Source organism: Balaenoptera musculus, chromosome 3 (genome assembly GCF_009873245.2).
Source record: "Balaenoptera musculus isolate JJ_BM4_2016_0621 chromosome 3, mBalMus1.pri.v3, whole genome shotgun sequence".
Taxonomy (NCBI): domain Eukaryota; kingdom Metazoa; phylum Chordata; class Mammalia; order Artiodactyla; family Balaenopteridae; genus Balaenoptera; species Balaenoptera musculus.
Genome location: NC_045787.1, coordinates 79,344,159 through 79,488,337, shown reverse-complemented (window position 1 = coordinate 79,488,337; position 144,179 = coordinate 79,344,159). Strand labels below are relative to the sequence as shown.

General features: G+C 35.8%; 1 pseudogene; it reads right to left on the bottom strand.

The window, feature by feature from the left end:
• Window positions 1-41,406: 41,406 nt before the first annotated feature.
• LOC118892503 lies at window positions 41,407-107,572 on the bottom strand (annotated as a pseudogene).
• Between the last annotated feature and the right edge of the window lie 36,607 nt (window positions 107,573-144,179).

Here is a 144,179-nt window from a genome sequence, read left to right as displayed (position 1 = left end):
AAGCTGTGGTTCAAAGTATATGAAGGTTTTTACAGATTTTTTAGGAAAGCAAAATTGTCTTCCATTAAGATTGTACAAACTTCTATTTCCCCAAAAGTTCAAGAGCAGATTCTTTTCACAATGCTATATTTTAACCTTCAAACACTTGCTAGATAAAATATCTTGTTGCTTTAGTTTGCATTTCTTATTTCAAGCAATATTGAACATTTGTCTATCATTAGTCACTTGGGTTTCCTTGTTAAACAGCTATTCTTTGTCAGGCCTTGGGCAAAAAGTGGTAAGTGAAGCAGACCAAAGCCCTGGCATCCGGGGGATCTTCATCTTTTCTTTATTGATTTCTGTCAGCTCCTCACACTGTCTTTTAGCATCTAACACAGTGTTTGACTCAGAGTTGTGTTTAATAAATAGTTGCTGAGTGATCACATAAAACATTTTCTATCATGTTTGCTATAAATTTTTAAATTTAAAATTTTAAATTTTTAAAAATTATTTTTTGATCACTATTTAAATCCCCTTGCTTAAAAAATCACTATTTTATAATATTTGATTCTTATCTTAAGGTAATACTTTATAGAATCCTTGAAATTTAGGGAGGAAAGCACAAAAAGACTATTAAAGGCATCCATAAATACATTATCCAGTAGTAATTGAAACTAGGAAATCTGCATATGAATACATATTTTTATATACATATGTGTATCTGTGTATACATAACAGTAAAAAAAAGTAAAGATAGTATAATTCAATGGTTCATGTAAATTAAAACATTAAAAGGAATACTTTTAAAAGTAACAAACTGCTAAAAAGGCAGTTGGTCATATAGAATTTACCCCTACAATTCTAGGGTTTTTGTGTCACAAGATGGTTAGTTTTTCTCAGATTTCACCCAGGTACTTAAAATCTTGCATCTTGTATCTATTAGTATTTAACAACAATAATTGATGAGCATGTTAACGTGGGAAAAACTACTGAGTTGTCACAGATACTCCATAACAGTTGTTACCTAATATAGCACTTGTTTGTATGTGCTTAAATGATTGAAATTTAGTGGCTTTTTCCATTTCTTTAATTCACTCTACATTTGAGAAGCTGACTTTTTTCCCTTTAAATTGGGAAACAAATTTTGTAATCATTAGAAAAAGTATTAAACTTTCTTAACTGTTTTGTACATATTTATGATATTCCAATAAAAATGGAAGAAATTTAAAATGATCTGCCAGGTTAATATACTCATCAGCAAAGTAAAATTGGAGTATTCTTTGAAATAACAAGATGATTTTGCTAAAGACAAGGTTTTCTTTTTCCTTCCTTCCTTGTCCCTCCCATTTTTTTTTTTTTTTTTTTTTTGGTGCAGGTTTATTTTAAATATGTTTTTATGTTGCCCTGACATACATATTTGAGCAAACACCTCCACTGGAAAAAAAATAGTATATATATCCCTTTTAATCAAAATTCAATTCAATTCAATTTTACTTCAACAAAAATCAGGTTTTCTACACACACTGCTTCTTCTTACTTGGCTCACTCATTTTCAAAAGACGAGAATGGTAAGAAGATAAGAAGACTCAGGGAATTAAATTGGATATAATTTGTACAAGTAGGCTTTAATCAGGGAGAATTTTATGAGCACTAGAATTAGGTTTCTATAAATAGTCATGCATATACATTTATTATGAATATTTAATATGATAAAACTTTTTAAATTATCTAAGAATCATAGATATAACCAGCACATAAATTACAGGAAAACCTATCATCACTATCATCATTGTTACTATTCAATTGAGCATCTGATTTTTTTACTACCACATGAAATGATTAATCTGTGAACATTTTCACAAATCCTGTATCTTTTTTTTTTTTTTTTTAGGAAGATGAGTAGTTCTATCATCTGTTATCACAAATGGACAAATGTCAGATAAATAAATTTATGTTTATGATACAATCAACTTAGTTTCATATGCTGGATGTTTCAGACATCACTGTTTAGAAATTGTATTGATTTTTTTAGAAGTATTTTCAGGAAATGTATGAAGGTTCTATATGTCAATGAAAATTTCAAAAAGTATATAAAATGTAATTTTATCTTTTACTGCCTTTTTATATCCTACGGTAAAAGTTCATTAAAACCTATCCAAGTTTCAGAAAGTAGTAAATTTGATATTGGTATTCTAAGCCACACATGTTCTTCTTTTTCTCAAATCTTCTCAAAATACAGCTGAAATTTGCTAAATGAATTCTGACATATCCTCCTTTATACATGTATTATAAATTGACAGAAAGATTTGGCTGGAGAATAAATTCTAACAGTGGAAGGAAAAAAACGTGCACTTGAGAAATGCAGTGAGCTTGTGTTGGAGGAGGTCATCAAGAGGACTTGACTGCTGGTTGACCCATGAGCTAGACCTAGGTAGTTGAGGCTCCTCACCCCACCCAGTTCTCGGAATGTGTATTCTGCTCACTCTCTCCATACTAGAAGTTGCCCCATGTGTTGTGGAGACCAGCTGGATGACATATGTGACTGAACCCAGTTAAGACCTCTACATAAACATTTTTTAAGATTCTAGGAGGGGGGGACAGGTGCAAAGATCTACTCATCTCGCATAAGTTCCTTTGCTTATTAAACCTACCACCTACCAATCTGGAGGGATTTGCCTCTTTCTTCCATCTCTCTTTGCCCTCCAGTGTGTGGCAGTTGGTTTCTAATTTCACCCAGGAAGCTCCTGAGGTTGCAAACCAACAGCTTGGTACCAGATCTGAATGAGAACTGTAACAAATGTTTTATTTTTGATTGGAAAAGAAAATAGGCTGCATAATATAACCTTATCATAGTTCCCATAAAGGGTAAGTTATTCCCTGAATATGTATGGATGTTAATTCATAGAAGATATCTCTAAACATAGAAATAAAAACCTAATAATGTGGTATAGATGAGAAGAAGAGTCTTTTTAAAATCCACTGCTAATATCTTTATTAATTGTATTTTAAAAGTTAAAAGATGTTTAGTTCAAAAGGGCACACTTAATTCCCCTACTTTCCCAAATCTCATCTGGCAGTGATCCCCAGAATGAGGGCCAACTTTATACCATTGCATCTAAAAGTCAAAACTAACATCAAAACAACAAACAACCTGATTGAAAAAATGGGCAGAAGACCCGAATAGACATCTTTCTAAAGAGGAAATGCAGATGGCTAACAGGCACATGAAAAGATGCTCAACATGGTTAATCATCAGGGAAATGCAAACCACAATGAGCCTCACATCTGTCAGAATGGCTATCATCAAAAAACACAAATAACAAATGCAGAGCAAAGGGAACTCTTGTACACTATTGGTGGGAATTTCAGTTGGTGCATCCACTGTGGAATACAGTACGGAGGCTTCTCAAAAAACTAAAAATAGAACTACTATATTACCCAGCAATTCCACTCCTGGGTATATATCTGAAAGAAACAAAAATACTAATTTGAAAATATATCTGCATCCCAATGTTCATAGCAGCAATTTACAATTGTAAATTTACAAATTTACAGTTGCCAAAATATGGAAGCAACATAAGTATCCATCAACACATGAATGGATAAAGAAGATGTGGTATATATATATACAATGGGATACTATTCAGTCATAAAAAGAATGAAATTTTGCCATTTACAACAATGTGGATGGGTTTGGAGGGTATTATACTAAGTGAAATAAGTCAGACAGAGAAACACAAATACCACATGGTATCACGAATATGTGGAATCTAAAAAATACAACAAACTAGTGAATACAACAAAAAAGAAAGAGACTCACAGATAAAGAAAACAAAACAAATTAGTGGTTACCAGAGGGGAGAGGAAAGGGGGGAGGGGCAATATAGCAGTAGAGGATTAAGAGGTACAAACTATTACATAAAAAATACAAGGATACATTGTACAACACAGGGAAATTAGCCATTATTTTATAGTAACTGTAAATGGAGTATATCCTTCAAAAATTGTGAATCACTATATTGTACACCTGTAACTTATATAATATTGTACACCTGTAACTTATATAATTTGAGTATATCCTTCAAAAATTGTGAATCACTATACTGTACACCTGTAACTTATATAATATTGTACCTCAACTATACTTCAATAAAAATAAATAAATAAAAGTCAAAGCTACCTTGACACACACTTTCCATTGACCCAGAGTCCACAATCAGGTCTTCCATTCAAAAGAGAGACTAATTGTGGAAACTGACAAACTGCAAAGAAAACACCAATAACCCACACTCATCACCACTCTAGACCTTATATAAAAATATAAACAAATAATCAAGAATTATCAAATATTTGGAGTAAAGATCTAACAACATAAAAGAAAAGGGACTAAGATACAGTTAAAAGAAACAGATAATGCAAATTAAAAAAAAAAGAATTTAAAAATGCAAACCTGGGGCTTCCCTGGTGGCGCAGTGGTTGAGAATCTGCCTGCTAATGCAGGGGACATGGGTTCGAGCCCTGGTCTGGGAAGATCCCACGTGCCGCGGAGCGGCTGGGCCTGTGAGCCACAGTTGCTGAGCTTGCGCGTCTGGAGCCTGTGGTCCACAACAAGAGAGGCCGCGATGGTGAGAGGCCTGCGCATCGCGATGAAGAGTGGTCCCCACTTGCCGCAACTAGAGAAGGCCCTCGCACAGAAACGAAGACCCAACACAGCCATAAAATAAAATAAATAAATAAAAATTTAAAAAAAAAAAAAAAAAAAATGCAAATCTGTATTCTCAGCAAGGCAATCTCCAAAAAGAAATAATTATATAACTAAATTAGAGATATTGGATATTTTAAATTTGACTGGATATTTTAAATTTGACTGGAAAAAAATACAATAAAATGGGCACAAGTGAAGAGTAAATTAGTAATGTGTAAGTTAAAGCAAAAACAAAGTGTTGGACAAATGCAGGATAATAATTACATGTTTTATTTGACTTTTTTATCACAATAATTTATGAAATGGATAATTTATTAATACACTTTCCTAAATAAGAAACTTAGGCACAGATAGTTTTTCTTAAACCTGCCTAAAGTCACCCAGTTAACTATATGTTAAAATGAGAATTTGAAACTTAATAATGTTGCTACGCCAAAGATTACCTTCTTAACTACTTCACTATTCTGCCTTTTCTGAAAGAAACAAAAAAATAGATTCAGAGAAATTGAAAATCTATTTTATTAGAAGCTCTAGAAAGAAAAGAAGGAATGAAATACTCAAACATAACAGAATAAAATTTGTCATTGTTAAAGAGAAATCCCCAAATATCTCTTGTAATGAGCCCTTCAAGAACCAATCAGGACTTTTTTTTTTTTTCTTAAAAAGACATATCTAAATCTTCCTGATGAATTTCAAAACTCCAAGAAAATGAGAGAATTTTAAATCACAAAGAGAAGTGAAAAAAGTTTACAGTATTTTAAGTAAAAATAGTTGAAAACACCAGGGACTGATATCACTTGAATAAATTTAGCAAGGTTTACTAATCTAGAGTTGACTGGGAGGTTGAGAAGCTGAGCAGAACTTCTGAAAATCTCATAGGGCTGGGAGACCAAAATCACAGTCTGGCATCCACCAGGGAGGTGGGGACCATGGCAGATGTCCATTTGTTTGTTTTCTTTTTTGAGGTAGTAGGGATCCTGAAGGGCTAAACTTTAAGGATATTGGTGAACCAGGAAGAGTTCAGCTCTTACAAAGACTGAAGCTTATCTTCCATCGACTCAATCCCTCATTGAATTAAAGGTGATCTATTTACCTCCAACCTAACTACCTCACAAAAGCAAAAGTAAATTATCTCCAATGAATAACATCATCCTGAGCCTCAAAATTAACTATGGTTTTTTTTAATCTATAATATCTATTATTCAATAAAAGAATCAGTTATGAAAAAAGGACAAGGATTACTCAAAATGCAAGAGAAAGATGATAATAAAAACATTCACAGGAGAGCTGGAGATTAGATTTGTAAGACATATAATTAAACTTATAATTTATTCAGGAATGCAAATAAGGTGTAGAATTCAGACAGACAACTAAAGACTACATTTAAAAAAATCAAGTGGAAGTGGAGATGTACTTAAAAACTCAGTAGATGTGTTTAAGACACAGTTAAAAAGTGAACTATTAATCCTGAAAATAATAATATTAAATGGTTTAAATAAAATAGTAATATTTAAAGGGATAAGGGCAAGGACTTTTCCAAAACTGACCAAAGAAATTGAGCCATGGATCCAAGAAATACCAGCCTACTGTTCCTCCCCAGCAAGATAATATCTGAATGTATGTCATGTGAGACAGCTGAGAGCATAACTATGCCCCCCCAGCATTAATGGAGCAGCTCTAGATGTAGCCTTAGTTGGATGGATCTATGCTGCTTGCTGACCTCTCACCTGAACCAGGACACCACAGTAATTTCAGAGGTAGATACATAATGCATTCTGTGATGCTGGGAAATAGTAACCTCTACACTAAGCATAAGGAAAAAACCTCCCCCCAAAAATAAAAGATTTAAAATATCTTATTTTTCACATTCGACCTCTCCAGGCCATCACAGCCTGGTTCAAGAACTTCCTTGAACTTAAAGCTACATAATAGGAACAGAGGTCTGTTTCCCTGACACCTCTAGGATTCATGCTAACCAGACTTTAGACCTTATCCTATAGTTGCCTACAAATGAATGAGAATCAGGCTGAATCAGACAACCCATTTGCCCCAGAGATCTCTTTGTATTTGGATTTACATATCTCCTTGCTAAGTTAAGGCAAGTTAAAGGCTTGTAAATATTTTCAGAAAATCTCAACTTTGGTCATGCACTCTATTTTCTATTAATACTTTTTAGTTTAAATTCTATTATTTAAAAATTTCTATTCCTTTTTTATATTTCTTACATAGTTTTTTCTATTCGATTCTTTTATTTTCTTTTTTTTTTCTCTGTTACATTGCTTTTGCTGTATCACTTGCAAATAGTCTATAGGCAGAGGCTTTTGCTATACTTTTAAACCTCGTATTTGCAGTGAGAATTTACCACATTTGCACTTATAGTTTGGACTATCACAAAAACCTGATTTTGTTTACTGTTACTATGATTATTTTCATTTGGTTGTTTACTTTTCTGTTGAGATAATTTTTCAAGGTCACCAAGCATTTTTGTTTATCTTAACATATTTTTGGCAGAGGAAACCCTATCCTGACCTTAATTTGAACACGTATGTTGTGGGTAGAATTTCACTAGTTCTCCTTCTAATTTATTTGGAGCCTATTTGGAAATTTTCTTCAGAGCTACAGTCGTAAGGCTTAATTTTGTAGGTTTAGAGAGTATTTTTCCTGCTGAGCCTAGGGGTTTAAACAATCATGATTATGGATTTGGTCTGAAACTTGTTTGTATTTCTCTTATTTTGTTGAGGGAAATGGCCAGAGTGCACTTTTTATGTGCATGCCCTCAGGTTCTGCTTTGTTTCTCAATCAAGCATGAGCTGTTGAGACTTCATTTCAGAGAGAAATGATCAATCCAAGGAACTCAGAGAAATTTTTTCTCTTCCCTACCAGCCCGAGGAGGGAAAATAAACAGGCAAAACTTATAGGTTTTGACCAATATTGTTATAAATCAACAGAAAAGGAGGAGAGTATCATATCAGATTACCTATTACCACCATAGTTTTTATACCTATCCTTGTTCCTTTTTATTTTTATATTTTGTTTTGAATGATCATTATCTAGATCATCTCATATGTTCTTACTAGTCAGGTAAAAACAAAACGGCAACTTCTACTAGTTTTTTCCCCCAATATTTGGTGAGCAATGACTTACCTACAGTGTCAATAAAGAGCTTTTAATCTAGAGTGATAGTCTACACATTTTCACTCTTGTCAGTTAACTCCAAATTCTCTCCTTAAGTTCTCCTTCAGTCCCTGTAGTTACAACCTGCATCTTTCAATGTTATTAACTGACTTGGTCTTTAATCTCACCTGAGGTAACTTGTTCTCCTTCAGTTCATGTTGTCTCTATAGTATGTACCATGGTTAAGTGCTTTACCCTAGAAACATGCCTATAGTTTTTCATCTACCCTTGGTTTTCTTCCCTAATTTGATGGGCTGGAGGTGGACTGCACAGAACTTTAAAAATGTGATCAGAATCCCTATGGTTAAGTCCAGGCACATTTATAAGAGAAACGAGGAGCTGACTTAGCTACATGAAGTGTCATCAAGAGGATGCTGGTGATGATAAATAGTAAAGGAAGTGGTGGTACTATTGGGAGGATAGCTGAGATAGTAATATTGAGGCAGAGGCAAAAGTGGTGGTGATTTTGGTGATGGCTGTGATGATAGCCATGTTGACATTATGATCAATAGTAAGTGACTTTAACTGCAATGATGAGGGCAATTATAATGGTAGCTTGAAATGTGTTGGTGATGGCAGAGGTGGTGGTTGTGGGGTGATAATGATGGATCTGAACTCCTGAAAATTCTTTCCCTCCACCTATCAATTTACACCTATCCTGCCTGAACCCTTTTCCCTAGTTCTGCCATCACAAGTTATTAGGAATAAGGAGACTCACCAACCTCTCTCTTTAAAAAATAAACATTTTGGAGAAAAGGGAACCCTCTTGCACTGTTGGTGGGAATGTAAATTGGTACAGCCACTATGGAGAACAGTATGGAGGTTCCTTAAAAAACTAAAAATAGAATTACCATATGATCCAGCAATCCCACTACTGGGCATATACCCAGAGAAAACCATAATTCAAAAAGACACATGCACCCCAATGTTCATTGCAGCACTATTTACAATAGCCAGGTCATGGAAGCAACCTAAATGCCCATCGACAGACAAATGGATAAAGAAGATGTGGTACACATATACAATGGAATATTACTCAGCCATAAAAAGGAACGAAATTGAGTCATTTGTTGAGACGTGGATGGATCTAGAGACTGTCATACAGAATGAAGTAAGTCAGAAAGAGAAAAACAAATATCGTATATTAACGCACGTATGTGGAATCTAGAAAAATGGTACAGATGAACTGGTTTGCAGGGCAGAATTTGAGACACAGATGTAGAGAACAAATGTATGGACACCAAGGGGGGAAAGTGGCGGGGGGGGTGGTGGTGGTGGTGTGATGAACTGTGTGATTGGGATTGACATGTATACACTGATCTGTATAAAATTGATGACAAATAAGAACCTGCTGTATAAAAAAATAAATTAAATTCAAAAATTAAAATAAATAAATAAATAAACAAACATTTACTACCTAACCTCATTGTTATAGCAAAAGAAGGAAAGATGCACTCCTAGATTTTCATGCGGAACCTGGAAAGTATTAGTCTATAAAAACAATGATATATGTAAAATAAACATATAAAATAATAAATCCATTTTCTCAGCTACAGTGTAAGAATTCTAATAATACCTCTCATCTGATTGTGAGGGTTACATGAGAAAATATCTGTCAAACACACAGTAGCACTGCCATACAACATTTGAGAACATTTTTTTCCTCCTTTTCTCTCTTTTTCCTTTAACTTTGTGAGCCAATCTGGTATGCAAACTGTTATTTCAGTTTGAAAATCTTACTTCTACAGAAAAATCAGTTCCAGGTTTTAAGGTTTACAAATTAACTTTCAAAACACAACATGATTATAGAAAGGAAACTGTTAGGATCTGGCTTGAACAACTGGGTAGGAGATTTGTCCAGATGTCAGGGGAGTGATTCCAGGACAACTTCCCTCCCAACCCTTATTTTACAGTTTATTTTATAATTGCTCAAAAAACAGCAGAAGAAAGGTCTGTTTTATTTTGTTTTGACCATGGTAGGGAGCACAATGCTTACTTACTACAACAGTCAACAAGATGTGGGTAAGAATGCTCAGGTTAGAAGCCATATCATCACAAAAACAGAGAGCATTTTCCTGTAATGAGTAGTTAGGATCATACATTTTGTAGAGAGTACTGAGGGAGAGACATCTTCAAAACAATCCACAATAATAAAAAAAAAATATACTACAGGGGAACTTGCAACAGTTGCAAATCCAAAAACTAAGGTATTTCTTCAAATAGAAAAAGGCAAGTGTGGTCTCCACTTCCAATCAGTTCTCCACACTGAAGCTAGAGAAATCTTCTCAAAAGAAACATCTGATCATTTCATCTTTCTGCTTTTGAATTCTTCTGATGGAACCCAGGATTCTTAGAATGAAGGCAATGTCCTGTAAGGTCCAGAATCATTTTTGTCCCAACTCATCATCATCATCCCACCCTCACATCACACCATGTTTCCCCTTGCTGACTCCACTTCATCCACCTCAGCTTTTTTCCTTCTTTCTCAGATCATTTTTCCCACTGCTTAGAATATTCTTCTCTTCTAAGGATCCTCTTTCACACCTGAGTGAACCGGATCATTTCCTCAGGGAGGCCTGCCCTTAACTTCCTTACCTTGGCCAAAGCATGCTTTTTCAAGCTCTTGTGACTATTTTTCACATTTATTCACAATGGCAATTTTACATTTGTTTAAAACATGATTTGAATGATGCCTTATCTTCCAAATTAAATTTTAAATTCTAAGAGGTCAGGGACTGTGGCCATTTTTTGCTTCCAGTACTTTCCCCAGTGCTAATACCTACTAGACAGATAAACTCTATCATCTGTTGAAACTGGTCAGCTTCCCTATCAAATCAGGTGAGATGAAACACAAGTCACATCAAAAGTCATTAAAAACCAGAGGAAAGAGGAAATCAAATCCCTTAGTCATAAGGGCTAATGTTTCTCACTATTATTGATCCTCATCTTTATTGATGAAAGAATAAAATGCATAAGTTCATGATATAAACTTTAGAGTTGATAACTGAATATATTTATAATTAGATTAATAAAAATATGTATGTCTATATATTTATATTTAAATTCTCTTTCTGGGACAAAGTTTCCATTAGTTTAAAATTTGGCGAGAGGATTGCTAGATCCAATCTATCCAAGTATTTCCATAAAAATACCTGGAATTGGTAGATCCTGAATCCTTAACTAAATACTACTGTTGAGTTTCTTTCCCCAAAAGAGAAAAATGAGGTAAAATTATACCCCTCAGAAAAATGTTGCTGCCTCAAGCAATAGTTCTTAACAGATGGACCGTATCCGTGTTTGACTGACAGTATAGCTATTCTTTATGCAATACCATGACAGAACTAGTGTTGTATATCCCCACTCACAGTGTTTTTTTTTTTTTAAGAGAAATTATGGTTCCTGTTCTCATGACCTGCTTTCCCTCCCCATCTCACCCAACGCTATGACCAATATTCTAAAAAACAGACATAGACCACACAGAATGACTTCACAGACTACTTGCCAGGAAGAATCAAGATCCATATACATATCGAGTCCAGGCAGAGAATGTATGAATGAGAGACACTGTATAACTCCCCTTCTAATATACATGCATCACTCATTCACTCTAGAAGCTACAGGTTAAGTATATAAAGTGGTGGAAATCATCAGTCTGATGAATTTGTGTTTCTAATTGTCACTATTCACGTGACTCCACACAGGTGTTCATATTTTATTCCTCTCCACTATGCTCAGGCTGCTTAGAACTTATCTTCTGCTCTGTTTCTGAGAGACCTGCCCTAATGCTCTGCATTGGAAGTGGGTTATGTTGCAAGGAAGGTTCAGAACACATAGTAGCACTGCCATATAATAACACGCCAGAATCATATACAGTATCTGTTCCACTAAGAAGGGTTTGCTTGGAGGAATCAATGGTAATGGGAATCTAACTGCTAACTCTAGAATGATCCTATATATATTATTATCTAATAGTTAAAATGATGAAGCCCTTAACTTACAGGAGAAGAGTGTGAAAACTGGTCCTTATCAGCTCCATCCCCAACCAAAGACACATGCACAGCTCCCTGTGAAAATCGCCTCTACCTAGGCTCCTATGCTTCAGGGCATCTGCCCATTCTCTGCCTCCACTATCCTACCAACTTGTGCTGTTAGTGTGTCTCCAGATTTCATTACCTCATCTTGGGATATACATAACAGTGTCTGTGACATATAGAAAGATACATCAGTTGCACTATTCACTGGGCTTTCAATCTGAGTTTAGCTTCCGATACTGTCTTCTGAATTACCCTAGGCTCCCTTCCAACTTATTCCTGACACCCACAGGGGCAACATCTAAAAAAGATGTTTACCTTGTAATTTACCAAGACAAGAAAACATCTAAAAGCTATAATAAATTGTGCTAGTAAAAGTGAAAAAGGAGAGTGGTTAAGTCACAGTCTTGTGTGTGTGGTTTTTTTCTTTTTTTATTTGAACTCAAAATAAATGTTTGATCTTAGAAAGTAATTTCTGGCCATTTCGATTCTTGTGCAAGTGTTTTAACAAAAGCTCTGAAAAAGCCTTAAGAGGTAGGGATGAATATTGAGATGATACAGCATTACTCATAAGTGATTCCTGCCTTTTGCAGTCAAAAGCTGTTGGTAAAAGTCACAGAAACAGTTTATACTTAACTGATCTTTATACGAGAAGAAACAGATGTCCATGATAGAGGTGAACCATGATAGAGTTAGGAGACATTACACCAGTTTTTCTTCTTTTAGGTGTTTGATTTCTAAATTCCCACTTACAATATATTGGAGGCAAAGCCAGCAAGGATTTGGATGGTATCTGGCAAACTGTAAACTTTTTATCTTGGAGTAGTTTTCTTTATTCAAATATTTACATAAAACTCATGACAGCTAATTATAGATATTTGGGTAAAAATGTCCCCTCAGCGTGGCAACTCACCTGCTTTAATATACCAAAAGAAAGTCTAATTCTTTGTAAAGGAAAAAAAAAAATGTATTCTTGTGTACCCTTCTCAGAAGCACGTGAGCCAAGGCATCATGATGGCTGCATATATGAAGCACCAGCAGCCCAGACAGCAAGTCCCAAGGTAGCTCGGAAGAGCCTTCAGCAAAGTTACATGTAAGCTTCTGTGTCCTAGACAACTGCTCCTCCTCCTTTCCCAAGCCCAGGCCTCCCCCTCCCCCAGCAGCAGCCTCCTTAGGGTATCCAGCCCCTCGGTAATTTTCCAGGGTAGGAACATTTAAAAACCAGAGGAACTGAAGGAATATTTGTTTAGGAACACAGACTAATTCATGGAATCACAAAAGAGCTGAAATATCAGGCCATAGGAAACAGGAACCAAAGCAAATACAGTGGCAGAAATTCAGACTGTCCCTTTAGATTGCTGCCTTGGGATGGCTTAGCTGGGGCTACAGGCCACCCTTTCATCCTTGGAGGGTGAGAGAACCGTGTTTGATAGACTAAAAAACCACACTGGAGTAGGAAAGAAAGAGGGTCTCCCAGTGGAAGAGATGCTGGCGTGGCAAACACGGTCTAGTACACTGCTCTGTGATGTAAGTAAAGATTTTAAAAGATAAAAACTGGCCAACATTTACCCCATACATGCTCAATTTGATACCTGTAACTCCATCCTGTAAAAGCAAATTTCTTCCTCCAAAACTGATTTCCAAGAATCTTAAGGTAATTGTAAATATTACCCTACTATCTGTAGCACTCTGTTGTTTAAAAATGTTAATTCTAGTATTCTGAGGACAATATAGGAAAACTTATAAATAAGAATAGTAAATCCCTTAATAAGTAGTCAAATAAAATGATATTTACAAGATGAAGTGCATCCATTTTATCATCTATCAGGGACATTAAATTTGAGGGGAAAACCACACTTAGCCACATGGCTAAGTGTGGTTTTCCCCTCAAATTTAATATACCCTCAAATTTAATTTTATTCTATTTCTCTATTCTTCTTATATTGTGTTACCTTTACTCTTTTTAATTTGTATTCATTTTTATAAAGTGAATTGAACACCTAAATCATCGATCTTAATAAGAAACGGGATATATTTGTGACCTAATCTTCTTTTCATTGTTGTTAGTCATTCTCGCAATCTAAAAATTATGTAAATAAAATTATTTTTAGCAAATTATAAATACCTGTGCTTCTCTGGTTATTGAATTGCCAAGAGTTGAGCTTGAAGGAAGTGGTATACTACTTTACCCTACTTTTTGCACTGAGTCTCAGCTTTCAGTATCCCAATTCAAAAACAATTTTTTAAAAGAAAGCTGACAAATTCTTTTTCTCTTAAGAAAAAAAGTAAAATCTATTAATTGTAGCTAGAAAAAAGAGTAAACCTGTTTTAATTTCAGTTACACCTAAAAAAAATGTAAGTGTTTCTTCTTAGCTGGCTTAGCCCATGGTACCTGACAGAAAGCCTGAAAACCAGCTCAGGAAAACTAGAAAGATACATGGAAGAAAGAAATAATGTGGTTCACATTTGATTGAGTGAAAGACAGATCTCCCGAGAAATTCCACTTTAATGGTCCTAGACGCCATTACTTTCACACATTTTTACAAAACTACGGGATTTTCTCCACCAGAAATATGGCTTAAGTATGATTAGGCAAGGCAATCTTATCAGCAATACCATCAGCTATCACACTGAAAACATACCTTGCCTGTGTCCTATGACAATTTGAAACATAAGAATTTCTCTTGTTTTATAAAGATTTTTCTTGTTTTCTTTGCTTTTATGCACACCTGCTGGCAGTCTTTTTCTGACATATTTAAGTAACACATAGTCATAATTTAGCAGATATTTGGAAGTATATTTTTATTCTTTTAATTCTATCAAACATCAAAAAATACAAATGAAATATACACTAAACATTTTTAAAGCAGCTACTTCATAAGACATAAAAAACTTTTCATTAATAATCATAACTTCTACCCTATAACTTACATGTGTTAATTAAAATATTTTAAAAAGGTGTACCTTCATGATAATGCCTTTTTCTAGTATGTCTAGTGTATTAAGCAACTTTTTTGCTTAGTACTACTAAACAGTTCCAAATAGTTTGTTATTCATATTGTTTTTGTCCTTGACCAAACTTTTTACTTCCTTTCTATGAAGCTGATACATTCCAACAAAATACATATTTTTTTAACACCAGAGTTTTGGGGATAACTCTGGTTTAAAGAAATGAGCAAAGACAGAAAGATAAAAGACATTTTGTGGCAATGGCTTATATTTACATACCATTACAGTATATTCCAAGGAAATGTCAAAAATGCTATTGTTCTAGACAGCAGGAAGCAACCAAGCTCCTATCAACAGCAAACTTAAAGTTGGATATCTATTGTCTCTGGGCCAAACTTTCATCTTTAGCAATCCCTGTTAACTGACTTAACAAGGTTAATTTAGTCACCCATTTATTCACTCATTCATTCAGCAAAGAAATATTTATTGAAGGCACATTATGTGTCAACACTAAAATTCCCCCAAGATTACCATCTTATAGGGGAAGAAGACAAAGTATGACAGTATGCATGATAAATAAAATAAATGAAAAATAAATGAGACACCAAAGTGGAGCAGAGAACAGGCAAGTTAACTCTGCAGACAACAAAGCATTTAACAGCAGACCATTATCCGCACCTACAATGGTCTGGGTGAAACCATAGGCGATCACACTGAAAAAGGAAGTAAAGACCACATCAAGAAGTTCTTTGCAACACAAAGGAATAAAAACTGCTTGAGATATGAGGACTTATTAAAGGAATCAAGGTGGTTGATGGTATATCATAGCTGCATTTCAGAAAGGAAAAACGCTCTGGGGTATGATGGACAGATTGGAGCAGGAGAAAGATTTAAGGCTGGGGGAATCATTAAAGTTAACAGGAGAATAATGCTGAAGGTATAAATTAAGGCAGTGTACCAATAGTCTTAGATATGATCACCGACCCCCATTCATACAGAATTTAGGCACTGACTTACTGTCGTCCACTCCATCACTGCTTTTTGGGAAACTCGGCATCAGGAAAATGACTCATACAACACTCTGAGCCCTTGGACTTTTGAATTCTTCATCTCCATAATTTTGCATCTTTGCAACTACGCAAGTCCAAGGTCTGCATTTACCTGTATAACTGGGCTGCCTCTGATTTCTTATTTTCTCACTCTCTGAACACCATTGCTGGGCTCCTTGATTTCCTTCTCTAGTAGTATTTCTACAGTCAGTGCTTTGACCCCCTGAAAACCATGAATCCATTGATTTTATATAGAGAGTTCTGTTCCTATAAACCTCTTTAAAACATCCTTCATTCATTCTTCCATACACAAATTCCAAACTTGCATGAGATCAATTTTCTTACACTTCCAAGTCTGGTTCTGAGCACTTCAATGTTTCTGAGTAAAACATGCCTATACACTGATTATTTGCCATTTAAATACACCTGCCTACTTAGCAAATATTTATTGAGTGTCTACTATATGTTGGATACTGCTCTAGGCTTGGGGGATTCAGAAATGAACAAGACAAAAGCCATTTCCTGCTGGTTTTTTCATTCTAGTGAATGAAATCCATAAACAAAAGAGGCAGGGAAAAAAGTCAACATTTACATAAAACAACTTCAGTTGGCAATAAACATTAAAAATTCAGATCAAGGTAAATGGATAGAGATTAGGATGGAAAGGCAATTGTATGGGGTGGTCAGGGGAAGTCTTTCTGAAGAGACGAAATCAGGGCTAACAATTGAACAATGTAAGGAGCAAAGAGCAAACCCCGTGTAGATCTAAGAAAAGAGTCAGCCTGGAAATGGCTCCTGCTTCACTCAGAGTTGAAATCCACAGCTTTCAAGGCCTTACAATGGCCTTCACGGTCCTAAAGCGAGGAAGGTCCCTGTCACCTCTCTGACCTGATCTTCTTTTACTCTCCTATTGGCTCTCTCTGTTCTAGCCACACAAGCCTGCTGGGCTGGCATAGGGCAGGCACGCTGCCATGGTGGAGGTTGTACACTGGCTTTGAAGTTGCTCTTCCCTCTACCTAGAACACTCTTCCCCAGACATCTGCATGACTAACGCCCTCAGTGAGGCCTACTTAGAACCATGCCTAGCACGTATTAAGCGTGGACTATTGCTTTTTTTTAAAAAATAAATACCTTATTTTGATTTTGGTTTCCATCCAACTTCTTTAGTGGGGAAGTTTAACCTTTGCCTTTTAAGGAGTCCCCAGCCCTACTCTTATGGCAATGGAGGCATGCATAGGGGACTTCCTTTGCCCACATACTTTCTAATTAAAAACTAAAATGAACAGACACTTTACTAGCAAATAAAACACACCTGCGGTGTGCTTTTAGTCTGCAGATCAAAATTTTGAGCTTTCTGATTTAAGGGCTTAGCGCTTGGAAAACCATGAGCATATCACATTGCTCTCTTAAGGCAGTGAACATAGTATCTACGTACTGTTGGAAGGGGAGTGATGGAAAAGGAGGAAATACAGGAAGAAAACAGTGAAAAAAAAAGAAATGGTTTAATATCTCAATACGATTGTAGATTTTACAAACTGTTTCAAGTACCAAAGGATTTCTCTAAAAGTTCTTTGAAATGTTTGTGTATCAGTAAAAGACTGGTAAAAAGGACTTTGCATTTCATGAGGAAAATTTCAACTACCTGCTTCCTATTATTTTTCATTAATAGTAGTACAGTTAGAGCAGTGCTTCTCCAACTTTAATGTACAGTGAATCACCTGGGGATCTTGTTAAAAAGCAGAATTTAAGCAGTTAAGGTGTGGTGCCTGCGGTTTCACATTTCTAACACGCTCTCAGGAGATGCTGATGTTTCTGGTGTTAGGATGATTAATTAGAGTTTGGTTTAGACTATGTCTTTCTTAAAAGAGTCCGTACAATTGTTCTCTATAAGGTGTCTTGATGTGTGCAGGTTAAAACTTATTTCAAAGGGTAATTAGACAATTAAGAAGTTGAATTGTTTGCACTTGCTTTACTCAGGGAATCAGTAGCAGCATAACACATCTACAATCTTAATTAGTGGTCCTTGGTATTGCACACCAGATTATTCACTTCCAAATTCTTAATGACACATAGATTTGGAATTTTTGCTGTATACTTTAAAGAAAAACATTTACTGTATATTTTTAAGAGAAAATGTTTTAATCTTGTATGATATAAAAATTGATTAGTGAGAGAAAATATTTCCTCTCACATATACAGGGACACACACACACACACTTTTTAATGAAACAAGCAAGGTAAATTGTCTTTAAATACCTTGAAAACATCTGGAATAATTTAATTTTATACATTCAAATGTTAGTGAAATAGGATATGAAAATTGAAATGAAACAGAAATAGGTCTTTTTAAATGAGGTTTTTTTAAAAAAAACATTGGTTTCAACATATTGATAAAGTTATCAAAGAAATACTGAAATAAAATTTACCTCAAAGAAATTTCATGAAAATATGTGATTACATTATATAACCTCATAAGTACAGAAACTTCAGAACACACATACCTGGTTTTAAAGAAAAGTGTTCTTATCAGTTTTTTATCCTAAGTTTTATTTAATCAATTTCATGAAAGAGACCATTTTGACCATCTTACTTTCTCCCTCTTATATGACCCCTGGAGATACAGAATTACTCCCTCAAAGACTGACCACCAAGGATACTTGGGGAAAAAACCCCACCTCCACTCTGCAAGGAAAATATTTTATAATAAAATTAAATGTAACTTGAACAAATTTTTACCATCAAAATGCTGTTTATCATTAGTAAGCTGCTAGAATAAAGTAGAAAATATGATTTTTTCCAACGTCCCAAACCATAGTGCTCTCTTTTCAGAAACTCCCCTGGGAATTTCAAGTCACTTATCTTAAATATCACATAAAGAAGCTAGAGAAAGTCCACCAAGTAAAAAGGGAATATAAGATGAAGGTATAAAATCCTCAGAGCCCATAGATTCACAGCAATAACAATACAATTAACATATTCCTGCTTTTTGTTTATTTAATCACAGCCATAGTAAAATTATAAATAGGAGGTACCCCCCTGGCATTTGAAAGAGACAAACATAGGAAAGTACTTCCCACTTTACAGAGCAATTAGTAGATTTACTGGACCTATCAACTTAGTGTGGAATATAGGGTAAATTTTTTTTAATTAAAAATAAGATTTATATAAATTCCTCTGTGAAAACTCTATAATAAGAATTTTTTTATTTTGTAAAGATTATGATCAGAGATAGAAACCATGCCTTACACCAACACATCTTTTATTGCCATGGCCAAAGACAGAGTGCATTCACTAAATATGTGCTCACTGAAACATACTGTCCACCCAGGGTGACAAGTATTACACATTTTTATTTACATAAAACAAGATAAAATAATTGTAGCAGTTTGTATTATCTTAATGCACCTCTTCATAGGCAGAAGGAATAAACATCTACATACCAGCTAAGAGTTGGCCCAGGTTATAAATTTGAGAGAAGTTGATTTCTTTGCTCTTTACTTGAATCTTATTAAATAATGGAAATAATACTAATTGGCCATTTTTAAAGCTATACCTGTCCAACAGAGACTTCTTTTGGCCATGACGAAAGTGCTCAGCATTCCCCAAGCTCAATGAAATTTTAGGTATCAGTGGCATTTGACATTTTGTTATTTGCCAGGAAAGACCAAGATACCGCAACCCCTTGTTCACCTGATTTATTTCTTATCAACATTCTAGACTCAAGAACCATATTTCCAAGAAGGTTTTCTGTATTGTTCGTTTATCCTTCAGCTGACATCTTCTTCCTGTGGCCACACTGGCATTTCATATGAATCTCATTGCACCTGTACCATTGTTTATAATAGGTTGCTTACACATCAGTCTCCCCTATTAACCACCAAGCTTCACCAGGGCGGTGAGCAGGGCCCAGCCCAGATTTCTAACTTTCATACCTAGTATACTACCTGACTACAATATAGACTCTACCAAGATGGCTGATTGATTGGGTAAGGGCCTGGATGAATGAAGAATATTTCTCTTCAATGTATGGACTTATTGAACACCTAAAATATGGCAACATCCAAGTTTCAGACATCACCTGTTTTATACCATATAATCTCCACTACATTTCCAAGAGGAAGGAACAATTATTAATTCCATGAAAATAATGTGGAAACTGAGGCTCAAAAAGGTTAATACATACGCAGTCATAAAACTAGCAACTGATGAGGCTAAAATATGAATTCAGGCCTCTTGAATTACATACTTTATGATAATAAAGGATGAAAACTTGAAATAGACATTAGCAGAGGAGAAAGACTGGGACATTTCAGACAAATCTGAGCCTGTGAGATACCAAAAAGCTACTATCCACAAGAATGCTCCATTCTTACCCTTATATTTTAACCATGAACTGACCTTGAAACATTGCTCCCATATGGATTAGGGCATTTCTAACCTTGGCCACACTGTATACTTGGCCATTACTTCATATGTCAAAAACAAGGTTTAAGCATTTTCTCTGGGTCTTCAAAATTCACAAACAACCAATTTACATTCACTTCTAAATCCATAACACACAATGAGCCAGGGCAGTCCAGATAAGAGAGTAGAGGGGCCAAGGGAAAACAACAATGGAGGAAACATACAATAACTATGTAACTGTACATATGTAACTATGTAACTGTTTCATGCTTTCTTGTTAAACTTTTATGTTAGAAATTTATTTGTAACCTGGTATACTACAAGTAGCAGTTGATAAACACACTCCATTTAATAAAAAGAGTAAATAAAAATTACTATTAAAACAAGTATCATATATAAACCATATGTTACTCTTCCTACTATTTCATTATATACCATGCTGACAAGGAATATTGAACAAAAGGAGAAAACATATTATGAACTTGCTATTTTTGTTTATTGGCTTTTATGGGTCATAGCCTATTAGAAGTTTTGAATAACTAACAATAATCTTATTTTTACACACTGGGTTTTCAGTCAATGAAAAATGGTAGAACAGAATTCAGCTTAACATGAATTGAAGTAAGACTAGAGTGTATGAATAGAGTCCAGAAGTCATTTACGTATAACTTCAAGTTCCACACTATTAACAAAAGGGGTTACCGACCATCCAGAATAAAGGACACAATAGACAATCAGTAGCACTTTAAGTTCTTTTCCAGAAGTGGTGATGGGTTTTACTAAGCCTTTCAAACTCATTCATGTAGTGCTTTATTAAAAATACAAGCAAGAATGCTGATGCCATGTGTTTTTCCCAGGTACTACTGCCATTGACTCTTCCTTTCTTTCTCACTCTGACCTACTGGATTTATCTTATACTAAAATTTACAGAATGAAAAACAAATTATAAATGAAGTAAAAAAATATGGTTCCCCTTCTCCTTAGCCATGATAAATAAAATCGATCAAGCTTCCTATGGTCAACAACATGCATTAAGTATCTATATGTATCATGGACCCTGAGACAACCCAGAAGAGGCAAAATGTATGGTGTCTGACTTTGAGAAACCTATGACCACACTAAAGCTGAGTGAATGGCCATGAACTCCATGAGTGGACAAGACCAGCAGAAAGAGTTCAGTGGCCAGAATGTGTACACTGTCTACGTGTGCCTCCTTGAAGCCACTCATTGACCCTATTGTTACTTGTGCCTCTGCTTTTTGTTTGCAAAAGTGCTGTTAGCAATGCTTACACTTCAGTCGAAAGATCAAAGGTCAAGCATGGAGGTCTCAGGATGGAGCTTTTCTGTGAACTTGGTCATGATCTTAGTTTTATTAGTCAAATGTTCTATGCAACTGGAAAGGAATGCTTAGAATCATTCAGATAATCAGAAAAACGTTTTCCTTCCAAAGACAAGTATGGGAAAGAAGAGTAGCCATCAAATTCCTTATACTTTCTGGAAGTTCCACAATTCCAAATAGAATTTTATACAGAAAATAAAACAACACAATAACCTGACATTTAAAATTCAATATTTAGTAACGTTTAATGGTAGTGGGCATTGGTAGAGACTCCCATTTAGGCTTTATTACTTTAATAAAACAATTTTAGTACATTTACTATTCTACAGTAGTACTTTATTATGAATTACTGAAAGTAAACTACCCTTGTCAAAATAAATAAAGCAAGCACATCTCAGGATTCCACATTCCTAATTTTATAATGTTGCCTTTTAATTTTCATTGCTACTCATTTGCACAATTTAGTTATCTCTTGGGAATTCTCAAGTCATTAGTATGAATTAGTATAGTATTAAGTATGAAATGACAGATACTTTAAGGAATTTTAAAAGAAATGCACTCTTAGGCACAGATTAATGGGAAGTAATGTATCTCCTTCTAGATTTACAGCTCCCACAACAAAAACAGATGGGCCAAAAATATGCTTTTCCTAAGTGGTCATTTTTAGTGGCAAAAATGCTAACACAGCAATATTCTAAGCCCATTTCTCCAATATAGACCCACAGAGAAACTCAGCATGCTGTAGCAGAAAAAATCCTGAAAAGATGTCAGATAGGATTCTCGTCCTGCCCTTGAATGACTACAGGCATCCTATAGTTCCTTCATCTGTGTTGGAAGGGTGCCTTTCACACTGTGCATTCTTCTGAGTCAAGAATATCTGGTGATGTTTAGGGGGTTGATAAAGTACTTTGTAGTTTACATAGCTCTTTCCTCTGTACATTATTTCATTTTCACAACTCTACAGGACAGAATCTAACACGTAGGGAAACTGCTATACCTACAAGAAGTTAAGTAAATTATCCAGGACCACTTTGCTACACAGTGCCAAAATCAGTACCAGAACCTATATATTCTAAGTCCTCGTGGGTTTATTATTAGATAAGGAAGCTCTCTTAGCCCGTGATCCCACAGAGGTTTCATATACCAGAAAGACTGAGGTCAGAGAAAACAAGGCACCTGAAGAGTTTGCTAATGTGCACTCCATTCTAAAGTAATACATTCCCCCCACCCCAATCAAATAATCTACTTGCCCAGTCTTTGAGGATATAGTTTTCTTTTAGTAGTAACAAATTTTAGAATCACCTTGAGCTAGTGTTTTTTAAGCTGTTGCTAACCCTTGGAAAGATCATTGATAAGATCTCTTCAGAGAGACCATTATCCCCATTGTAACTATAAAAACACTAAGTCCTTAACTCATTTCTTACTTTAGCTTAAATTACAGCATTTGGAATTATGTAACAATTAAGAAAAATACCAAAGCTGTACATATGTGTCATCAAGCACATGACAAACTATTACTGTAAGTCTAGTATAAGAGAGGAAATACAAAATGGAATTTTAAATTAACCTAGTTATAAATATTAAATACAAAAATGATGACTAACATATTCTTGTTATTATTCCTATCCCAGAAAAAAATACCTACACTGTTCCTTCCTTTGGGATTCTTTATTCTCAACCCATCCTCCAACTCACTTTTCTGCCTGAAGAACTCCTGTTCATACTGCTTGGGTCCCAGCTTTCAGCCTTTAAGTATGGCTTTCCTAGACAATTTAAACACATACTGTCAACTCATCTTTTATGATACATGATTTAATCGTATTTCTTTTTCAACACTTCCAGTTTGTATTACAGTTATTACTTTACACGTTTGTCTCACCCTTGATTTTTGGATTCCCTGATGTCAAAGACCATATTTAATTTTTTTTTCTTTGGTGGGTAGGGTATATCGAGCACCTTAAAACAGAGACTCAATAGAGGTCTGGAATTAGTGCATAAATGAGGGGAGAAGACATAAAGTATTTGAAATCTGATGACTAAAATTCAGTATGTCCACATCATAAAATTAAGTGTAGTATTTCCTTAGAGTCCATATATAACTTGCTGCAGTAGCAGGTATAAAACAGACTTCAATAGAGGTCAAGAGGCAAAAGCATTTTTATCTTTCCATAGCACTAGAAAGAGAATAGAGACAAGTTAAAGATGATGATAGTCCACCAAAAGGTATTACTTTTGCATTTCAGAATATCTCATATCTCTTTGGACATAAGTCAAATGAGTTCACTAATTTTCACTAATGAACAGAAATCCTTAGGTAAATCATTGACATCCTTTTGAAAGGGAGCTAAATTAATATTTGGATGGGTCAAAGTTAGACGCAGAAACTTCAAGTGACTGTTTGAGTGAATTTAACTTATCTTCCCATGATAATTGATAGCAAAAGCATTCATTTAATTGGAAATCTTCATGAAATAGAGACATACTGAAATCCTGTTCCACAGTTTTGCATGAATCACTTATGTTTAAAGACAAATGAAGTTACTGATGTACTTAGCAATTAGTTTTTACTTAGTTTTAACTGTCACACAACTTCAATCTTTGACAAGAAAAACTGGATAACTTTGATGGTTTACTTCTAAAATTAACAAACTATGCCAGATTTATATGATAGTTAAAATGTTCACTGTAAATGCACAAACTCTTTTTTTTTTAACATCTTTATTGGAGTATAATTGCTTTAAAATGTTGTCTTAGTTTCTGCTGTATAAAAAAGTGAATCAGCTGTTCATACAAATATATCCCCATATCCCCTCCCTCTTACATCTCCCTCCCACCCTCCCTATCCCACCCCTCTAGGTGGTCACAAAGCACCCAGCTGATCTCCCTGTGCTATGCGGCTGCTTCTGCTAGCTATCTACTTTACATTTGGTGTGTATATATGTCCATGCCACTCTCTCACTTCATCCCAGCTTACCCTTCCCCCTCCCCATGTCCTCAAGTCCATTTGCTACATCTGCATCTTTATTCCTGTCCTGTCCCTAGGTTCTTCAGAACCTGTTTTTTTTGTTGTTTTAGATTCCATATATATGTGTTAGCATATATGGTATTTGTTTTTCTCTTTCTGACTTACTTCACTCTGTATGACAGACTCTAGATCCATCCACCTCACTACAAATGACTCAATTTCGCTTCCTTTTATGGCTGAATAACATTCCATTGTATATTATGGAATAACATGTGCCACAGCTTCTCTATCCATTCATCTGTCAATGGACACTTATGTTTCTTCCATGTCCTGGCTATTGTAAATAGAGCTGCAATGAACATTGTAGTACATGACTCTTTTTGAATTATGGTTTTCTCCAGGTATATGTCCAGTAGTGGGACTGCTGAGTGGTATGGTAATTCTATTTTTAGTTTTTTAAGGAAGCTTCATACTGTTCTCCATAGTGACTGTATCAATTTTCATTCCCACCAACAGTGCAAGACGGTTCCCTTTCCTCCACACCCTCTCCAGAATTTATTTCTTGTAGATTTTTTGATGATGGCCATTCTGACTGGTGTGAGGTGATACCTCGTTGTAGTTTTGATTTGCATTTCTCTAATGATTAGCGATGTTGAGCATTCTTTCAGGTGTTTGTTGGCAATCTGTATATCTCCTTTGGAGAAATGTATATTTAGGTCTTCTGCCCATTATTGGATTGGGTTGTTTGTTTTTTTGATATTGAGCTGCTTGAGCTGTTTGTAAATTTTGTCAGTTACTCCATTTGCAAATATTTTTTACCATTCTGAGGGTTGTCTTTTCAGCTTCTTTACGGTTCCCTTTGCTGTGCAAAAGCTTTTAAGTTTCATTAGGTCCCATCTCTTCATTTTTGTTCTTATTTCCATTTCTTGAACAGGTGGGTCAAAAAGGATCTTACTGTGATTCATTTCATAGAGTGTTCTGCCTATGTTTTCCTCTGAGAGTTTTATAGTGTCTGGCCTTACATTTAGGACTTTTGTCCATTTTGAGTATATTTTTGTGTATGGTGTTAGGGAGTATTCTATATTCATTCTTTTACATGTAGCTGCCGAGTTTTTCCTGCACCACTATTGAAGAGACTGTCTTTCCTCCATTGTATATTCTTGCCTCCTTTATCAAAAATAAGGTGACCATATGTGCGTGGCTTTATCTCTGGGCTTTCTATCCTGTTCCATTGATCTATATTTCTGTTTTTGTGCCAGTATCAGACTGTCTTGATTTCTATAGCTTTGTAGTATGGTCTGAAGTCAGGGAGCGTGATTCCTCCAGCTCCGTTTCTCTTTCTCAAGATTGCTTTGGCTATTTGGGGTCTTTTGTGTTTCCATACAATTGTGTAATTTTTTGTTCTAGTTCTGTGAAAACTGCCAGTGGTAGTTTGACACGGATTGCATTGAATCTGTAGATTGCTTTGGGTAGTAGAGTCATTTTCACAATGTTGATTCTTCCAATCCAAGAACATGGTATATCTCTCCATCTCTTGGTATCATCTTTAATTTCTTTCATCAGTGTCTTATAATTTCTGCATACAGGTCTTTTGTCTCCTTAGGTAGGTTTATTCCTAGGTATTTTATTCTTTTTGTTGCAATGGTAAATAGGAGTGTTTCCTTAATTTCTCTTTCAGATTTTTCATCATTCGTGTATAGGAATGCAAGGCATTTCTGTGCATTAATTTTGTATCCTGATAATTTACCAAATTCATTGATCAGCTCTAGTAGCTATCTGGTAGCATCTTTAGGATTCTCTATGTGTAGTATCATGTCATCTGCAAACAGTGACAGCTTTACTTCTTCTTTTCCGATTTGGATTCCTTTTATTTCTTTTTCTTCTCTGATTGCTGTGGCTAAAGCTTCCAAAACTATGTTGAATAATAGTGGTAAGAGTGGACAACCTGGTCTTGTTCCTGATCTTAGAGGAAATGGTTTCAGTTTTTCACCATTGAGAATTATGTTGGCTGTGGGTTTGTCATATATGGCCTTTATTATGTTGAGGTAAGTTCCCTGTATGCCTACTTTATGGAGGGTATTTATCATAAATGGGTGTTGAATTTTGTTGAAAGCTTTTTCTGCATCTGTTGAGATATCATATGGGTTTTCTCCTTCAATTTGTTAATATGGTTTATCATATTGATTGATTTGCGTATATTTAAGAATCCTTGCATTTCTGGGATAAACCCCACCTGATCATGGTGTATGATCCTTTTAATGTGCTGTTGGATTCTGTTGGCTAATATTTTGTTGAGGATTTTTGCATCTATGTTTATCAGTGATATTGGCCTGTAGTTTTCTTTCTTTGTGACATCTTTGTCTAGTTTTTGTATCAGGGTGATGGTGGACTCGTAGAATGAGTTTGGGAGTGTTCCTCCCCTCTGCTACATTTTGGAAGAGTTTGAGAAGGATAGGTGTTAGCTCTTCTCTAAATGTTTGATAGAGTTCGCCTGTGAAGCCACCTGGTCCTGAGCTTTCGTTTGTTGGAGGATTTTTAATCACCGTCTCAATTTCAGTGCTTGTGATTGGTCTGTTTATATTTTCGATTTCTTCCTGGTTCAGTCTTGGAAGGTTGTGCTTTTCTAAGAATTTGTGCATTTCTTCCAGGTTGCCCATTTTATTGGCATATAGTTGCTGGTAGTAATCTCTCATGATCCTTTGTATTTCTGCAGTGTCAGTTGTTACTTCTCCTTTTTCATTTGTAATTCTATTGGTTTGAGTCTTCTCCCTTTTTTCCTTGATGAGTCTGGCTAATGGTTTATCAATTTTTTTTTATCATCTCAAAGCACCAGCTTTTACTTTTATTGATCTTTGCGACTCTTTCCTTCATTTCTTTTTCACATATTTCTGATCTGATCTTTATGATTTCTTTCCTTCTGTTAACTTTGGGGTTCTTCTGTTCTTCTTTCTCTATTTGCTTTAGGTGTAAGGTTAGGTTGATTATTTGAGATGTTTCTTGTTTCTTAAGGTAGGATTGTATTTCTATAAACTTCCCTTTTAGAACTGCTTTTGCTGCATCCCATAGGTTTTGCATCATCATGTTTTCAGTGTCATTTGTTTCCAGATACTTTTTGATTTCCTCTTTGATTTCTTCAGTGATCTCTTGGTTATTTAGTACTGTATTGTTTAGCCTCCACGTATTTGTACTTTTCATAGATATTTTCCTGTAATTGATATCTACTCTCATAGCATTGTGGTCAGAAAAGATACTTGGTATTATTTTAATTTTCTTAAATTTACCAAGGCTTGGTTTGTGACCCAAGATATGATCTATCCTGGAGAATGTTCCATGAGCATTTGTATTCTGTTGTTTTTGGATGGAATGTCCTATAAATATCAATTAAGTTCATCTTGTTTTATGTATCATTTAAAACTTGTGTTTCCTTATTTATTTTCATTTTGGATGATCTGCCCATGGGTGAAAGTGGGGTGTTAAATCCCCTACTATGATTGTGTTGCTGTCAGTTTCCCCTTTTATGGCCGTTAGCACTTGCCTTATGTATTTTGGTGCTCCTATGTTGGGTGCATAAATATTTACAATTGTTATATCTTCTTCTTGGATTGATCCCTTGATCATTATGTAGTGTCCTTCTTTGTCTCTTGTAATAGTCTTTATTTTAAAGTCTATTTTGTCTGATATGAGAATTGCTAGTCCAGCTTTCTTTTGATTTCCATTTGCATGGAATATTTTTTTCCATCCCCTCACTTTCAGTCTGTATGTGTCCCTAGGTCTAAAGTGTGTCTCTTGTAGACAGCATATATACGGTTCTTGTCTTTGTATCCATTCAGCCAGTCTATGTCTTTTGGTTGGAACATTTAATCTACTTACATTTAAAGTACTTATCTATATGTATGTTCCTATTACCATTTTCTTAATTGTTTTGGGTGTGTTATTGTAGGTCTTTTCCTTCTCTTGTGTTTTCTGCCTAGATAAGTTCCTTTAGGATTTGTTGTAAAGCTGGTTTGGTGTTGCTGAATTCTCTTAGCTTTTGCTTGTCTGTAAAGGTTTTAATTTCTTCATTGAATCTGAATGAGATCCATGTTGGGTAGAGTAATCTTGGTTGTAGGTTTTTCCCTTTCATCACTTTAAATATGCCCTGTCACTCCCTTCTGGCTTGCAGAGTTTCTACTGACAGATCAGCTGTTAACCTTATGGCGATTCCCTTGTATGTTTTTTGTTGTTTTGCCCTTGTTGCTTCTAATATTTTTCTTTGTATTTAATTTTTGATAGTTTGATTAATATGTGTCCTGGCATGTTTCTCCTTGGATTTATGTTGTATAGGACTCTCTGCACTTCCTGGACTTGATAGACTATTTCCTTCCCCATATTAGGGAAGTTTTCAACTATAATCTCTTCCAATATTTTCTCAGTCCCTTTCTTTTTCTCTTCTCCTGGGACCCCTATAATTTGAATGTTGGTGCATTTAATGTTGTCCCAGAGGTCCCTGAGACTGTCCTCAATTCTGTTCATTCTTTTTTCTTTATTCTGCTCTGCAGTAGTTATTTCCACTATTTCATCTTGCAGGTCACTTATCTGTTCTTCTGCCTCAGTTATTCTGCTATTGATTCCTTCTAGCGAATTTTTAACTTCATTTATTGTGTTGTTCATCATTGTTTGTTTGCTCTTTATAGTTCTTCTAGGTCCTTGTTAAATGTTTTTTATATTTTCTTCATTCTATTTTGAAGATTTTGGATCACCTTTAGTATCATTACTCTGAATTCTTTTTCAGGTAGATGCCTATTTCCTCTTCATTTGTTTGGTCTGGTGGGTTTTGACGTTGCTCCTTCATCTGCTGTGTGTTCCTCTTTCTTCTCATTTTGCTTAAGTTACTGTGTTTGAGGTTTCTTTTTCGCAGGCTGCAAGTTCATAGTTCCCATTGTTTATGGTGTCTGCCCCCAGTGGCTAAGTTTGGTTCAGTGTAGGTTTGGGTTGTGTAGGTTTCCTGGTGGAGAGGACTGGTGCCTGTGTTCTCATGGATGAGGCTGGATCTTGTCTTTCTGGTGGCAGGACCACATCCGGTGGTGTGTTTTGCTGTGTCTATGACCTTATTATGATTTTAGGCAGCCTCTCCGCTAATGGGTGGGGTTGTGTTCCTGTCTGGCTAGTTGTTTGGCATAGGGTGTCCAGCACTGTAGCTTGCTGGTTGTTGAGTGGAGCTGGGTTTTAGCATTGAGATGAAGATCTCTGGGAGAGCTTTTGCCGTTTGATATTACGTGGAGCCGGGAGGTCTCTGGTGGACCAATGTCCTGAATTCGGCTCTCCCATCTCAGAGGCACAGGCCTGACACCCAGCTGGAGCATGAAGACCCTGTCCACCACACACCATGTCTTCTCTTAAGAGCACTCTTAAGTAACATCCTGATTGTGTGTGGTACAACTTTACTTTTGAACTGAGAGTTGTGGTGGATGGGATTTTTGCCTTTCCCAGCTGGTTGAAGGTTACAATTTTTGTTTTTGGTAACTCCACCACCTCCTTAGTTCTATTATTATTTTTGCTAGAAAAGTATAAAGAGAGTTGGAGTGGAGGTGAGATTTGTGATTGGGAAAGCCCTGGACACCCTCCTTCTCCATCTTCTTCCTCTTTCTCTCTGATTAGTTCCTATCCAGCAGCAGATTGAAGCAGGAGATAATTATTCTCAAGGTTTTTTCAGCAGCTTCATTTCTAGGTGAAGGCTTCATCTGCACAAACTCTTTACCATGAATAATTAGTAACAGAGAAAGTCAGAAGATGAAATTCCAAAGCAGCATCCTAGGAATTTGAGGTTGTCATTACAAATGTAGATATGAAAAAAATCTCTAAATATCTCATCAGTTCAGAAGATCAATGAGCTTTAGTCGAGACAGAGAGAAGAGAATGAAGAATATCATAAAAGACACTAAAATGAGAAGCACAAATTGATCTCAGATTTTCATTCTTTAAAGGTTAAAAAAAAAAAAAAAGCCCAAAAACAAGCAGATAAAATCTACATACTGAATACCAAGGAAAGGAATCTCAGACAGGGAAATCTGGATGATGGTAGAAATGAAACTAATCACCCTGCTCCCCACCATCAATCATGAGATTTATGATGAAAGGCAGCTCCCTTACAACCAAAACATACAGGTGGAGGCTTCACACCCTGATACACCTTTAGGGGGCAGAATAGGGGACAGAGCATCTTTATCCTCGGAATGCAGTAGAAAGAGATACCCCTAGGCCCCAAATTCAGGACCCAGGGCAGAACCCTGAGAGTAAAAAGGGGTTCATATTTCAGAGCATCAGTGGCTGACTTGGCTACTGAGAGATGCTGCAGCCACAGAACAGGAGGGGACAGAGGAGGCAGCATTGCCCAAAGTGAGCACAGGAAGCCTCCAGAAGGTGGCAGAAGTATCAGCAGCACAAGTGATTCGGATCAACCCCAAGACAGACTTGTAAACTAATGTCCTTCCTCCCTTGTGGGCTTTGTACACTTATTCAAATTCATGACTCACTAAATCTGTTCCCTTAATGGAAAAGTAAGAATACCAACACCAACATTTTATCAGTCAGGGTTTGCTAGGAAAACAGAAGCCACTTTGTGTGTTCTAATCGTGAAGGGCTTAATACAAGAAGTAGAGAATTTCCCAGCCATTGGGAGAGCTGGGCAGTGAAGTTCAGGAAAGTTACAGCTGATCACCTCAGCCTGAAGCACTGATAGGATTTTTTTTTAAAGAACTCACAGGAAGCTGCTGCAATTCCTGCACACACACAGAAGTTCCCATTGACTCTGTCTGCAGTAGTGATGGGGGTGGTTCTCGGGAGCTGGGCAGGAAGCCAGTGTGACTCTCTCATCTGCGCAGCATTTGGCTAAAACTGCTTTCAGACAATGATGACCTCTCTCCTTCCTTCTGCCTTTCTAATCAAATGGAAATGCTTCTTGTTGGCATAGGCCAACCTGAAACCTACAGGGAGAGGAATTCTGAAAAATGAAGGTCTTGGCTCTTCTGCACTGCAGAGAGGACCTTACAAAGAGGTGGCGACTATGCAATTACCCAGCCTAGATAGAAATTAGGATTAAAATAAGATTATCCATGATAAGAGTGCAGTGAGCATTGGCACTATTATTACTATTATTATTACCACTATCATCATCATCTTTATAGGGCAGAAACAGCTGTTGGGCAACGTTGACTATACAAGAAAGAATATGTCTCATTATTTGGTTCCAGGCAGAGGGACTCTATAAGAAAAGCAGAGTTTGGTGGCCCCTCAGAGAAGGAAAATAACCCAAGAGGTTTTTTCCATATTTATTATTTCCCAAAATGTTTATCAGTGGACCCATATAACTTAGACAATCAGAAATTAAACAACATTATCTTAGGAAGACAAAAGGAAGAAGAAAAGGAAGAAAGGAAGGAAGGAAGAGAGGGAGAGAGGGAGAGAGGGAGGGAGGAAGGGAGGAATAAAGGAAGGTGGGAGGGAAGAAAGGGTAAGAGAAACTTGAAATTTAGCAGTTATACCCCTGGAACTTATTTCAAGCCAAAGGCTTTTGCTTGGTATTCTACATTAACCATAACTGATGTGCTCTATTTCTCAGCCTAGTGACTGGAAAAACACCTATTTTATCTTTCATTAGCAGGGGACATGGCAATGAGAAGGGCAGTTTTAGTTAGCAGTAGCTTAGAAAACAGAATCAAGCACAAGGAAGTGAACAATCTAAATGCTAAAAATCATCACTGGCATTTCAGCAAATTCACATAGCCCATGCCTTAAGTGCAGCAGATTATAATACAGAGAAAATCTAATGTACTGACACACCAATGTAACAGCGTATCATCAACCAAAACAAAAATGTACTGAACCTCTCTAATATGCACAACTCTGTGCTGAAGAAGGGTAGACAATGACCTATTGGCAGCTGCGGGAGACCTGCCAATGTTAGACGACAGCACAAATTAGCTCATGCCAAGTGCCCACTGACTGCCACAAACAGTCAAGACAAGGAGGTAGCTGCTGAAATCAAGACTCAAGAGCGGTTATCTATCAGACAAAGTGAAATAAAGTAAGAAACAGAGTTCAAACTTCTCTCTTTGAAAGAGAGCAAAGAACAAGGGGAAACAAAATGCAAGTAGTTGGAAACGTTCCCAGAGTTTCTGGAGCCATAAAGCTGTCCACACACGTTATATACAAGGTCAGTCACTGGGTGGGGGGGGGGGTCATCAATCAGTCCAGTCACACTGGAAGACTCCCTCAGGCCAAGTTAAGAGGAAAAATAAAGACCTAAACAGTGCCATGTATCAATCCCAGGAATCTGGGAACAGGATGGTAAAAGAGGCATTTACGGTACAAATGAATCCAAATGACTAAGGAGGGCAAACGTTTTCCATCCATAAGCTGTACGTGTCATAAATGACCTTGTGACCATGCATAAGAGAGGTCATTTTGTTGACTCTGACTGCAGTCTTTTTCCTAAGCCTTCTCTGTCCAAAACGTACACGTAGGTATCCTCGTAGATTGGCAGCATGCCACTATACTCAACAATGTATGAAGACATTTTATTTACTTCTGTTCTCAGGCCCTTTGAGGAACATTAGTGTTTCTTTCCCTGACCCCTTTTGACACTTTCCCATAGTAGAATAAACTGACACTAAATTGGATTGCACTGGATTGTAACAACTGATAGTTTAGAAAAAACAACAGTAATTCTAGTCATACATTCAGTGGTCACTTAAGAGGGGCCTTCAGTGTTGTAGTTCATCTCCTGGTTACTGGCAATGTAGTAGGTTTGTGCTACTCCCCTAAGCAAACAAGGCCAGCTCCCCACTGAGTTCAGAGTCTAAATACCACATCCTGGCTCTAAAGGTCTTCTACAACACGTCTTCAGTTCATCATACAGACACATCTTTTAGTACAAATCTCAGATAACACATTCATGAACATTTATTTCTCCTCACCTGACTGTGGTCCTTCCTTACATAAAATATCTTTTCTTCTTTTTTATGGAAAATTCCATCTTGTTCCCAGTAAAGACCAGCTTGTGACAAACTCCCCTCAAACCTTAGAGGATGACAACCACCACAATTTATTATTTCGCATCTTTCTGAGTACTGGCTGGGAGGTACTCTGCTGACTTTGCCTGCTCTCAAAGTGTCTCCACTCAGCAGGAAGGCCCCAAATGGTCCCACCGGTGTCTGGCAGTGTGTGCTGCTGCCAGCTGGTGTGTCTTTGTTTTCTCCAACAGTCTTTTTATCCTGCTCTAGCAAGACTGACTTAGTGATGGCACAGACTCAGAGCAAAAGAGGGCAAAGAAGAAAGCTGCAAGATCTCTTGAGTCCTAGACTTCAGAGACCACACATCACTTCATCTACATTTTCTTAGGCTCAGCGAGTCACAAAGCCAGGTGTGATTCAAGGAATGGTAAAGGAGACACTACTTCTTGAGAGGAGAAGCGACAAAGAATTTATGGCCATATTAAATCTACCACAATCCATCGTCTGGTCATAATTATTTACAATCCTCCCATATGCGAAATACATTTGCCTTTTCTCAAGGACCCGGCCAGTCTTACCCATAAGTAGCACTGGGTTCAAAATCCAACATCTGATTATCTGTATCTTGTCCAGAGATCTGTAAGCTAAAAATAGTCCTGTACCACCACTACCACCACCACACACACACACACACACGCACACACACACCCATCCATCCAGCTAACATACATTGGTAACATGGGGACAGAATAATCTCAATAGAAATAATGTGAACATATAAACTTAATAGAAAGAATGGGAACACATAGAATTTACTGGCTGAGTAATTCTGAAATGCAGCCCATCACTTATGACCAGTTACCCTAACACTGGACGCACAGGATGTTCCTTCATCACAACACGTAAGTACTCCCTAAGAATGGTTCCCAAATCCATTGTTCTCCTAAATTCTTGGTTCTATTTCTGCATTCTTGGTTCTGCTCTCAAAGACACTTTTCTATAGCCCATGTTTAAGTAGTTCTCATGGCCTACTTTCTGTCCAGAGGCTGCTTTTCTTTTTTAAGTGCCTCTGTCCCTAAAGGGCAAGTCCAACTCTTTTTACCAGTTCAGTACCAATATTCTACAATCTAGCAATCCCACACCACCTTCTATTCTTCTTCAAAAATTTGCTTTCTAATCAGACTGTTCCTTCTTTAGTGCCTCTCTAGTTTCCCATACTAAATCATACACAGTTAGGAGAAGCAAATGGGCACTTTCACTATCTGTCTAGAGACCTTCTTAGTCAGACCCATATGGGTATTTAGAGCAATATCTATCTTTTGAATTACAGCAAGCGAATGTTTTGAAAACTGTTCAGCCACATGTGACATAGCTTCCAACTGTGACTTCTCAACTTTCCTAGCCTCTACCTACAGTCTCCTTGCCTCCACATCTGCCACCTGATCCCAAATATTAAACCCAATTAGGGTTTTGTTACAGCAGAACTTGTTTTCAGTTCATGTCTGGCAGTTCGTGCTTCCCACCAGCTGGGGCACCTTTGCTCTTTGCCATGTGGCACCTCATCCTACAATCAGTAAAGCCAGCTTCTTTACATGACGGTCTCAGGGCAGCATTCCAAGAGCACAAAGGCAGAAGCTGCACAATGTCACTTCCATCTCTCTCATTCGGTTGCTCAAAGAAAGTCACAGGGTCAGTTTCCATTCAAAGATCAAAGAAACAGACTCCACCTTGATGCAAAGAATGTGAGGCCACATTTCTATCACAACCTCTTCTTAGATATTTTTATTCTTAGCAGTCCTCTAGGCTAGGGACTCTATTACCAGGGTATCTCCTGTATTATTTGGCACAGTATTTGTTATTTATCTTTACCTTAATATTTATTCCACAAAATTTAAAGGTCACCATGGTATTACATCTTAGTAAAAGGATAATAATGACATATCTACGCAAATGTTTAAGACAGCAACATGTCTTTAAAAATTGGAGAAACATGTATAGGTGATTAAGCACTCATTATGAAAATTACCAGTCTTTCTAATATGCTCAGTCTGCTTTCTGCTAACAGAAATGTGGACTATGTGTCCTTGGGAAAAAAATTAGATTAATTTTTTTCCTTTTCAAATTTTGTACACCAAATGGAATTGCACTATAAGGAAATTTATAAATCACCTTCAGAAAAGATACATATTGTAAAATAAACCTTCCAAAAAGTGAGAAACTGACTTATAAAGTCTCATTTGCAAATGGATACATTTTCGATTATCACATGAACATTTTTTCAGCCATATTGCCCTTTCCTAAACATTCCTCTAAAAGGAAATTCCATGATGAGAATACTATATAATTAAAGTATGTTTTGTTTCCCTGTAGATTTTAATTACTTACTTCAACTAAATTCTTACATACTTATTTTACTTATGTAAAATATGCCTTACTTAAGCATATTTTAAAATAAAGTTGAATACTCATCTGTTTTTCCCCAAGCAAAGTAAACTTTGATATACAAGGGGAAAAATGCATTTCACTGAAGGTCAGATTTTTAATAATTTTTCCTTATACTAACTATGTGACACTGAGGAAATTACCTGACTCTTTGGATTTCTCTTTCTTTAAGATAAAAAATACGAACTTCTTTCAGGTCTTATAGCTCCAAGACACCTTGTTCTCTATATTCCTCTTTGCTAATGCAAAATTAAAGGACTCATTAGATGTTTTTTCACTACCCATCAGTTTCATTAACAAGAGCTTTACTACTTAGAAGGGAGACTATGTTAGTAGATGATTAAATGAGCCAGATCTTCAGCTTAAGTATACATTTCTATGTTGCTCAGCAAAATGATAAGCCAGCTAAGAAAGAAACACAGGTTGAGAATGTTTGTCCAATTAACGTACGGCAGCAATTTTATCTTTCAGTTAATAAAGTGAATACCTAGGAGACCTAACAAGAAAAATAGATGATAGATGTCTGCAAAATGAGGTCAAAGGTCAAATACAAGGAAAAAGTAAAGTTAGAATGAAAGATTAAAGTTAACTTACAGATACATTTTTTAAATTATTGAGTTCTCAAGCTTTGTTGTTTTCTTAAAGTATTTATACAAACTACAGTCTTCTGATCATATTGTACCTTCTTCTCAGTTATTCTTTTGAATTCTCTTAAAGATTAAGATATCAGGAAACTTCCAGATTATGGAATTTATAAGTATATTTTCCTTACTGAAAGGAACCAGTGCTTCTTAGACAAATAATTTCAGGTAGATCAGATAATACATAAGAGATGTCTGAGATATCCTGTTTTGACAGAAAACAAAGACTACTGTGTCAAAAGACACAGGACCCAACCTGCAGACAGGCTCTCACTATCCAAAGATGGACCTGTTTCAGCAAAAAAAAAAAAATAATGATAATAATAAAACTGTAATATACAGAACTATGTTAAATAAATGAAGTTCTATAAGTTCATAATATTTTAAAACACATAGATTATCATTGAAGGCAATTAGAATACCCACTCATCGTTCTGAAAATTGGTAGAGGGAACAACTAAGCATTTATCCTGCTTCTATTTTATGAATTATTTTTAGGGTAAGTAAATAGTACAAGATAGGACAGCCTAATAATCAATGGAGTCTATAGGTAGATCTGGGTTTCTGTAAATCAATATTCTTGCAATAAATAGGACTAAACGATATGTAAAAATGTAAGAACAAGAATTTTCTTGAAATCTCTTAGGCAGAATTTTCTGAAATTCTCGTCAGATCAAGAATTTTCCTGATTTTTCCAGAGGGCTCCTGTGTTCTTCCCTGCGCTCCTCCCAATGGTATAAGAGCTCTGAGGTCCTCTGGTCCGCTGCTGCCTTCCTCCACAGTAGTGCACTGACTGTCTAACCCTGAGGTTCCTCAAGGAAGAGCATGGAGAGTCCCATTTTGTTGTAGCCTTATCACATGTGTACTCATCTCACTCTTTGTGAAGGTAATCTTGAATTTGTTCTCAAACCTCATTTTTGCCAATTTTTCAACCCCAAACAAGTCTTTGTTTTAGCTTAATAAATCTTCACACTAATTTTCAAAGCACTTCCATAGAACTTATGGTCATCGATAATGTTATTCTGAACAGTAATATTACTTAGTTGGAATATTATCAGGAAGAGGTCATTTCAGTAGACAATGTGGATATAGGGCAGAAAGACACCTATTGGAGAGGGGGGAGAGGAAGAAGAAAAAAAGAAACAGCAATAGATTTGAGTGGGGTATAAAAATAACTTGATGGAAGTATAAGAAAAAAAAGGTGGAGGAGTTCAACAGAAAATGAGAGAAAAGATGAGGAAGAAACATACAGAGAAAACCTACTGAAAAGAGATTTTAAAAATGTATGTAAAAAGAGGAAATGAAGACCAAGGAAGAAGGAATGGAATGGAAAAGAAAAATGACAGATCCAATGGGTTCTGAAGTATGTTAATCAAGTTAAATGCTTATACCTCATTGTGCTGTCCATTTGATCTGTGGCTATAAAGTAATTTATAATTTGTAATTTAGTATCTGTCCTTTGAGAGGTTAATTAGCTTTCCTACAATTAAACACTATTCAGGACTCCTCAGCTGTTCTTATCAAACCTTCAACTGGCTATAAACATATAGCCAAAGCAGTCCGTTGGCAAAGATGATGCAATTGCAAAGTTGTGATTAAAAAACAAAAAAACACCTATTAAAGCTGTTTTTCTCAAAGGATAACCCAGCTCTCTAGCATCAGAATCACCTAGGATCCTTAGTAAATGCAGATTCTTGGGTGCTGCCAGAATACACTGAATCAGAATTTCTGAAGGTGGGACCCAGGAAGTTACATTTTACCAAGAATCTTAAGTCTTTTTTATACACACTAATGTTTCTTCTGCTAGAAGAAATAGAGGCAAGAGGCAGGCCAGGTTAATCATCTAAAGTGCTTACTTTTATCACTTATGAGATCAGTCTTTCAGAAGGAGAAAGAGTAAACCAACAGTTATCTGCTAGTACTGATCATCTCTAGGGCAAGTTCAAGAAAACACCAGTCTGTTCTGAGTCAATAACTCTTTTTTCACTTCCTTCCACAACTGGTTGGCCAAAGTAAAAGATGGGTATCTTTAACAGAAAATTAAACAATAAAATTTAAAAACAAACTAATGGCCTGTAATTTTGTGGCATTTCTTTCTCAGGCATTCATTCCTTATCTTTTTTTTAATTAATTAATTTATTTATTTATTTATATATGGCTGCGTTGGGTCTTCGTTGCTGCTCACAGGCTTTCTCTAGTTGCGGCAAGCAGGGGCTACTCTTCATTGTGGTGTGTGGGCTTCTCATTACAGTGGTTTCTCTTGTTGTGGAGCATGGGCTCTAGGCACACAGGCTTCAGTAGTTGTGGTGCATGGGCTTAGTTGCTCTGCGGCATGTGGGATCTTCCCGGATCAGGGATCAAACCCGTGTCCCCTGCATTGGCAGGCGGATTCTTAACCACCGCACCACCAGGGAAGTCCCCATTCCTTATCTTACTTCATGTCTTTATTCTACCAAAAGTCGGAGAATAGGAAGATTAAAATAGGAGCATGAGTTTATTTCAAAAGCCTTAGAGAAATTTTGCTTTAGAGTCACAAAGACGAGGGAAACAGACTATCTTATGTAAATAAGAGTCCATGGCAACCCATTTTCAAGGCAGATGTACAGCAGGATCCAGTAGGGCCCACATCTGTTATATGTGCGCTAGCCTTCCTCTCTCAAAACCCTCAGCTGTGTAATCAAACACATTTTTGTTGACTTGGGGGTGGGGAGCTAAAATTCATATGTTTCACTTACTGCTTGTTCTTGGAGAGACTCCTAGTAGGAACAATGTGACAGATCGAACAGCTATAGATTTTCAGAAGGCTGGTTGAGTAAGATCTCAATAATTGTTTGGAAACAATATTTGTCACTGCGTCAAGTATCTTTGGAAAAATGCCCAGAAAACACCCAACTTACAGAATCCAGATTTGTTGACAAAGCCCAAGGTGACTTCTGTTCCACACAACTTAGAAAGTCTCAGAGGTTCCATGTAAGATCAAACTGATACAGTATTGAAGAGATGTGAGTGGATCTAGAAATTCTGAATGAGACTGAATTTATCCAATTCCTAACCAGATCTAGAATCCCACTAAACTATAAATAAGGAATGAGCAAAGTATCCCCTAAAGGGTCATTACAGGCTCATTTATTTGCTTACCCCAATAAAAAACAGGATTGTTAATATTTGTTCTACTACCTCTCATATGGTTGTGAGAATTATTTAAGATTATTTGTATGAAAATACTTTAAAAAAGTATAAAGTATAATATAGAGTGGGATCATGTGATAGCATTCCAGGATACTTGTTCCAAGATATTGCATCCATACTAAAATTCCATTCTGAAAATAATTTTTTAAATTAAATTTTTACAAATACGTCTGGTAACTATCACTTAGAAATGTGATTATGCACAAGAAACTGGTTACCCTTTGTTAGTTATCTGCTTCTCATTTCCTCTTGCCCTTCACACATCTCATTTACATGCAGCATATCCTCAGCCTTCAATGATGTCCCACTGATTTCTATAATTTATTGCCTCTTGTTATTCATGTTAACAATACAGTAAAATAAGTCTTTTAAACTGTGCATGTGGAAATTTTTCCTATGTTAATTACTGTGTTGACAATACATGGAAAGCATGAATATTGCTCCCATTTTCTACTTTCATTCCTCAACCTCCTTATAGTTCCTTTTTTTTTTTTTTTTTTTGCATTAAGAATGAATTCAAGAGGTACCTAAAAAGATGAGTTGAAAAACAACTTTAACAGCTCATATAGGATTTTTCTCACCTAGATTTCCATTTAGAAAACTGTGTTATGGACATGAGAGCATGATAATGGCTAGCATGTATTTTTATTTTATAATTTTGTTATTCCTGATGACCCCATGTAGTAGATAACCATTATTATTCCTGTATTATGTATGCCTAAACTGCAGAACATACAGGTTAAGTAAATGACACAGGCCCTGCAGCCAGTAAATGCCAAGCCCAGGTTCGAACCCAGCTTATTTGAATCCATGGCTGAGTTAGTTCAAGAGCTCCCAGAAGCACACACCAAAATAGGATTAAAAGTGCAAAGATTTTATATAGGAAAATGCCTATGGAGGAATGGAGAAAAAGTCAGGAAAGGATGGGAGAGATGTCAGACCACTATACAGGTCACTCACTACAGAAGTAGAGAAGAGAGAAAATGGGTTACATGGAAGTGACTTAGACACAGGACATCCAAGGAAGGTTTGCCAGGGCTGTCAGGGTCCTCAGGCCAAAACTGCCATCAGAGGAGCCCCTGTCTCCTAAGACTGGGCCTCCCTTTGTCTCCCTGCTGTGCTCAGTCATTGACCAGAAGCAGCCAGTGGGAAGTGTGCATCAAAGCAAGCACAGCGGGCTTCCCTGGTGGCGCAGTGGTTGAGAATCTGCCTGCCAATGCAGGGGACACGGGTTCGAGCCCTGGTCTGGGAAGATCCCACATGCCGCGGAGCAACTAGGCCCGTGAGCCACAACTACTGAGCCTGCGCGTCTGGAGCCTGTGCTCCGCAACAAGAGAGGCCGCGATAGTGAGAGGCCCGCGCACCGCGATGAAGAGTGGCCCCCGCTTGCCACAACTAGAGAAAGCCCTCGCACAGAAACGAAGACCCAACACAGCCATAAATAATAAATAAATAAATAAAATAAAATAAAAGACAAAACTAAAAAAAAAAAAAAAAAAAAAGCAAGCACAGCTCTGGGTTTCAGATGACAGCATCTGCAGCCGTGGTCTCAGGCCTGTAGCTGCAGGTCTGCATGGCGCATGCTCAGGACCACCAACATATCCTTAAAAACTGGGCTATACTGTTCACTAGTCTAAAGCAAGGGGGAAAGGTAGAAGAAAAACCAGAAAGAGCAGTCCTGCAGTTAAGTTCTAAGACTGAGTGTTGTAAAGAGGATGTAGTATGGTAGTAAATCCAGTATAAAACAGATTCTATAAATCCTTGCACATTTTTCCCAGTGAGAATTGGGATTTTAGAAGACTTCTCTTTGTAAATCCATATAATTTATGAACGAAGGTAATGTACAGTTGCTTGGATATATCTCAGACAGATCTGAAACGTGGACTCACAAGGGTTTGACACATCTGAGAAACTCTTCCTGGGAACCTGCCCACTATGCCCTCAGGACAGTGCCGGGGACGCCCACAGTTACCGTATCTAGTAAGCAGTCAGGCACAGAGCCAGAGGCTCCCAAGCAGCTGGGAAAGGTAAGAAGGGTCTAAAAACCGGTAAAGGCAAATGCGTGTTGAAAAATCTGTTGGGATCTTCACCCCAGCAGATGGTAATACCTATACCGGACAGTCTTTGGGGGCTTTGGAAGCCAGGAGAAGCTTGCTCCTCTAACAGGGAGATTCTTCTCCCATCTTTTGCATTTCACAACTATCTAAAAATAGTAAGTTGTATTCTTTGTGTACATATACAAATATTATATTTTTTAAATCAGTCTACTGGCACTTTCCAGTCAACTACTTTCACCATGTAACACTTGAACTGTGAATGCTTATATGTATTTACCAGTTTAATTGAGATAAGAAAATTCCGAGGTTACACAAGAAATGTCCATGTAGTTAGATACTGCAGAAGCCCCCATTTTCTTCTACCTGGCTTACTGTAACATTTACCAGTTATTCCTAGCCCAACCTCAGTCCCACTACAATCTCTCCTCAACACTGTTGCCAGATGAATCTAGAGCAGCAACATACCATGAAAACTACAATCACAAGTGTTTGAATTTCAAGCTTTTTTGATCACTTGTGTGACCAGGTAAGTCACAAAAATCTGACAATTTCCTAATATATGAATTGCAAACAACATGGTTCTTCCAGTTATCAGTTTAATGTCTTTCAGCTCGAAATTTACCTTTCATTTCCTGTTACTGGACCCTAATTGTTTCCCCTTTGCCGGTGGGCACGGTTAAACTTTAACAATAGAGGCGCGAGAGGGACACTAGAGATGGGAGGGGTTTCTCTTCCTGGTTCGGCTGTGCCTCTCCCTGCAGGTTCCTGCAGCACACACGGCTTGGATGCTCAGTTCCTGCTTTGCGTGGCAGCCTGATAGCACGTTTTTGGCAAGCAGCACTCCGCATCTCTCCATGAGCAGCTTCCTTGGGCACTCACTCACTCGAGCAGCTGTGCAGGGATTGCGATCATCCGCACTTCCCCGTGAACAGCTTTCCCCTTGGCTGTACCTGGAGTTCTGAAGCTCAGCCCTTCCCTACACAGCTGCAGCATTACCCAAAAGAAGGGTTCTCAGTGAGTCCTGCTCGAGACACCTCAACCAACTTTGCCATCCATTGTGCCATGGCGCGCCCTTTCCAACAACGTTTGGATCTCAGTCCCTTGGGAAGAAATCATCCAAGTTTGTCTCTCTCTTGGATGCTGGGTGTCAGCCCCAGCTAGGAGTAGAGGTTTCTTCCTATATTTGCTATTCTAAAATTCTTTAGTTTTCTTTTCCCCTTACTAGCCAACCCCATATTACAGTCAGTAACTCTTTACATTTAACTTTCCCTGTTTAAATTACTGTGTGATTTCTGTCTCCTAATTGGAACTTCATTAATACTACAGTATAAACCATTGCCATAGGAGTGTTAATTGAAATGAAAGATGTAAATCACAAAGCACAGTAACATGCTAATGGCAAAAGTGCTTAGTAGATTGTAAATGTTAACATTATTAATGGAATTTAATCCTGACAATAATTCCTAATCAGCCAAATTGGAGAACTCACCATTCAGCAAATATACTTGCATGTCTTATCTCTATGTCTTTGCTTATGCTGATACCTCTGCTTAGATTGCCTTTGAACCAATCCTTCAAGATTCAGAACCACTGGGAAAATAATAGAATTCTAGCCTACGGTTATTCAGCCCAAGCACAAGGGAAACTTGATTCCAGAGCAAATGCTCTTGGTGACAAAAAATTCATCTCAATCCAACACACATTGTTTTAGCATTTTCTGTATGCTAAGCATTATGCTCTTCATAACAGATACCAAAGACTAAGATAGCTTTCTGCCCTCAAGTCACTTACATCCCATTAGTATATATAGAATTGATGACAAAGAGCTATACTATAATTCCAATGGGGTTACAAATTAATTTACACTGCACTTAAATGCATGCAGAAGATGTATCTTCTTTTATCTATTACTGATCCTACTTTCTAAGTAGTAGGATAAACAAAAATATTAAATTTGCCCAACAACACACCCTCTCACTATGTACAAAAATAAACTTGAAATGGCTTAAAGACTTAAACATAAGACATGACACCATAAAACTCCTAGAAGAGATCATAGGCAAAACGTTCTCTGACATAAATCGGACCAATGTTTTCTTAGGTCAGTCTCCCAAGGTAATAAAATAAAAACAAAAATAAACAAATGGGACCTAATCAAACTTAAAAGCTTTTGCACAACAAAGGAAACCATAAGCAAAACAAAAAGACAACCCACAGGATGGGAGAAAATATTTGCAAACAATACAACCGACAAGGGCTTAATTTCTAAAATATACAAACAGCTCATACAACTAAACAATAAAAAACCAAAAAACCCAATCGAAAAATGGGCAGAAGACCAGAAGAGACATTTCTCCAAGAAGAAATACCGATGACCAACAGGCACATAAAAAGATGCCCAACATTGCTAGTTATTAGAGAAACGTAACTCAAAACTACAATAAGGTACAACCTCACACCATGTCAGAATGGCCATCATTAAAAAGTCTACAAATAAATTCTGGAGAAGGTGTGGAGAAAAGGGGCCCGTCCTACACTGTTGGTGGGGGGAATGTAAGTCAGTGCAGCCACTGTGGAAAACAGTATGGAGGTTCCTCAGAAAACTAAAAATGGATTTACCATATGATCCAGCAATTCCACTCCTGGGCATACATTCAGACAAAACTATAATTCAAAAATACACATGCACAGCTATGTTCATAGCAGCACTATTCACAACAGCCAAGACATGGAAACAACTTAAATGTCCATCGACAGATGAATGGATAAAGAAGATGTGGTACCTATATACAATGGAATACTACTCAGCCATTAAAAAGAACGATATAATGCCATTTTCAGCAACATGGATGCAACTAGAGATTACCGAACTAAGTGGCGTCAGAAAGAGAAAGACAAATACCATATGATATCACTTATATGTGGAATCTAAAGTATGACACAAAATGAACCTATGTATAAGCAGAAACAGAATCGTGGACATAGAGAACAGACTGGTGGTTGCTAAGGGAGAGGGAGGTGGAGGAGGGATGAAGTGGGAGGTTGAGGATAGCAGATGTAAGCTTTTATATATAGAATGGATAAACAAAAAGGTCCTAGTGCATAGCACAAAGAGCTATATTCAATATCCTATGATAAACCACAATGGAAAAGAATATTTTAAAAAGAATGTGTATATATGTATAACTGAATCACTTTGCTGTACAGCAGAAATTAACACAACATTGTAAATCAGCTATACTTCAATTTTTAAAAAATTTATAAACTTGCCCAACATAGTAAAATGTTTCTAACAGTCTCTTTTAATATGCAGCTTCTTGTCTGTCTAAATAATACTCCACATTCTATATTCACTCCACTCTGAGAAGATGTCTAGGCTAAAGATAGTTTATTTGACTTCACAGCATCAGCAGAAAGAAAACATCCTTGCCTTGTGCTGGCTGGGGTTTCTGAGGCATCACTGCCTGAGTTGCCATCCTTGGGCAACAGGATGGTTCCTGCTACTCAACGTTTGCCTGGAGTAGTTCGTGATTTTTTTCTCTGTCAACCTGGTTGGGCCTCAGTGAGACCTTACATCTGACTGACTGGGCCTCACCTTGGGACTCCTGCTGGCGTTGTAAACATACTCCGGTTCTCTTCTCTGTTTTGCACCATGGGGTCCTAGACTTGGTCTATGAGACAGCCTGTGCTGTGGGCACATCTTGGCTCTGATCCACAGCACACACACAGAGGCTCAGTTACCTTCAGTATCCCCCCTGATGTGGGACAAGGAGGAGACGCTGGTGCCTCATAACCAAAGAGAACCCACGGTAACTCATGAATGCTGACTAGGTCATTATTGACTACAGCCGTCTGTTCTCTACAGGACTGCTGGGGCCTATTCCAGACCACAGCATGCTACCAGTCGTCCTTGCAAGAGTCCCAAATGGGAAGAGGAGCCAAAGTGGCTCCCACTTCGGTGTCCTGCTCTGACACCTGAAGTACCTTCTGTTCTAGGGTTTTATTAGGACTCACACATCTCAACCAGATATCTCTTACCTCTGCTCCCTTTTGTCTGCCTAATTCCCTGGGGCCAGGAGAAGCAGATCTTTTTCTTACTTCTTCTTCTTTAACAGTGATTTCATCTATATTGTATTTTTCCTTTCTCAGCTCATTTCACATGGCAAAGCCTATGGCAGCAGAGAAACTGGCTTCCTAATAAAAACATTTTAAAAGTTTGACCTATTACATCCCTTTCGTTTTTCAAGATAGTTCAATTATACAATTCCCTTCACAATATTCCCTGAAAACTATAAAACTTCTTGGTACTCCTTGTTCTCCTTAGAGAAGGAGATGTCATAAATGGCATCCAAATACTCTTTTCCTTCCTGAGGGCCTATCTCTTTGGTTCAACCACAGTCCCACATCTGGCACTAACTCATGATACTGCTCTGACTTTGTGTGTTTGCATGTGCAAAAGACATTTAACATGACTTTTGAGCCAGAAATTGATTTCGCAACCTGTGTTCCCCTCTTAATGTTCTGCTAGCTGCAGCATCTTCATTTCTCTGTCGGGACTACATGCACAGGCAGAAAGTAGCTTGGACACAGGATCTAAAAGAAATGTGTTTCCAATAGTTAAAAATACTGTAGCCCCACTTCAGAGACGTACAAATAAAGTGGTACTTGACTCCAACACAATCCCCAGGAGAAGTCTCACCAAACTGCAAAAGGATATGATCTAAAAGGACTCTGAAAGACCAAAAGGAGGTATTGAATTAACTTGGGAGGAAGGGAGACTGTCCTGAATTCGTGTCTTGGTTATCTCTGTATTCCTCATAACACCTCACAGAACTCCTCTTGTATTGTAGCAACAGTAAGTATTTCTTGAACTGAACTCAATGGAATTGATATGTCATGCTCAGTTTCGTACTGAATAGGTAGAAATTAAAATCATTCACATTTCCCTTGGTGATATAAAAGCATCTGCCTCTGCAAAAAAAACCTCATGAAATTTCAGGCAGAATGTGAAGTGTTTTGGAAAGCTGGGCTTATTTTTATTTCTACTGAAAATGAATGCACTTAAATCTAAAAGGCCTAAGTGGCTGCCACTATGGTTTCTACACCCCATTTCATAAACATTTGCATGAACTATTGCTTTTGTTTGCTTTCTGCTGAAGGGTGTCTGTTATTTCTCTGATTGAAAAAAGAGAAGACATTGTTGCATGTACAGTTCAAAACAGCCTTCTTCCCTGACTGATTCTGTAGTCAAAACAAGCATATCACTGCAGGTGGTTGTGAATCTGAAACTCAGCTTAAGGGAGAGAAATCAATGATTCACTTTAAGGAAAAATAACTAGCTTTAGGCAAAAATGTAACATTCAGGACAATAAATGACAGCAGTATATATCATGTTCTGAAATTGTTTCAGTGACTCAACAAAGAGCTGAGAAATTCAACACTGTTTCAGTCTTGCCTTTTTTTTTTTTTTTTTAAGAGTTATGGACACATTTATAAAGTCATCTACGCTTTCATCTAAGCTTCCTTTGTCTGATGCAGTGTTGTAAACTTAGCAGAAAAGTGAAATACCCTTAGAAAAGCAATTTATTCAAAATTCTGCCATACTTGTCAGAACAGACTGCCTATATGGGAACCCAACAGGCAGGATTTAAATATATCAGTTACGCACCACAGAGATAGACTGAGCTGATTAGAGAGATCCTAAAATGGTCTTTGGAATAATTTAATTCACATATTCAGGTACAATTTTGAAATACATGAAAAGAAGTCAGTAGAACCACATGTTTACTTTGGCGTAGACTGCAATCATGTCTGGCAATAAATGCAGAAGCACACACTGGTTTTCACAGTGTGAAGAATATATTACAAATGGTATGAATTAGGTGTAAGAGAAGACAATATAGATGTGTCTCTTCATTTGGACTATCTTGAGTATGACAGTGCTATAACTGGCAAAAATCCAAAATTAGGCAGAATTTCTTGATGAGGCTAAGGACAAAGGGGCACTCGTACATTGCTGGAGGGGATGCAAAATGATACAACCCTTATGGAAGGGAACTAGCCAATATCTAGCAAATCCATAAATGCTCTAACCTTCAGTATAGCAATCTCTCTCCTAGAAAACCACCCTAGGATACCATGGAAAAAATTAGAAAGATATACTCAAGTGTCTGTCAGTTAGACCATTATAGTTTACAATAACAAAACACTGGAAATAACCATTAATAGAACTTGAAAAAAGTATTTCATATCCATACAATAAAATATACAGTTCTGTAAAAGTAATAAATAATAACTAGTATGTATAGCTATGGAGTGATCCCCAGTATATGTTCCTAAGTGAAAAAGCAATGAGGGAAAGTATTCTGTCATTTATCTAAAACTAGTATTGTTATAACTCTGCTAGTACTATGTTTTTAAAATGAAAAACTAACTCATAAATATTTTAAAATCCATAAATTTAGAATAATTTTTTAAAAGAACCTCACTGATCACATATGGTAGCTATTATAAAATTAACTCAGTATTTTTAAAAACTGGATAAAGGAAAAATATTAAGCATTAATCTGGGTTTTGTATATGAACTGTACCTCAGAGTAACAAAATAGCTGGTAACGGAAATTTTCTCTTCATAAAGGTGCTGTAGCTAATAAGTAAAGACAGATGAGTAGAATTAGAATATTATGATTTTGCAACCCTTGATGATATAAAAATTTATATCTAGGAAAAGAGAAAAACCACACAATAGGTCCTTCTTCATATAAATATTCAATATAACCTATGAAGAAATCTTTAAAAATAAAGACCTCTACCTGATCAAGCCTCAAGCCTTCAACAACCACTTTATAGAACATACAGAGGCAGCGTAACGTCTTAACACAAGAGGGATGCGATCAGACTGTGGAAAATTCTACCAAACAATCCTGTTATTTCAAGAACTAAATTGCAAAAATAAATAACATTTTTAAAAGGAGAAGGAAGAGAGCTTTAGGTTAAAATAGAAAAATTACATGAACCAATTTCAGTGCATTGGCCTTATTTCAATCATAATTCAAACAAAGTGAAAAAAATGAGGCAGCAGAATTAGAGCCCTGTATATTTACTAATATTAAGGAATTGTAGTTTTTAAATGTGATGGTAGTATTGTTGGTAATTTCATTAATAATTTTTGACTTTTAGATCTAAGTAATATGAGTATTTTCTTTGAAATAAAACGGGGTGAGAGACAGTGGGAAGGAGGGTAGATAAATAAGATTGGACAAGAGTTGATAATTGTTTAAAATGAGCGATGGGCACATCAGAGCTCATTATACTAGTATGTCTAGTTTTGTATGTGTTTGAAAATTTAGTAAGAGAAAAATTAATGTTGATATAAATGATTAACTCTGTGATCTGGACAAGTTAACAGTCCAGAACTTCCCTGAACAGCACCTGTAAGAGGAGGTATCTTTTTCACAGGGTGGTTATTTAGTAGGTAACCAGTTAATGCTGACTCTCTTTACATCTTAACAAGAGTCCACTAAACCCTTTGGCATCTGACATAAAATGATATACTTCTGCAGGTTAAGTAAAATGTCAACATTACCTGTTATATTAATAGAAAAACAGAAGCCTAGAAACTTAAGCACATTTGTTGCAGTCACTTACGACAAGAGTCAACATTAAATCTCAAATCCAAGTATGATTTTATAATAAAAATTTTAAACATCATAGTTTACTTTAAAATTACCTAAACTTCAGTTTTGCTCTACTTCATGTAAAAACAAAACAAACAAATAAAGACAAGAAACAAGCACCATAGGTAGTAATAGATTTACTTGATTCATTTAAGCGATATTATTTTACAAAGTACATACTTGTACCTCTGAGATTTACCTGAGAGTTATTATACACATTAAAGCTGTATATGAGGCACAACATTTTTTAAGCTTTACTCCTATAGGAGAAAAGGTACTGAATGCATCTTTAAAAACAACATGCAAAGTTAGTTCACTATACCAACTCTGGAGAAGTATAACCCTGGTTCCTATTTAAAGTGGTTGGAACTGTCAGAAATAAACTTTTTTATGGGCATGGGGACAACAGCAAGGCAGGTTGTGGTTCACCTTGTGACATTTTCACAGTGGCTCATCATATTGCAGATGTAAAAGGTGCTTGGTCAGTTAATTCCATAAATTATTGGCAGAAACGCCAAAAAAATTATTCCTGTCCCTGCCTCAAATGACCTGATGCAGCATGATATTCTGTATTTTCCATCTATCGTTTTGATTGACAGTCACAAATTTTGTTTTAAATGAATATCTTTCTAATTTCCTGGAAGCCACACACACACCCTACTCCATCCTCCAAGAACAAAAAGAATCACCGTTCCAAGATTTTTTTTAAGATAATAGAAAATAATAATAGCCAAAAAAATGATGCTTATTCCATTTGTACTGCCAAAACTACTTGGGAAATGGGCCATGTAGCAGTAATGGCATTTTGGTTTGCTACTTGTAGGACAATCTGAATTTTTGAGAATTCTTTGTTTTTCCCTCTTTGCACTCTTCACATAGGTCTCTACCGTAGAAAGCAGTTGCTTTAGGTTTCCTAGTTTAGGAGAGAAATGGGATAGGCTATTTTTAGGAAGATTTGGCAGCCTATGGGAAAAAACAAGAGTGAGAAGCAGATAGTAGATCTGAGCTGGGCAGGACAGGAGTCAAATTAAAAGTTGGAGTGTAACCAACTATACCCCAAATTTTCTGCTTCTCATTTCCAGACAAGTAAGAAGCAATACCTTGTTGAAGTCCATCTAAGGCTGGAGCAGTAAGCCAGTAACTAGACTGGGTGCAGAGGCATCTATGAGTGACATATCCAGTGACCTTTTTGCCTAAAACAGCTGGCAAAGAGCTGTTACAGTTGTGAAGTCAGGTCTATTATGGATTTTTTTCCAGTTTTCCTTATTCCCAGTCTCAAGTTGAAAATGTAGTTCTTACCATAAAGAATGGAAAGAAGGAAGAATGGCAAGGAAGGAGGGAAGGAAGGAGGGAAGGAAGGAGGGAAGGAAGGGAGGGAGGGAGGAAAAAAGGAAAAAACCTGTAGAGAAATGTGAATGAATATAGACACAGTCTTTATGGGAGAAATATGGAAACAAAGGCAGAAGAAAAATACATAATCCCAGATAGACCTATTAAACTTATAAACACTAGGCTTACTACGGTATTAGGAGACACTGTGTTATGTGTTTAATATACATTGTATTTTTAATCTTCCCAGTAATTTGGTGGATTAAGTCCTAATTTTATTCCCATGTTTTTGGGAACATGCAACAAATTCACAGTGATTCCAGAATTTAAAACAAAGCTGTCTGCCTCCCAAGCTGACCACTAAATCACTCATTATGGAATTTACTAAAGGCAGTCATTAATTCATGATGTTTAAGATCTCTAATGATATGACAAAAGTTTCTGTAAAGCCAAGAGAGCAACTAAATTTAACATAGAAATAAAGAATCATCTATAAAATTACATATAAAACTGAGACATAAATTTGTTAAAATATTAATAGTTGTTGCTGTGGGTGGTGATTTGAAGGCTGCTTTTTTTTCTTCCTTGTTTATATTTTCCATCATTTAAAAAAATGTTCTACAATGACAAACCTTACTTTTATAATTAGGGAAAAAAATGTGCAGTAATTGGTCCAATGCCTCCAAATTATATTCACTCAGACCAATATTAATTGATGCAATGCTACTTCTCAAAAACTTAAATTTATTAAAGCTCACTACTTATTTTATCCAAAGTCTAGTCAATTTCTCTTACAAGGCTTTTGGTTTAAACATTATAAAAATTAATTCCCAAATCTATACTGTTCCTTCGTCTCCTAAAAGAATCTCTTATTCTCTTCTGGAAATTTTCTTAAATTCAACATGTCTAAAATCTAAATTAACATCTTTTTAAAACCAATGTCATCATCTCTCTTGATTTCCCCTTTAAAACATTAAAAAGCATTTTCCTAATGCTTTAGGCAAAACCCTTGGGACAACTTTAAAGGAACAACTTTATTCCTTACACTCTATCAGTCTCTATCTAATCCTTATGGAGGCTTCCTTTGAAATATTTGCCACCTGTATCCCTGCCTTTTCATTCTAAATGGTGCCATTCTGTTTCAGGTCCTTGTCAAGTTGGCCTCAGGTATGCACTAGACACATTTCCTACACAGTTCTCAAAATTATGTGAAAACACTGCCTTCACTATGTCATTCCTGTGCTTTCCAATGGTCAATACTCCCAAGTGCCTATCAACTCCTCACCCAGGGTTTAAGCCCCACCTCCTGCCCCAACCTATTGTAATCAAGTTTTTGGTTTCAAATTCTACTACTTGTTTCCTTCATTCCAGCTGAACTCTGGTTTCCCATTCTCCATGCATTTTACACCTCTCTGGTCAGGTAAGTCCTATCTGTTCCTTACAGCCTAATTCACACTTCAGCTTCTCTAAGCTCTCACCAACATGAAACCTTCTTAGACACTATAGATAACAATGCTTCTTCCAAAGAAATCTAAGCAACTGAAGAGGGTATTGTTCACAGTATCAAGACACAGGAAGAGGATTTTGTTATTCCTTTTTAACATATGGAGAGGCTGAAACATACTAAATGATTTCAGCAAGCTACATAAAAGGCCAGGGTCTATATTGTAATAAAGAAATATATTGAAAAATACTAAACTGGTATGAGTGGCCTTTTTGTAACGGAGAAGTCAGACCCATCTTAGGAAATGTTTCATCAAGACCTCTGTTTCAGATAAATATGTTCTTCTCAGCAAGGAAAGTGTTGAAATCCAAATGTTTCATCAAGGATTAATGAAAACAATGGGTATTATTTTAAGTTCCTTTCTCCACAGGTTTAGCTTAAAGACACCATGAAAGATGACAGATAATCTATTTCAGAAACACGTGTATCTCTAACACTTGCTCGTTTCAGTCACTGCTTTGATATACTCCTCAGCACAAAGAATACAACAGAGGTGTACTATATAGGGGAGAAATAATTCATATGGTGGCTTTATGGAACACAGCTTGCATCAGAGGTAAAGATAGAAAACTAAGCCCAGTGGTCTCTAGCCTCTGCTTTTCTCCGTGGTCATGAACTTAAGTCAGAGTAGGTGTATTTTTATTTTCACTCTTATTAATAAAATAACAAAGCTCAACTCTTATTTTATCTTTCATCTTCCATAGGAAAATGCTCACTCTTCTGTTTGTAGGCAAGTTATTTGTTATTCTTTGCCTCATTGATTCCAGCAATGAATTTCAGTTTACATAGTTGGGGGTGTTGGTTAGGGTTCTAGGACCCTTAAGTCATCAGATACATTTTAGAAAGTAGTGAATATTGAATTACTTTAGTAACTTTCATTTTCAAAATGTAACACCATGCCATATTTTCCTGCTTTTTGCCTAATACCTTCTTTTATTTTGTGGTTCTATTTTCTATTAGAAAAATGAAGGCAGACAGAGTTAGCATGAGTCAAGAATAAAGAATTATCAAATCTTACCATTAAAATTATATACTTATTATCTCAGCAAGATTCCACATTATTTCCGAGGAAATATTTAGTCCTCTTTATAACATAAAATATTTCAGACTATGAATTTCTAAAAAAGTTAAAGAGAAGTTATCTTCCTTTGCCCCAGCTATCAAACCAAATGTACATATTTCCCAATAAAGAAAGAATGTTTTAAAAAAGGATATCAATAGTGAAATTATTCTTACTAAAAAATATTGAAAAACAAAGTATTTAGGCACTACATAAAATCAGATATATATGTGATCATCTAATTTGAACACATTATTTTCTAATTTTTCAGCAACAATTTTAACCATAAATGAAATATAAGACAGTCAAAGTGTGTTTTGATATCTCTAGTCTTCATAAAATCCCTCAATAAGTTTGTTCAATCTTACCTCATTTATTTAAAACAATTAAAATTATTTTGTTATTTAATTAAATAATTAACAATGGCCACATGTAATAAGTCTGATGAAATAGTATACAACGTATTTTAAGAACCTTTACTTTCCTGCCCACCATAAATGCACCTTCCAAGAAATTCTATTATCTTCAGGAGTAGAGCAAGGATCATTTGGTGGGCCTGAGGTCTCATTACCACAGTCAATTCTTGGGTTGCCCTAATCAGCAGAATGTTGGAAGCTCACAGTACAGATGAGGTAGCCACAGAGGACAGAAGCATCTGGGAGCCAGGAAGGATGCACTGATAGCAGACGTGCAGGGGCAAAGCTTTGGCAGAGACACAGGCATCCCCAGTGGCCTCACAAAGTGAGTACTTAGGTTTTAGACACACCTCCTATTTGAGGCTCTGATTATTTACCCTTGGGTCCTCTTCTTGTTTTCCTCATTTGGTTCATTTTCTGTCACTTTTCATGTTGGGATGCTTGGAAGTGTTTCTTGTGAAAGGTACTTGAAAAGTGTAAGAATTATATGTAGAAGACTTTCAGCTCCTCACAGGAAAAGTGCCATAAAATCTAATATCAATACATAAATAATAAATCAACTCAACAGATGTTGACTTTTTCTTGTCAGACAGTGACTTTAAACTCCTGATTCAGAATCTGTGACAGAATAAATGAACTAAAAGTGAATCTCAATTTGTCTACCTTATCCAAGGACAAAAGATAAAAAGCTTAGATTAAACAAAATTGCCTATATCCTACCAAACAAGATGGGACAAGAAGCATCCTTCATATCTTCAAAGCAGACCTTGTAACAAAAACTAACACTCAGAACAGGACTTTTTTAAGTTAAATATCCTGTTCATTAAACAGAAATTAATAAACCCAAACCATATGTTCTTAATTAGGTTCTGAAAATAATTTAACGCACCTTTCTTTTTTTAAGGCAGCAGACACTGAATATTAGCCAAGAAATATTAAAATCTAAGAGCACTTGAGATCACCTTGAAATTTCATTTCTAAAAAGGAAAAAAAACTCACTGTTTTCTGGCATTACAAGCAGAACATTATTCAAGAAGTAGACAATCTTTATGTCAAGAAATGGAACATAGCCCTCTGGAATTGTAAGTTCACTATCTACAGTTCTTGGAAAATTATCCTCATTGCCTATGTTTCTACTTTTAGCATTATAGTGCAAATACTTATTATTTAAATGTATCTACCCCTAAAAACTCCACAACTTAGATTATTATAAATTTTAAATATCATGTATAGGAAAGACTTTGAATCCCTGCTACTCATAGTGTGATGCCTGGACAGTAGCACAGGCATTACATTTGGAACCTATCAGATGCATAGAATTGACAGCCTCACACCCCAGACCTACTGAGTCAAAATCTGAATTTTGACAGAAATCCCCAAGTGATATATATGCACATTACAATTTGAGAAGCACTGATTTGGCCACTAGCACATAATTAGCCTTCTATGTCTATTAATAACCTTTTGGTGATTTCTTTTAATTATTTTTTTACAAATCTAATCCAATCCCCCAAATATACTCACTTAAAAGAATTACATGATGCCACTGAATGAATGGAAGGGATTGCTTTTGCAGGTTACATTTCATAGTAGAAATATATATATATATTGAATGGAAGAAAATCTTAGAAAAACTATGAAATAGACCAAGTTTCCTTTCCGTGACCTAACCCTATGCTCACAAATGACAATTCCCTCACAAATGTCCATTTCCCTTTCAACCACAGTTTTCTCCCTATATTATTCTTCTATATTGTTTCTTCCTTTTCTTTGAGAGGATTACTTTTGCCAATATTTTGTCAAGCCTCTAAGTGTTTCAGTTTTTTTGTTTTGTTTTGTTTTTGCATGCACTTAATATCTAAAACAAGGTTTCCTTTCTATCCTCTGAGGGTTTTGTTTTTATTACATATGTAAGTTGCACACACACAAGACTCACAACAGATGTAAAGTGCTTAAAAATAACAATAGAAACATAAGCAGAATTGAGAGCCCAGAAATAAACCCATGCATATACTGTCAACTAATATTTAACAGGGGAGCCAAGAATACTCAATAGAGAAAAGACAGTCTCTTCAATAAATTGTGCTGGGGAAATGGGACACTCACATGTAAAAGAATGAAACTAGACCCCTATATTACACTACTCACAAAAATTAGCCTTAAATGAATGAACGACTTAAAGGTAAGACTGGAAACCATAAAACTCCTAGAAGAAAACATAGGAGAAAAGCTCCTTGACATGGGTCATGGCAATGATGTTTTGGATACGACACCAAAAGCACACGCAACAAAAGCAAAAATAAGTGGGGCTACATAGAACTAAAACGTTTCCACATAGCAAAAGAAACGATCAACAAAATGAAAAGTTAACCTATGGAATGGAAAAATATATTTACAAACTATATACCTGATTAGGGGCTAATCTCCAAAATATATAAAGAATTCATATAACTCAATAGCCCCCCCAAAAAAAGTCCAAAATAATCCAATTAAAAATGGGGAAAGCACCTGAATAGACATTTTTCCAAAAAAGAATATAAATGACCAACAGGTACATGAAAAGGTGTTCAACATCACTAATCGTTAAAGAAATGCAAATCAAGACTACAATGCAATATCACTTCACACCTGTTAGAATGGTAAACATAAAAAAGACAAGAGGTACCAAGTGTTGCTGAGGATATGGAGAAAAGAGAACCCTTGTAAATTGTTGGTGGGCATGTAAATTGGTACAGCCACTATGGGAAACAGTATGGAGGTTTGTCAAAAAACTGAAAATAGAGTTACCGTATGATTCAGCAACTCTACTTCTGGAAGTATACTCAAAGGAAATGCAAACACTATGTTGAAGAAATATCTGTATCCCCATATTCACAGCAGCATTATCTATAATAGCTAAGACATGGAAACAACCTAAATGTCCACTGACAAATGAATGGATAAAGAAGTTGTTATCCAACTTCACAATAGAATATTACTCAGCCATCAAAAAGAAGGAAATCCTATCATTTGCAACAACATGTATGGACCTTGAAAGCATCATGCTAAATGAAGTAAGTCAGACAGAGAAAGACAAATACTGCATGAATTCACTTATATGTGGACTCTAAAAAACAAAAGCAAAAAACCAAACTCATACAAGAGGTTATAAGAGGTGGGAGGTAGTGGGTAGGAGAACGGGATAAAGGTGAGCAAAAGGTACAAACTTTCAGAAAAAAAAATGAAACATAAGTACACCTATCACCCATTTTAAAATAATAAAGTCCCTGTGTGCTCCTCCCCAGGAAACCATATTTTAAAATTTATTATTTTGCTGCTTTTATCTTTAATTTTACAAAGATAACTATATCACTTAACAGTGTATCATTTGGTTTTGCATGATGTTATATAAATGTAGTCATTCTATTTTACTTGAGTTTTTGATTCAACATTATGTTCCAGCCATTTTATTTTGAAATAAACTGTAATAGATTGATTTTCATTGCCATATAATAATCCTGTCTTCTTTCAATGGGCTTTGTGTTATTCCAAGTCTTTAGTTAATATTAACAGCACCATCACGAGCACACTTGCATGCATTGCCTGGTGCACATGCAACACTTCTAGGACACATGCTTAAGAGTGGAGTTGCAGGGTTGTGGGGAATTCACATTGTTAGATAAATGTTCTCTAAGCTGGTTATTCGGAGCACTCTAAGAACTATCCCTCTAAGAGCTACACTGTGGTCATCAGGGGAGAAAAAGCCTCAGGACACTCAGGTAATTGGGGGGGAAAGGTAGACATACATTAGAAAACATTAAAAAGGCTGGATGAAAGGGGTGCTGAAGACATAGATTTAAAGACATCACTCCATTTGTCCAGGAAAACATTCAGTATCCATGAGAGAGGTTATACTGAAGATCTATAAAGCGGGCCCTGTGTTTGTCCAGAGTAGGAAAATATTAACTATCTCTTTGTAAGTTAAGTGTTCAACTTTTAGGACGTGTGACATGAATCACTCTGGTTTATGGAGTGGTAGCTTTCATCACACATTTATACCTATATACTTATTATGGTATAGACCTACCTCCCCAGTGACTGAAAGGGACCCTTGACAGAGATAGACAGGAAAGAGAGGCCTTCTCAATGAGCATAGGTTAATGCTAAAATATTTTTTAGATGTAGTATAAAGTATATAGTTGAAGTTGTTTAGCACTACATGTATATATTAGAAAATGTGTAACTTAAAAGACACGTTGAGATAGCATATGCTATCTGAAGGAGAAAATCTTGGGCCATCTAGAGAATAGGTATATTCCCATTAACATATTGCAGTACTAAATTAATTTGGAATGTCATCTTGCAGGAAGATGAGAGACCCCAAACTCCTGACGTTGTCCTGTACGGGACTGCATTATAAGCATCACAAAGAGAACAGCACACAGAATGAGAAACTGCTATAGTATGAAATGGAGTATCAGCTAAGCATTTGTTCTATTATCTCCCTTTTGCGTACCTGAAAAAGTGGGTGGTTCCTGGATTAGGCCAGGAAAATGGGATTTAGGAGACCCAAGGATCCCTTCTACATATGAGTGTAGAGTGTAAATACAGTGAGGAAGGAGCTTGGTGATGATGGTCTTTTGTAGATCAAGCAGTTAGTAGCCAGGAAATGGAACAGAGATGCCAATATACTGGTTAATGGTCTGTGTATGAAGTGGATTTAGCTGGATGACCTCAAATACTACCTTTCTAACTATTTACATTGCATGGTTTAACAAATACAACCTTCCTGATTAGAAAATAATTCTTATAAATCTAATATACTGAACTTATAAATACTTGGAATTTAAAGTTATCTTACATGCTTCAAAACTAAGAAAAATTTAGTAAGATTTCACTTCAAAATCAAAGCCTAAACTGATTATTTACATCACTGTTGGGATCTTCAACACTGTAACTACAAGACCTTCTGAATGGATATACTCTCATTCTTTTATACTCTTAGGACCATATCACTCTTAAGGATACCTAATATTTTATCAAAGTGAGTTTTCTACATTTGGCTTATTTCTGTCTACCTCCACACCACACATATGTATGTGGGGAGGGAGGCTGTGTGTGCATTTTAACTGTTATTTCTCATGATTCAGAAAATACCATTTAATTAATAGTTATAGATTCTATTTTCTTCATTGATGCAATAAAATAGACCAGATGACTTTGTTTTAGAATGCTCTGTGATTCACAGCGTTTTAGATTTAATGTGTTTCAATAGACCTCAGCTATTTTTCTCCTTTTGATGCTCAAATTTTCACAACTTTGGCCTGAGAGAGTCCCATTAACAGTCACTTCTGTGACCCTTTGACATGATGTCATTAATATTTAAAAGCCTCCTTGCTTTCAGGCACTGCATGATTTTCCAGTCTCAATTATAGATTCCTCTTCCTAATATCCTAATCTTCAAGGAAGTCTGGTTCACTTGAGCAGAAAAATACAATTAACAATGAGAATCTGGACTCTAAGGTGAATCATTTCAGTGAACAAAATCAGAAAAGACTGTTCTTTTTCTTACAAAGTCATACATCCATACTGAAAGTTCCAACTAAGTTCTAATAGCAAATAGTTTCCATTAAAAATTTTAATCCTATACTGTATTTGTATTTGTTTAACTCTAACACTGAAAAATTATTACATCTATTCAATTAAAAGTCATTACCTATTTGCTTTACCTGCAAACCCAAGAAAATAAATCCAAAATTATATGACATTACAGCAAACATAAAATAATTGAATGAAGTTCAAAAATTTTCTACAGTTTCCTTTGTTCTTAGAAGATAGCTCACAAATGATATTTGATCAAATTACTTTGTTCTGGAGCTGCTTTCAACCTCTCATTCTATGTGGTTATGTAAGTATTATTTGATGGACAGTTTGGTTCCATTTTTTCTTTTTTTTAGTTCACTTTCAATTTTTAAAATGTTGGCATTCTTCTAAGCTCCTAAAATATGGAGGCTCTCAACTATTAGTCTTTCCTTAGTAGCAGAAAAATCTCCTGGAAGAGAGAAGAGAGTCTTTTCTTCTTTGCCATAATTAAAACTGATCAACTCAGTCTCAAAATTTTTTTGATGATCTCATTACCATTACCTGGTCCATGTATGAATACTTCCTAGACAGTTACAGGTGCAAAGTTAATATACATGAATATTATATATTATATTACTTGAATAAGCCATCTCTACCTCCTGTTGTTTAATTTTCAGTACTGTTAAAATCCATGTACAACCACATAGGTAACTTATAACTGTACCAAATGACATCCTGATCGTAAGGCTTTTTGATTTATCTGCCCTTTTTTTCCCTAAGGTATAAGTTTTATAGTCAATATTTTCTTACCAGCATAATATATCATGTTATATAGTGCTAAATCAAAATTTATCACATATAATCCAAATATTCTTTCAATAATAGTTGTAGACTTTAATTTTCCTGCAGGGTGATCAAAATATATGCATAATCTTGGAATCCCATTAGACTCCTAGTAAGTACAGGCATTTGATATTTGCATGAAATCTTTTGACTCATGAACAGAATTCAGACTTTACTTCATATAGATTACCAATGTCTCTTTTTTTAGATTTTTTTTATTGCAGTATGGTTGATTTACAATACTGTATTAATTTCAAGTGTACAGCAAAGTGATTCAGTTATACATATATTTTTCCTGATTCTTTTCCATTATAGGTTATTACAAGATAACGAATATAGTTCCCTGTGCTATACAGTAAATTATTGTTATTTATTTATTTTATATATAATGTCATGTATCTGTTAATTCCATACTCCTAATTTATCCCTCCCCCCTTTCCCCTTTGGTACTCATAAGTTTGCTTTCTATGTTCCCTCCCTTTTTTAGTCTAAGCTGGTTTGAATTAGGTTTCTGTCACCTGCAACCAAAAGAGTTCTGATTGACACAGTGGGAATGTCTCTTAATTATTAACAAACCTAAAGAAAAATTCAATTTTTAAGAGGCTTTGGATAAGTACAGGTATTTATTACCTTATTCTATATGAATTCAAACTCCCAAATGCCAATTAGGAATGTTAGGAAATATAACAGAAGTATATCAAATAAACTATAATTACATTTTTTAAAACAGCCATAAAAATGTATCAGAAATTGTATTTTTAACATACCTTTTTCCAGAAAATTCAGGTGGAAAATTTTTAATAAATTCATATGATTTAAAGATCATTTGCATGAATCCTGCTAGAACTAATGTATAAAATATTCCAGTTTTTACAATCATAGCACTCCATTTTTTTTTAAGGGAACAAATTATTTCATCTCTAAAACCGATATTGGCAGGCACCTCTGACAACTTGTCCTACAACAGTGAGGTAAAGTACTACCTCTTCTGGGGCTCTGAAAGAAATGTGGCTTAGAAAATAAAAACAAACATAAAACAGATATTAACTTGCAAGTTAAAACAGAGCTAATTAGAGTTATACATATTTTAATGTAAGCATGATCTTCACTGAACTAGACTCTAGAACTTGTTCTGTACTTGAATATAGTACCTGCAGACTCTGAGCTGTTACTTGAAAACTAAGAGCCCTTAGAGATAATAACTTGAGGATCAACTACTAGTCTAGGAATTTTGATAAACACTTGCAACCGTCTTCAGAGAAGGGAAATCAGAAAGCTTGTTGGACCCAGGTACAAGAATTAAATATGTCCAGGAACAGCAAACAGAGTTGCTGATGTTTACTTTTGCATTCATTTTCTGAACAATTACTATATACATTTTTTTAAAAAATAGTTACATTTCCTACAATATGACAGATAGAAGAAATAGGTTTCATACCTCCCCTAAGGTGTGATACTTTGGTCTTTTACTCTCGGGGGCTTTTTACAGGTATTTGAGAAAACTTCTCTCCAAGATGTTCTTGAAGTCTTTAAAGAGGTCTTGTAACCTCTTATGTAAGGGTCATAATTGTGTTTTCATTATTTTTTCTTTTTTGCTAAATCTAATCCTCCCACAAATTTTTGGAAGACATGTAAAGTTGATGGAGTGTTCCAAGCTTTACCATTAGATATTTTAATACATCCTAATTAAATCTTTCAAAAAAGAAAAAAAAGTAGTTTTGGTGGTCATATTTTGACATCTTCTAGAAGCAAACGCTGAGGAAAGGATTTAAGAACAAATAGTTTCTTTGTAAGGTAATTCCAGAAATAAGCAGCCAGAGAGAATGAGGAAATGAGACAAGGGCAAGATGAAAATCAATAAACTACGTTATCACTGTGGGTCATCAGAATTCAGTACTACTGGAGAAACCTAGGAGACAGTGAAGAAATATTCCTCAGAAATGTCAAACAAAGAGAGCAAAGAAACTACAGTATTTATCTCTCAATATCTTGTTGGCAATTGGCTGATGGCAGCATGACCACTATGTTTAAAAAATATCATAGTAGATTGAGACACAGATCCCACCTGGGAGATCTAACAAAGCTTACTGATATAACAGATTCAGAAATAAATAAGCATAGTCACTATATACAGCAGAGGGATCAATAAATTTATCTAAAATCAGGACAAGGTATAAGCTTATAAGGTCTCCCTAAATATGGCCATTCTTAGAGTCACACAATTGTAGATAATTAGCCTGATTGACAATGTCACATTAGACCATCTGGAAGCTTAGCTATACCCCTCCAACCCAGCTTTATGTACACAAGAATGGAACAGTTCTGTACAATCTGGTCTGGATACACACTAGGGACTACCTCAGCTGAGCTGGGTTTACTTTATCAATCTTGGAGTTATATAACCACAATATGTAATCTGATTACAGAACACATAAACAAGAAAAATATTAAACCTAGTCCTATCACCCACAGCCTTCCCAGGATAGTACATCCCGGTCCAGGTATTTTCTTGGACTGAGATCTCTGGAACTAAAACTAGGGTCAGTTATCCACATGTTTCTCAGATCATGCCATCAGGCCCTTAGATACACTGTGGACCTGTCTTACAGGTGTTAATTTTCATCCTTACTGAAAGAAACAAAGATAACTGGGAAATAGATTTGGATTAAAGTTGCCAAAAACATTAAAAATTTTAACTTACTACAGTGTCTAGTTCATAAAACCTTTCTCCTTCTATGTCCCATTTTGTCTTATATCACATGCATTCATCACAATTATGGCAGAATCTCAAAATCAGCATATCTCAAAGGACCCGATATCTTTCTGTCACCAGAATTATTCTCCCTCTCTTAGCATTAATTTTATTGCTAGACTTTTCTGTTTGTCTAACTCGAAACCTAACATTTATTTCTCCCTCACATGCCACATCCAATCAATCTTCAAGGGCTCTAAGTTTTGCCTTACCAATCTCTAGAATATATCCCTCAATGGTCACAGTCTCAGCTACTGATTTATGTCTAGCCCTCATCCTTCCAGCTTAGCTACTTAGGGAGCTTCCTAATTGGATTTATTGCTCAAGTCTCATCCCACCTAAATCCATTCTTCACAATGCAGCTCTCAGAATGATTTCCTAAATTCAAATCTTATTTGCCTACTCAAAATCTTTTCATAGCTATCAAACACAAGCATTTTTGTTTAACTTAGGATGGATGCTAATGCCTGCATCTTTTTACTCCTTTTGATCTTCCACAGCAGCATTTCTAGTCACAAGGTCTCATACTTTATCCATCAGAAATACCAAAATCTTTGTAGTTTCCCAAACTTTCCTTGAAGCTTCAGCCCCCTTTACACATGACATTCTCACTTCTGAGAATAATCTGTTCTTTGCCTTTCCAACAACTGCCACCTTCCACCTCAGTCATACTGAGAGAAACTCAAACTATAAAGGTTGTGATTGAAATTTTTTTAAATGTTATTGAAGTATAGTTGATTTGCAATGTTGTGTTAATTTCTTCTGTACAGCAAAGTGACTCAGTTTTATATATATATATATATATATATATATATATATATACACACACACACACACATATAAATGTATATATATATTCTTTTTCATATTCTTTTCCATATGGTTTATCACAGGATATTGAATCTAGTTCCCTGTGCTATACAGTAAGGACCTTATTGTCTATCTATTCTATATATAATAGTTTGCATCTGCTAATCCCAAACTCCCAGTCCTACCCTCCCCAACCCCCCACCCCCCGCTTTGGCAAACGCAAGTCTGCTCTCTATCTCTGTAAGTCTGTTTCTGTTAAGTTCATTTGTGTCATATTTTAGATTTCACACATAACTGACACCATATGGTATTTGTCTTTCTGACTTTCTTCACTTAGTATGATAATCTCTAGTTCCATCCATGTTGCTGCAAGTGGCATTATTTCATTCTTTTTTATGGCTGAGTAGTATTCCATTGTGTATATGTACCACATCTTTATCCATTTATCTGTCGATGGACATTTATGTAATTTCCATGTCTTGGCTACTGTGAATAGTGCTGCTATGAACATAGAGGTGCATGTATCTTTTTGAATTAGAGTTTTGTTTGGGTGAGTGAAGAATTTGACCTCAAGGAGGTTTAGCCTCTCCAGAGGATGATCTATGACTGTCTACCCAAGTCATGGTTCTCTCATTCTCCTTGGCCAGTGACCTAAGTTATCTCCTTCTCCTTAGCTTAAGGTTGAACATATACATATGGTACAGTTACGACTAATGAGACATCATAAGTGTGCCACAAAAGGTGGCTTTATCAAAATAAAAAGAAATAATCTCAAGAGGAGAAAGCTCTTTATCCCTCTATTCTCTTGCTCTTTTTTCAAAAGCAGGTGTCCTGCTTAGAGACGCAGCAGTCATCTGGTCATTACAAAGTGTCAAGCAAACACGCTCAGAAGGGTGGAGAAGAAAGCAAAAATTTTGGTCAAATTCCCAGTAGACTTTCATTTTTATTTCATAAGATAACAGTATTATTTTAGCATTATGAAGCTTACCTGTATCACAGGTTGTAAAATTTGAAAAGATTATCACTAGGCAAAATATAATCAACTAGAATTCCAATTTAAAAGAATCACTTTGGTATCATGCCATAAGCCTCTTTCTCTTATTATTCCATCAGTAAGTTTGATCTGAAATTCAATATTAATAATATTGAATAATATTTTAGAAACATAATATTGAAAATACAGTTGACCCTTGAACAACACAGTTGTTAGGGATGCTGACCAAACACGCAATCAAAAATCTGAAAATCCAGGGATAATTTACAGTCAGCCTTCTATCCCTGTGTTTCTGCATCCATAGATTCAACCAACCATATGACTGTGTATAGTACTGTACCTATTTATTGAAAAACACGAGTGGACCCACACAGCTCAAAGCTGTATTGTTCAAGGGTCTACTCTATAGTATGTTTAACAATGAACATCGTCTCAAAAGAAAATATTTATTAAAGATCTCAATTATTGTAAGGAAATAATATATATCTATTAAAGGAAAATTTCTAAATTATTTTAGTCTGACAAATATATTTCTAATTATTACTTAAAATCCATTGTATTGTCATCTTTTGACTCATATTGAATAATATACTGTTGCACACTGTTTTAGTTTGCTTTTCCCCCAATTCACATCTGTCTTTGCTGCAAAGTTACAATGGCAGAGCCAAGGACTAAATATTCAAATACATAAATCTGATGAAAATAAGAAATCACTGCAAAGACTAGTTCAAAGTCTATATAAGTAATACAGTCATGACTGGAAAAATAATTTCTACCCTAATCTTTAGAATCTCCTATCTAAGAGCAGGGGAATAGGTTTTTATTTGGTGGATACTAACAGAAGAAATAATTCTGAATGTGACCAAGCATTATTTTGCTATCAGTTTTTACTTTAACTCCAACACAAAAAAGGAAATCCTTCCACTTATTTAAATGTATGTCCTTGTTTTATCAGCTTACATTTCAAAAAGAAAATCATATTTTTTCATTTCATTAGTGTATAAGACTATGCCTATGTAGCAAAATTAACTAGAAAATTATCTTAGAAAATTCCAAACACAAGAGAGAATCACTTATGTACTTATCTATGATCACTCATCTTGCCTTGGGCAACTTCACCTTCCCAAATGCTATAAACTATACAAGGGAAACAAGGTTGAGGTGATTATCCAGAATACCTAGGGGGAAAAAAGTAATCTACTTTCAGGCTCTAGAAACTTAATTCACAAACACTGTCCTTCATGTTCAATCCCAAGATGAAAGAAACTTTTATTTTTATTTATTCATTCCATCAGTAATCTACTAAGTGTCCGGCAATATGCTAGGTACCACTGAAATCAAGACTAAGACAAAGTCATTGCCCTCAAAGAACAATATGCTAGGTACCACTGAAATCAAGACTAAGACAAAATCATTGCCCTCAAAGAATTCTAGGCCAAGTAGAAGAGACAGAAAAATGAATAAAGAGGTACAAAACTGAATATTATATTTGATAACTGTGGTATGAAAAAGGCATAAAGAAATGGGTGAAAAAAAGAAAAATAGAGGAAGGCTACAGAGAAAAGGTGATGCTTAAGCTGATCCTTGAAGGATGAACAGCAGAGTGTAGAGAGGAGAGACAAAGAAAGGGTTTTCAAGACCAAAGTTTTTTCTTGGTTTGTTTTTGTTTTTTTGTTTTGTTTTGTTTTGTTTTTGGTCACAAGTAGCTTAGCAAAGGTAGAACACAGTATAAGTATGAGGGAAAGACAAAAGATATGGTTGGCCAGATTATAAAGGGCTTTGAATATCAAGTCAAAGAGGCATGTAGGAAATAGGGCATCACTGTAGTATTTAAACAAGCCAGAGGTATATTTGGGTTTTTGATACAACCCTTTGGTAGGTCTTTGGAAGATGAATTTTAACGAGATAAGATAGGAGGCAGGGACATGAGTTATGATTTACTGCAACAGTACATGGATCAACCAATCCGTGTCAAATCTAAAGACGATTAACAAGATAAAGAGAATGGAGTAGATCTGAAGAAGCCAGAGAAGTAAAATAGACTGAACTTAAAGACAGTTTGGGTTTGAGCTCTCAAGTAAGATAGGAGAACTTTTTGGCTTATGAGGTTGATTTCAGTTTACTGAAGAATAACAGAAGGAAAACCAAAGTGGATTACTTTTGTTGTTGTTCTTACTTTTGTTGGTTATTTTTGTTCATTCTGAGAATGAGAGTGGAGGGGAAATGGTAAGTATAGTGATGTCCAGCAGTCAGTCAGAAATGTATATAATGGGGATGGTTTTCAAAATATTTAACTGACAGCTTAACAGGAGCACCAAGTAAGCCCAGCTGGGGAGGAAGTGCTAGTGCAGAGTCCTAGACCCACCCTGTTGTGTCAGGTATCAGGTCTTTAGATACTCAGGTGTAGAAGATGTGGAGCAGGACATTGTGGGGAAGGGGTATGGCTGTAGGGCTCAGGCAGTGACTATTAACTAACTGGTATGGAAGTATTTCAAAATTTTAGCAACTAGTATGTCCACAGGGTCCATACAGCTTAAATATCATCCCTCAGTGAAGTTAGGAAATAGACAGCACAATTCAAAAATCTGTAGTTCTTTCCATACTTTAAGGTGTAGAGGCAGAATATATCTTTGGTGGAGAACGTTCTTTTGAATGAGAGCACTGTAATGGTATTTTATTTATGCAAGGTAAGTCTCAGGCTCAGGGCCTAGTCTGGAAGGCAGAGGTTGAAGAGAAAGAAAAATAAAATGCTTTAAATAATAAAGCAAAAGAGTTTCTCATATATTGGAGAGAAGACATTGTCCTAAATAGATATTTTGATACCAGGAGATTTTTAGCCTTTTCTAAGAATCAATGAAGCAAGAACTTTAAAAGGATGAGTGGGTCCCAGCAATATGGTAGCTGACCAGACCTGAGTAAAGGAATAGCCAGGAGGATGGTACCAGGGAAAAGCAGCACAAATGTCAAGTGTGCAGGGAAGGGACCTGGATGGACACAGCTATGAAATACAGAAGCAGTGATCTGGTAGCCAAAGTTAACAAAGCAGAAGTTCAAAATAACAAATAATGAGTACCAATGTAAGGTTCTTTTGAGGATATTTAGAATAACTTGGGGAGGTATGGGCTTCCTGAAGTCAGACAGGATGAAGGATATTAAATAGGAGGTAAAGGAAAACTTCAGGAAACCCTGGGTAAAATACAGATATAATATTTAAGAAACCGTGGGATTTATAGGCTTAAGAGTCTTTGTCTAAAAGATAATTCCATTATTCCAAATGGTACAGATGAACTGGTTTGCAGGGCAGAATTTGAGACATAGATGTAGAGAACAAACGTATGGACACCAAGGGGGGAAAGCAGCGGGGGCGTGGTGGGGGTGGTGTGATGAATTGGGCGATTGGGATTGACATGTATACACTGATGTGTATAAAATTGATGACTAATAAGAACCTGCTGTTTAAAAAAATAATAACAAAATTCAAAAAAAAAGATAATTCCATTATTCTAGATGGTTTGACGATTAAGAGTCTGTAGAATTAAGAGAACTGAGGACAAAATCCCATAAGACACTAACACATCTATAGAACAAATGGAAAAAGAGGTACCTTGTAGGAAAACTAAGGAGTGGGTCTGAAATGTAGAACTAAAAGAATGAATTTTTGAAGAAACTAAGAAAGATTTTTAAAGTGTATGTAGTCAGAATAAGTTAATCAAGATAGAACCTAAAAGAATCGATGGTATTTGGTAATAAGAAAGCCATTAGGAAGGAAAGTGGGAGGACTCTCAGTGAAGCAGTGGTAGCATAGCCTATTTACAAGTTGAGAAAAGAAAAGGTGGAAAGGAAAATGAAATAGCAAATTTAGACCACACTCTTGCTAAATGAATGTATAAAGAAGGAATGATGTAAAGCAAGAGCTAAGGAAATTACTGTGTTAAGGGAGGTATTATTCTTAAGATGGGATCAAACTAAACATATTTATATGATGGAGGAAGGTACGAAGAAGAAAGAGATAAAGAAAGAGGTGGGGAGAAATAGATACTGATAGAGGTCTCAGAATAGCTAGGGAGTGATCCAATCCAAACAAAAGGAGATAGCACTGAGCAGAAAAAAGTAATCTTCTTACATTACTGGAAGCCTTGTCTCTTTATCTCCTGTTTCAGAGTTGGAAAATTCAGAGCACTGAAATAAATGAGAGGTGATAATTTACAGATTGCAATAGTATAGCTCTCAGTAATTTGCTGTGTAATAATAACTGAAGTCCTCTTGCACAATTGAAAAAATAGCTTTTAGTATCTAAGGCAATACTTGGAACAGTTTGGATATGGAAGAGTTATTCCTTCAGGATGCTGTTTGAATAGTGATCCTGCTTTAAGAATTAGTATGTAAGTCATTCCCCTACAATACCATCAGCAGCAGAATAATTAGGGAAGGTCATTTCATTTGTGAAGAGAAAACTCTAAGTGTCTCATAAAGAAAAATGGTTTTAAAAGAAGAGTTTCCATATCTTTAATCTCTATAAGGGAGGAGGAGCTTGGTTTTTCTGGAGGGGTGAGGTTGCTTAGTTTTGTTTGTTCGTTTAAGAGTTTAGCGGTTATGTGGTTCTCAAAAAAATAAGGCAAATAACTGAAATATGTACAAGTGGGTTTATAAATGCTTGAATCATATCACGGACAAGCAGCTGATCAAAGTAGTTAAGGAAGTGGATTCTGAAACTAGACTGCCTAGGACTGAATCCCTTTTCTTGAGCAAATTACTTAATCTAAGTCTCAGTGCCTTCCTCTGAAACAGGGCGATGAATAACAGTAACAATAATAGTATTATTCACATCATAAAATAATTAAGAGGTTTCAGAGTGTGTGTGTGTGTGTGTGTGTTTGTGCGTGTGTTAATGCATTTGGAGTGGCTAAAGATGCAATTGGAGTGGCTGAGACATTTATTTCTCCCAGGACTTAATGAGTTTCCTCACAAATATTCACGAATCAGCTAAAAGAAAAATTATCAAACTGGATATTTGCTACAATTCATTAAAACTCTAGGATTTTGAGATTTTTATAATCTTCATGTTAAAGACAGAAAAATATGCAGCACTATTTATTTGACCCAAGGCAAGCAAAAAGTAAATCCAAAACCTCTAGACCACCTGCTTGACCAAGATCAGCTTAACCTGGAAAATCAACTTAGATTTGTTGTGTGTGTGTGTGTGTGTGTGTGTGTGTGTGTGATGGCAAATACTACTTAAAGAAATCTGAACAGCAGGTACTTGTTATTAAACTCAGTCACTGACGGTTCACAGTGCATCTGGCTGACCTCCTCTGAGGGAAACAGCACTGGAAATACGGAAATTCAGTTACGAATCTCCATGGAGCCCTATGAGACCTATAGATGGATACAGAGTAAAGATGCATATTCCAAATAGGTGACATTTTGATAATACATACTTTTGAAAGAGACATCAAGAAAAGGAGACCTTTACCAGCTCTGTCTTGGAATGTCAGTGCGGTGTTTCAGGGATTCACTGAATTCCTTATCCTGTTGAATTTTTAACCTTCACTGATCTAAAATTCTTGTTCTAAAACAAGAATAAATAAAAGTTGCCTTTCTTTCATACATTCCTCAAGGAGAAACAGACACGCAGTCATAAATTATAGATTATCTGCCTTTTTAAAAATGGAAAAAATGGTACTTTGTACAATATCTGCAATCTGATTACTTTTTAATCTTTTCTCCACACAATATCTCAGAATTATCATACTACAATGAGATTAGGAATTCAGATTCAGAAAACTAATGGAGATCCAGGGGTGATGGAGAAGAGCTGAACACCTTGAGAAAGAATTCACTTTTCTTGATGCTTGCCAAAGCTATGGTCTAATGATTGTTAAATATAAGTTAATCCAAAGGTTCCTGATTACTGCTAATGAAAATTGCCAACTGAAATGGAACATGGTTTTGTAAATAATTCCATCGGTTTGAATCAAGGGCCAATGAACCACAATTTCCATCTTAAGATGGGGCACTGACACCTAATAACATATAAATATATTTTAATATCATGAAAAAAAAAGATGGGGCACTTAGTGTCTTTTCATGTTTATGGAACAAATCCCTAACCCCATAGGACACATGATATTCTGAATAAGTATATATAGTTATACTTATCCAGTATATGCTTATATCTGGAAAACAAACAATAATGTGGTTTTCAAATAAAAATTTTCTCTAACCCATTCTTCATCTCTGTTCTCACTAAAACAGATAAAGTATGCCTTCTCTATCAAAAGACAAATAGCAGAGAAAATATTTGAGAATAATGTATCACATAAGGGTCTAGTATCTAGGATATTAAAAGAACTCTTAAAATTCAACAGAAAGAAATAATTAAAAAATAGCAAAAGACTTCAATAGACATTTCTCCAAAGAACGTATACTAATGGCCAATAAAACATAAAAATATGTTCAACATCACTAGTAATTAGGTAAATGAAAATCAAACCACAATGAAATACTAACTTCTTACTCACTAGGATGGATATAACTTACAAAATGAAAAATAATGTGTTGGTTAAGATGTGGAGAAATCTGAACTCATAAACTGCTGTTGAGAAAGTAAAATGGTTCAGCCACTATGTGAAAAGTATGGTAGTTCCTTAAAAAGCTTAAACATAGAATATGTGATCCCACAATTCCACTCCTAGGTATATACCCAACAGAACTGAAAACAGGTACTCAACCAAATGCATATATCTAAGTGTCCCCAGAAACAATATTTACAATAGCCAAGAGCTGGTAACAACCCAAGTGTCCATCAACAGATGAATGCACTGCCAAAAACCACACACAAAAGGTCACATATTGTATGATTCCACAAATATATTTTATAACATCTAAAATATATTTTACATATATAAACTATCCAGGATAAGTAAATCTATAAAGTCAGAAAGCAGATTAATGGTTGTCAGGGCCTTTGGGGGGAGAAAGGAATGGGGAGTAACTGAGTGATGTGATATATTTCCTTTTGTGAAGAAAATGTTTTGAAACTAGATAGAGGTGGTAGTTGCACAACACTGTGAATGTACTAAATGCCTCTGAAGTGTTCACTATGATTAATTTTATATTGTGTGAATTTCACTTAAGTAAAATGTCAGACGGCACCCGTGCATGTGCTTTGACTTCATCCCCCTTGCTTTCTCAAGAATTATTTCTTAACTTTCTGGATCTTCAACCACTCATTCTCTTATTTTTTGTTTTATTGAGATATAATTTACATACCATAAAATTCAGCCACTGAAGTACACAGTACAGTGGTTTTTTATATGCACAGAGTTTTGCAACCATCATCATAATCTAATTTTAGAACATTTCCCCAACCCATTAGCAGGCATTCTTCAACCCTAGACAGCTACTAATCTATTTTCTGTGTCTATGAATTTGTCTATTCTGGACATTCTATATAAATGGAATCACACAATATGTGGCGTTTTGTATCTGGCTTCTTTCCCTTAAAAGCTTTCAAGGTTCATCCACATTTAGCAGGTTATTGATATTTTATTCCTTTTATAACTGAAGAGTATTGCATTGCACGAATGCCGCATTTTGTTTATCCATTCATCTGTTGATGGACATTTGGGTTGTTTCCACATTTTTGTCTATATAAGTAATGCTGCTGTGAACATTCATGTGTAAGTTTTATGTGGGGATATAAGTTTTTATTTTTCTTGAAGATATACATAGGAGGGGAATTGCTGGATCATAAGGTAACTCTAACATTAGAAGGAACTGCCAAACTCTTTTCTACAATGGCTACACCATTTTACGTTTCTCAGTTTAATGTAATTTACCTTCTTTCTCTGCAATCTAACTTTTGCATTTAAAATCAATTAGTAGAAGATTGTCTTCTACCCTTCCTTCTCAGGGTGGCTCCTAGATTCAATGGGATTGGAGGGAAGTGATAGTATGGCACCAACTAAAGAATGTCACTCTCCCCCCAGTTCTACAAGAATTAAATCATTAGTCACTGCAGTCGCTGACCTTCAACACACCCTGAGAGGAATTCAGAGCAGAATGAGGCACTCTGTATTCTGGGAAAACTGGTAGAACAGGCCTTTAGATAGATATTTTTGGGAGAAATGTTTACAAACCCAAATTCTTGCATCTTCCCATACTTAGAAAAGCACTAAAACCATTAACTTAGATGTCTGTTCCTCGTGACTAGCAGCAACCTTCTACTGAGATGCGTACTTTATTGAACGTATTCCCTTTGCCAAAACCACATATATACTGACCTCTCCCCTTACCTCTTCAGAACAGTTCTCAGAGCTCTCTGAGAGGCTGTCTCCTGGGCTATAGTCTAAGACACTGAATAAACTCGACTCATGGCTTTTATGCTTGCTCATGTTTTTTTGTTTGTTTTGTTGTGTGTGTTTTTTCTTTTTAGTTGACAAGGAAAAGTAAAATAGTAATTAAATTAAGGTATAGAAAAATATAAAGGTACAATACTTGGCTAAGTGAATTCATAAACATAGAAATCTGAACCTGATATATGCAAATATAATCAGAATAATGCTTATTGTGTGCATACATGTACAATTGATCATTTAAAAATTTGTAAGTTACGTCTTAGAAAATGACTATTATACCTTTAATTGGTTGGAGAAAACTTTGAGGCTGAGATAGTAGATGTTTAAATAATAGAAGGCAAAGAGTTTGGCAAGCTTAACAAGCAGTGGTCCAGGAGGAAAGCAAGAAATTTGACTGAGATAATTGAAAGCAAACAACAAAAAGATTAGAAGAAACACAGATTTGGATAAAGAGATTTAAAGTAGAATCTTGGTCCAAATTTGGAAGACGTTTGGAAAGTCACTATACAGTGCAAAAGAGGCAGGTGGCAAGGTTAAAGCAGAGGTCAAATTGATTTAACAGCAGTTTTAAGAAATTACTGGAGTCAGGCAGGACTGAAGTCTGTGAGTGAAAAGATATAAAACCAGGCCAGGTGGAGGATGCTGGCTCTGAGGCTTGGCAGCTGATATGCTGGTTACAAAAATGATTGATCAAAGTCCACGTGATGCTAAAAAGCTGATTGGAAAATGTTTACGGTAGAAAAAAATGGATACTTCAAGACTGGTCTTTGGTCCTCTTTTGTGTCCATCTTTTATATAGATTGATGAGAAGAGAAAAGAAAGTCAATTTAGATGATTAAAGAAACTCTCTCCTTCCAGCCATCCAGACTGAGTCTGTTGTTTCCAAACACACTCGGTGATAGGAATTACCTGGCAGCAACAAAAAATATCTTTCATTAAACAGAAGGTTTTTCAAAGACCATTCAGTCAAGCAAATGGCTACCTCATTAACCAAACTGGGAAAGATTCCAAATGTTTACAAAATAACTGTATTCAACACTTACAGGCACACCCCAAGCTTCTTTCATGGGCTTTCTCTCTTTTCAGTTGCATAAAAGTAGCCACTATTTTCCTAGGTAGCATTTTAGTGTACTTTTTTTTTTATTCCAGACAAAGCATGATGGACAGTGACAAAGAAAATTATGTATTAATTTTTCCTCACCAACAACAAATAAATAAAAAAAGACATGTTCAGATGCTCCATGCTTCCATTGAGGTTGGGGTATGAATTTCAAACCATTCATTTAAACGAGTTCACTTCATCCTTTGTTCAGCTGTGTAGAAAGCTGAACCAGTCAGATTGCAGAAAACATATAATTACCATGTCTATTCTAATTCTAAAAATCCCTTTAAATGCTTGCAAGTGAAATTATTTCAAAAAGCAACATTCTGTTTTTATTTAGTCTCAGATCCTCTCACTTAAAAAAAAAAATGTATTACCTGCACTTTAATTCGAAAAAAATGTGGTTGTTTAATATTTTTGCAGCAGTTCAGCATACTAAAATAAGACCAGCCTTAAGGGGCAGGTTTTTGCCTGAGATCCCCCTGATCTCTGCTTAAAACCAACTTTCTGTTTTCTGTACACACCGACCCTTAGGTTCTTAGTGACCTCCAATTTCCTCTCAGCTTTCGGGATGTTAATAATCAGAAGCCATGACCACATGCTTCAGATGGCTCTTATCCATCCCACCATCAAAATGCACCTGCCCTTGGCTTTAAATTCTTCAGAACTTTTCTCTCTGAAAGTCACCTTAGTCCTCAGATTGATTGATTTATTATGATTGGCTGTTTATCTTATCACCCCTCTAAGAAAATGTCTTTAAATCAGAACAGGGACCTTCTGTTGGTAGTGTCTTTGTTCAAAGAAATAATCCTGACTGTGGGAATGCCAAACACTATAGCAGGCCACTCTGGAGATATTCCGAACAAAACATAGGCAACTGCCTTTTTCAACTTAGCATCAGACTGACTGCCTCAGCCTAGTAAATAAATGCACATGGATAGCAAATCTTCAAAGAGCAAACCCTAAGAGCTAAGTCATAAGAGTCGTTCATCATAGCATTAGGTAATTCTTGAGTTTTAAGATGATTGACGTGTTTAATTTAAACTGGCCTGGATACACACGATGTGTCCCTGAAGTGGTAATAGGGTGAGTGGGAGAGACGGAGGAGGAGATTTTAATGGAAAGCAGTTTTCTCTTTCAAACTTTCCTGTATGTCTTTTAACAACAACAATTTTTTTTACGTGTTTTAATTACTGCCATGTTGTATGATTCTACCCTATTCTTTGGGTTTCTCCTAAAATACCAGTGAGGTAAAAACTGTCTTAAGTCACATTGCATAAGGTATTTTTTTTATATAAATAATGAAGCCTTTCATAGAAAACTCACTTCAGTATTTTATGACAGTGGAACCTGGAGTCACATAGATCAGTTGAAATCCCACTCAATATGTTAAAACACGTTAGTAGATGTAGTGGTGTTCAGATTGGTGGGCTCCATTTTAGTCTTTCTGTTTTAGAAAAAATATAGAGGAATTACTGAATCAGAAATACATGTTACAAAAACAAAACCTATTATATTGTATGACTTTCTGGTCTTCATTGCTAATAAAAAAGCTTTTCTATACTTTGTAATTTAGAATTCCCTAAATTGGGTAATAGAATATGATTTAGAGTTGTTAAACTCTAGTATTAAAATTTGATGCGTGTATGAAATGTCTAAGTAGTTTTGGTGAAGGAAATGCTTTGAAATGGTCTGATTTAACTGATTATTTTTTCACGTATTGAACATTTGCACTTATGTGGGCCAAACACTGCTAAGTTCTACAGATAAGACAGTGAGCTCCTTTGAACTTTACTATTTAGATAACCAAAAGAGTTTAATAACAAAGTCTCATGAATAAAAATATAATTATAATGTATATTTAGTGCCATGAAGGAAAATTAAAAGGTACTTTGAGAGCATGTCACAAGAGATACTAATGTAGTCTGGAAGATCAGGAAAGATCTCTGTGAGGAAGTATTATCTGATCAAGTTCTGAAAGATGCTTGGCAGCTACATGGTGAGTTAAAAATCGGAAGGAGAGCACTATGGGAAGAGACCCAAATAGGAAGCGTGGCAGCGAAAGATGATGACGATGACTGGAGAAAATTGTGAAACATGAGGATGAAAATACAGGCAGAAAGCAAATCATGGAGGACCTATTACACCATGCTAGAGATTTTGTGTTTCATCCTAAAGGCACTGCAAAATGATGAAAATGTTTTAATTAGGACATAGCATGAGCACCTATCCATGTTAACACCATCCTGGCCCTAGCAAGGAGAATGGATGGAAATTAAATCAGAGTCAAAGTAGGAAAATTAATTTTTTAATTATTGTATTAGTCCAGAAGAAGGGATTGTAGCTTCAACTTTAATGGCAATCTGAAACTGAAGAGACACAGACAGACTTAAGAAATAGTCAAGAGGTAATGTGGACAGGATTTAACAAAGGATGAGTAAAAGTTTTAGAAGAAACAATTAGGCTTTTGTCTTGTGCAACTGGATAGATGTGGTGCCATTTGCTGAAATAAAAAACATACGAGCAGAATACAGTTCTGTGTTAACATGGTGAACTCAATTTTGATCATATTGATATTTAAGTTCCTTTGAGACATCCAAGAGGAGATGTATTTAAATATATAAATCTGAAGCTTAGAAGATAAATTTGAGCTACAAATATAAACTGGGATAATTTGCATGTAGATGGCAAACAACACAATGAACATGAAGAGAAAAGGATCTAGGATGGAATACTGAGAAAAGTATCTAGAGTCTGCACTAAAAGATAAGCCAGCAAGAAAGACTGATTAGGAGATTCCATATAAGATTGCTGTGCCTCCTAAAGAACTTTCTGGATGGAGTAAAAGCTGCAAAAATATAAAATAAATGGAGCTAAAACAATAATGTGTGCACTAATAAGGTAGGATAGAAAATTAACGAAAATGGGTCTTTGTTCAACTCAATGAGCATACTTATCTGAGAAGAAAGATGATAGACTCAAAACAAATGGAAATTAAGTTTACCCTCTTGCCATGAATTTGGGAATTATTCTTGGTGAAGCCATAAAAATTAAAAATTTCTGTGTTACAGTTTTTAGAGTCTTAGAGGTAAATATTGTAGCAGATTGAAACAAATGTAGCAAAGATGTTGCTTGAGCTTAAAGAGACCAACAAAGTCAGGGCATTCCATGCATATTCTGAGGTAGTTGAAAATGTATTTTTCAGAAATGCATCTTTCTTATCATTTGCTTAATCTTCTATAATCTTAGGACTAATTGTCCCTCAAAATTTCTGGCAGGAGTAAACTCATACGAATTCATGCAAAGTCATCAAGCAAGGTACATTTTCTCTTGGGGATAACCATTTTTGAGTCCACAGTTCTCAATCTTCAAGATGGACCAGAGGCTTTCTAATATACTAAACAATAGTGTAACCATTATACCATAACTCTTTCTGTAGAAATCACTTTATCAGCATCTTGGGAATTTTGTCTCTTTTCTGAATCCTATGTTTCCTCACTTTTTTCCAGTTTTACTGAGATATAATTGACATAGCATTTTACTGGTTTTAGGTATAGAACATAATGATTTGATACATGTATAGATTGCAGTATGATTACAATCATAAATTTAGTTAACATCCATCACCTCACATAGTTACAACTTTTTCTTGTGATGAGAACTTTTAGAACTTTCTTAGCAACTTACAAACTTACAGTAGAGTATTGTTAATTATAGTCACCATGCTGTACATTACATCCCCCAACCCCAGAATTTATCTATAAATAAAATTAAAGTTAAAAACACTTGAAGTGGGCTTCCCTGGTGGCGCAGTGGTTGAGAATCTGCCTGCCAATGCAGGGGACACGGGTTCAAGCCCTGGTCTGGGAAGATCCCACATGCTGCAGAGCAACTGGGCCCATGAGCCACAACTACTGAGCCTGCGCGTCTGGAGCCTGTGCTCCACAACAAGAGAGGCCGCGATGGTGAGAGGCCCACACACCGTGATGAAGAGTGGCCCCCGCTCGCCGCAACTGGAGAAAGCCCTCACACAGAAACAAAGACACAACACAGCCAAAAATAAATAATAAATAAATAATAAATTAATTTAAAAAAAAAACACTTGAAGCTATCTATAACCTTAAGTTTGTGCTTTTTTGATCTTTTGCATTTAATTTCTTGATTTACCTTATTATTTTGGCAGAACACCTCGTCCAGTATTTTTCTGAAGAAAGGATATATAGTAGAAAGGATATATACTATATACATAGTAACATATATAAAAACATATATACATGTTTTTAAAATATATGTCTGAAGACACATTTACTCTATCCTTGCACTTGACTGATAAGCTACTAAAGCATTCTAAATTGGAAATCACTTTTTCTCAGAACCATGAAGGCATTGCCTCACTGTCTTTGAGCTTCCCGTATTGTTGTTGATACAAATACTAATTTCTCTTTTCTTTCCTATGAGATCTTTTTTTTCTTTTTCAACCATATGGAACACCTAAGAATCTTCATCATCACCAATGTTTTGAATTTTCCTATTAATGAGTCTTGGTCAAAGTCTTCCTTTGTCTATAATGTTGGACACTTATTTGGCTCCTGCAATATGAAACAACATGCCCTTAATTCTGGTTAATATTTTTATATCTTTGTTAATTTTACCGCCTCTCTATTCTTTCTTTGAAATTCTTGTTATATGAATTGGAATTTCTGAACAAATTCTCTGGGGTTTTTTTGTTTTTTGTTTTTTACTATTGCCTTTTTTTTTTTATTCTATTTTCTGGGAGATTTCTATAACTTTATATTGCAAACTTTATTCTGACTTCATACACTAATCTTTTAAAGATTACTATCAGGTGACATTAATTATAAGGTTAATTTTTTTCTGTTTTCTTCTGCATTTACATTGTCTATTCTTCCAGGATGTTTTTCTATTTCTGTGTGTGTGTGTGTGTGTGTATCTTTTACTGTTGAAGCTTTCCCTGATTATTTGGTGACACTTGGCTATCCATTAACAGTTAAGGATGAGGTTGAGTGTGAGCCCTCTGTAGCTTAGGTATGACTTGAGGAATGGGCTTCAGTGTAGGGTGCTTGGGGAAGGAGTTCCCTGTTCTGTTAGGGCATCAACAGTTCTCAGTCACCCTTTCTCTTTAACAGTCCATTTCCTCAGAGATAAAACCTGTACTCTACTGCCCAGAAACTATGAAACTGGCTGCTATAGCTTTGGGAACAGTAGAAGAAGGCAAATGTTCTTCTCCCTCCTTTGTATGTGGAGTTAATTCCTGTATTCCATATGACACCACTGACCTCCATTGTGCTTTTTGTCCAGGAGTCCCCCTGGTTCAGCCTCCCCAGTGAGTAATCTTCTTCTGGGTTGGGGAGGAGGACTTATCTGACTATGGATGGTTGTGGGGTGGGTGGTGAGTATTCTCATATAGACCTTCCGCTAATTCCTCTATCTGTAAGACACCCTTTACACTTGCTTTCATTGGTATTTGGTGCCCCCAGTTTTTGAGCCTGTTTTATATTCTGATATACAAACTATCTTCAGCTGTTTTAATTTTGTTAATTTGGTTGCCATTTTTATCTTCTTTCCAGTGTCCAAACGTTATTGATATTGCTCCTCCCAGATTAATATTCTCTATTTTTTTTAATGAACAGCACTTACTTTGAACCAGACATTGTTATAAGTACTTTACAAATATTGAATTATATTGTACCTGAAACAATCCTATGGGATAGGCATTTTACAGATGAAGAAACTGATACTAAGAAAAGGTTAAGTAAATTGCCCAAGTTCACAACGCTAGTAAATGCAAACCCAGGATTAAAATCTCACTCAGTTGGCTCTGGAATCCAGATTCTTCACCCCTGCTCTAACAGACTCTTAGTGGACGTGATTTAGCTACGCTAAAATTGCTAATAGGCACCCTTTCTCCACATTTATAAACAACAAAAAGGGGCAGACTCTTTCTATAAGTTACTCTTAACCTTATGAGTTTTTACCCATTTATCTCTTTATTGTTCAATTCCACCATGTTTAATCAGAAATCCGAATTTAATTTAAATTCTTTAAGAATATTTTAAAGATAGGCTACCTTCATATTTAAAATCTGGTGGCACTGCATATAGTTATCATTCAACATGTCAAATCACATCAAAACTAATGAGAAATACTTGACTTCAAACTAATTCATTTGTTTCTGACCTAAAAATTTCTTTGATCTCAAACTCAACATTAACCTAAAGTGTTAATTGCCTGTTAAATGAGGTAGTACATCACCACCATATACACAATAGAAAAAGAGATACAAGATTATCAATAAATTTTGTACTGACCATATCTATACTTACAGATGCTAAAATAATAAAAGGTGACAAGGATAGAAAAAAGCTACTGAAAACAGGTCAAAAGTTGGAATTTGGAATGTTCTAGTCTCAATGGCAAAGCTGTGGTGGTTGAGGGAGTGGACCTGACTGGGGAAAAGTCCACTAAAGCCTGAAGAAAGGCAGAGTATTGTTGGGCAGCTTCTCCCTTCCCCCGTCAGTATTTCAGGACAACCTATGGACTGGGAGAAAATATTTGCAAATGATGTGACTGACAAGGGCTTAATCTCCAAAATATACAAACAGCTCATACAACTCAACAGCAAAAAAAAACAAACAACCCATTTGAAGAATGGGCAGAAGACCTTAATAGACATTTCTCCAAAGAAGACATACAGATGGCCACTAGACACAAGAATAGAGAGGCTCAACATCACTAATTAAATTATTAGAGAATGGTAAATCAAAACTACAATGAGGCACCACCTCACACCAGTCAGAGTGGCCATCATTAAAAACTCTACAAATAACAAATGCTGGAGAGGGTGTGGAGTAAAGGGAACCCTCCTACACTGTTGGTGGGAATGTAAGTTGGTGCAGCCACTATGGAGAACAGTATGGAGGTTCCTTAAAAAACTAAAAACAGAGAGCTACCATATGACCCAGCAATCCCACTCCTGAGCATATACCTGGAGAAAACCATAATTCAAAAAGATACATGCACCCCTAAGTGCATAGCAGCACTATTCACAATAGCCAAGACATGGAAACAACCTAAATATCCATCAACAGATGAATGGATAAAGAAAATGTGGTACATATATACAATGGAATATTACTCAGCAATAAAAAGAACAAAATAATGCCATTTGCAGCAACATGGATGCAACTAGAGATTATCAAACTAAGTGAAGTAAGTCAGAAAGAGAAAGACAAATACCATATGATATCACTTATATATGGAATCTAAAATATGGCACAAATGAACCTAACAGAAACAAACTCACAGACATAGAAAACAGACTTGTGGGAGCCAAGGCAGGGGGTGGAGGGGAGGGAGAAAGATGGACTGGGAGTTTTTGGGGTTAGTGGATGCAGACTATTACATTTAGAATGGATAAACAGCAAGGTCCTACTGTAGCACAGAGGGAAATATATCCAATCTCCTGGGATAAACCATAATGGAAAAGACTATAAAAAAGAATGTATATATGTGTATAACTGAGTCACTTTGCTGTACAGCAGAAATTAGCACAACATTGTAAATAAGTATACTTCAATAAAAAAAAATAGAAAAATACTTCAGGGCTCTGCCTCCCCACACCAGGAGTCCAGGCAAGCCCCTCTGCTCAGAGCCCCCCTGGGGCAGGGACTCCAGTGAGAACATGGCTTCCTCCCCAGGATCTTCTGGAAAAGGATCACAGAGAATGTAGCTGTTTTCAAAACACACCTGATATTAGTATGAATATCAGACCAGAATATATTTGGAAAGCACACAGAATGGTTTTGAAGAAAAAGTCTTGCCAATAATTTTTAGCATAAGTTATATAATCCATTGACTTATTCCACACCAAAATCTAAAGATATTTGTATTATGTCATCACACAAACAGATGCAACTTAAAACATTCCAAAAATAATCATTTGGGATTTTGTCTGGGATTGCGTTAAAGTAATTGGGAGAATGAAAAGATTAACAATCTTGAGACTTCTTATTCAGGAATGTGAAAACTAAAAGATATGAATTGGCATGACTTGGTTTCTGTACATTCTTTTCCTGAAAAATTATTTCTTCAACCAAAGCCTAATAGAGCAACGGAATGTCTTGAAACAGTCTGGAAGCGAATTTGGATAGTGAAGAAATAATAGAAATGGATGTATTAAATGAAGATGATCCTTTTCCACCTGACAAACAGAAGAATCAAAATCATTTAGATCAGTAAACAGCCATAAATCTCAATTTCTTAAGACTATTTTTAGGTTTTTGCCTGAAGAAACTGAATATTATTTCTAAGAAGCAGACTTCAGATATCTTGATATAAGTTGAAAGAAAATGGTGTTAAAAAAAATTGGTATTCTTAAAAATGTAGAAGTTTCCTTCATGAGAAACTTTTCAATAATGCACATAGCTTAGATTATTATGATACTTTTTGAAGATAATACAACAAATTTCCACTAGAAAGTGAGTTTTCCCAACTTAATAATATTTCATAATATTCACATTAACTTTTTAGAATTATAATGTTCCAGGGAGAATTTAAATTAAGTACATAATATTCCCTAATCCACTTCCCTTCTCTTTTACTATGCCTCTCCCACCCCCACCCAAGAATTAACCATTAATATAATTCAGTATTTATTACTTCTATGCATATTTGATAATTACATTTCTGTTGAAAGTTTTTATACTTTATAGAAAATATATATATTCCTCTATATATTTTTATTCAACAAAACAAGTATTGTCCAAATTGCTCTAGTTTGATTATTTTCATTATTGTCCAGTTCCATTGATTGAATATAGCAAAATCTATTGATGCATGCTCAAATTGGTAGATATTTCTATTATTTTAATGTATGCATTACTACAAACAATATTGTGATGAGCATTCCTACATCTGCCTTTTTGTATACATGGATGTGAAATTCTCCAGGGCAGGGTTTCTCAACCTTGGCGCTATTGACATTTTGGGCGGGATAATTCTTTGTTGTTGCAGTCAGAAGTGAAGAACTACCCTGTGCACTGTAGGATATTTAGTAGCATCCCTGGTCTCCACCCATTAGAAGCCAATGGTGGTCCCTATTTTATAATGAACAAAAATGTCTCCAGACATTGACAGCTGTCCCCTGGGAGACAAAATCATCCCTGAATAAAAAACCACTGCTCTAAACTGTACACGTTTAAGTCTCATTGCTGTTTTATAGACTATACATATCTTCAGTTTTACTAAATGTTGCCAAATTGTCCTACAAAATAACTGTAGCAATTTTCTTTGCAGTCAGTAGATGATCCATTCCCAGATTTTTATTATGAAATGTTTCTAACATACAAATAATAGTTATAATGCAGATTTAAGATGGCAATAAAAATTAACACATGTATTCTCAACTTGGTTTAAGAAACAGAACATCAAAATATTTTAGAAGCCCACATGTCCCTATCCTGAAGCTACCCTTCTCTTCCTCACTTCTCTTTCCAGCAGAGGTAACCTCTGTCTTGATTTGTTTATTCATTATTCCTTTTCTTCTCACACCACATATAAGCACACATCTAAATATGATGTTGTTTTTCATGTTTTCATATACTTTTCAGTTTTACACACATGAAATAATATTTCTATAAGTTGGTTGTTTTGTGTTTGTTCAACCTCATGATTTTGGTTCATCATTATAATTTTGAATTTTATCAATGCTCATGCAGATAACCGTAATCCATTCACAGGTAAAATATACAATTACAAACCTTTTGTATTATCGTCTCCAAAATACTAATAAAATAAAAATTCAACCTGACTTATCATTCATTTTTTTCAACACTTTTCAATTTTCTAATACCCCAAGACCCACATTTACTTTCCATGATTACAAATGCAGATCTCCAATAAGCACAGATTAAGGCACTTCATAAAAACCAAAGCTGAAACACAATAGCCAGCAGTGTAAGTAAAAATAAGAATACTTTAAATGTGATCTATAGAATGTACATATACCTTACAAATGCATGTTATATAATTAAAACTATTTAAAATATTGTAAGCATATAGATAAGGATTAGAAGAAAGTTCAGAAAAAATTAAAATAGCTAGATTTGTTGAGGAGAAAAAATTTCAGGTAAAGTTATTTAAAAAAAATGTTTCACTGTTACAATGTTGTTTACATGACATTTTAAACTATTCATATAACCATATCTAGTAAAACTCTTTTTAAAAAACTAGCTATTTGACTATGGAAAGTTGCTCATTTTTCTTTGTCATACGAATAAAAAATAGGCAAGTAATCTCATTCGCCAAAGGATTGCTCTGTAATAGCTTACAAAACCCCATTTGTAGCGAATTCTCAAATAGCTGAAAAAGCTTATACTTGGATTCCTAAAAGCAGATAGATGATTATTAAATGTTGTAAATATTCAATACAAATGTAATCATAAAAAGTAGCATAAAAGTAAGCCTATTAGAACGCTTATTTTTTTCTAAGGTTGAATCTACCATACACACACACATTTAAGATTATCAGTTTTCAGTAATATTAAGTTATATAAGCCTTTAATCTAGAAATTAGATCTATTAGTTAGATCTCTAATCTAGACATTAAAGTGATAGGTACATAAACATAGTTTCTCAATAAGACTATTTCTATTGAGAAATTTTTTCTATATGGGTTAGATTTTCTTTTTTGAATTTTATTTTATTTTTTTGTATACAGCAGGTTCTTATTAGTTATCTATTTTATACATATTAGTGTATATATGTCAATCCCAATCTCCCAATTCATCCCACCACCACCACCCCACCCTCACTTTCCCCCCTTGGTGTCCATACCTTTGTCCTCTACCTCTGGGTCTCTACTTCTGCCATGCAAACCAGTTCATCTGCATCATTTTTCTAGATTCCACATATATGCATTAATATATGACATTTTTCTCTTTCTGACTTACTTCACTGTGTACAACAGTGTCTAGGTCTAGCCACGTCTCTACAAATGACCCAATTTCATTCCTTTTTATGGCTGAGTAATATTCCATTGTATATATGTACCAGATCTTCTTTATCCATTCATCTATCAATGGGCATTTAGGTTGCTCCCATGACCTGGCTATTGTAAATAGTGCTGCAATGAACATTGGGGTGCATGTGTCTTTTTGAATTATGGTTTTCTCTGGGTATATGTCCAATAGTGGGATGGCTGGGTCATATGGTAGTTCTATTTTTAGTTTTTTAAGGACCCTCCATACTATTCTCCATAGTGGCTGCATCCATTTACATTCCCACCAACAGTGCAAGATGCCTCCCTTTTCTCCACACCCTCTCCAGCATTTGTTTGTAGATTTTCTGATGATGCCCATTCTAACCAGTGTGAGGTGACACCTCATTGTAGTTTTGATTTGCATTTCTCTAATAATTAGTGATGTTGACCAGCCTTTCATGTTCTTCTTGGCCAACTGTATGTCTTCTTTGGAGAAATGTCTATTTAGGTCTTCTGCCCATATTTTTTTATTATATCATTTAAACATAAATCTAAAATCTCTAAACCAAGGCTCCAAATAAGAATTAAACAGACTTACAGAGAACAGAACAAAATGGTCTTAAGTGACCCCTTGGTCAAATCCTGACATTTTACAAATAAGTCACTGAAACCCAAAGCAATTAAATGACCAGATATGGTTTACAAACCGTATCAATTTAGTTGCATAATCTAAGACTAGAATTTCCCAATTTCCAATTGTGGTTCTTTCCAATAATCAAACTGCTCTGCTGTAATCACCTCAGGGTAAAAACTGTGTCTTTTACATCTTTTCCTCCCCTTCTCTTTGATGCAGTACACAGGATCATGTTTTATACATAGCAGAGTGAAAATCAAATATTTCAACATATTTGGAGTTATGCCTCATTTAAGTATGAGTAATTTTAGCTGGTAAAACATCTTAATCATAATTGATTATTCAAAGAAAATCAAAGGGCAATTTCATTTAAGTCAAGAATACACTTCGACTCATTTTCTGTGGAAATATCTGACCTAAATATATGTTCCTCCTTGAATGTCATGAGTCTATTCATCACTTAGCAGTGCCTTTATCGATGGTAGATACAAGAGTCCCAGGAGGCAAATGGCTCTCTCAAGATAGCAGTTATAAGATACGCTACCTTTAAGGTAAGGTATAAAGCAGGAAAGAAAACTGATACATTTATGATCTCTCAGAAGTGAAAGAAAGTAACTTGGGAATGAGTATAATAAAGTATAATATGGTATTAGTCTGTGCACTTTGCTCACTCTGTCCCCACCAATTGAGGAACAGCTACAAAACTGTTAATTATATGCATAACTGATATGGAATGTTATTAAACCTGGCATTTTAAAAGTGTACTTCTCATTCCTCTGAAAAGCACATGCAAATGAAAAGAGATGTGAGACTTCTCATTGAGCTAAATAAAGTTAGACAAGAGTTAGGTGACTCATTTAACACATTTAGGAAAATGACATGATAGAATGCATTTCTAATCTGTGTGACATAAAAGGAAATAGAACTATATTTGGTCATGTTCAGTGGTTTCCTTCTTCATGGCAGAGGAAAATTGTCTAATTAATTCGTAACCTCAAATTAACTTCTCAATCAAGCTATGACCAGGAACAGACAGCATGGTGTCCCTTCAGTTCTGCTGCACCTGCTACCACTCAAGGGATCTCAAAGGAAAAAGGATAACCCTTGCTGACAGGATAGCATGCACTTCAAGACTTATTATGTGGAGATAAACCATAATCAAGCACATTGCTGTCTCAACATCTTTGGACTGGTCTACTAGGAATTATTATCAGCTCCACAGCTCTTCTTTTTCTATCGAAAATATACAGTTTTTGCATCATTCAGTGAACTTATTTCCTTCTATGTGCCAGGCACTGTGCTAGACATAAGAGACGAATCATAAACAAAGCAGATATACTCCTGACATTAAATAGACATTAAATGAATACTGCACAGCTTCCTTGCCCATGGGGGAACAAAGCCATGTATCGTTGGAAGGGAATAAATCTAGAAAAAGTAAGATGCAACCAAACTGATGTATTTATTTTCTTCAGAATGTGTCTTATTCTCCTGCAGGATCAAGAGGAATAAATGAGTTAAATATCAGTTTTCAGAGCACAAAGTAATTTGATTCAATTTGAATGTAAGGACAGGGACATTGTTTTGTTTACCACTGTATCCCCAATGCATAGTGCAGAACTTGGAACACAGTAGATGTTTAAAAACTATGTTAAAAGGAGCACTTCCAGGATAATGGAGTAAGGACCTCCAAAAATCAGCTGTCTATAAAAGCAGTGATAAAACTGGCAAAAAAAAAAAAGTCATAATTGACTTTTTCAGACCTATGGAAATTAACCAACAATCCCAGGAGTGCTTACTCTAGAAAAATGCCTAAATCTCAGTAAGAACATGCTCTATAGAGTTGTAAATTGCACTGTTCCCTTCCCTCTCTCCCCAGCCCCATAGATCCTCAAAAAGCAGCAGCAGCCTTGGGATCACAGTAGATGTGAAAAAACACATTCTAGAAGCAAATGGAGGGGACAGAATGGGCTAAAAGTTCTTGCCCTAAAAATCCCATCCACAGAGAATTATTTTTTTTGACCTGGCTGGAAACATTTTGGAAAAGCTCCATTCATAGGGCTTGTCGTCATTTGACCAGACTCAGGGCTTACTCAGTGAGGAAAAGTCCAGTCACAAGGCATTTGTGGAAAACAATCAATAAACACCATTTCATATCACAGCTAATGAGGCAGCAAAACCAACTGGGGCAAACAAGAGGTTGCCCCACCCCCCAAAAAAATAGAACACCACATAAATGTGCAGGGCAGTGAACATACATAAGAAAGACCAGAAAAGGCTGTAATCTCTGACCAATGACTGACACTGCGGGTCTGTGAAAGCAGAAATTGCAAGTTAAGTCACAGCTGACTAGTGCACCGGGCTTCAGAGTCTGCGAATCTTCCATAGCTTTGACAGATTGTACTGGCTCAGGCTTCAACTCACTGCTTATGGAGCAGCTTTCTGTTGACTATGGCAAGAGAGGCAAGTTGGAGTTTGCCGTCTCTTCAGCCCCCCAACTATCTACAGCAGTTGTAGATCATCGTATAACTCCATCTTGATCAAGCACACCATCCAGGAGCATTTGATTATCACTACATGGTGGACAAGGAGGCCATCTTTGATATCTGCCACTGCAACCTGGACACAGCATCCTACCTACACAAACTTTAGCTGGCTCATTGGCCAGACTGTGTCCTTCATCACTGCCTCCCTGCATTTTGATTGTGCCCTCAAAGTGGACCTCGAGAAGTTCCAGACCAATCTGGTACCCTACTCCCACATCCACTTTTACCGGGTGACCTACTCATCCACTGTCTCAGCTGAGAAGGCTTGCCACAAGCAGCTCTCAGTGGCACTGAAGCATGCACCAGCACACCCACAAAGCCTTTCAGCAAAGGAGAAGTGACTTGTTGATTCAATCCAGTTAAGGAGACTTCTGTCCAATCGTTAGGAAACACAAAGTTAACCTAGCAGGCTGTGGTGTCCACACATGACAAAGAACACAAACTTTAGGAAATTAGTCCAGGCAATTCACTAAACAAAGAGCAATAATAACAAGTAGCAGCAATGAGAAAACTCTGGAGTTCTGTTATTTTAAATGTCCAGTTTTCAAAAACAACAAAATTACAAGACACACACAAACAGGAAAATGTGGCTCATACACAGGAAAAAATGCAGTCAATAGAAACTGTCCCTGAATAAGCCCAGATGTGGACTAGACAGCCAAAAACTTTAAATTAGCTATCATAAATAGATTCAAAATTAAGTATATTCCAAATATATTCAAAAGTAAAGAAAAAAATGTATAAAGAATTAAAGGAAAGTATGAGAGAAATATCATGAAGTAGTATCAATTAAGAGTAGGAAGTATGTAAAAGAACAAAATAGAAATTCTGATGGCAAATATACAATTAATATAATACAAAATTTAGTAAAAAAGCTTGCATTGCACAAAAAAAGAATTAATTTAAAACTGGGTCGATTGAGATTATCCAGTCTAAAGAGAAAAAGAATGAAGACAAATTACCAGAGACTAGTGGTATACCGTCAAGCATACCAACATATACATAATGGGAATTCCAAAATGCGAGGGGAGAAAGAAAGGGACAGAAAGAATTATTTAAGAAATAATGACCAAAACTTCCCAAATATGATTCAAATTAATCTACACACTTAAGAAGTTCAATGCACTCCAATTAGGATAACCTTAGAGAGATCCAAACCTAGGCACATGATAATTAAACTATTAAAAGATAAAGACAAAAAAAGAGAATCTTGAAAGCATCAAGAGGAATGTGACTCCACACATAAAAGGGATTCTCGGTAATATTAGCACCTGTTCAAAGACACAAAATAGGTTGAAAGTAAAAGGATAAAAAAAGATACTCTTTGTAAACAGTAACCAAAAGAGAGCTGAATACTAATATTATGCAAAATAGACCTGAAGACAAAAAGGTTTTTTGCAATAAAAAGAATATTTTATGATGATAGAAGTCCCATCAGAGCATAACAATTATAAAAATGTGTTTTGGGGACTTCCCTAGTGGTCCAGTGGTTGAGAATCTGTCTTGCAATGTGGGGGACGCCGGTTCGATCCCTGATCATGGAGCTAAGATCCCATATGCTGCAGGGCAACCTACACCGCAACTGATGAGTCCAGGTGCTCTGGAGTCTGCATCACAACTAGAGAGAAGCCCGTTCGCCACAACAAAAGATCCTGCATGCAGCAACTAAGACCCGACGCATCCAAAACGTAAATAAATATTTTTTAAAATTAGCTTTTATATTTTTATAAAATATAGCAGCACGCTTTTGATAATAGAACCCCAAAATACATGAAGCAAAATCTGACAGATTTGAAAGGAGAAATAAAAAATTAATAATAGAGGCTTCAAGATTCTACCTACAATAATAAAAAGAACTAAACAGAAGATCAGCATGGAAATAGAACACCTGAACAACATTAAGAACCAATTAGACTTAATACACATCTAGAGAACACTCCACCTAAAAAAACCAAAAAAAACCCAAAAAACAATACACATTCTTCTCCAGTGCACATGGAGTGTCCTCCAGAATAGGTCATAAAACAAACTTAAATTTAAAAGGTTCAAATCATAAACAGTATGTTCTCCAAACCACAACATAATTATAACAAAATCAATAATAGAAGAAATTTGAGAAATTCCATGAATATATGGAAATTAAACAATGTATTCCCAAAAAATCCAATGGAACAAAGAATAATCAGAAAAGAAATTAGAAAATATTTTGAGATTAATTAAAATGAAAATACGACACATCAAAACCTACTGGATGCAGCTAAATCTATGTTAACATCTCCAGCTGTAAATGCCTATATTAAAAAAGAAAATCTCAAATCCCTGATCTTCCATTTTAGAAAACTAAACAAAAAGAAAGGAAAACCAAACCCAAAGTAGAAAGACGGAAATAATTGAGATTAGAACACAAATAAATGAAATAAAAAAAAAAACAGGAAAATCAATGGAGATAATCAAGGAAACAAAAAGTGAAACAACCTATCTGATGTCAAAACTTACTACAAAGTTACAGTCATCAAGACAGTATAAGTCAGAAAGAGAAAAACAAATACCGTATGCTAACACATATATATGGAATCTAAAAGAGAAAAAAAAAAAGTGGTCATGAAGAACCTAGGGGCAAGATGGGAATAAAGATGAAGACCTACTAGAGAATGGACTTGAGGATATGGGGAGGGGGAAGGGTAAGCTGGGACAAAGTGAGAGAGTGGCATGGACATATATACACTACCAAACATAAAATAGATAGGTAGTGGGAAGCAGCCGCATAGCACAGGGAGATCAGCTCGGTGCTTTGTGACCACCTAGAGGGGTGGGATAGGGAGGGTGGGAGGGAGGGAGACACAAGAGGGAAGAGGTATGGGGACATATGTATATGTATAACTGATTCACTTTTTTATAAAGCAGAAACTAATACACCATTGTAAAGCAATTATACTCCAATAAAAAATAAAATAAAATAAAAAAATTTTTTTAAGTATATAGTATTCACATATAAATAAATATACAGACCAATGGGATAGAATTGAGAATCCAGAGCCCTTATATTTATGGTCAATTGATTGTCAACAAGGTTGCCAAATCAATTAAATAAAGGAAAGAATAGTCTTTAACAAACGGTGTTAGGACAAAGAAATATTCACATGTACAAGAATGAAGGTGGACCCCTATATCACACCATATATAGACATTAACTAAAAGTGGTTCATAGACCTAAACATAAAAGCTTGAACTATAAAATTCTTAGAAGAAAACAAGTAAATCTTTGTGACTGTGACTAATCTTCAGAGTCACTTACTGTCTTTTTTTTTTTAACATCTTTATTGTAGTATAATTGCTTTACAATGGTGTGTTAGTTTCTGCTTTATAACAAAGTGAATCAGCTATACATATACATATATCCCCATATCGCCTTCCTCTTGCGTCTCCCTCCCACCCTCCCTATCCCACCCCTCTCGTTGGACACAAAGCACCAAGCTGATCTCCCTGTGCTATGCAGCTGCTTCCCACTAGCTATCTATTTTATGTTTGGTAAGTATATATGTCCATGCCACTCTCTCACTTTGTCACAGGTTACCCTTCCCCCTCTCCGTAGCCTCAAGTCCATTCTCTAGTAGGTCTGCGTTTTTATTCCCATCTTGCCCCTAGGTTCTTCATGATCATTTTTTTTTTTTTTTTTTGATTCCATATATATGTGTTAGCATACGGTATTTGTTTTTCTCTTTCTGACGTACTACACTCTGTATGACGGACTCTAGGTCCACCCACCTCACTACAAATAACTCAATTTCGTTTCTTTTTATGGCTGAGTAATATTCCATTGTATGTATGTGCCACATCTTTATCCATTCATCTGTCAATGGACAGTTAGGTTGCTTCCATGTCCTTGCTATTGTAAATAGAGCTGCAATGAACATTTTGGTACATGACTCTTTTTGAATTATGGTTTTCTCAGGGTATATGACCAGTAGTGGGATTGCTGTGTTGTATGGTAGTTCTATTTTTACTTTTTTAAGGAACTTCCACACTGTTCTCCATAGTGGCTGTATCAATTTACTTTCCCACCAACAGTGCAAGAGGGTTCCCTTTTATCCACATCCTCTCCAGCATTTATTGTCTCTAGATTTTTTGATGATGGTCATTCTGACTGGTGTGAGATGATATCTCATTGTAGTTTTGATTTGCATTTCTCTAATGATTAATGATGTTGAGCATTCTTTCATGTGTTTGTTGGCAATCTGTATATCTTCTTTGCAGAAAAGTCTATTTCGGTCTTCTGCCCATTTTTGGATTGGATTGCTTGTTTTTTTGATATTCAGCTGCATGAGCTGCTTGTAAATTTTGGAGATTAATCCTTTGTCAGTTGCTTCATTTGCAAATATCTTCTCCCATGCGGAAGGTTGCCTTTTCGTCTTGTTTATGGTTTCCTTTGTTGTGCAAAAGCTTTTAAGTTTCATTAGGTCGCATTTGTTTATTTTTGTTTTTATTTCCATTTCTCTAGGAGGTGGGTCAAAAAGGATCTTGCTGTGATTTACGTCTTGGAGTCTTCTGCCTATGTTTTCCTCTAAGAGTTTGATAGTGCCTAGCCTTATATTTAGGTATTTAATCCATTTTGAGTTTATTTTTGTGTATGGTGTTAGGGAGTGTTCTAATTTCAGTCTTTTACATGTAGCTGTCCAGTTTTCCTAGAACCACATATTGAAGAGGCTGTTTTTCTCCATTGTATGTTCTTGCCTCCTTTATCAAAGATAAGGTGACCATAAGTGTGTGGGTTTATCTCTGGACTTTCTATCCTGTTCCATTGATCTATATTTCTGTTTTTGTGCCAGTACCAGACTGTCTTGATTTCTGTAGATTTGTAGTATGGTCTGAAGTCAGGGAGCCTGGTTCCTCCAGCTCTGTTTTTCTTTCTCAAGATTGCTTTGGCTATTCAGGTGTCTTTTGTACAAATTGTGAAAGTTTTTGTTCTAGTTCTGTGAAAAATGCCAGTGGTAGTTTGATAGGGATTGCATTGAATCTGTAGATTGCTTTGGGTAGTAGAGTCATTTTCACAATGTTGATTCTTCCAATCCAAGAACATGGTATATCTCTCCATCTCTTGGTATCATCTTTAATTTCTTTCATCAGTGTTTTATAATTTTCTGCATACAGGTCTTTTGTCTCCTTAGTTAGGTTTATTCCTAGATATTTTATTCTTTTTGTTGCAATGGTAAATGGGAGTGTTTTCTTAATTTCACTTTCAGATTTTTCATCATTAGTGTAAAGGAATGCAAGGCATTTCTGTGCATTAATTTTGTATCCTGCTACTTTACCAAATGCATTGATTAGCTCTAGTAGTTTTCTGGTAGCATCTTTAGGATTCTCTATGTATAGTATCATGTCATCTGCAAACAGCAACAGTTTTACTTCTTCTTTTCTGATTTGGATTCCTTTTATTTCTTTTTCTTCTCTGATTGCTGTGGCTAACACTTCCAAAACTATGTTGAATAATAGTGGTGAGAGTGGGCAACCTTGTCTTCTTCCTGATCTTAGTGGAAATGGTTTCAGTTTTTCACCATTGAGGATTATGTTGGCTGTGGGTGTGTCATATATGGCCTTTACTGTGTTGAGGAAAGTTCCCTCTATGCCTACTTTCTGGAGGGTTTTTATCATAAATGAGTGTTGAATTTTGTTGAAAGCTTTTTCTGCATCTATTGAGATGATCATATGGTTTTTCTCCTTCAATTTGTTAATATGGTGCATCACATTGATTGATTTGCGTATATAGAAGAATCCTTGCAAGCCTGAGATAAACCCCACTTGATCATGGTGTATGATCCTTTTAATGTGCTGTTGGATTCTGTTGGCTAGTATTTTGTTGAGGATTTTTGCATCTATGTTCATCAGTGATATTGGCCTGTAGTTTTCTTTCTTTGTGACATCTTTGTCTGGTTTGGTATCAGGGTGATGCTGGCCTCGTAGAATGAGTTTGGGAGTGTTCCCTCCTCTGCTATATTTTGGAAGAGTTTGAGAAGGATAGGTGTTAGCTCTTCTCCAAATGTTTGATATAATTCACCTGTGAAGCCATCTGGTCCTGGGCTTTTGTTTCTTTGAAGATTTTTAATCACAGTTTCAATTTCCGTGCTTGTGATTGGTCTGTTCATATTTTCTATTTCTTCCTGGTTTAGTCTCGGAAGGTTGTGCTTCTCTAAGAATTTGTCCATTTCTTCCAGGTTGTCCATTTTATTGACATATAGTTGCTTGTAGTCATCTCTCATGATCCTTTTTATTTCTGCAGTGTCAGTTGTTACCTTTCCTTTTTCATTTCTACATCTACTGATTTGAGTCTTCTCCCTTTTTTTCTTGATGAGTCTGGCTAATGGTTTATCAATTTTGTTTATCTTCTCAAAGATCCAGCTTTTAGTTTTACTGATCATTGCTATAGTTTCCTTCATTTCTTTTTCATTTATTTCTGATCTGATCTTTATGATTTCTTTCCTTTTGCTAACTTTGTGGGTTTTCTGTTCTTCTTTCTCTAATTGCCTTAGGTGTATGGTTAGGTTGTTTATTTGAGACGTTTCTTGTTTCTTGAGGTAGGCTTGTATAGCTATAAACTTCCCACTTAGAACTGCTTTTGCTGCATCCCATAGGTTTTGGGTCTTCGTGCTTTCATTGTCATTTTTTTCTAGGTATTTTTTGATTTCCTCTTTGATTTATTCAGTGATCTCTTGGTTATTAAGTAGTGTATTGCTTAGTCTACATGTGTTTGTATTTTTTACAGATTTTTTCCTGTAATTGATATCTAGTCTCATAGCACTGTGGTAAGAAAAGATACTTGATATGATTTCAATTTTCTTTAATTTACCAAGGCTTGATTTGTGACCCAAGATATGATCTATCCTGGAGAATGTTCCATTAGCACTTGAGAAGAATGTGTATTCTGTTGTTTTTGGATGGAATACCCTATAAATATCAATTAAGTCCATCTTGTTTAATGTATCATTTAAAGCTTGTGTTTCCTTATTTATTTTCATTTTGGATGATCTGTCCATTGGTGAAAGTGGGGTGTTAAAGCCCCCTACTATGATTCTGTTACTGTCAATTTCCCCTTTTATGGCTGTTAGTATTGGCCTTATGTATTGAGGTGCTCCTATGTTGGGTGCATAAATATTTACAATTGTTATATCTTCTTCTTGGATTGATTCCTTGATCATTATGTAGTGTCCCTCTTTGTCTCTTGTAATAGTCTTTGTTTGAAAGTTTATTTTGCCTGATATGAGTATTGCTACTCCAGCTTTCTTTTGATTTCCATTTGCATGGAATATCTTTTTCCATCCCCTCACTTTCAATCTGTATGTGTCCCTAGGTATGAAGTGGGTCTCTTGTAGACAGCATATATATGGGTCTTGTTTTTGTATCCATTCATCCAGTCTATGTGTTTTGGTTGGAGCATTTAATCCATTTACATTTAAGGTAATTATCTATATGTATGTTCCTATTACCATTTTCTTAATTGTTTTGTGTTTGTTATTGTAGGTCTTTTGCTTCTCTTGTGTTTCCTGCCTAGAGAAGTTCCTTTAGCATTTGTTGTAAAGCTGGTTTGGTGGTGCTGAACTCTCTCAGCTTTTGCTTGCCTGTTAGGGCTTTAATTTCTCCCTCATATCTGAATGAGATCCTTGCTGGGTAGAGTAATCTTTGTTGTAGGTTTTTCTCCTTCATCACTTTAAATATGTCCTGCCACTCCCTTCTGGATTGTAGAGTTTCTACTGGAAGATCAGCTGTTAACCTTATGGTGATTCCCTTGTGTGTTATTTGTTGTTTTTCCCTTGCTGCTTTTAATATTTTTTCTTTGTATTTAATTTTTGATAGTTTGATTAATATGTGTTTTGGCGTGTTTCTCCTTGGATTTATCCTGTATGAGAGTCTCTGTGCTTCCTGGACTTGATTAACTATTTCCTTTCCCATATTAGGGAAGTTTTCAACTATAATCTCTTCACATATTTTCTCAGTCCCTTTCTTTTTCTCTTCTTCTTCTGGGACCCCTATAATTTGAATGTTCGTGAGTTTAATGTTGTGCCAGAGGTCTCTGAGACTGTCCTCAATTCTTTTTTTTTCTTTTTTCTTTATTCTGCTCTGCAGTAGTTATTTCCAATATTTTATCTTCCAGGTTACTTATCCGTTCTTCTGCCTTAGTTATTCTGCTATTTATCCCTTCTAGAAAATTTTTAATCTCATTTATTGTGTTGTTCATCACTGTTTGTTTGCTCTTTAGGTCTTCTAGGTCCTTGTTAAACATTTCTTGTATTTTCTCCATTCTATTTCCAAGATTTTGGATCATCTTTACTATCATTACTCTGAATTCTTTTTCAGGTAGACTGCCTATTTCCTCTTCATTTGTTAGGTCTGGTGGGTTTTTGCCTGGCTCCTTCATCTGCTGTGTGTTTGTCTGTCTTCTCATTTTGCTTAACTTACTGTGTTTGGGGTCTCCTTTTCGCAGGCTGCAGGTTTGTAGTTCCCGTTGTTTTTGGTTTGTGTCCCCAGTGGCTAAGGTTGGTTCAGTGGGTTGTGTAGGCTTCCTGATGGAGGGGACTAGTGCCAGTGTTCTGTTGGATGAGGCTGGATCTTGTCTTTCTGGTGGGCAGGTCCTCATCTGGTGGTGTGTTTTGGGGGTGTCTCTGGCCTTTTGAGGATTTTAGGCAGCCTCTCTGCTAATGGATGTGGTTGTGTTCCTGTCTTGCTAGTTGTTTGGCATAGGGTGTCCAGCACTGTAGCTTGGTGGTCGTTGAGTGGAGCTGGGTCCCGGTGTTGAGATGGAGATCTCTGGGAGATTTTCACCGTTTGATATTACATACAGCTGAGAGGTCTCTTGTGGACTAGTTTCCTCAGAGGCACAGCCCTGATGCCTGGCTGGAGCACTAAGAGCCTGTCATCCACATGGTCATGTGGCTGTAGGTAGGAGGCCTCAGTTCCTTGCCACATGGATCTCTCTTAGGGCTGCTTGAGTGTCCTCATGACATGGCAGCTGGCTTACCCGAGGATGAGTGATCTGGCCCGTGGTCCCCAGGACTGTCGCAGCTTTGGCTGTTCAGGCACCTCCAGAGCCAGCAGCCTCATTGAGGCTGCCCTCCTCTTGGGCTCTGGGGCAGTTCAGTGACGGTGGAGGGAAGACACCCCAAGCCAGGAGTTCACTTATTGTCATCTTACTAAGTTTTCAGTTACTTGCCCAAGACATCAAGCTAATTAGTAATATAATTAAAGGCAAAAACTCCAAAGCTTAAGATTTTTCAATTGGAGCACACTGCCTTCAAAGGGATTAAAAAAAAAAAAAAAAAGGAAAAAGATCTACTTTTATTAGAGTCGAGCATGGTTAAAATAAAGCATCACTATTTAAACTTAAATCACTTGATATTGTTTAATTTTTGAGGAAAAATAAATTGTCATTGTTTATGGTTACCTTCAACCTTTTAATTTGAAAATTGGTGCCTCATCTCTATTATTCCTTTCTTCTACATACTTCTGTCTCCTGATATGCTAAATTTCTGGCCGTTATTTCTTCATTATAGCTTTGCATGTGTGAGTCTCTGCTTAGAATGGCTCTGCTGTTTCCTTCAATTTCAGAAATACTATTTATCCTTCTTGATGTACTTTGTGGGTTACCTTTCTGGGAAAGAGTTTCTCTTCCTTAGTCAGAAAGAAGTAGACCCTACTGTCTATTTCCACAGCACTTTCTGAATCCTCTGTAGCCCTGGTTTTCCTTCATATTAACATTGCTTATTTACCCCCTCTCCTCTATGGTGAGCATGTGGAGTGTATGGCTTGAGCCTTATAATACTTTTTACCTGTCAGTGCCTAGTATATAGCAGCAATACAATAACCTTTTGTTGAAAGCAAAAACAATCCCATATTTACTGAATTTAGTAAGAATACCGCCGCATTTTAAAAAGCTATTTCCCAGCATATGGCTACCTCAGATTGCATACATTCAAGGTGGAGGAGAATACAAGGACAGAGTCTGTTTTGTACAAAGTCACATAAATAGAACACTGTTTACTAAATCATAAAATTATATAAGCATTCACCTTAAATTGAATGATGACTGATAGTGTTCAGAGGCAAAGCCTTTACTAATAAAATATCTTTAGTTATTTTAGCCTTCATTTATTAGTGCAGTGTCTATGAATATAAGTTTCAAAAATTAAAATATAAAAATATTTTTAGTCATAAAAAAGAATGAAATTTTGATATATGCTATAATATGGATAGAACTTGAGAACTTTATTCTTAGTGAAATAAGCCCAACACAGAAGGACAAATATCATATGATTCCATTTACATGAAGTTCCTAGAATAGGCAAATTCATAAATATAGAAAGTAGAACAGCAAGCAGGAAGGGTGAGCTACTGTCTGTTAAGTACAGAGTTTTAGCTGGAGATGATGAAAATGGTTTTGATATTAATAGTTCTGGGGTTACACAACACTGTGAATGTATTTAATGCCAATGAATGGTACTCTTACAAAAAGTAAAAATGATAAATATTACATTATATATATTTTACCACAATAATAAAAAGAAGAATAAGACAAAATGAAACAATTTTGATAAACAAAAGTAGTCAAAAAATAAGTTATAATCCCCTCATCTAAAGAAAACTAGTTACATTTTGACATAAAAATTTTTCTGTACCTTTATAGATTTAATAAGAAAATGGAATTATACACTGTATATGAATTTTTATTAAACATTTTTCCAAGTCATTGAAAAAAGTAAGGTTAATAATGATGTATTCAGACTAGGTGGTATCAGCAGACCTGCACCATAGGAAATGTTAAAGGATGTTCTTCAGGTAGAAGGAAAATAACACATGATTAAAACTCTGGATCCGCACAAAAGGAATGAAGAGTGTCAGTAAAGGTAAATATGTGGGTAAACATGAAAGACTTGTCCTCTCAGTTTTTCTCATAAAACTCAAGAACTCACTTTGAATATCTAAAACCAAAAATATATAAAACTATTTAACACATCAAAAAAATGTATTTTTTATAGCTTTTGATATTTAACTTTTTGTCATTTTGTGTTAGACATACATTATGAGAAACTTATTTTTAAGTTTAAACGCTTTACTGAATGTAGACACAAAAATACTCAACAAGATACTAGCAAACCAAATCCAAAAATACATTAAAAGGATCCTACACCATGATCAAGTGTGATTTATCCCAGGGATACAATGATTCTTTGATATCTGCAAATCAGTGTGATACACCACATTAACAAACTGAAGAATAAAAACCATATGATTATCTCAAAAGATGCAGAAAAAGCTTTTGACAAAATTCAACACCAATTTATGATAAAAGCTCTCCAGAAAGTGGGAATAGAAGGAACTTACCTCAACATAAAGAAGCCATATATGACAAACCCACAGCTAACATGATTTTCAATGGTGAAAAGCTAAAAGCATTTCCTCTAAGATCAGGAAGAAGGCAAGGATGTCCATTTTCACCACTTTTATTCAACAAAGTTTTGGAAGTACTAGCCTTGGCAATCAGAGAAGAAGAAGAAATAAAAGGAATCCAAATTGGAAAAGAAGAAGTAAAATTGACACTGTTTGCAGATGACATGATACTATACATAGAAAATCCTAAATGCTACCAGAAAACTACTAGAGCTCATCAATGAATTTGGTAAAGTTGCAGGACACAAAATTAATACACAGAAATCTCTTGTATTCCTATACACTAACAACAAAAGATCAGAAAGAGAAATTAAGGAAACAATCCTATTTACCATTGTATCAAAAAGAATAAAAATACCTAGGAATAAACTTACCTAAGGAGACAAAAGACCTCTACTCTGAAAACTTTAAGACACTGAGGAAAGAAATCAGAGATGACATAAACAGATGGAAGGATATACCATGTTCTTGGAGTGGAAAAATCAACATCAAATGATTATACTACTCAAGTCAATCTACAGATTCAATACAATCCCTATCAAGTCACCAATGGTGTTTTTCACAGAATGAGAAAAAAATTTTTTTAATTTATATGGAAACACAAAAGACCCGAACAGTCAAAGCAATCCTGAGAAAGAAAAACAAAGCTGGAGGAATCAGGCTTCCTGACTTCAGACTATACTACAAAGCTACAGTCATCAAAACAGTATGGTACTGGGGCTTCCCTGGCAGTCCAGTGGTTAAGACTCTGTGCTTCCACAGGCGGCATGGGTTCGATCCCTGGTCCAGGAACTAAGATCCACATGCTGTGCAGTGTGGCCAAAAAAAAAAAGCAAACAAAAAACAGTATGTACTGACACAAAAACAGAAATATAGCTCAATGGAGCATAATGGAAAGCCCAGAAATAAACCCATGCACCTATAGTCAATTAATCTATGACAAAGGAGGCAAGAATATACAATGGAGAAAAGGCAGTCTCTTCATTAAGTGGTGCTTGGAAAACTGGACAGCTACACGTAAAAGAATGAAATTAGAACATTCTCTAACACCATACACTAAAATAAACTCAAAATGAATCAAAGACCTAAATATAAGGCCAGACACTATAAAAACCCTTAGAGGAAAACATAGGCAAAACACTCTGACATAAATTACAGCAATATCTTTTTAGATCCACCTCCTAGAGTCATGAAAATAAAAACAAAAATAAACAAATGGGACCTAATTAAACTTAAAAGCTTTTGCACAGCAAAGGAAACCATAAACAAATGAAAAGACAACCCATGGAATGGGGGAAAATAGTTGCAAAAGAAGCAACTGACAAGGGATTAATCTCCAAAATACACAAACAGTTCATGCAGCTCTATGTTAATAAAAGAAACAAGTAACCCAATCAAAAAATTGGCAGAAGATCTAAATAGACATTTCTCCAAAGAAGACATACAGGGGGCCAAAAAGTACATGAAAAGATGCTCAACAACACTAGTTATCAGAGAAATGCAAATCAAAACTACAATGAGGTATCACCTCACACCGGTCAGAAATGGCCATCATCAAAATATCTGCTAACAATAAATGCTGGAGAGGGTGTGGAGAAAAGGGAACCCTCCTACACTGTTGGTGGGAATCTAAATTGGTACAACCACTATGAAGAACAGTATGGAGATGCCTTAAAAAACTAAAAATAGAGCTACCATATGATCCAGCAATCCCACTCCTGGGCATACATCAGGAGAAAACCATAATTCCAAAGGATACATGCACCCCAATATTCATTGCAGCACTACTTACAATAGCCAAGACATGGAAGCAACCTAAGTGTCCATTGACAGAGGAATGGATAAAGAAGATGCAGTACATGTATACAATGGCATATTACTCAGCCATAAAAAAATGAATGAAATAATGCCATTTACAGCAACATGGATGGACCTAGAGATTATCATACTAAGTGAAGTAAGTCAGAGAAAGACAGAGATCATATGATATCAAGCATATGTGGAATCTAATTCTACAAAAAAAGAGATACAAATTAACTTATTTACCAAACAGAAACAGACTTACAGATATCAAAAACAAACTTATGGTTACCAAAGGGGAAATGTGGAGGGAGGGATAAATCAGGAGCTTGGGATGAACACACACACACTACTGTATATAAGATAGATAACCAACAAGGACCTACCGTATAGCACAGAGAACTCCACTCAGTATTCTGTGATAATCTATATGAGAAAAGAATCTAAAAAAGAATGAATATATGTGTTTGTATAACTGAATCATTTTGCTGTATACTTGAAACTAACAACCTTGTAAATCAACTATACCCCCAATAAAATTAAAATATAAAATAAAAGTGTAGGGGGCTTCCCTGGTGGTGCAGTGGTTGAGAATCTGCCTGCCAATGCAGGGCACACGGGTTCGAGCCCTGGTCTGGGAAGATCCCACATGCCCCGGAGCAACTAGGCCCGTGAGCCACAGCTACTGAGCCTGCGCGTCTGGAGCCTGTGCTCCGCAACAAGAGAGGCCGCGACAGTGAGAGGCCCGCGCACCGCGATGAAGAATGGCCCCCACTTGCCGCAGCTAGAGAAAGCCCTCGCACAGAAACGAAGACCCAACACAGCCATAAATAAATAAATAAAATTAAAAAAAAAAATTCTAAAAAATAAAAATAAAAGTGTATTTGTGAGATCACAAATACAATACAATTACATTACCAAATTGTTTTTCTTAGGAAAGTTCACCCTTAATTTTGAACGTGACCTACATGACCCACTCTACCAGTTTGGAGTATAAAGTATAAAGATGATTCAGTTAACCATTTGAGGCCCTACATTTCTAAAGCTGTAAACAATTCAAGAGCTGTGGTATCTCCTTGAGTCTTAAATTGCCCCTCACGATTTGTCCTAAAACCATCAAGGCAAAACTTCAACTGGCCAAATTTGAAAAAAAAAAAAAAAAAATCAAAGCCTTTGATTTTACTCATTTGTAAAATCTAAAATTCCAAAATTCTGTAACCAACCTTGAAATTCTGACTCTGAAGGAAAGGAGGATAAAAGTCTAATAAACCAAATAATATAATATGAAAAAAAAAAAGCTTTACAGAAATGTTTCTTTTTGAAACAGGATGGATTTTAAGAGGAAATTGCAAAGTGTCTGAAATTCACTCAGTTAAAAGTAAAATTCACTTAAACATTTTGCGCATAACACTGTGTGACAATATTATACTGGAAAAATCTTAGGTCTTTCAAAATAAAATTTCCATTTCTTAAAAAAGATAAGCCCAAGTGTCCTTCACAGACACACAAAAAAGCATGTGCACATACACACACTTACACACATACACACATACACATTTACACAGCTTGAATTGTAAGAGGGGATGTGAGATTCAGGGTAAAAAGAAGGGCAAAAGAATTTCGAGTCATCAGAGTCCAGAAAGATCTCTGCCTGACAACAAAGAATGAACCTATTTAGATTGTAGGTAATTTTCTCTTTCCTCATGGTAGAGATCAGATGGGTATGTGTGGTATAGTGTATTAAACCAACACACATAGGAGAAGTTGCCAAACACATCCAACTGCAACTAAATGGAATACTTTTTGCGCAACAGAATTCAACATCCCTCTTCACTGTTTCAGCCAAAACATCCCTGTTAATTTACTTCTATAATAGAGACTGGCAATCCACCCTGATAGTGATTTAGAATGGTACCCATAAATTTCCTTGCTTTCAATGTTATTTGACAGGACTGGGACTCTTTATACTTTGGTTCCAATATTGATTCAAGTTATCAATCATACATTATTTAATTGAAAAATAAAGACATTTTAACTTCATTTCTTTGTTTTACTGTGAAGAGGGTGGCAAGGTTTACATAGTCTGTATGTAAATCAACTTCACTGGCCACGAAGAAAATGTGATTAGTATTACCCAAAGTAAACAAAACCCTTATGCTAATGCCTAATCATGTGGGAAATATTTGCAGCCGCTGCACAATTAGTTTTTCAAAATAATGAGCTGATAAATAGGAGCTTAAGGGATTCATCTATTTCCATTATTCGAATATCTCCCCCAACTAAAACCTAAAATCCCCACCTAAAATTCCTTGACCCAGGGAACGTATTGCTATCTTTTACTCCAAAGACTGGGACCTGGTAATACTCTAGAATCCCTTGGCAAGTGACCAGGCAATCAAGGGCTCTGGCGTTTGTCACCTAAATTGAGAAGGACTCATACATTTAAAATGATATCTTTAGTAGGTCTGTGTCTTTATTCCCATCTTGCCCCTAGGTTCTTCATGACTTTTTGTGTTTAGATTCCATATGGGGAGGGGAAAGGGTAAGCTGGGACAAAGTGAGAGAGTGTCATGGACATATATACACTACCAAACATAAAATAGATAGCTAGTGGGAAGCAGCCGCATAGCACAGGGAGATCAGCTCGGTGCTTTGTGACCACCTAGAGGGGTGGGATAGGGAGGGTGGGAGGGAGGGAGACACAAGAGGGAAGAGGTATGGGGACATATGTATATGTATAACTGATTCACTTTGTTATACAGCAGAAACTAACACACCACTGTAAAGCAATTATACTCCAATAAAGATGTTTAAAAAATAAAAATAAAAAATAAAAGGATATCTTAAAAAAAATTCATCCCACTCTATAAATATTTGAAGGTTAAAGACTCAACGTATTACAATTTCAACTATTTCACCAAAAATAAGGAAACACTACTCCTCTAGCTTTCCATCAGTACCAGAACGAAAGGATATAAAATCTTCAATACCTTTCTCTCACTCTTTCAGCTAATCAGAACACAAAAAGTCGTCCTCAATAACTTTGAAATGTTACTTTCCTGATGAAAACAAACACTAAATATTAGAATTGGAAGGGGATAATTTTTCTATAGAATATGTAATTTAAGATTAGTTCAGTATCCCTATTTATAAATACCTAAGTCATGGGATCTCTCAGATTCAGTGATGCAGATGAATGACTAAAAGGAGAATCAAGAAATAAGCTAACTCCTTATCATCAGAATGGGGAATGAGCAGGTAAAAAACAGAATGGAAGGAGAAGCAGAAGAGTAACATGTCTCATACCAGACAGCTACTTAGTATTATGTCACAGCCACTCAGATATACCAGGATTCTACTCTGTCTGTTTTATCTTTCAAGGATAATGATTCAATATAACACTTGAATCTATTTCTTGTATTATCAAAATTGTATATCTTGACTTTCTACAAATTCATTTTAAGAAATAAACTCCCCTATATTTCCCTCCAGTTTTCCTCTTCTATATCCATCATAAAATTGTCACCTATAATACCTGTCATTGAAAAAGACCATATTATTTTTATTATTTTCATAACATTCATTAAACCTTCTATACTTTTTCAGTAGTTTTACTTAGATAATTTAAAAACTTAACAGTGATTTTAGTTATGGTTACATAATTATTTTTCTCCACATAACTGTTTAGTATAATTCAACACAGAGAGGAATGGAAGCCTGAGTCAAAACAGTTTACTTCAAAAGAAAATGTCAAACTAATGACCTTTTAGAGACTATTTGTATTGAAATAATCTTGCAATACCATACTATAGTTTTGTTTTATACTTTGATCACAATTTTCTTGTAAAGACTTGGGGTTTTTTTCTCCTTTTAAAAATTTTTATTGGTAAAAACTTTACCAGAACACTAAGATTATGTCTCCTCTTGATCATACCAAATATTATCTAAAATCTTCTTTCTTCCTGAAAATGTCCTTTATTAATCCCTCTAATTTGGGTTTAGACCTGGATTTGGCTATTAGGAGTTCATTCCCTACCATATTTCTTAATATTTTCAGTGGTATTTAGGAAATAGGGTGTTTTCTTATGAAATGCATGCCAGGTTCTGAAAAATGCATATTTTCCTCATGTGGAAGATAGCTTCCAAATGATCTCTTCTAATTCCCTTCACAACTTCTGCCTTTTGCTATGAGAATGCCTTTGCTGGCAGACAGCCTTCTTGAGCGAGTCTCAAAATGGCTTGAAATCACCAAAATGGCTCAAAATTGGTTCCCTTTTACCTGTGTTCTTTTTACACAGAAAACTCATAAAGTTACTATGTGCTCATGTGTGTGTAAATTAGAACTCAAAATCCCACTTCTGGCAACAGCACCTTATCAGCACCTACACATGGGGGCTGCCGAGCTCCTAATGAGGACCACTGTGCTCCATCAGTGTCAACATATTAGAGGTGTGCGATTTGCATATACATGAAATCTTAGCCAAAAGGGTGTGGATAGTAGAGACAGCATGTGTACTAATAATATCTATGAGTCTCTGGCTAGAAGCCCTGGACCTTGCTCTTTTTGGAGCTCTCATACTGGATTCAATCCACAGTGATGGCCTAAGCATCTGTCACAGAGAGAAAGAATTAGTACCTGTAAGGCAACTAATGGAGCGTTATAAACATCCTCTAAAGGTTAAAGCATTATGGCCTTCTTTCCACATTTTCTTTCTTTCAATTTTTTTTTTTGGTGGGAAGGGTAGATAAGGGTTTTATTTTTAGTTGAATGACTGATCTATGTAATTGCTGAAAGAGGGGGAGCTTTATTTCTTGGTCTCTTCTGCCTTGAATAGATTTTTTTTTATTGAAGTATAGTTGATTTACAATGTTGTGTTACTTTCAGGTGTACAGCAAAGTGATTCAATTATACATTATTTATAAATATATATACACATATATGTGTATAAATATTCTTTTCCAGATTCTTTTCCATTATAGGTTATTACAAGCTATTGAGTATAGTTCCCTGTGCTATACAGTATGTCCTTGTTGATTATCTAGTTTATATATAGTAGTGTGTATCTATTAATCCCAAGCTCCTAATTTATCCCCGCCCCCCTCACTTTCCTCTTTGGTAACCATAAGTCTGTTTTCTATGTCTGTGAGTCTGTTTTATAAATAAGTTCATTTGTATCAGTTTTTTAAATTCCACATATAAGTGATATCATATGATATTTTTCTGTCTGGCTTATTTCACTTAGTATGATAATCTCTAAGTCCATCCATGCTGCTGCAAATGGCATTGCTTCATTGAATAGAGTTTTGATGATTTCTTCCTTCTTGGTCTGGAGCTATTCTTCCCAGAACTTGTGTGCTTCCTTGGTCTGAGACCCGAGGGCCTCAGCCTGGTCAGCCAGGAGCTTCGTTTGGACCTTTACTGCCTTCAGCTTCTGGACGTGTTCAAGAGAATTCACTTGTTTTTGAATGCATTTCCCTTCACCTTTAAGTACAGACTGTGACACAGGTAGTGATAAATCTTAGATTCACGGTATCTTCTGAGCAGCAGAATTCTCATTCTCCTCATCCAGGGTACCTTCTCAGGCATCCTAGCACTGGCAGGACCATTTCTTTATCCATGACCATATGCCTGCTCTCCCGGTGGCCAAGGTGTTTTTCTGCATCAAGCCTGGGAGTGGAGATGCTTGCAGATGCTCAGTACACCCTTAATCAGCATCCAGATCTGCTGATGGGAGTTGGCACTGGAGATTTCATTGGTCTTACTGAGACCCAACCAACATTTTTACCAGAGCACAAGACATTGGAGGCAAACCTCTCCTGAAGCCTGAGTATACTCATGGCTGCAGCAGCAGCAAAAAGAAAGCCTCTTTCCCATATTCTAAAAGATTATATGTAGATGTGGTATATGTATTAATAAGAAGATTTACTTCAGACAAATATATGGCTTAATTCTGGCTACTTTTTTGTCATGTTGAAGAATTTTATATTAAGTATGACTAATTTTAAATGTTTACCTCTCGTACTACATTATTAAGGTCAAAGGTTCCACATTATTAGACTTAATGTACCATGATCCACAAACAGAGCACTTGTAATGGTTAATTTTAAATGTCAGCTTGGCTGGGACTTGGTGACCATATATTTGCTTAAACATTATTCTGGATATTTCTGTGAAGATGTTTTTTGGGTCAGATTAACATTTAAATCTGCAGACTTGGAGTAAGGCAGATGATCCTCTGATATGGGTGGGCCTCACCTAATCAGTCAACAGCCTTACTAGCATAAAGATTGATCTCTCTTGAACAAGAAGGAATACTGCCAGCAAGCTGCCTTTGGACCTGAACTGAAACTCTTCCTGAGTCTACAGTCTGTTTGTGAATCCTAACCAACGTTAAGCTTGTAGATCAGATGTTATGCTAATGGATCTTAAATAACTGCATAAGCCAGTTCCTTAAAATCAATCCTTCCTCGACCCCTCTCTCTCTATATATTATATATATGATATAAAGTATGTTATATATAGCATATAATACATATATAATATAAACAATATAATGATATATATAATTATATAACACAATATATACATTTATAATATAAAACATACGTTATATAAAATATATATTATGCTAACATATATTAATATATAATTACATATTATATAAATTACATCCTGTTATATGTGTACATATACACATTTGGTTTGTTCTGTTCCTCTGAAGGACCCTGACTAATACACCCCTCCTTAGCTCTGAGGACTGCCAAGCTGTAAAAAGAAAAGCTTTTATGATGAACACCATAATGTGCTGTCCAGATCTCAGTTCTAAAATCAACAATTTATGCTCCCAGCAGCTGCAAAAAGCCAGAAAGCAGCCCTCAGCTGTCAGCTGTCTTTTGGGATTAACTCACTTGAGAAAAAAATTATCTTGCCCAAGTTCTCACCTCCTTCCAGGAGCAGCCTGCCCAATGATGGATCAGTGCAGGGGTATAAAGACTCAGTCCCTTCAACTCAACTCAGGACAACTCTGATGATCTGTCCCAGCTCTAGAGATGAGGCCTTTGTCGGGTTTGCAATGCCCAACCCTGCCTCCTTCCTCTTTCTTCCATAAGTGTTACTCCCAAGAATGATCTCTACTAAGTGGCCAGCATACTAATCTGCATCTTAGATTCCCCTTGTGAAAAAAATAAGCTGCAACAGTAGTTCTCTCTGCCCTGATATCACGTTGCATTACCTTCCTCCCAGCTCAGATCTGTGCAGAGGCTGTCAGGAATCTGATCCATAAACCGATATCGGACCCAGAAACGGTATACCAATCTCCCCTTCGTGAATGCGTTCATTTCTATGGGTGATTTTCTTGATACTCTCCTTACCTAGTTTGGCAGAGTGGTGCAAAACCTCCCCATTCTGCTTGCCATCCCATGTGCTCCATCTGCAGTCCTCTGCATTTGGAACTGTCATCCTCTATCATGCCTCCAAAATCACAGGTACACAATTCAGGTTCTCCAAAGGGACTTCTCACTTTGCTACACTCCAGGGATGGCACCAAGAGAGCCCATGGATTGCAGCTCAGTAGTGTAACAGAAGAACAAGATTCTGCTAGCTATCTGAGCCCCTAAGAACATTTCTCTTAGAGACCTCTCTCACTTGACTTGATAGGATCGGACACCCTCTCCCCTCCCCCTTCTCTCATAGCACTTCTCTCCTTTATAAGGACTCACTGAAAGATTTGAGCATCAAATGATTGGAGATTATTTGTTAATCTTAGTTATCTGTTGCATCTTTATTTTATGTTCACAAATATTCTTTATGTGACTATTACTCATATGCCTGACAAGTTTGGGGCTTGTCTTTATTTGACCTGACTCAGGACTTAGTGAAAAAAGTCCAGTCTCAAGGCATTTATGGAAAACAAAGTTTGGGCGCCCCCGATTATTTGCTCCCCTTTGCATACAAAATAAATCAACATAAAGTTCTACAACATTTAATGTTGCTAAAGAGAACTGCTAGCCGTCACTGCTTCTGGAGTTGTTTTACTCAAGGGCCCAGCTGTAATTATGACCCGACACCGTATGATGGTTAGCCAAGGTCATGGGTGCATTTATTTCCATGGATCAGGGTCCTCTATTCATAGCTAAATGGGCCCTGACATTATTTAGAAGATAGTGCAACCATTTAAGTTAACTAACCATCCTATAAAACCTAGATCTTCCGCATCTCACTGAGCTCCCAGGATGAAGTGATCACATGAATTGTTGTTAGAGTGCTTTTTGTGGACATGGCTGAAATGAACTCGCTTATAAACTTGTACCACTTGTACTTCGTGAAATCAAAGCCCTCTTCCTGCCCTGTCACCAGGCAAAAGAACATCCATTATCTGTAATATGTATGCTTTAATGCTTAAACTAAGATAAAGTAAGAGCCTACCTTCTTCTGGCTTCAGACTAGAGATTTTATCTCCCTCAGTAACATGGTCTAATTAAATAAATTTTATCTCTGTGCTTTAAAAAGTATCTTTTTGCTTAAATCTTTGATCATGTTGTGTTCTTCCTTTTTTGAAGTTCATTTCAATGACGCTATTCTTTAATCTTAAAATACTCTGCTTAAAAATGCTCCACCTTACTGATTAGAGTCTAAAGTTTCTTTCAAGCCATCAGTAAAATGTGTCCCAGTAGGTAGAAGTCAAATAGACAAGATCATTCAAGCATTTCTCAATTAGTTAAGGAACTTCTGATGCATCTCATTTATCGTTCTAGGTGAACGAAACAGCTCAGAAATATTTTCTTCAGGTCAAAGGGCACATTTAGCATTATAGCTAGCCAAATTTTGATATAATTAGAATAAATGGGGATTAGGGCCTTCTATTACTTTAGCTGCATATGATATGAGTAGAGCTTGCTAAATCATGATCCACTGAGAAAAATAATTGAGAAAGTGACCTTGGCACATTAGAAAAGGAAGCATGGAGACTTTTGACAGCATAAAATAATACAATTACCAGTAGGCTAAAGTTGAGGGGAAAGAAGCTATAGTCATGTGGGGAAAAAAAGGTAGCTGTGTCTGACACTTTTTACACTGTTGGGTAAAGACTTGGGGTTCTAGAATGTGGAGCATCTATTTTCAATGATTCATGAAAAATAAAAGAAGAATTATGTGGGATAAACAAGTGGTTTGAATTAGATATTTGGCAGCTATATTTTCCATGATTATCCACAATTAAATTTCTAGAAAGCAGAGACCTCAGGTTAATAATAATACCAGTCATGGCTGTGAGACTGAATAAGAGAGAAATGTTTTGGAAGGTTAGGTTTAATTTATCAGTTGCACAGTATATTTCATGCATCTATGTCTGAGTGGAGCTAGGCACATCTAGGTTAAAATTTCTTTTCCATTATTACTAGATGGATGATCTGGGCCAAAATACCCACCTCTCTTTGCTGGTTTCCTAATGTGCAAAATGGGGTCAATATTGTTGGACTTTTAAAAAGATTGAATGAGAAAATACATGTAAAACAGTTCTACACCCAGCATGTAATAAATGTTAATAAATCTGAAGATATTTCATTAGTAATTTTTAGAATATGAATCACTGAGATTACATTGAATTTCCAGGAGTACTTTAAGTCTAACAACCCTACAAGAAAGTCTTAAATTATACGGTGAAATCCAAAGCAAGAAAGAAGCAGAGTTTTTAGTCTTCTACGCATCTCCCCTCATCTTCCCATCCCCATCTTCTATGATAACTTCTGGTGGCTTTTTTGGAAATTCTTCTCTCTCAGGAGCTCAAACGTTTCATAATCATGTGTCCTAAAAATTTCACTGTAATTTTTGTTAGAATTGCATATAAAATCATGTTAGTATCTCAAAAATTCTGTAGGATGTTGGGCAACTCAGTTTTGTTCTAATTACTCATTCAGAAATTCACTTGTCCCTGTAAACACACGGTATTTGAGAGATGGTACAGCAGACAGTGGACACTAACACCTGTCACCAGAACAGCACTTGATCCACATACGAGTCAGGCATGCACAGAACCAGGGACAAGCAGCAGTCCTGACAGATCACTTCATTTCTAATTATTAAATGTTTGTTTATTCTTTAATAAACAAACATTTGTCTGGTTAGTCCCACACAAGAATATGGTCACTCAAAACAAATGTTCCGATTAAAAACTGCATTGAAAAAAAACAAAAAAAACTGCACTGAGCAAATATGATTAAACCATGAGACACATCAGATTACTAGGACTTGTTTCAAATTTTTTCCATTTTTCTTTTATTTAAAACTCACACAGGATCAAACACTTAAACATAAGACATGACACCATAAAACTGCTAGAAGAGATCATAGGCAAAACGTTCTCTGACATAAATTGTATCAATGTTTTCTTAGGTCTCCCAAGGCAATAGAAATAAAAACAAAAATAAACAAATGGGCTCTAATCAAACTTACAAACTTTTGCACAGCAATGGAAACCATAAACAAAACGAAAAGACAACCTGTGGAATGGGAGAAAATATTTGCAAACGATCTGACGGACAAGGGCTTAATTTCCAAAATATACAAACAGCTCATACCACCCAACAACAACAAAACAATAGAAAAATGGGCAGAAGACCTAAATAGACATTTATTTATTGAAGAAATACAGATGGCCAATGGGCACATGAAAAGATGCTCAACATCACTAATTATTAGAGAAATGCAAATCAAAACTACAATGAGGTACCACCTCACACCGGTCAGAATGGGCATCATCAAAAAATCTACAAACAATAAGTCCTGGAGAGGGTGTGGAGAAAAGGGAACCCTCTTGCACTGTTGGTGGGAATGTAAACTGATACAGCCACTGTGGAGAACAGTATGGAGGTTCCTTAAAAAACTAAAAATAGAACTACCATATGATCCAGCAATCCCAGTACTGGGCATATACCCTGAGAAAACCATAATTCAAAAAGAGTCACGTACCAAAATGTTCATTGCAGCTCTATTTACAATAGCCAGGACATGGAAGCAACCTAAGTGTCCATCATCGGATGAATGGATAAAGAAGACGTGACACATATATACAATGGAATATTACTCAGCCATAAAAAGAAACAAAACTGAGTTATTTGTAGTGAGGTGGATGGGCCTAGAGTCTGTCATACAGAGTGAAGTAAGTCAGAAAGAGAAAAACAAATACAGTATGCTAACACATATGTATGGAGTCTAAAAAACAAAACAAAACAAAATGGTCATGAAGAACCTAGGGGCAAGATGGGAATAAAGACACAGACCTACTAGAGAATGGACTTGAGGATATGGGGAGGGGGAAGGGTAAGCTGTGACAAAGTGAGAGAGTGGCATGGACATATATACACTACCAAATGTAAAATAGCTAGCTAGTGGGAAGCAGCCGCATAGCACAGGGAGATCAGCTCGGTGCTTTGTGACCACCTAGAGGGGTGGGATAGGGAGGGTGGGAGGGAGGGAGATGCAAGAGGGAAGAGATATGGGGACATATGTATATGTATAACTGATTCAGTTTGTTATAAAGCAGAAGCTAACACACCATTGTAAAGCAATTATACTCCAATAAAGATGTTTAAAAAAAAAAACTCTACAAATAACAAATGCTGGAGAAGATGTGGAGAAAAGGGAACCCTCCTACACTGTTGGTGAGAATGTAAGTTGTTACAGCCACTGTGGAAAACAGCATTGAGGTTCCTCAGAAAACTAAAAATAGAATTACCGTATGATCCAGCAATCCCACTCCTGGGCATATATCCAGACAAAACTCTAATCCAAAAAGACATGCACCCCTATGTTCATAGCAGCACTATTCACAATAGCCAAGACATGGAAACAACTTAAATGTCCATCGACAGATGAATGGATAAAAAAGATGTGGTACATATATACAATGGAATACTACTCAGTCATATAAAAAGAACAAAATAATGCCATTTGCAGCAACATGGATGCAACTAGAGATTATCATACTAAGCGAAGTTAAGTCAGAAAGAAAAAGACAAATACCATATGATGTCACTTATATGTGGAATCTGAAATATGACACAAATGAACCTATTTACAAAACAGAAACAGACTCACAGACATAGAGAACAGATTTGTGGATGCCAAGGCAGAGGTGGGTGGGGGAGAGATGAAGTGGCAGGTTGGGGTGAGCAGATGTGAGCTTTTATATACGCAATGAATAAACAACAAGTCCTACTGTATAGCACAGAGAACTATATTCAGTATCCTGTGATAAACCATAATGGAAAAGAATTTTTAAAAAAAGAATGTGTATATATATATCTGAATTACTTTGCTGTACAGCAGAAATTAACACAACATTGTAAATCAACTCTACTTCAATAAAAACAATTTTAAAAAAAACTCCCAGATCCATAAAGAAAAACATGATTGTTTTCTACTCTATAGGAACTCAAAGAAAATTTAAGCTTTTTAAATCATTACACAGAAGAAACACCAAACATATATGATGAAGAATACTTGTAAATTACTCAGGAACTAGGAAATGACCAAAAAAATGGTTTATGTGAATAGACATAAAGATCAAAATACTATTATTAATTATAATCTACATTTTAAACTTGGGAATATTTTATTTATTGAAGCATTACTTACCCTTTATATCATTTTACTCATAGATAACACTTCTGATGAGTTGGAAAATGAGCTGTAATTATGAAGCTATTACACCCAGTAGAATTGTTAAGCACCAACAAAGCACAGGCAAGAACCTTTTCAAGGTTCCAGTTTGAAGCTAAAAACTAAGATTTTTCAGGAAGCGAGAAGATGGGACTTCGGTTCAAAAACCTATGTCACCAATTCTTTAATGACACTTTTTTATAGAACAGATACTAAGTGAAATATTACCTAAAGGGCCATTTCTTAACAGAAAAATTAAGTGACTTCAAGATCAAACATACTCAATTTATATCCAAAGTCAATGCTCAGGGGGCAGAGTAAATGTAATGCAGTGTACTAGCACTGAAGTCATCTGCAATTCTGCTTGCTAAGGTTAACTGGTTGAATGCTCAGCTTTCCAATTTCTAGCATGAAACATCATTTTAGTAAACCCTATGTCTGGAATTTGGAATTCTATATACTAAGAGTATAGGATTTGGAATATAGAATTTGGAATTCTATATACTAAGCAGAGTAGTCTTTGTTTACTTGAGTACAAAAGAAATGCTCTAAACTAAAGTCATCTGAAGACTACAAAATAACTTGCCTTTTCAATGTACTCTAATCCTAAACATCTACAATTCCCAGAGTCCACTTAACAATGCTTTGATTGCGTTGTACCATCTCTGTGGTCACTGCTGGATGCATCTGGCCTCAACTGAGATTTGAAGAAATGAAATCAAAGCACGGTTTATAGTATGAAAACTGTAGGGAGAAAAAAAAAGCTTGAACTTCTATCATAACCAGTGAAGTGAGGGCTCATAACCATTAATAATATTCTTCTGCCAGGAATCTGTTCGTTTGCTTTGTTCCGCTCCCTTAGCTCACTTTCTGTTACTGTCTTTTACTTTTACCCTATACTTTTTTTTTTCCTTTTCTTGCAACTTTTTAAGTCACTATCACTCTTTCCCTTTACACCTTATCTAATTTCTTACTTTTTGTTTCTGCACTTAACTCCTTTAACCTTTAATCCCCCCCCCCCTTTTTTTCTTTTTGTCTGTGAGCAATAATGTTTTTATATTGATTCCCCAATTCATTGTCAGGCTTCAACCCATTTCTCTGTCTGACCCTCATTAGCTAATGAGCCCTATTCTTTTCAGTTTCCAACATATCTGAACACAAAGGCAAGTGTTAGTGAAATCAGAGAACCTAAGAGATTTGGTGCTCAGTCTAGCTACAACTTTCTGGGTTAAGATGGAGAAGTTGCTTAGCCATATCAGGAAACAGATTAATAGCAGCTTTCCTTCTTATTGTACTGACACTAAGAATTACAATTACCGCCTGTAATAGAAAGTCATGTCTGCTATTAAGGAAATCCCATTCTGCTAACCACTCTGTTGCACATTTAAAGTGAGTGTGTTGTGTCTCTAGGTGCATCTGTGTGAGACAGAACAAAGAGTTCCCATGAGAATTCTCATTTTATACAACAAAGAGCTGTATTTCACATGCAAATATACCTAGTTCCTTCTGTGTTGTAACTGACAAGCCATCTGTGTACAAAGTGAAAACTATACTTACTACTATTATCACTAAGAATAATATACTGGATTTGAGACACAATGATCAAACTTTTGCAAGTATTACCTTTCTTGACCTTGGTAATAACCCTAGAAAGAGATTCTGGCTTTCTTATCTAATTTATATATGATAAACTAAGGCTTCAAGAAGCTGAGTCATTTATCTAAAGCCACACAGATTTTAGGTGTGAAAAACCACTTGACTCCAAATTTGAAGATATTAACTATTAAGACTTTGTCTCTTAATAAAATTGCTATACACACACACCCCACAGTCTATCTACAATATTGCAAATAAATCTAAACAATTTTAAATGAAATTTTCTTCTTCTTGCGCCCATGCATAGGAAATGAGGTTTCCAGCCAGTTAACTGAGGTAAGTATTTTACTTGTTATATTTAAGTAAAAAACAATTTAAGTGCCTGCTATTGGATCAATAAACTGAAGCTTTCTGATTACATCTACTATAGAGATCCACCTGTTTGCAACATGTCTTCTTTTACATTTATTGCTAAAATAACATATAAAATGTGCATAGCAGTATTCTCAGTTGGTAAAATGGCCCAGAGTCTAACAGTTTTAACTCCTCATGGGCCTGCAATTATCTGTTTGACCTTACACTGATGGAATATAAAAACTTTAATTTGGATAAAATTATAGTTTGTACAGATTGTACTTTTATATACGCATTACACCTTTTGAATGTTTCATCAAAATGTTACTTGAACTTAATATTCTAACTTTGAAAATGAAAATTCAGATGCAGAACAATTAAATGACCTGTGTTAAAACTACTGTAAATGATATTAATATTCGAGAAAGACTACTACAACTAAATGTTACTTGCAGAAATGTTCACCTTCTTACTTTTTTTTTTAATTAATTAATTTATTTTTTAAAAATTTTTTGGCTGTGTTGGGTCTTTGTGGCTGTGCACGGGATTTCTCTAGTTGCGGTGAGCGGCGGCTACTCTTCATTGTGGTGCGCGGGCTTCTCACTGCGGTGGCTTCTCTTGTTGCGGAGCACGGGCTCTAGGGGCACGGGCTTCAGTAGCTGGGGCACACGGGGTCTAGAGCGCAGGCTCAGTAGTTATGGCGCACGGGCTTAGTTGCTCCACGGCATGTGGGATTTTCCTGGGCCAGGGATCGAACCCATGTCCCCTGCATTGGCAGGCGGATTCTTAACCACTGTGCCACCACTTTTATAATGACAATTTTTATCAAAATAAATGATTACAAAATTATTAGAATTTGAGTTATTTTTCCCAATTCCAAATTGAAATTCCAGAATTTGCATATGGTTTGTACTCACCATTGATCTGACCTTTATACCAAAGAATCTCTTGTAGAAAATAGTAAAGACAAGCATAGTAACTAGCACTTGATTTTTAGATAATTGTGTATTAAGTGTCTTTTGTAGTTGTTTTTTATTTTTAGATTTTTTTTTAGTCACCTGGCTATTAAAATTAAGATATGCTTCTACTATAAATCCTATCTTTATTAGAGATTATTTCTGCTATTGTCTTACAAGAATTCCAAATATTTTCTTTGAAGTTTTAATTATGTTTTCTTGATTACTGAAAATTCAGAAATTTTATCGCCGACTTAAAAAATATTTGAATAGTTTTAGTGTTAAAAGGTATGATATCAATCCTGATTTTTCACAAATATTATCTGCCTTAGAGTCCAGATAAAACTGGTAATTTGATTTTCATATAATTTCTGGTTCAGTTTTTTAAGTACTTCTATACACTACAATAAAATACTTTTTAAAAGAAATAAAATAATTGCAGAGGAGATAAAGTCATCACCATTTTCAGATGAAGTGATTTTATACATGATAAATCTAAAAAAACCATCTAAGAAACTGGGAGAGTTCGGTAAGAGGAGTACACACAGAAAGCAGCTGTCAGAAAATATAGTGACAACAAACTTCATATACAAAAGCAACATTAAACACCTCTTAATAAAGTTAAGAAATATGTAAAAAACTTAAAATTTTAAAAATACTTTAATAAGTGGAAAGTTTTCTTGACTGGGAAGACTCAATACTGTATATACCATTTGAATTTCCTGAAAATTATCCCACAAATTACAAGCCGAGTCAAAATATAATTTTTGTCAAAACACAACAAGGAATTTGATACTCAATCTGAAAGAAATCAGCAAATTTAGCCAACAAAGGCCCAAAGAAAGTACACCATTTAGGAAGAAACAGACTTAATTAGTAATAAAATGTATCATTGAGTACCAGTAAGTAGAATAATATGGCATGACACAAAACTGAGAGATCAATGGGCCAAAATAGAAGGCCCAAATAGATTCAGGACATACAGAAATTTAGTATATAATAAAGATAGCAATTAAATCATAAAAAAAATAGATACTTTTAAAATTACTATAGATAACTCCAAGGGAAAATAAAGCTGGATATCTGCCTCATTTCTTATTTTCAAAAAATTTAAAACATAAACATAAAAGTGTTATTATAAAATAATGTGAAAGTACTAAAAGAAAAAATACATAGTTGTAAAAAGTAATTCTGGAGTCAAGTTACCTCCTAAGAAGGCATAAATCTCAGTCACAAAAGAAAGCTCTGATACATTTATTTCAGCAACATTTCATCTTATATGGGCCTTAAGTCTTAGAAACAGATCGTTCATTCATTCATTCCTTCATTGAATAAGTATGCATGGAGCACACAATATGTTCCAGGTACTTTTCTAAATGTAAGGGATACAGCAGTGAACAGATTAGACAAAATCTTCTGCCCCATGTAGTTTTTTAATGAGTAGAAAATACATAAACAAATAAGTTAGTGAACATATCATGCCAGATGGTAATAAGTGCTATGAGAGAAAATTAAGCACAGAAAAAGTGGTAGTAACAAATATTTGTTGAATAAATGAAGTAGTCAGAGTAGGCAGTATTATCAAGGATATGAAGAAAAATGTATTTCCATATGCTATTGGTGAGAGTATTCATTGGTACAATCTTTTGGATAGGAATTTACCCAAACATAAAAGGTGCAAACCCTTTGACTTGGTAATTCTACTCTGAGATACTTACCCTACAGATATATTTGTGTGTAACTCATATATGTACAAAATATTATTTTTACAGCATTATTTGTATTAGGGGTGTGGGAAAGACCTGTAAACAACTTTAATGTTTCTCGGAGGCAATTGGTTAAATAAAATAAGAACATCCATAGAAAGGTCAACTATATACATCTGTTAAAAATAAAGTAGATTTGTTATGATAATCTGGAAAACTCTCCCAGATATAAAGCAAATAACAGAACAGCTTGTACATATTATCTCACTGGTATAAAACAAGGTGGATCCATATGTTTGTGTATATGCCTGAAAACATTCTGGAAGGATACACAAAATTACTTCTGGGGAATAGGATGGATGTTTTGAGAATGAGACAGACTCATTTTTGTTTGTGCTGCTTAAAATTTTTATTATGTGCACTGTTATTTTCGTAGAAATAATTAAAAATGTTAAGCATTGAGGCAACATTGTTCATTTTGTGCAAAAAGCTGAAATGCCCTCATGACAATATTGTATTAGATTAGTGATCAAAATAAATATTGAATTTGCCCTATGAGGATGGCCAGAACAAATAAATTATGCCAACAAATCCTCTACGGGTTCTAAATTATATTGGCTGGATGACTATAGCAATCACAGTAAAAGCCTAATTAGCAGGGGCTTCCCTGGTGGCGCAGTGGTTGAGAATCTGCCTGCCAATGCAGGGGACACCGGTTCGAGCCCTGGTCTGGGAAGATCCCACATGCCGCGGAGCAACTGGGCCCGTGAGCCACAACTACTGAGCCTGCGCGTCTGGAGCCTGTGCTCCGCAACAAGAGAGGCCGCGATAGTGAGAGGCCCGCGCACTGCGATGAAGAGTGGCCCCCGCTTGCCGCAACTAGAGAAAGCCCTCTCAAAGAAACGAAGACCCAACACAGCCAAAATAAATAAATAACTAAATAAAAAGCCTAATTAGCAAATTGCTCTCTCAAACTGTGATTAAAAAAAAAATAGACGATGACAGACTACATCACAAACTTAGTCCATTTGGGCTGCTCTAACAAACTACCATCAACTACACGGCTTATAAACAACAGAAATTTATTTCTTATAGGTCTGGAGACTGATAAGTCCAAGTCCAGCAGATTGTCTGGTGAGGATGTGCTTCTTTGTTCAGAGATGGCCATCTTCTAGCTATGTCCTCACATGGTAGACGGGGCAAGGGAGCTCTCTGGGGTTATCTCTAACAAAAGCACTCATTCCATTCATGGGGGCTCTACCCTCATGACCTAATCATCTCTCAAAGATTCCACTTCCAAAGACCATCACATTAGGCATTAGGCTCTCACATACAAATTTTTTTTGGCAGGGGGTTGACATAAACTTTCAATCTATAACAGAAAACAGTATAACCTTTAATTTATACAATAGCTTTAGGACAGTTAAACATATACAACAATTACATGTTGTATACAACATATACAGCAACATATACACTAATATGGAACACGATTACATGTCTGAAAAATAACTTCTATGTAGTATATGTTGATGAATCTACTACGTTATTACTTTTTTTTTTTAGAACTTGTCATTCACTCATTACTCACCAATCAGGAGCTACTATGATTCTCATGTACTCCAAATTTTACAGGTTTACTGTGTGGTAGATTCTCACCATAAGACTGTATTCACACAGCTATTACCAATTCTTATTCCAGTATGTAACTGTTGTGGTAGTGAGAAAGCAATTCCACTAAAATGACAGTGGTTCACTATATACTGTAATGTACATAGACACACAAAACAAATGCTCTAAAACTGCCTAAGCAAAATGGATTATTTTTCTAGAACTACAAGCTGATTAATAATGAGAATTTCAGTGACTTAGCATTAAATCAAGATGACACTCCTCTACAGTGATGTGGCACTATAGCAGTTTATTTCACTGGAGGTAGTAATAAAGGCTATACAGCCAAAAAAAAAAAAGCTGTATGACAAAGCATCAACTATTTTTCACCTAGAGCCTAAATGATTTCTAATAAAGCAATGTAAATTTCATCTGTGTTCTCCTTATTTACTCAGGAGACCTTATGAATAGCAATTACTTAAAATTTTGAGGATTTTTAAAGAGAGATTATCTCATAATTTGCAGATGCCCATAAAGAATCTTAGGTTAAAAAAAAAAAGGTAAAGCAGGACTTCCATGGTGGTCCAGTGGGTAAGACTCCATGCTCCCAGTGCAGGAGGCCCAGGGTTCGATCCTTGGTCAGGGAACTAGATCCCGCATGCCGCAAATAAGACCCAGAGCAGCCTAAATAAATAAAAATTTTTTTTTAAAGGTAAAGAATATGTAAGGGATTTTAACATCTTATGAATGAATCTCACTTAAAGGTAATTTTTTCATATGAAATTTTTACCTAGACTGATTTATTATTTCTACGGAAATTGCTCAAAAAGCATATGAAAAATGATCATTGCCGTGAAATGAAACATTCCTACTTGATAAAAAGTAAAACTATAGTATTATGTGCATTCACCATAGGAAATTCTAAATAATTAAAATGCAGAGAGATACAAACAATAGACACATCTGTCAGGAAACCTGTCACACAAAGTAAATTATGCCTCATATAAAAACTGCTGAACTATCTTTCGCTTAATTCTTCCCACTTACACATAATTTTAAAAATGTATTTCTCACTGGGATATATAAACCCTAGAAGGCTACGTACGACTTGCTGTAGTTGACAATTTTCAGGTGCTACTCTTTGCCCAGAACCATCCCCTTTTCTCAGATCTGTAAATATGTTTCCTTTACGTATTTATATATGTGTATCTTTGCAGTTTATATACTTAAAATCTCTCAATAGTAGTCTAAAAAAATCTTGCTTAAAATCATGTACAGATACCATGGTACAATCAGATATGCAGATTAGGAGTGCCCACCCTCTTCAGCATGATGTGTGCTGGGGCCACAAGACCCTAGGAGAGAGCAAAAGCTGAACCTGGGAAAGGTAATTCCAGAAACTGCCCACAGCGTAGATACCTGGGAAGTGCCAGGCAGAATGACCTAGTGTGTCAATCTCAAGCAAGGTTTAGGTGGATGTGACAGGCTGGGGTGGATGGGAATATAATCTAACACCACGTTGATGTGAAAAGGTGGAGTCAGATTCTAGCAATCTTTGTTTTTATAGCAGGTCTCCCACCTCTTACCCAAAGTTCAGGATGCAGTAACCCACTCCTCCAAAGGAGGGGACTTTTCAGCACTCAGGAGTGCTTGAGGATACCAGAAAAGTCTAGTGCAATGCAAATAGAATGTCAGTGTTGATTGCAAAGTGAAATAGTTATCCATATAGTTGAAAAGACTTCCAGATGAGGCTTAAGGCTTTGTCCCACACTTCTATCTCTTCAGCTGGACAAGACCAATCTGGAAAGATAGGAATTGCTACAACTCTGGGGCTCCACAGGGCCCAGAACACACACACCATGTCAAACACCACACCTAGTGGGCAACATACTATGATCCCAAGTCCTATCAAACCGTGGGGCAGAGAGAGCTCATATACCTCCTGCTCTGAGCAGGGTGGAATCTGGATCGAGGTTAGGCCCACCGATTGATACTTCCTTGGGAAGCTGGGAAAGGCAAGGACCTCAATGCTCAAAATTAAAATCCAAGACCTTGGTCTAGCATTCGGGGCCTGGCCAAATATAGCTTCAATTCATCTTTTCAAAATTATCTTCTACTATTCAATTTTTCTCACCTTACAATCTAACCAGATAAAGAAGGTATGCCACAAAGTTTACACTTAGTATCTCCTGTACTTTTTTTCTTATATCTCTCCATGTCTGAAATGTCTTCCCACACCTCCCCATCCTCCTAACCATGTGTTCAAAACACATCTATCCCTGCTCAAAATTATCCACTGCTCTCCTTACAACCTGCTCTGAGCACCACTTTAGGAAGTAGCCTTTTTTATGCACTATGACACATCACTTCCTGCCTGGTATAATTTTTTTTTAAATCAATTTACATTTCTTGTCACCCTTTTAAGTCTGTACCATTTTGAGGAAAGATCCCATGATTATCTGTATATGCCCCATGGTGCTTCACGTACACCTTCACGAAAACACGACTTTTTAACAAATGTTTATTAAGTCAATATTTTCAACCTTACCCTGTTAAGAAACTAGTCACGTTAAATCAGTCTGATACAGACAACACAGGCAATTCTTTTCTGACCATCACAATTATGGAATGCACTATTGCTTTAATAATATGGAACACCAGAAGGAAAAACATATTAACTCCCTTTTCTTAAGAAGACTCAAATTAATCCTGCTAACATTTTCAATTTATTTGAATGCTTAGCTGGAAAAGTAACCAAACTAATAACAGTACAAGATTTTAATTCAGCCCTGTCTCAGCCCTTTTCTGTTACTGCAGCATTAATGTTTCCAGTGCCAAAAACTAAAAGTGACTGGTCGTTAAGTAATCGAGTAGTGGATATAATAGGGCAGTTGAGTTTAGAAGCCATGTCTGAGCAAATCAATATTCACCAAAAGCACCAGGACAAGTGCACTTACCTGGAGTCATTGTACAGTAAACAAATCCTCATGTTTTGGGAATTCCACTAAAAACAGAGAGTATTCCTTCAAGATGTTAGACAACGCAGACAATGTTACTAATCCTCAGAGATCAGTTGAAAGGACATTGTAGAGGGTAGTAAATTCTAGATTTATTTTACTGCCTTTTTTTTACATCTATTTGCCACATTTTCATGCATTTTGATTTTCCTTCCAGTGTGTATTTCTCTCCATGGAGAACAGATCCTCCTAAGCCTTTCAAAATGATTAAATTCTTGATACTGAAAGCTCAGCAGTCTTGAGCAGTTCTGCAACACAAACCATAGCATATGGGTCAAGATTGAAAGTGCTGCAGTGAGGCATCAGAATTCTAGAAAGATATTATTTGGCATGGAGGAATGCTATAAAGTGACGATCATTGTGAATGATGAGTTAGTAACACCCCTTTTCAGCTGTCCATTTTACTCTCTCAGGTGTGTTTTGTTCCTTTTGGAAATAAGGGATGCTTTGGCAAGTTAAACAATAAGAACTCTGATTTTACAGTGGGTAATAAATCAAAATTTATATTGTTAATACCCAGATTTAGCAGCTAGGACAGTAATGGGAATTGCCTTTGCTGCCTTGGAACCCTATTTAAATGATAATTTATAAGGTCATTTGGGGTATATAAATGCCAGGAGGTTATACACATTGACTAAACAGCATCAGTCTGACCCATAGAAAGACTGCTTCGGCCTTGTGAGGATTGAAACCATCTGAACATCTTTAAAACATAACAGACCAATTCCCAGCTTCATATAACCTGCAGGCAATCCCTAGTAAACACAACATGAAAAAGAACAGGACATAGATGCTTTATGCATGTGTTATTCAGCAGCACCCTTGATAAGAGAGTTTTATTTAAGAATGAACACACATTCATCACTTCAGGGTAGAAAGGGGTCTGACTTTTTCCCCAACTAATTTCAGCTGGAAATTTTAAATCTTTTTTAGAAATAAGAGAATAAGGAAAATTTCAAAAAGGAAACTGTCATTACGTCATCGAACACAATTACTGCATTTACCAGTGAGCAGGGTTGACTGCTACCCAAAGAATATTCTGTCACTGGTAAACCAAAATTGTTCCAGTTCAGGAACTAAACTTACTGTTCTACAGAAACCATACACACTGAAGGAAGATTACACACCTCTGGTCTCTTGATTATTTACTTCAAAATTATTTAATCTGCCCACATCCATCTGCTTTCTCTATCCTGTATAAAGACGTAAGAGTTTCTGCTATTATGGATACCACCGAGAAGAAAGTAAAATTCCTAGTGCAATACAATTATTGTAGAAGGTACAGGAAGAGAGGGATTGGGATAAAGAATAGAAACGCATTTTTCAAGTAATATTCAAATAAACAAGTGTAGAAATGGGGCAGTGGCTATAAAGGGATATGAAATCAAGAGAGGTTTGAAGACATAAGAAATTACCTGATGATGTGAAATCCAACCGAGAAAGAAAATTTGATGATGCAGAAAACAGGTGAGAATTTTTGGAGCAATATCCTTGACTATGCAGTATAGCTTAGGCTCTGGAGCACAAGTGGGGAGGCTGGCCTTAGCTTAGGTGTGGAAGGACAACTTGACCATAGTGATAGGAAGAAGAAAGAAAATATAACATAAATATAGGTATATAAAGTGGTGACAACCTGTGGAGGTCTTGAAGGTCATCAGATCAAACAGGGAATGGAAAAAGGAAGGTTTTGAAATTTGAGGAGAGAAAGAAGGGTGTGGGAGACCGCCTCTAAGGTATCTGCCAAAGGTCTCTGCTTCCTGTTATCCATGTGTTTGTGGAATCCCCTTCTTTTAAATGTGAGCTGGACCTAGTTAGTGCTAATGAAGAGAACATGGCAAAAGTGAAAGAGTGTCACTTCTGAAATTAGAGTCTGAAAAGACTGTAATTTTAATCACTCTCTCTCAGCCCTCACTCTGGGAGAAACAAGCTGCCATGTTTTGAGCTGCCTTTGAAGGGTCCACATGGCAAGGTACTGATACCTCTCACCAACAGCCAGCAAGGACCTGGACCTACTAACAACTGTGTGAGTGAGCTGAGATATAGATCCTTCCCTGTTGAAACCTCAGGAGATTGAAGCCGTCACCAACACCTTGTGTGCAGCTTTGTGAGGGACTTCTAGCCAGAGGCATCCAGCTAAAGGACACCCAGATTTCTGACCATCAGAGCTTATGGTATCATTAATGTTTGTTGCTTTAAACATTTTTAGAATGAGATTATTTAGGGATTGCATTAATAATGGCAAGGCATATATTTTGACCATGGAAGTTAGTGGCTGGGATATGGTGAAAGACAAGATCATTAAAGGAGAGGACACCAAGGAACTGAGAGACCAGGACAGAATAGGGGAATATCAAGATCAATAAGACATAACAGAAATAGAATTAGATATACAAAGAGTGAGTTAAGAATCATAATCTTCAAGAAATTGGAGAGTGCCCCAGGTGTTGGCAGATAACTGCAGTAGTAATGGGTAGAGAGTGATTTGATCTGACGATGCAAGAATAAAAACTACATTCTCCAGGAATCTGGATGATATTCATCACCCAAAAAATGTGATAAAAAATTTTACTGAATATATTAACAATTATTCAAAAATATCACTGGATCATTTAAAACAAAAATATTAAGGAGTTGTTAATCTATCCCATTCCCTCCAGTTAGCACTTCATACCTCCTCCTTTAGAAGACTTACCACACAGCTGGGTGGTTATTGTGCTGTTTGTGCCCTCTCACTAGACTCTAAATATTAATATTGCAAAGGCCATGTGTGTTACATTCCAGCTGCATTCCCAGTACTAGCCAGCGCTTGTGAAGCACTCACATTTGGTGCTTCATAAATGTTGTTGAATAAGCAAAAAGAAAGCTCGTTTTGTTTTGTAAACCATTTTAAAGGCATACACCATGAGAGCTATGTCAGGCGCTATTCTAAGACTGCTAAACATAATAATTCATTTAATCCTCACAATCCCACTTTGAGATTAGTATCACTATTATTCCCATTATTCTATGCCACATAATTCAAAAAGATATATGCACCCCAATGTTCATAGCAGAACTATTTACAATAGCCAAGACATGAAAACAACATAAGTGTCCATCGACAGATGAATGGATAAAGAAGATGTGGTACATATCTACAATGGAATACTACTCAGCCATGAAAAAGAAAGAAATAAAATGCATTTGCAGTAACATGGATGGATCTAGAGATTATCATACTAAGTGAAGTAAGTCAGACCTAGAAAGATAAGATAAATACCATATGATATCACTTATGTGGAATCTAAAAAAAATGATGCAAATGAACTTATTTACAAAACAGAAATAGACTCACAGACATAGAAAACAAGTTTATGGTTACCAAAGGGGATAGTGGGGAGGGGGGAGATAACTTAGGAATTTGGGATAAAAAGAGACACACTACTATATATAAAACAGATAACCAACAAGTTCCTACTGTATAGCACAGGGAACTATACTCAATCTTACAATAACCTATAATGGAAGAGGATATAAAAAGGAACACACACATATATATACAACTAAATCACTTTGCTGTACACCTGAAACTAACACAACATTGTTAATCAACTGTATTTCAATAAAAAATTTTTTTTAAAAAAAAGAAATAATGAGGTGGAAATGCCTGTCCAACATTACATAGGAAGGAACTGAGAGAAGCAGGATTCAAATCCAGGCAGAATGTACTCATTTTACACAACCATTTACTAAGGTAAAAACACATGACAGTGAAAAAGCCTTCTTGGACATGGTCCCACACATAATTCTAAGTCCATTAGAAAACAAAGATGTTATTAATAGTAAGAGAAAAGAGATAGTAGAAACACTTCATTGATTTCAGTGTTTTAACTTCCAATGATAAGGATTTACATAGTGATGCATGAAGAGGTGAAACAATGAATAAAAATATCAACAATTCAGGCATCATCAGGCACTGAAGAGTGAGTCATCAAGTTTTAAGCAACCTCTGACAATCTTTCTAAAACTGATCATTTAAACTAGTTGGGGAACATAAGCGAACTGGACATGACAAGTGATACTTGACTATCCTTGAACAGAATTCGGAGTTAGATGAGGTTAAGATGAAATAAAACTAGTTCCATTTATTATCAAATAAAAAAACTATCAACCTAAATTATTATTTATATTAGAATATTTCAGAAAAATGAATTAAGTTTTTTAATATTATTTTAAAATGCAACATTTTATTCATCTTTTAAAAATGCCAGATATGACTTTGAATAGAAAATCTGAAACTCATCTGAAAGAAGTAATATAAATTCAAGTTCTTTTTATATCCTGTAAATAGCATGTAATTGTCTTTTTCTCCAATTCTCACTTTATCAACCAAGATTTCATGGAGACTTAAAATTGTTTAATGATATGAAAATGGGATGGGTTTGATTATACAAACTTCTCTCCCTCTTCTTCCGGGATTCCAAGAGGAATATGAGAAACAAAGTTGTTAGTGAGGGTGGTGTCTTTAAGATGTCTGATAAAATTGCCCATAGCCTACTATTCTACAAGATCTTCATTTAAGATATTATTAGAGGAAAACTATATAAGAGAGAGTTGTTCGAAAACACTTAACATTGCTAGTGAACATACACAAGGACGAAGGTGAAAAATGTAAACTAATCTTCAGGATCCTGAGTGCTTTGTATGAAAAATATCCAGTTATGCCATTATTAAGCTGCTTTACTACACAGCACTAAAATGAGTAATTTTTGCATTTAAATATATGGGTAAAGAACTGAGCTACCAGCAGTAAATTATAGAAGTAAAGTAGTATGTTTCTGGAATATTATTAGAATTCTAGATTATTTGGGGAAAGTACAACCAATGCCTTACTCAAAGAGTGCATCAATAATAGAGCAAATACATTGTTAATCGGCTATACTCAAATATAAAATAAAAAGTTAAAAAAATAAAAAATAGAGCAAATATTAAAAAGTGGTGATGAAAGAAGAATTTTTACAATACAGTCCTAAAATAAGAAATAGCTATACTATTACGTGTGGCAGTTGAAAAATATTTTAATAATGATCTTAATAAAGATGGCATATTTCAACTCAGGTACACAATATTTAAGCCTCGACATTGATAACATTTTCTGTTTCAAATGTGTGGTTAAAAAGTTGTGTTATGATACCTCATTGTAGTTTTTATTTGTATTTCTCTTATGATTAGTGACGTTGAGCATCCTTTCATGTGTTTGTTGGCAATCTGTATATCTTCTTTGGAGAAGTAGGGTGGGAGGGAGATGCAAGAGGGAGGGGATATGGGGATATATGTATACATATATCTGATCCAATTTGTTATACAGCAGAAACTAACACAACATTGTAAAGCAATTGTATTCCAATAAAGATGTTAAAAAAAAAAAAAAAGGTTGTGTTTACCCAACTGGTAACTTGGAATACTTTGGTGTATTCCACAGCAGCCTAGCATAACATATAAGCATTTCCCCTTGTTATTTTTGTCCAAAAGAGACAAAGATAAATAATATGATAAAGTGGATGATAGAAGCAAGGTTTCTTGCACAAGTACGTGTGTGTGTGTATATGTGTGTATTCTACTCATATTGATGTATATATATGTGGATATATACACATACTTGTTATAAAAGCTCTCATGTATGCACATGGCTATAAATAAATGATTCAATTAGAAGTAGAAGCATTAGGTAAAAAGATGGAAAAATTGGAGGATAGATACAAGAAGTAAGAACAGGTTTGAAGATACATTACCAACACAAAAAGTTGAGAAGTTATACAATTGTATCTAGTCTGAAAATGAGAGCATTATAGTACTTAAAGAATAATGAAATTTTGGAATCATCCTGTCTAGTCGTTCACAACTGCAAACAGATCTTAGTGAATTTTTTTTCTTTGTACAACAGATTACGCCCTACCCCAAACCTATCAAATCAGGATTCCCAGGGTGGGAGTGAGAGGGTTGAGATGTGCAGTTTTGATAAAGGATCTGATGGGATGCAACTTCCTGATTAAATGCCTAGGAATTAGAGTTTACTTTCTTAAGTATTGCAAAAAAATGTTTAATAAAAATAGAAAAAAATCAAAACTATTTCATTGCTTGAAAGAATATTGTAATTTAAATGTTACTATTTTACTAGATCACCATAATGCTGCATATTAATAATATTCATATTCAATTGAGAAAATTCACAAGCAACTCAGAAAATGTCAAGGTAATATGCAACATCTCCATTGTTATAAAAAGTCTATTAAAAGGAATATAAGTGATGGATCGGAAGGGAAGTGTTGTATAGTCAGTTTTCTTCACATAGCAGGACCTAAAAGCAGGCTCTACTTTGGCTTAGTATTTATCATTACAATCCCAGGCTGGATGCAGAAGTTATTCTACAAATTTACCAATTTTTAAAATGTTGTGAACCCCTATTTTCCTCCAAAATTAAATTCTGGTATCCCTGGCAAGACGACAATTATTCTGTTGCTCCTTTTTTGTCTTATTGCTATTACCCCAATGCATAGTGGTTAAGGCTAATGGCTCTGAGGTCTGGCAAATCAGACATCATCTGCCAATTCATCGACTCCATGAACACCTTGACCTTTGGCCGTGTTCTTCTAGATGGGAAAGTGCCCATGCGCTCAGTACTCATTCCTCCACAGACATATTGAACGGACATCCACTCAAGGATTGCAGTCTAATCATACATCCAAATTTCACTATTTGTTTCCAAAATGAATCATCAGCAAGAGACGTATTGTGAATGACACCTATTCTATCATGTATGGCTTTTAGAAGCCATGTAGCCCCATTTTGCACCCAACACTATACACCTTAACAGCTGTCTTCTGGCCCACTACCTGACCCCAATCTTTGATGCAGACTCTAAAATACAAGTAAGGTGAAAAGACTGACAGTATCCTTTTATCTTTGGGTGAATACAAACTGGCCTAAAAATTGTGTTCATGAAGTACATTATTTTTATCACATCATTTTCTCTGTTTTATAACAGAGGAGAAATAATGGAAGTTTGTGAGAAAAAGGCATTCAGACATTTGGACTACCAAAGCTGACCATGTCTGTTTTTCAGGTTGGTGGACTAGAAATACATTCCACAAAATAAACTATAGCTCTCACACCTGGTGACTACTACATTCTATAAAGAAAAGGAAAAAGTATTGCTTGACAACCTACTTTTTGTAACATTATACTTTCCTATTAACTATGTAGTTGCACTCCATCAACACTAATCCCAATAGTATTTCTTCAAGTCTACTCAAAATCCGTTATACCGGGGTTCCCTGGTGGCGCAGTGGATAAGAATCTGCCTGCCAATGCAGGGGACGCGGGTCCAGGAAGATCCCACATGCTGCAGAGCAACTAAGCCTGTGCGCCACAACTACTGAGCCTGCACTCTACAGCCTGCGAGCCACAACTACTGAGTGCATGCGCCACAACTACTGAAGCCCGTGCACCTAGAGCCCATGCTCCACAACAAGAGAAGCCACTGCAATGAGAAGCCCGCACACCACAGCAAAGAGTAACCCCCTGCTTGCTGCAACTAGAGAAAGCCCGCATGCAGCAACAAAGACCCAACACAGCCAAAAACAAAAACAAAACAAAAAAATCCATTATACTCTTTTCCTTTAACATGAAAAGAGCCCTTAGTTGAGTCACAAGCTCTTTTTCGTCAAATGCCAAGAACAAAATCACATTCTGCACACTACCAAATGTGGTCAACTTAAATGTGAAATATCTAACTAGGAGACACGTGATAGTTACATAAATATATTCTCTCTTATTAACCAGAACATTCTACTTTCTCTCTGACCAAAATGCTTGTCATTTTATTTATTGGCAACTATATTTACAATCTTCTTGAAAATAGTATAACTTGTGACTGTGTTTACATAGAGTGAATCTTTGAAAGGCAGCTTAGGTCTAGAACAGGAAAGCAATATTTTGTACTTGTTCTAGATGACAAGTTAATGGGTTTACCAGAAAACTCAGTGTGCTTTCTATTATACAAAGTTTTAATAACTCACAAGGTGGTTTTTTAAAACAATATTTTGTACAGTGTTCTCAGGACTTAGAACAAGTAGACTGCAAGCTAACAAAACCTAATAGTCAAAAATGTATTATTTTATTAACTACCTGACATTTTCCTTTTTGGCTGTTTGTGCAAAAATAACACCAAAATATTCACACTGTATTTGAATCCCCTAGCAAAAAGACTCACATCTTTACATCCAAAGAACTCTGTTCATTATTTTCACTATAACTGTTATTCTGAGTTGTAGTATTTTTTTTTCCAGAGTTGTAGTATTTACAATACCATTGTCATCAGTTCTTTTATGGTTCAATGATTCCTTCTGAGCAATTTTGACATTTTTGTGCAATGTCACGGCTGTGGTGTTAGTACAATAGTACAACAAAACAATAAAGCTACAGTAATTAAAACCATATGCAATGGACAAAGAATCCAGCATATAGACCAATGGAACAGAATAGAGTGCCCAGAAAACAATCCATGCATATGTGGTGAACTCATCTTTGACAATGGTGCCAAGAATACACAAAGGACAGTCTTTTCAACAAACGATCCTGGGAAAACTGGATATCCACACTCAGAAGTATGCAAGTGGACACTTTTCTTATATCAGACACAAAAATCAACTCAGAATGGATTAAAGATTTATACATAAGACCTGAAGCTATAAAAATCTTCAAAGAAAACAGACGAAAAGCTTCATGACACTGAGTGTGGCAGTAATTTTTTTGGATATGATACCAAAAGCACAAGCAACAAAAGCAAAAGAATAGACAAGTGGGACTCCTACAAACTAAAATGTTTCTGCACAGCAAAAAAAATTGGTCGACAGAATAAAAGGGCAATCTACAGTACAGGAGAAAATATTTGCAAATAATACATTTTATAACAGATTACTATCCAAAATACATAAGGAACTCCTACAGTTCAACAGAAAAAAAAAAAATCAAATAGCCTCATTTAAAAATGGGCAAAAAACTTGAATAGCATTTTCTCCAAAGACATAAAACTGGCCAACACATATATGAAAAGATGATCAAGATCACTAATCATCAAGGAAATGCAAATCAAAACCACGAGATATTACCTCACATCTGCTAGGATGACTACTACAAAAAAAAAAAAAAAAAGTAAAAAAGGGAATTCCCTGGCGGTCGAGTGGTTAGGACTCAGCGCTTTCACTGCCAGGGTCCAGGTTCAATCCCTGGTTGGGGAACTAAGATCTCGCAAGCCATGCGGTGCAGGGGGAAAAAAAAAGGTAAGTGTTGGCAAGGATGTGGAGTAATTGGAATCCTTGTGCACTGTTGGTGGGAATGTAAACTGCTGCAGCCACTAAGGAAAACACTAGGGAGGTCCTCGAAAAATTAAAAATAGAATGACCATGTGACCCAGCAATCCCACTTCTGGGTATATATCTAAAAGAACTGAGATATATACACAGGATAACAGCAAACTAGAAGCATCAAAAATCTGATAAAGACTTAAAATAATTTGGCATTTTAAAATATTTTACTGAAATTTTTATCTTGAGGAAATCACAACTCAGACTTCCTTACACTTATTTTACAGTTAGTACTGTTTTTTGCATGAAATTAGATATAAGACTATCCTGTCTTCAAACGGACTTGGGGGCTCGGTCCAGCTCTACCCTCCCCTCAGTGTCATTACCACCCAGATACTCTCTAATGAGATTCTAAAGGGAAGATACAAAGTCAATGAAATAGTAGATAAAAAGACTTTTTCTATTTTTTTCCTAAGAAGTTGTTTGGTGCATTTTTTAATTTACAGTCATTATCTTCACTCAATTTTGGCATTTCAGTAATCAAAAGGAAAGTCCTGGAAACTGGCCTCTTTATTACCAGAAAGAGAAATGTGTATTGTGAATCTTTAGTAATGAGACTTAACAAAACCCAGTAAGTTTGTATGCAAAACTGGATCATCACTGGGTCCTTCCCAAAGGTAACTTGGTATGCTATCCGTGAGACCATAATCAAAATACATTTGAAATTCCTCTTTTAATTTTCTAGTGGTTTCACTCATTCTGAAAGTAAATACAACATTTTAAAATAGCCAAACCATTTGGAAACAAACCTCAAGAGTAAGCACGACATTAACCCTCCAGGATAAACATCAAAGTATGCTTACGATGTACTAAGAGTAATTTTCTTGTGTGGCACATGTTTTGGCTCAAAAGACAATTTTTAAACAGAAGTTAATATAGGTAATACAATGATGATGAAAGAGAGAGAGAAGGAGGAAGGGAGGGAGGGAGGGAGCCAATGGTTTGTCACCACCACCACCAACACTGAAGAAAGTATATTGCCTCCAAATATTAATTATTCTGGACATGTAAATACTAGCATATTTACTTTTTATAAACTACTACTAATACTGCATAATCAGATTCTCTTCTGTTTTCCGGATTTAAGTACCTATGAGGTTCCACTGAATTAACACACACGCAAGGAGAGGGGAATCTGGTCCTTAGCAATTGAAGGTTTTTTATCTATAAACCCAAATGACCTGGCACCCACCTACAAAGATTTGTTTATTTCTAGCCTTGAACCACAGACTTAACTATGATTCACAGTTTACTAAGAAATAAGGATACAATATCTTTTCATCTAATTAATGCTTACTTTCAGGACATTTTTATCAAAATATGATTTTTACTTGCAAAATAAGAAACACAAAAAGAATGACCAATTTCTGTATCATTAGTCAAGTGATAGCAGGTGCTACTGCTTAGTATCTCAAATAATTAAAGCAGTAAGTATAATAATGGAAGAAGCAGCGAAGATTAAAAACTTTACTGTCACCATTTCCTGCGAATCCCTTAAACAACTTAAGCAGTTGGGCTATGTATCCTGTGGCTTAGGGATTTAAAATAGTATTAATTGACCTAGAAATATATTTAAATGGTAAATTGTGTCCTCGGGCAAAAGGCACACTGTGTAATTGCTACAAGTTAAATAAATAAGTATAAAGTAAAATGTGACAACATTAGAAAATAAAACACTAAGGAAAAATGAATTCTAATAACAAGTAATTTATTCTTCAACCCCAAGTGACTCCATTTAAAGCAGTTTATGACCTAGAGAATTCAATCCATATATGGCAAAAATTAAACTCTGCGATGTGAGTGAAACATTTTTAAATAGAGACGGTAGCCATGCCAAAGCACAGGTCAGGAAGGATTTATGACTAGTCCTTGGTTCTGAACACAAGCCTACATAATAGCAAGGCAAAAATTTAACTTTTGAAATGTATGTATTTGAATTTTGGTATCTTCTCCTCTCTCAGCCCCTACTCAAGGTAGAGAAATCTGATGGGCAGCGTTAGCTGAGATGAATCGTTCATTATTAAGCACCATCTTCCCAGACGTCTGTGTGGGCAGCTGCCGACATCACCTTTTCTGAGCACTTCTGAAGGGGATGTGTCCTGAGAGTCTACTTGGTATTCAGAACAGGGCAGCCTTTGAAGAACTTTATGTACTCCCCGAAGGCCATTTTTCATCTGCAATCCAAAGGACCTCAACTTTCTGACAGAATTTTATCTTTTCAGTCTACTGTGGACTGCTGTAATTACAAGTGCACAGGGCAGTAGAAGAAGTCGTGTTTTGCTTGTTTCCCCTATATTTATTTACTTCCATTTCAACTTTCTGCCTGACTAGGCATTTGTTTCATTTGGCTGACACTCTCTCTCATTGTTTCTCTCTCTCTCATATTGTTTCTCTCTCTCCCTCCCTCTTTCTCACTCTCTCCTTCTCTCCTTTGAGTCCCCCATCTCCTCCCATCTCTTTCTCTCTCTTCTCCTTTGTTGCCACAGAGTTTTTACACTTTGATTAATATCACTTACCTAAAAATCACCTTGCTGATAGCAGAGAGGCAAGACTCTTACAGAAGTAGAGGTGAATAAGGAACCTTCTATTTTCTCTCCCGGTTAAAAGAGCAACAGGAGACCAACTTCCTATCAACAAGCACCACAATTTCTTTACTTAGAGAAGAAAAATTAAGCACAATTATCTGTTCAGCTTTTAGTGGATATGTGGGTGTCTCCGAGAGTACCAAGGTCAAGCACTCACAAGCTCTAATCAGCTGCAATATTAAACTATCTTGCTGGGAGATGTTTTTTTCCTCCCAAGCCTCAACCAATATTGCAATTTATTTGTAAATAAAATGACCTTGCTTTTAGACAGTCTTGTTCTTCACTGAGGGAGAGAATTAATCTGCCCTGAGCATCAGTGTGCATTGTAGCCATAAGAACAGGCGAGAAGCCACGAGCCACAATCACAACTCGGAAACTGAGATGCATCTCATATCTTGTACAGGGAAGGAGGAAGAGATAAGGACAAGCGTGTCAAATAAGCTCATTAGTGACAGCAAAGCATGCAGGGTCCCTGACTAGGGCTGCACATGTGTACAATTCAAGTCTCTTAATGAGAATTTAATGTACTTTCTAATTTTGTCACATATTTGGTCACAGTTTATTCCCCTTAAAGAATATCCAGCATTATCATTTTCATAATATAAACTACAAAAAGAATACAAAGGATATGCTCTATGTTGAGCAGAAGGGCACAAGTCACAAATGGGGGGCATCTTACAGACAAAAGGCCAACCTGCCGTGGTTGGGTAACAGCTGCCTGCTTACATTGTTTGCAATCTTTATACAGGTATGAGAAAAATGAACCTTTTCCAGTCCAGGAAATTCTGTGTTTCTTTCCAAGCCATGATGGTGACCAGCAGGCCCAAGAAGATAACGGAGATGTAATTATCTAAGTTATCTCACATACATGTTTACTCTATATGACCATATTGATGACACTGGCTGCACTCAAGTCAGCAGGAGAAACAAGTAGTCAAGTAAACCTTAAGCTCCTCCCTTTTCTTCATATTCCTCTGCTTTTGAGGCCTCATTCTTTTCTGCGACACAAAACTTCTCAAATTCCATCCCAGATCTCCCCCACACCCTCATGGAAGTAAAATCAACAATCAGATTACTGAAATCCTAACATTACTACATTTTTCTTCATTTGAAGATGGTTTTATTAATTATATTACTATTACCATAAGGTAGGGTTTCTTTTGACAAGTAGCTAGTAAACTGTAGTGAGTCAAGCTTTAGGCAAAGACTTTTTTTTTTTTTTATTATCTTACATCTGGGTTCTTCTTTGCCTTCATTCTTTGCTCAATGGAGTGGAAATCATACTACTCTTCTCCCTGATTTCTCTTGCCTAATTTTCTCTATATGTTTTCACTTTCCATCTTTCTCTCCATAAGGTCTCACTCTAGTTCCTCAAGTCCTGGCTGACCTGCAGAGTTTTTTGACCTGCACAGTTTCTCTTCAATTTAATAACCGAATTCTTTGATGAGTTTTCTTCTCTCTGTATAACAGATGTTCCTCTCTGACCAGTATTTTGCAATTAAAATTCAGCAAAGTATTCCACAACCAAAACATTGTATAATTATAGTATTATTGCCTTGATAAAACTAAAATACTTTTAAAATATTTTAGGGTATTTAAGGATATCCTAAAGGATCAGCCTTGCAAAGGAAGAGAGTGGATTAGGACAGATAGATTGAGGAAAAGACATATTTGTTGAGGCCCTTTGTCCCCGTTCCTCTAAAAATATGACCAGTGTCACACTCACCATCCCAGGAGCTATCTGACAAATTCTTTTGCACTAGAAATTTCAGCAACTCCCGCCCCTCTACGCCAGGAACAATTGCTAATCAGCTGAGATTCCCTTCACAATCTACAATTCACCTTTAACGGCAAAAATTCTTCATCAACAACAAAAAAAGAGAGAATAGTGTTATGTTTATGAATAAATAATTGCCTTTTGTAGAAAAGTGACTTCTATATACTAAGCAGAATAATGAGACCAAAAATTACAGTGGTTAAGATCAGAGACTTAAGTGTAAGAAGACTTCGGATTTAATTACACCTCTAATATTTACTCAGCAGAAAACCTCAGGCACATTCCTTAATCTGTCTCGGTGTTGTCATCTGTAAAGTGAGGATGATAATCTACCTACCTCACAGGACTGTTTCGAAGGTAAATTACAAATAAAGCAGCTGGCACATCATCTTATATCATCTACTTAATGTGCAAACAATTCTATTTTTAAAGACAGATATGTAAAAAAACCTGGAAAAAATAACATTAACGTAATAATTAGTTGAGAGTCAAAGAAAATTTCTCTAATGGACCTGAATTCCTGTCAGCGTTTGTTATGGCTAGGGTCAGGCTAATTTCTGGGACTCCACAAGAAACTTTAAGCAGCACCTCGACACTTTCAGGGACCGTGGCCACTGTAGTACATGTGCGCTGAGGCTCTGAATAGGGCACAATAAATTAATTAATTAGTACTCGCCAAGGTCAGAAGCAGTAAGGGAAACATTTTTCAATTAAGTAAACTCTTCTGCAGATTCCAAAAGAAAGGAATCTATCCTAATTGGTACACCTGGATCTTCAGAATTGTAATATGACCAATCAAAATAAGGTCACAGCAAAGACACTTTTCATGCTGTAATGTAAATCCAAGTTGTCTAAATTCATTTTTCTTCATCTCACCACTTTTTCTCTTTTTTGTGTGGCTTGAAACATCTTACCTGCCATTAATAAATCCTGACAAAATATATTTAGAAAAGGAAGTGTCCAGCCCCCCACCATCAAGTCTGCACATACCATGCCTAATCCCCACTCTAGATGAGAGACACTGGCATTAACTCTTTCTACAACTGGTGTTAATGCAAGGCCTTTCATTCACTCATCTATTTGTTTAACCAACGGCTCTTTTTCTTTTTGTCCTCCTGGAAATAAAATCATGAAAGACTAAAATGTAATCATGCTCTAAAGGTCCTTAGTTTTCTGAATATTGCCTTGCTTAAAGATTTGTTATTGATAAAATGATCATTTCTAGACTAATGTGAACTATAAAACTTAGCCGCTTTTTTTCTAAATCACCAAAGGTACCCTTTCCCAGAACCCAAAATACATTACAGATTTCCTCCTCAGCCAACCAATTTATTTACATGAGTATTAGTACAAGTCATTGTACCTGACCATTTGAAAATATTAGGGATCATTCTCAGAAGCTAGTGAAAATATTACTACCAAGAAGATAGATGGGTTCATGTAGTTGATTCTGAATGCAAAGATATTAACAAGAACAGTATGATAAGCAACAAACAAAATTGGAACTGGCTCTCCTATGATAATGCCAATTGGTTTCCATAGTAACATTATTTTAACTTTTGATTTTGATAACTTCCTGTCTGACTAACTCGTACACTTTCATGGTGTATAAGTACTTCCCAACAAAATCTTCTCTTTATATTGTTTATAGTTTGTACCACATTAACTTTGGCTCCCTTACTACCTTTTGTATTGATACTAGAGATTGTTCATATCTTAATTTTTGTAAAATGCCAGGCTTATCTTATACATTGAATTAATATTCTAAAAATATCTCATAACTTTTTGTGACTGAAACAGATTTTATGCCTCAGAAGGGCAAAGTAGATTTTCAATCCAGTGTTTAGAAAATGAAATCGAAGATCTTCAACAGTTTGAAATGTAAAATATTTATACAGATCATGCAACAGTTATTAAACAAATTATATTAAGTGAAAATATCTAAGGTATCCACTGCATTTCCCTGACACACAGGATTTTTCATTTAATCCTTTTCAGATGAAATAAGTAATGTTGTATGCAGAAGTGCTCAATAAATACTGTGATTAAAAATGTTATTGTTAAATATGCTATTATAATAAAAGGTAATAATGTAACAGCAACCTAAATCTTGTTTGTCTGCAGCTCACCAAGGTCATCTACTGGCTACCAATGGAAGACACCAGAGAATAGAAAAAATGTTAACAGAAAGTGACAGGGTAAACCAATGAAACTCCCCAACTCCACATCTTTGGTAGTTATCAACCTTATTACTGAAGGAAATAAAAGGAAAAGGTTTATTCTTTATCCTCATCTACGCCATGAATAAACCAACCAACTAACTGAATCTAATATAATTCTAGTACATTCTTCTTATAAAAAAGGATTCTATTATTAGAGTAAATTACCTTATCTTATACAGAATGAGAAGTTTAATACCTAAGAATATTCTCCTGGCTGAATTCTGGCAACTTGTGCAAAATTCTTTTGATTCATAATGTATTTTGAGCCAATATGAATTTACTATCTCAACACTAGCTAATATCCATCTCCATAGTAAAATATCTTCTTTCAACTGAATCCTAGGAAGTAAAAGCCAAAGGTATGACTCCCATGTTCTTATGCAACAATGTTTGGAATATAAGACAACCAATGGTTGTCTTATGATAGATAAGAGTCATAGGGAAAGGAGAAGTAAGCAAAAAGACAGTATCAGAGCCTTTAACATGGGCAACTAGACTTAAATCTATCCTTCCAGGATGATGAGCTAATGAGAAGGATGACTCCTACTTCTTTGGCCCTCTTGGGATATGGAGAATGGGGATCATAGTTTTACAAAAATCATCAGAATTAGGTTTCCTTTAATATACATACATCCTGAGGGGGAACAAACATCTTCAGATGACTTTTTCATAATAAGGCTAAGATCGGGAATTAAAGATTGAGTCATTGAGAACATTTATAACTTTCCCACTTGGTCCATGTGTCCACTGAGGCCTATCTTTCAGTTTTAAATGTCCAGTGTTAAAAAGTGTTAAATTCAGTAGAAACACAAGGATAGGCTAAGGATTTATTAAGTAGGTTACAAATATTAAATATATTACCCAGATTTAATACTGAAAATAAGATCTTAAAAATAACACTTTTAAAGAAAATATTTGTCACAAGCAAAAAGGGTTAATATCCTCAATAAACAAGCACCTTATAATTTATAAAAAAAATGAAAAGAAAAACAATAGAAATATAGATGAAAATATATGTGAACAAGCAACTTATATAGAAGGAAGTACAAATGGCTTAAAACATGAAAATACAGTCAAAAATGTTTCAACTATTAGGTAAAATGATAAACAGTATTTATCAGCTTATAGAGAAAAAGGCACTTTCATACAACTATTTATGGGAGGGTAAATTGGTGTAATTTTTCTAGTAAGAACATTTGGTGAAATATAGCAAAATAAAATATACATAGTTTGCCATTTTTTTCTAACCAATTTCTGTAATATTCTAAGCAATTACTGAATAATTGTTCCTCTTTTCACTATTGCTTTCTCTTTCAGTATTTATCATAAGCTAAAATGTCACATGTGATGAGGCCTTATCTATACTCTGTCTTTATACATACCTATTAACCCCCAACCTCACTGAATATATCCTATGGCTGTACTATAGGAAGATTTCTGGGATACATGTAAAATGATCACTGAATCATTACTATTACAGGAAAACACTGGTAACAATGTATCCTCTAATGAAGAAAATTTTAAATTATGCTATATCTACTACCATGTCACCAGTAAAAAGAAAGGTATACATATGTATCTGCTGATATGAAAAGACTGCCAATGTGTAAAATTAGTAAACTCATTTGTAATCTATCTCTAAATTTTACTTACTGCTCAAAAACTGCATTTTCAATTATGATTTATTTTTGTTTTAATAATCATCATCCATTGTATAACCTATGGACATTTAATGCAAAATAGTACAGAATCACATGGAGCCAATAACAAAAAATATATGTGTAATAATAAATGTACATGTGCTGCTTACCCTGATTACTTAAAATACCTTTTTCTATTTAAAATGTTGAGTGTGTAGACTTGTTACTTAGAGTTATATCTAAAAAAGAGACCAGTGTATTAGATATGCAGATTATATTAACCTGCGCTTAGAATTTGCTGAAATGTATTTTATACATATGATTTTTGACAAGGTCTAATTCTCAAAAAAACAAATTGAAAAACAAACATTTCTCCCCTCAATAACATAAGTTTAATGTATAGTCTAAAACAAAACTTTCTAAGATCCTTGAGCTGCAGTGCGTTTTTTAAAATATTAATGATTAATAACAGAACCAGGAGGCAATTTGAGAGGCCACATTGCTCAAATTCCAACCTGGGACTACAGTAAATGATGATCTGGCCTGATCCTAAATGTTGATTCTCTTTTCTCCACATCCTTGTTAACATTTGGTCAACATTTGTTATTTATGGTCTTTTTGATGATAGCTATACTCACAGGTGTGAAGTGACAATATGTTGTGGTTTTGACTTGCATTTCTCTGATGATTAGTGATGTTCAACTTCTTTTCATGTGCCTATGGGCTACCTGAATCGAAAAATGTCTATTCAGGTCTTCTGCCCATTTTTCAATTGGGTTGATGTTTCTTTGATATTGAGCTGTATGAGCTGTTTATATATTTTGGATATTAATGCCTTATTAGTCATATCATTTGCAAATACTTTGTCACATTTAGTAAGATGCCTTTCATTTTGCTGATGTGTTATTTCACTGTACAAGAGCTTTTAAGTTTAATTATTTGTCCCATTTTTTAATTTTTGCTTTTGTTTCCTTTGCCTAAGAAGACAGATCCAAAAAAATATTGCTACAATTTATGTCAAAGAGTGTTCACAATGTGTTTTCTTCTAGAAGTTTTATGGTTTCCAGTCTTACATTTAGGTCTTTAATCCATTTTGAGTTTATTTTGTATATGATGTGAGAAAAAGTTCTAATTTCATTATTGTACATGTAGCCGTCCAGTTCTCCCAGAATCACTTATTGAAGAGACTGTCTTTTCTCCATTGTACATTCTTGCCTACTTTGTTATAGATTGGCCATAGTGTGTGGGTTTATTTCTGGGCTCACTATTCTGTTCCACTGATCTATGTGTCTGTCTTTGTGCCAGTACCATTCTGTTTTGACTACCATACCTCTGTATTATAGTCTGAAGTCAGGGAGCATAATACCTCTAGTTCCACTCTTCTTTCTCAAAATTGTTTTTGGCTATTCAGGGTCTTTTGTGTTTCCATATGAATTTTTAAATTATTTGTTCTAGCTCTGTGAAAAATGCCACTTCCATTTTGATAGGGATTGCATTGAATCTGTAGATTGTCTTGGGTAGTATGGTCATTTTAACAGTATTAACTTTTCCAATCCATGAACATTGTGTATCTTTCTGTCTGTGTCATCTTCAATTTCTTTCATCAGTATCTAATAGTTTTCCAAATATAGGTATTTTACCTCCTTAGGTAGGTTTATTCCTAGGTATTCTTTTTGATGTAACTGTAAATGGGATTGCTTCCTTAATTTCTCTGATAGTTCATTGTTAGTGTATAGAAATGCAACAGGCTTCTGTATATTAATTTTGTATCCTGCAACTTTACCAAATTCATTGATGAGCTCTAGTAGTATTCTGGTGGCATCTTTAGGATTTTCTTATTATTATGTCATCTGCAAATGGTGATAGGTTTACTTCTTCCTTACCAATGTGGATTTATTTTTCTTGTCAGATTGCTATGGCTAGGTCTTCCAATACTGTTGAAAGGTGGCAAGAGTGGCATCCCTGTTTTGTTCTTGATCTTAGAGAAAATGCTCTCAGCTTTTGTCCTTTAAGTATGATGTTAGCTGTGGGCTTATCATATATGACCTTTATTATGCTGAGGTATGTTCCCTCTATACCCATTTTTGGAAGAGTTTTGATCAAAAATGGATGTTAGATTTCAAAATCTTTTTCTGTATCTATTGAGATGATCATATGGTTTTTATACTTCTGTCTGTTAATGTGGTTTACCACATTGATTGATTTGCAGATATTGAAGCATGCTTGCATCCCCAGGTTAAATCCCACTTGATCATGGTATATGATCCTTTTATGTATTGGTGGAATCAGTCTGCTAGTATTTTGTTGAAGATTTTTGCATCTATGTCCATCAATGATATTGGTCTGTAATTTTATTTGTGCTACCTTTGTCTGGTTTTAGTATCAGGGTGATGGTGGCCTCATAGAATGAATTCCTCTGAAATTGTTTGGAATAGTTTGAGAAGGATAGGTGTTAACTCTTCTCTAAATGTTTGGTAGAATTCATGAGTGAAGTCATCTGGTCCAGAACTTTTATTTGTTAGTTTTTTTTTTAATTACTGATTCAATTTCAGTACTGGTAATTGGTCTGTTCATATTTTTTATTTCTCCCTGGTTGAGTCTTGGGAGAGTGTACATTTCAAGGAGTTTGTCCTTTTCTTCTAGGTTGCCCATTTTATTGGCGTACAGTTGCTTATAGTAGTCTCTTATGAGCCTTTGTATTCCTGTCTTGTCAGTTGTAACTTCTCCTTTTTCACTTCTAATTTTATTTATTTGGGCTCTCTCTTCCCTTGTTGAGTCTGGCTAAGGTTAAGCAATTTTATCTTTTCAAAGAACCAGCTCTTAGTTCATTTTTTCTTTTTTTTTTTTTTTGTCTCTATTTTATTTATTTCTGCCCTGACCTTTGATTTCTTTCCCTCTACTAACTTTCGGTTTTGTTTG